A 144,179-nucleotide genomic window follows, 5' to 3' on the forward strand; every position below is an offset into this window, starting at 1 on the left:
CCCAAAACTTTTACACCTCCGTCACAAAGTCTTGCCATTTCTCTGTTTCTGTAGTGAGATTTGTTTTCTCTTTTCCCACAGGGGCTCAGCCAGCAGCTGCCAGGAAGCACCAGGGGGACCATCAGGCGCCCATCGCAGCGGTTCACCCCGTGGGGCAGCCACTGCTCCCAAACCACATTTCCATCATGCAACCGAGAGTTGATTTTGATTCTCTGTGTCTCAGCTGCCAGTGGCTATTTGGACTTTCCCTGCTCCATCAATCCCCCCCTAGATGGCAAGAGCAGCTCCTTGGCTGCCACCCGCACACCATGCTCAGTGTTGTCATCTCCAGCAGGTGGTGGCCTCTGCACCAGGGACTGAGATGCTGCTGAGGGTCATACCTTGAACACCTGCCAGCTGGGTTAGGGGAAGCTGGTGGGTCCTTTCTCCTTGAAGCTGTTTTCCATCTGTTCCCAAGCACCGGCTGTAGGAAATGGTGTTTTCTGTCATGCAGGGGCTCCGTGGTTCTGAAATGGGGCCAGGAGATGCTGTGGCTTCCCAGTGCACCCTGCCTGAGCATCCCCGCTGGAGCAATCGTTTTGTCTCCTATTTCTAGGCCAAGTTAAAATTCAAACAAAGCCACATGAAATGAGCAAACCAAATACAAATGCTTTCAAAAGTGGAATTCCCATTTCAATTAACTTTCTTCATCTTACTTAAAGTTTTGACTTTCAGGTTTTGAGTCACTAAAGAGGGGCCTGAGAGCCATGCGGAGGAAATCTCTCTCCAGACCTGGCTGTGCCTCCCTGAGAGCCACATGAGGGGTCTGAACCTGCCTCAGGTGGTCCCGGCCACGGCTCCATCAGTGCTTTTGGGAGCCGCACGACTGTGCCACCATCTACCCGTGCCAGATTTCAAGGCTCTTTCAGTTGGGATTGGGGCCGGCTGGCTGGAGATCAGAGCAGTCGCTCTCCTACACCAGGTCACGCAGCCCCTGCCAAGTGTCACTGTGTGCCATCGTCCCTGCCTGCCAAGAGAAGAGCTGCCTGCCACTCCTCGGCGCCATCGCACACCACCGTGCCAGCCCACGTTAAGTAAACCTAACGAGGCTCTGCACAGAACAAGCGTTTCGGTGACACGGCCTGCAGGTATCTGCAGTCTGATCTGCTGGTTGCAGTGACCGCAGTCACAGCCTGGCAGCCCAGTGTGGCGCCCACCAGGTTTTAAAGGAGGGGTGTGGGAGTGGGAATCAGCGTCCATGCAGGGGGATGTCTGGAACCCACATTTGGGATGGCAGACACACGGCCCCTCCCTGCGGGACAGCGCGGCAGCCCCAGCCCGGCAGAGGCGTGACACCAACAGCATCTCTGGTGCAGACTCCACCGACAGTTCCTGCTGCCTCAGCCCAGGGGTGAAACCTTGCAGCAACCCTCCCCAAAAATCCCATATTGCGGAGACAGTTTATTGAGTGATGAAAGAGCAATTATCAGCTCAGCTGGAAGCAGAGTTGCTCCTATTTGGTTTTGCAAGAAGAACGACTCCAGCCTCTTTTTTTTTTTTTTTTTTTTGCACCGCATGTTCCCTCTTGGTGTGAGCTGCAAAAGAAATAAAAGAAATTCAGGATTTTAAAAAAGTTTTATACCGGTTTGCTGGATTCTCTCCTGCAAGTGGTTAACGGTTCATCTACAGTCAGAGGAAACTCTCTAAAGCAATCTTGCAATTTACAGCTTTTCCTTTACCAAGTAAGAAACGGTCCGGAAATTAAACAGGAAATTGTGTCTGGAAGGAACAAAAGTTGCGTTGTCAGAACATGCTTACAAAAGATTTACTTTATTTTAACCAGTAAGGAGCCAAGATCAATAGTCAGAAGAGGAAGGAGTTTGTGTGAATTAAATCACATGTGAAAAAAAAAGCGCCACTTGGGAAAACAAGAAGCCTTTGTGAAGAGCAGATAGGGATGAATGGGAGAAAAGGCTTAGCATGTGCAGCGACCAAATGCTGGAAAGTGCTGAAAGATGAAGGCCCAGGGTGTAACCCAGGATCAGGTGTCTCTCTAGAAGTCAAACGCTGCTCCATGGCCTTGCTGCCCAAATCTCTGGCAGATAACTCTACAGCCTGTACAACACACCAGATCCATTTGAGTGCTGGACTGCAACGGACAAGCATTGTCCCGTTGCTGTGCAGGGTTTCCAGGTAAAACAGCAGCAATTTGTCTTTCCTCCTGCTCAGAAACACCGCATCGAGGTGCCCCTTGGGTGGCCACCTCCAGCTCTCCCTACCTGGGGTGTCAAGGACCACGACCTGGCTTTTATTCCCAGTCAGCAGAGTGATGCTCGTATCTCTGCCAATGCAACCGGTTGTGCTTTGCATGCTCAGAGCCTTCTGTGCCTGCACATCACCGCTGCAGGCTTGGAGAGTCCTCCCCACCCAGGGGACGCAGGTACGCGTACCTTCGGGTGACGTGGTGGCTGGAATTCAGCCCCGCAGTAGGGCTAACCATTTGTGGGAACTGCACCAGCTCGCCTCATCCTGGGATTTGGCCAAGAGAAATTTGGTCAAGAGCAAGCCAAAACCCCGCTGAAAATGTGCAGCGCTTTTTGAGAATCCCATGCAAGTATTTGCTCCCAGGTAACCCTACAGTATATTGGGCTTTGGGTTAATTATGGGATCTCGCTGGGAGATTGGGTAATCTCTATTCCTTTTTTACCATTATACTGTTCATTTTATCAGTGGTTGAGAAACAAGCTTAGCAAGTGCTGGTATGTGGGTATGTCAGAGGTGATGAATTGAAACCTCTGTCTAGCTGGTGGCACCAGGCTCTTTTGGTGGACGCTCGTACCTGCTGCTGACCGACTGACTCGAAGGGGCTTTTTCTCCGGGATCCTGACCCGTCACTGTAATGGTTCCCCTGAAATGATCCATCCTCTGCGTCAGCTCTTTAGCTGTGTTTGGTCTAAGCTGTATGTGATTAATCCCCAGCTGGTAATGGGACCGTGGCATGCGGGAGCTGTGCCAGTCAAGAGCAGCAGTATGGCCTGAGCAAGTGTGGCTTCACAGCCTTTTCCCCTCCTCTAGGGGAAAAGCTTTTGGCGAGGAGGCTTGAAGAATTACTGTCCTGGGAGTACGACAGAGGCTGACAACGGAGACAGTCCCAGCTGTACGCTGTGGCATAGCCCTGAGCAATGCACCGCCTGCCAGCGCCAAGGCAAGTGCTCTGGCTGGAAATACTTAGCAATGGGTTAATAAACATTTACTAGCTCTTCTAGCAGACAGCTAAGCAGTTGTTCAAATTTCTAATGCTTCATGGATGGATTTATCTATTGCTCTGGTCTGCGCCATCCCCAACATGCAGAGTTTGTGGCCAAGGCTGTGTTGGTGGGCTGGGGAAGTGCTCTCTGCCTGCTGGGTGAGGTGGCCACGAATGAATCCTCCAGTTGGAGGCAGGACGTTGGGTGTGCAGGTGTATGCCTTGCCCAGCATCTCCCTGTGCCGACACACTGCTCTCACTTGAAAGGGAAGGTATCATAACTCCGGCATCATCCAAGAAGGAGGTGAGTCCTAGATGCCTCCCTGGGGTTCATGTCCCAGCAGGAAGCAGAGGGAGGCGGCTGCAGCCGAAGCTCACATTGTCCTGCCTCTCTGCGGCACCCTCTAGCCCCAAAGGGGGAGATCTGGGGCACTCCCTGACATGGTTAAAACAGCTGCGGGTGGGCTGTGTGCTGTTGCTCCCATGGCTCGGGGAATTTCCCACCTCCAAGGCAGCTCCCAGGGGCCAGCGTGGAGGCGTGCCCTGGTCACAGAGCCTTCTGCACCTGCGCTGCTCTGGGCATGGCCATGCTGCAGTTTCCCGGAGGCACGGCTGGGCCTTCCATACCACATCTCTGCTCACAACCCTCCCAAGGACAGTCAGACGCCCTAACGGCCACGGATCCATGCTGCCACTGTGCCGTGTCTTAGCTCCAGTGCTGCAAAAGGCTGCAGAAACCCTTGTGGCAAAGGTGCTGGCTCATGCCCCACTGGTGCCACAAAGCAGCTTCTCAGTGTTTTTCAGGACTCGCCTCACTCCCATAACCGGTTGGGCTGCTCCTGTGTCATCCCCGCTCCTGGAATGAATGACAGGACCTGACCAGGGAGTTGAGCGATACTGGGGCAGCTGGGATCACCACTGACCCGCTGGCAGAGCCGCCAGCAGGCTCTGCGGTGGGCACTCACACCCGGGACACAAAGCAAAGCCGCTTACTGTCAGAGCCGCCCTCCTGGCCACTTTCATCTTGGTATAATCCGTACTGTGGTTTAGCAAAACCATTTTCCTCTGCTAGATGTTCACCTTAAATCCCATGGGCTTCTTCCAAAACCTACCAGTGACTTGCACAGGAATTTCCTCCTGTTCAACTCAACAAGTCACAGCCTCATCCAGCAGCTCCAAGCCAGGCTTCTGGCTAAGCTGCAAGGTATGGGGCAGCAGGCACTGCTTTGCACCCTGGCTTGCTGCCCCGTGCTGTTATCCTACCATTTTCCAAAGAGACACAGCAAGGATCTGCCCGGGATCCTCCTGCGACAGCCCCCTCCTTGGGTACTGCAGGACAGGCTGTTTCTGTCACAGGGCAGCCCACAGTTTGCTGGCCGGAGGGGTTTAAACCCCAGCCTGTGTGGAGATGGGGCACAAAGCTGGAACTTCTTCCTTTTTCCCCCCTCCTCAACATGTAGGCACGTAGGCCTGTTTGCTATTTGTGGCACATGGAGCTCTTGGAAGGGCAGGGGATGCCAAGTGTTAATGAAAGCATAAAATTACAGGGTGAAAAATCAGGAAAAGAACAGACACAAAGACTCTCCAGAGGTTTCCACTGCCAGCTGAGAACATTTACCCGCAGCTGGCTGACTCCTGCCATGCTATCCTGCAGCTTGGCAGCACCAAGCTGAACCCTGCAAGCACCCCCCTCCTGTTTGAGAACACTGCCAGACAGCTGTAAGGGCCTGTTCATGGGGCTGACGCTGGAGCTTCTTTGGGGAAAACAGCAGCTGTGGCCTGGGAAAGCCCTGGTCCTGCAAGGATTCCTGTGATTCACACCCTCCCGTGCCTCCCGCCACGCAAAGCTGTCCTTCCTTGTTCAGAGTCCTGACATGTGCACATTTCCAACGCGGCATGCTCATGACTAATCCACCTGTGCCTTTCGGGGCTGATGTAACGCCCTGCGGGCTGGGAGAACAGCGCACATTGCTGCTCGCTGCAGCTCTGATCACGCTGTGGCAGTGGGAACCCCAATCCTGAGGCTGTTTTTTTGGTAACAGTAAACTGCAAGGACGGTTTTCTTGGCTACTGTAGCTCAGCGTAAAGCCCACCTTACAATGCCATGCTTCAGATGGGCAGATTTAGGTCTATCTATGAAATCCCTATTGTTTTGATAATAATTGTTGTGGTTTTCCTACCAGTCTACGCAAATATGACAGTACCAGAGAAGGCACCTCTCTTCTGTCCTACATGGGGAGCAGGTGCCCATGGATGCCAAGATCGTGCTTGCAGCTGCCTGGCCTGTATTCTGCCGAGCATCTCCCAGAAGTGCGCCCCCAGCTCCAGCCGTCAGAGTGAAGGCAGTGCCAGGGAGGGAGATGAGGAAGGTCCGTGCAGGCAGCTGTGGGGCTGGGAAGAAATGCTGGGCCAGCAAAGCTTGCCCAGGCTGCCAGGTCCTGGGCACAGCTCCAAGGAAAGCGCTCCCTGTGCGGGCCTCAGGATGTGCCTGGCCCGCTGCCGGGCAAACTCTAGCTCAGCTTTTGCTCCTACAATGAATAAATATGCACAAAACCACCTTAAACGCTTCTCTGGAACCCCTTGTGCCGATAAACGCGGGCCGGGTTGCCATCCGGCTGCCAGCGAGCGAAGCCTGAGTCCAACCGCCCCCCACGGGCTCCCTCAGGCCGTCTGCAAAATGGCGGGTGGGGACCCTCGGGCGCCAGCGGGCACCAGCAGACCCCGCCGCGCCGCGCCGCCCGGACTACAGCTCCCAGCAGACGCCGCGCGCCCCGCCCCGCCCACTGGGAAATGGCGTTCCCCCCGCCCACTCCGCGACGATTTTTCCTCTGGGGGCCTCAACCAGCACCAATCAGCGCTCGGCTCTGTGGGGCAGCCAGCAGAGAAGCCTGATCAAAAAAAAATTAAGAAAAAGCTGTCATGTCGGAGCGCCGTTCCTTAAAATGACCCTCGCTTCGGAGGTAACGACGTTCCTTGCGCTTGCCGCGGCCCCGGCGTTTACTGTCAGCCGTCGTTAATTACTATGGCAATTTCCCTTTAACGGCTTGTTTCACGTGGACACCTCAGAGGGGGTCCTTGGAGGGGCAGGGAAAGAGAAGGCCGCTCTCTTGATTCGCCGCCGCGCTGGAGGCGGAGAAGCCAATCCGCGCCGGCAACGGCGACTGGAGGGCGGGGTCACCCCCAGCCGCGTAGACCATTGGTGGCGTCGGAGCCAGGGGGCGTGGCGTAGTGGCGGGGAGGGTGACGCGTATCCTTCCAGCTCAGCGCGTGAAGGGATAAGGGGCGGGAGGGGGGGGGGAGGGGCCCGGTTCGGCGGGCAGTAACGGCCGCGCTCGCGCCGCGGTGTGCCGCGTTGCGTCGGAGCCGCGCTCGCGCCGCGCGGGGGAGGGGCCGCTCCAACGGTCGTTCCTCCTCAGCGGCCGCCGCCGCCGCTCGCGCTTCTCCCGCCGTCCCTCTGCCGGGGAGGATGCGCTGCCTCTGCCCGGCCGCGGCAGGTAGACGGGGGCGACGATGAGGGAGCCGCCCCGCCGGCTCCTGGCCCTGGGCTCCTGCCTCTTCTTCTGTGCCCTGCTCTGGTGAGTCCCGGCCGCGCCGCAGGGCCCTCACGGCGAGGAGAGAGGCTCCTCCGAGGCCTCCCGGGAGCGGGGTTCTCCCGCCGCTCGGGGTTTCCTGGGGAGAAAGAAGAGGGGCCGCAGACCCCGCCGCCGGGCCCGCCTTCAGCCCTGCCGCTGCCACCCTTCTCGGCAGCCGCTCCGGCTACTGCGGCCCCGGCGGGGACAGCGCCCGGGTCGGGATGCCGGGAACCGATGGTCTGGGACGCGCGGAGCGGGAAGTGGAAGCGGAGGTGGTGCCATTAGGGAATGAAAGGTCCTTCCCTTTGGAAAAATAAGAATGTGTCAGTTATTGTGCAGGCAGCCCGCGGTGTTGCGCTGAGGGAAAGGCAGGTAACAGCTCTTAGGAGGGTAATTCCCACTGCTGTGAATAATAATAATTTGCTGCGTTCGTGGAAACAAGCGGTGTCAGATGTGGAGACAGCCCTCAGATGCAGGGGTTCAAACTTACGCTGTATGCTTCCGTATGTATTTTCACTCTGTGCTTTTTAACGGAAAGGCTTACTGGTTTTTCCATTTTCAGGCTGAACTGTGGCCGTGTTCTTTGAAAAAAATCTCAATGCCTTATTCTTGAAACCGATTTTCTGTGACTGGCTGGAGCCGTGTTAAATTGAAGTCAATGAGCCCTTTCATTTTTGCGTTGGTTATGTCTTTGAATGTTGTTCATAGTGATTACCTTAGCTATATGTTGTTCCAGCATCTTCTGTTGACTTTGTTTTCAAACTTCATTAAAACGTGGCGTTTATTAGAACACAAATATTAGGAGAATATATTTCTGTATGGTAAGTTCTAAGCTTCTTAAACTTTGGCCTCCTTTGAACTCCATGACTCACTGTTTGAGAAATGCTAGCCAGTTTGAACGGCAAACTGCAAATATTGAAAACTGAACAGCATTTGTTAGAGGTAATTGTTTATCTGGTGTATTATTTTAATATGTTCCCTGTAAATTGTTTAAAGTCTATTAAAAAAAAAAAAAACAACCAAAAAATGAAATAGTCCTGAAGGTCTGGGTTGTCTTGCAGTTGATTCTACTTGGATGAAGAAGGGGGAGCCCAGGCTTCTCCCCATACAGAATCAGTTGCAAACCTGGTGCTGACACTTGTGTTACTGGATTTGGACAATCTTGGAGCAAATTTGGTTCATGTCATCACATTTTTATTTTTATGGGACAAAACAGTGAGTGCTTGAAAACTCTATTGCTGTATTTACATTTAGCAAAATTTTAAAAGAAAAAGCTCCTAGCCATGCAGGTTATCTGAGCTGTCAACCTGATGTAACTGTCTCTAGACAGCTTTTTTTTCTTTTACTTGTTGAACAATCAAGTTTTTTCTCACAGAAGGTTCTGCTTGTTAGGATTCCTATTAGGAAGACAGTTTTTGTTTCTTACTGTGTCTTGAAGGCTGATAACCTGTTTCTGCTTTGAGGTAATACATTAACGAACATGTTATCAGTTTAATGAGATATGGATGGTCAGAGTAATTTTTTGTTGTTGTGTTCTTAGTTTGCTGTTTTGATAGAACTGTTTACTTTTTCTTAAAAGTTCAGATGCCTATTCCATATTGATAAAGGCATATAATGTTCAACTAACTTGTTGAAATAACATACTTGTTCTGTAAGGCTCAGACAACGTCTGCATTTGTTCTGGGTATGGTTAGGAAAAAAATTGAGCCAAGTTTTTTCTTACTTTTTAATAGCAATTGCTCTTTCAAGCAGTGTCTTAACTGATTTTAGAGCTGGCACTAGAGTATCCCAAACCTTTTGCTATTTAAAAAAATGTTTAGACTGTGTGTTCACCCTGCTCACTGGCTTTTGATTAAAGAGCTGGTAGATTAATATAGATTTTGGGAGGGGTACAGCTCTAGATCTCTAGTCTCTGTTGTCCAAACATGAATTCACATTAGAGAGTTTTAAATGCTCTGTTTGCAGGATGGCATTGTGGCTTGCTTTAATTTAGTAGCCGTGTCAGATTTGTAATTGCAAAGTCTTGAAGTCTATTAATTTCTGCCTTGTTGGACTATGTGACATGACAAGTTGTGATGTTTGTAACTTTTTCCGAAAAAGAAAATCAGCAACTTTGTTCACATAAGCACTTAAGAAACTTCAAGTAGTAAGTAGGAAGATTTTGTGTTGTAAATGTTGGTATCTGTGACAAAAGTTGGCTTTTTAAATTTATTTGTCTTAAAATGTAATCTTCAAAGGATTTGATGCTAGTAGGAGAGAAGATCTTCAGGAGATCTTTTCTTACAGGTGAAAGTAGTGGTCAACAGATGAACAAATTATAAACAAGAAAACAGGGGAAAAAAGAAGACAACAGAATTGCTGAAAGAACACTCTCGGGGCTGCTTGGAGTCAATTTTTTTTTTTTTTCCAACTTGGACTTTGTTTTATTTCTGGATAGACAGTTGCTTTTGTCCTTGATGCAACTAAGCTTAAAATAGGATTTTATTTTTTTGTCCAATCACACATTTTAAAGCTTGCCTAGACAAGTTTGTCCAATGGAGGAATATCGATTGGTAAAAATCAAGTGGGGGCAAAAAAGATTGATGTGACTGTCTTTTTACTGGAAACTGTTTAAAAAGATCTCATCCTGTGAGTTAAAAACACAACTGTGTATTAGGAAATGTACAAAAACCCCAGAAGCTTGAGTTGAGGGATTTGTTAGCTGCTGTCTTTTAATAAGGGCAATGTGGTGCTCATTGGGAGAGCAGGATCAGAGTTATAGGTACTTGAGGCCTTCTGAAGCAAACTGTGTGTGAAACAAACACAGGGCTCTGACAAACCTGAGCCAGCAAGGTTGTTCCAAGTAGTTCAAAAGAGTGGGATGGCTTCATGTTTTTAGAGAAATACTTTTGATGGAGGTAAGGCTTAGGAATGTAGTGCTCTAAAAATAACACATCTGTGCAGTGTGAAGCTTTGACTGTACATGACAAATGACTCCTGTTGTCCTGAATTTACAAAGATTTTTTTTTTTTTTTTTATGCTTCAGTTAATCCCTTTGTGTGGATGATGGTAATATAAAAAATACTTCTAGAACTTGTAGTGCTTTGGAGTTTGACAATATACAATGCTGAATAAGTGGAGTAGATTTAGCATCTTATAGGGAAACTAGAACTATCTGAATTGAAATGAACTGTGACAGTTGTTTGAAGAGTAACCTGTGTAAATTGTTCTGACAGCTTTTGCCTGCTGTAAGCTGCAGTTTCAAAGTGTTAGCTATGAATTTAATAAAGAAATTGTGCATGCACTAATTTGTCTTTCTGTGATTCATTCTATCCCAGAAAGTGCTTTGCACATCCTTATCTACTTAGCTTTTATGAAGTCTTTTATCATTCTCTATTTTATAACTATGAGGAAAAGGAAGGTGGGGAGTGCATGTGCATATCAGGATTCTTTAGTTGTAGTTACATAGTGAGTATGCTGCATCAATAAAGTAAGGCTTGTATCAAAGTGACTGGGCAGCAAGATGTGCTGTTATTGATGTTACTGATGGAAAACCCCTAGTCTAGTAGCTCTGACTCTGAAATCCATAATGAGAGTGTACCCTGAACATTGTAAAGGTCAGATTGGGTCAGTGGCATAGCCAGGAGTAATGGCTAGATACAAGTACATTGGAAGGGCATAGATTTTGATATTGCTTTGTATTCAACCATGTAACATTAAATGTGAAGACTGAGGTGAATTTACATGACAGAAAACATTTCTAGTTTTGGTTTGCATCAGTCTCCTACATTTTTGGAGGTGTGCTTGTTTAGAGCTTCTGTAATGCAAGAAGAGCTCTGAAAAAAAGTGCTGTATTGGCGGTGTGATAACATCACTAGTGTTTATTTTGCAGCTTCTGCCCTGCACAGGCAAAAGCTATGCAAGACACATTAGAGATCACAGAAGTAGGGGTTTTGTTAATTGAACGTTTATTGGCCCTGACTTTTGGCTTAAACCTTGAGCTTGCATCTGTTAATAACAGAAAGGTATTGAGTGGTAACGTTGGGGAAAGGCTTGTGTTCCAGTGTAACACACCTCTTATCATAGAAATCCTCTTTGCAGGAGAGTATAATGTCTACAGGAGACTGCCCTAATGATCTGGATAGAACCGCTGGTGTAACTCGCTTGTACTGGGGCTCAGAATTTTACCTGGTGATTCTCCTTTTGTGTAGTTACTTAAATCTCTTCAGAAGACTGATACTAAAATAAGTGCTGTGTGTGCATTTTATGGCAGGAAGAAATGAAGTGATTTGGGCACAGTTCTTATAATCAAAACTTTTGTTCCAGGCATGAGATTTCAGAATGAAGAGTATGTTCCTAGATATGGAGTATTTTGTTTGGAAGTGTCTTTGCTCTGTAGTTAAGGTTGGGATAAAAGATGCTTTGGAACTCTTGGGCTCTTGAAAATCAAATATGAATATGCCTAGCTTGTAGTCTGCTCAAGTTGAAGGCGCTATATGCAAGCGGGAGCTCTGGTGTCTTATGCAAAACAAATGCTTGGCACAATCAATTATTGAATATTTACCTTGCAAAATTACTTGAAAATCAGTGAAGTGCCGTCATGCAGTATCTTCTGAAAGGTTTGTCCTAGAAACTTCAAGTTTGTTTGTTATGCAGGTGATGTACTAAAGTGGCATATACCACCTCAGGAGATTGCTGTGTTGATCTGTAAGCCCCTGTCTGTTGCAATGAGATGTGCCTTACTTCAGCACTTAATTTCAACTTTTTCTGAGATGTCTTTCTCTAACCTGTTGTTAGTTCTTTTTCCCTTTAATATTCTTATCACTGTATTTTCCAGAATACTTTTTGGCATTTTTGCTTTTCCTGTCTTTAGTTTTCAGTACTAATTAGCCCTTGGTAAAGTCTGCTTCTTTCAAGGGGAGGATATACAGCATCTTTTAAAGTTAACACTTGGAGGTGCAAACAGCCCTCTGCCTGAAGAGGATGTTATTTTTGAGCATGAAAACTTTTAGCTGAGAAGAGGCTAACATAGAACTGCAAGTCTAAAAACTTTCTTGTAATTCCTGGTGACAATGGTGATCTGAGGTAACAGACAGACTGGTCCCAAAGTTAGTGCAAAGAACTTTTGCTCGGCTGGTGAAAATATTGGTATAAATGACTTTTACTGATATTCCAACCCAGTTTAAGGTTCCAATAGTTCAAAATTAGCTTAGGTGCTCAAAGGAACCTTCTTGGCTTGGCTGAGTTTTGGAATGGCAATGAAGATATTGTTGAAATCCTTTAAAGATAAGTCTATTAAAAATACATTATAAAATGTGTGGGAGTTAGGTGATAGCAGCTTTACAGTGATCTAGGGCAAAATTCATGTTGCTGAATTTATGCTAAAATTCCACTCCTTGGCACTATGTTAAGCTGTGTTGTATTTACAGTGACTTTTAAGCATGGGGAGTTGGTACAGAGCAGCTGATGATGATTCTGGGCCTACTGTTGCAGCATCTTACCTGTGTAGACAAGCTTACGAATTTAAGTGACGGGGGAAATCTTCAAAGGTGTGTAAGTTAGACATTACTACAGACTCAAAAAGCCTTAAAGTTTAATCAGTTTGAGGCTATTCTATTTTCCTATAGTCTTTGTGGTCAGTATCAGGTTTTATTGTATTTTTCCAGAGGTGTTCTTTTCCCCAAACTCTTGCATTAAAGATAATAACTAGAGTTTGACAATGCAGGAAGATTATCTTATGCTACAGTCTTCAGTGCAGTATTACACAAATCTGTTACCAAGAATCACTAGGAACTGCCTGTTCCTTTGAGCACTTCCAAACAGACACCTTTTGAGGGCTAGGGTTTGTGATATCTGTCCTGCTTTAAGTGCCTGAAATAGGGTACCTGGATACTCCTTTCAGGAAAGGAGTAAGAGGAATGTGTTTCTGTGTTACTTTGCAGCGTGTCTAATATAAGCTCTTGTCTCTTATGGGTGCTGCATCAAAGCAATATACAATTATAGTGCTGTGAAGGTAGCTGTTATCTCAGTAATCTTTCCTAGGAAAGGGTGGGAAAATACTGGTAGCACTGTGAGAAAGGAATGAAGAGGTTTTCTACTGTTAGTTCTCAGCCTTGATTTCTGTTGTTTAACTTATGACAACATTGGACAGTCATGGATAAGTGGTACATTCTCCCCCTATCTTCTCAGATTTTTATATCTGAGTATACAGAAGCTCAAAGCTAAATTTCTTCCCCGCCCTCAGAAGTTACTGGTGTGTGTCCACAGTCTCAAGATCAGACCAGGGGGTGCAGAAAATATGTGTGGTTGAAAGTGGGATGCAGGACTACCCCTTCAGGCAGTAAATCAGTTAAATTTGATAAAGTATATGGTGCAACTGTAACCTTGTTTTGCAGTCTTTGCATGCTGATGCATGTAAAATGCTGAAAGTCGTATTTTAAACTGATGGTTGGAATCTCATTGTCCAAAGCTATGAAATTCAGTATTGTCAGAAGTATCTTTGTGTTGGGCTCCTCTGAATGAGTGAAGTAGCTGTCTTTTGTTTTGCATTCCAGTTAGGAGACAGTTTAGAGAGCACATTCTTTGCAAAGAGTGGGCAAGATATTAAAAACCTAAATTCATTGCAAAATACAATGAATTGGTAAAGGATTTGCGAAAAAGCTCCAATTTCAGTTGATTTGGGTTTTTTTAGCACATGAATCAAGTTAGTGGATAGTGGTAGCAAAAGAGATGGTATCAGTGCCTTGCCGCAGCATCCTTTCTTAGTCTAGATATGTAGATCTTAGTCTTCAGCTTTTTTCTCCCTTAAAAATCCATCATAACTTTAAAAATTATCTTAGTAATGCATGTTGCTCTTCTGTAGTAATAAATGGCTTTTAAATTAATGGTGTGGGGTTTTTTGTTTGTGTTTGGTTTTTTTTTTTAGCCAGCATTAAGGAAGATTAACAGTTCTTCATTGCATTTATCAACACTTATTTCCACTTCACATGCAGAAATGAGCGTTGTGTCTGGGGAAATTGTGCTAAAGCAGTCAGTGCCTTGCAAATAGCTTTTCTCCTCTGACTGGTTGAAATAATGTTGCTGTCCTAAAAGCCGGGGTTCATTTTCTGAGAGATTTAATTCATTCTGTGGTCCCTTTTAAATGCAAGTCCCTCTTGCTGAATTGTTCCCCTAATCCACTAAGTTACTGGGGAGAGGGTGAGGGTTCCCTCCTTTTGTTGTTGTTTTCTGCATTATCAGTGGTTAGAAGGCACATTGCTGTCTTGAGAGTCTGGTTGTGGATCTGCTGAGCTCCTTGTTCTTATGGAGTCTTCTTTCTCTTTGTCAGCTAGGCTAGTGACAGCAGTCACAGATGCGTAGGATTTGTTCAAAGCAAAAGGTATTTTCCTGCCTTCCTCTCCCTTTCACAACTTCTCTCTTTTTTTTTTTTACCTTATTAATCAAAAATAAATTATTCTGTAATCAAGAAGGCAAGCTTCAACCAACAAATAGGTGCCTCTCTGCCATTCATAGGCCTGCTCTGCTGGCTCTCTGCCCTCAGGTCCAAAACTCACCCACCTACTCTTGCACAGGCCTATTCTCTACTGAAAATATTCATAGGATCAGTTCAGAAGTGTCACACGACAGGGACGGTGAAATCTTCGTTCTCCCTCTTATGTCTTGGGCACTGGCGCATCTGCACCTGTTGGTAATACAACCCTCCGAGGTGCAGAAAATGTCAGTGATCGTCCTAGAGAGAGGCTATTCCCTGTGCATTCAAGGAGGGCTTGGTAATCGGTACATTGGTGATAGCTTCCTTTTTATTTTCCCTTTGCTTAAAATTACTCTCACGGGTGTCAGCTGTAAACTGTTCTGAACTGCTTCACTCTCTGGTGTCCAGAAATAGGTCTTGTTTGGAGAGAATTTAAGAAAACTCTTGAATCATTTTGAGGACAGATGTGTTTGAACTGAATCTTGTGTGAATGTCTGTTTTTGTATGAAGTTTTTGGAAAGGAAAGCTTAGGCTGTTTTTCTTTGGGAAGAACAAATTGTGGAAAAACTTGTACCTTTAGATTTTGCTAATTTGGATTTTTTTTTTGGTCAGCTGTAACTTGAATGATTAATTTTTATTAGCAGTTGTTTACTTTCTACTTGATTTTTATGCTTGTCAGAAGAGTTATAGCTTTATTATCTCTGACAGTCTTCTGCAGCCTCTTTTACAATTACTTACAGTATGAGCCAAATCAGAACTGTACAGTCTTTCACGTGAAACCTACAACTGCAATTTCAAAATGACCTGCAATTTCAAAATGACCTGCACTTTTGAATTTCAGTGAGTTCTTTTTCAAAAGCCTAACAGCCATCAGTAGACCATAGCCAATTCATATAGCAATAAGCGTAACTACTATTCAGATGGGGGTGAGCAGACTTTCTGCTTCAGTGGAGAACCACAGTACGTGCCTGCCCTGTGAAGAGTAAAGCTGTGACTCCCCCACCCCCCATGCCTTATGTGTCTGGGCTTGGAGCTTTTGCGTTTGCGCGTATCAAGCTAAAAAATTCATGGTGTATTAGAGAAAATAGCTTTTAACCTACAGTAATCATGATACTAAAAGACTCGTGCTTAAGTTTCTTTGTTCTTTGAGATTTAATAGCAGCTGCTATTTTGAGTCATACTTAGCAAAAATGGAGCTATTGAAAACTTCTCTATCCTAGTAAGTCACTAACTGTTGGCTACGTGTTTGGAACAATCTCTTCAAGTATTTCTTCATTGTTGTGTCATTTGAGATATACCTTGTACCTGAGACAGTATATCTAGTGACTAATCTCCAGTGCTATTTGGGCATTAGATCTGCTTGCTTCCAAATTAGCATTAAAATATTACTCATGTCATGAGAAAGGGAAGGATATATTAATATACACAAATGCAGAAGCTGCTGTGTTTTTGCTGGACGTACTGTGCAAGTTTACTAAACTCAAAGGGAATTCTGTTATCTGTAAATTAACACTTAGGTTTTCATGTTTGTTGTCTTTCTGCATATAGAGAAATGCTTAACAGAGGTGCTATGTTTTTTGGCAATTTTTTTTTTATTACGGGCAATATCATTTATCAGCCTGTGGATAAGGAAGCCTGTTAAATGAATATGCAGAACACTGAAAGACAGAAGAATAAAAGAGTGGTGGTCCTGACAACGTGATTAATTTGACTTTTCACAGAATGGCTCATCTCACATGGCCTTGCGTTTTGTAGATTTGTGTTCTTAATGCTCTGTAAGAGCTTGATGGCAACAGCTGGATGATATATCCTGCCTGCTGCATCCTCTGTTGCAGTAGGGCTCAGGTTTTCCTGTGGGTGCATGCATGCACACATATACAAAATGAACTCTCAGTCCCCTCCCTTGCTTAGAGGGCTCTTGGGAGACTTGAGCCATCATGTTTGAGTTGGGGAGAGGACTGAGAAGAATTTCTGAAAATAAGCACATTGGATATTGGACACGGTTTATGTCAGAATAGCTTAAATCAATGAGCTGCCAAACTGCGTTCTTCTAAAAGCTGCATTCTTGCTCTAATAAAGCATGATTTGTTGCATTAAAAGTACTGATATATTAAGGCAAGAAATGTGTGCCTTTTGTGCAAAGTGCTTTTCATGATTGCAAGTGCTAAAGTAGTTATTAATGAGGTTGTGAAAATATACCTTGTGTTTTAAAATGCTGATTCACAGACAATGATATCTTTCCTTTTCTACATTAAGGGATGTAACGTTACTCTGTATAGCTCACTGAAGATCCCCCCCTTAGTATAAGCAACATAGGAAATAACATGTTTGTGTGCCCATGTAATAAAGGGGTGGAATGAGCTACAGTATGTTCTGTATAATTTTTGATCTTTCTCTTGTATTTTTATGAAGAACCAGGGAGTCGCTATAGCTGGAAGGATTGACCAGAGGTACTGGAATTAAGAGCATGAGAAAATTTCTCCCTGAAATGATTGAAACCGCTTTTCAGAGTAATAACTCAAAGTATTTTCATAATTAATTTTTCCATGTGAGAGCTAGGAAGCAAGGCCACAAAAGTCTGGTAACATATCATTCTGTCTCTTAAATGTATGTCTTGTGCTTAGGATAAGACAGAGGTTTGATGGAGAACTTAATACAAACAAGTAACTACATGATGGTATGGGAATTTAAGATGTGTGAGAATGCATACACCTCATTCTCAACTTAACTGAGATGTGAGACTTTTATAACCACATATATGTATGTAGTGGGTACAATGTTTTCATACCCTTATAGTCAGTGCTTTAGTTTCCAGTAATTGCAGCTGCTTCTGCTTGACTTGAGAGCTTCCATTTAGTTTAGAGGAAAGCTGTTCCCTCAAAGATACGAGGAATACCTGAGGTGCAGTGGGGCTGAGATAGACCTGGGACATCTTATTTGCCCATCTCCACAACAGTATGTCTGATCCTACAAGTTCTTTATCTGCTGTCTTCTGGTAGTAAGACACCTGGATTTAGAGTGGCTGGTACCTTGCTAACACTCCCTGCTGATGTGGGTGGAAGAAGAGCAATAGGTTTATTAGTTCTAGAACAAAAGCCTGATGTTGTGATTGCCTGCAACCTGGAGAAGTAGTGCTCACTTTTGTATGTGTGTATATATATTCATGAAACTCTTTTTAGAATTTAGTACTTAACTGTGGTCTGTTGCAGCATGGGTTCCTCCTTGGTGGAGGAATCTGTGCTGCATATACTTTTTATAATAAAGGTGATCTTCAAGTTTTTAAGACAGGTGGTAATTCAAATTCTAAACACCAGATTGATCTCAGTTGTGTAATGAATCCAGAACTATTAATATTCTTGCTATAATGACTGACTGTTAAGGCTATGTTTTAGTTTCCAAAACTTATGTCAGAAGGTGGTTGTATCCAGATTTCTGGTATGCTTGAAGATCTATAGAACAGTCTCCTTTTAGGAGAAGGCCCTTTTTTCAGGGTACAGGGTGATGTTTGTGTAAATTTGCATGGGGTCAGACCTTTGCTGGCCTTTGGGCCTCCAAGCCTAATGGTTTGCTGTACAGATGTTATCTAGGATGTAGAGGGGCCATGGGCTAAAGCAACAAAAGATGCTATTTTGATGCAAGTGTTTGTATAGGTGTTGGCTACTTTTCTACAGAAATACATTTCTACTAAGAGGCAAAATTGTTTGGAACTGAAAGTACAAAACAAATCTCTATGGAGGTTGTAGCTAAAGCCAGCACCTGGTTTGCCATTTGTCTCTACATTTTCATTGCTTTTTGCATGGGCTTTTTGTTTAATATACTTATTTTCCCTAATTCCATTAAATGTGCTTTGATGTTGACCATACAGAATTTTCTCAGGTATGATCTGTACAGGGAAATAAGGGACTTTATTTTTTTAATCTGTGGCTTTAGTTCTTGCTTAGTAATGATTGCTAAGGATATCCCATTACTGTCTGACAGAGGATATAGTTGATTCAGAATCTTTCTAACTTAAGTAATTTGTGTCAGCTTCTACTTTGACATGGTATCATCATGGTTTTTATTTTTTAGGCACCTCATGGGAACAACTGAAAAAAGGTTGAAGGAGACAATGCTGAGGGAATTTTAAAATATGACTTATTCATTTTAAATCAAGACTGACTCTTTTTTTTTTTTTTCTTTTTTTTTATATAGGCTTCCTATTTGGCATGTCTTTTGTAAAGACAGTCTTTCAGCAGTGCAATATGCTTCAGGTGATGCTTGTGCTCTGGCAAATAATGATGAAAATGTCCAAGAAAAGGTATGCTGAATAAATCATGTTAATCAGCTACTCAGTCTGGCTTGATAGTAAATAAAATAATTGATTTATACACTTTGCAATAGTGTTTTTTTTTTTGACAGAATATTTAATGTACTCAGTTGTTCTGTGAACCATGATGTTATCTTCCCAAGTTTTTGTTTTTCTTCAAGTTTGTTCCTGTTATGTGACAATACAGCTGGATGGTGTGGGTGGGAAGAAACAAATAGTAAAGCCAGTAATGGTGGCTCATGTTTTTTTATTTGCGTGCCAGATGACAGAAGAAATCGTCATCAGGGGTAGTATATGGCTGTGTAGAGGTCAGGGTAACAGCTGGTGGCCTGGATAAGTCTAGGCTACGGTATGCCAGTTGCATCTGTGTTGTGTTAAAAACCCAGTGCACAAGTGCTTGCTCTCCTAAATAGAAGATTTAAGATTAATTGGAAGTGTTCAAGACCAGGCCGGATGGGGCTTTGAGCAACCTGGTCTAGTGGGAGGTGTCCCTGCCCATGGCGGGGAGGATTGGAACTCGATGATCTTTAAGGTCCCTTCCAACCTAAACCATTCTATGATTAAGTATGTATTTATCAGTTTGTTTTCCTCCTGTTTAATAAAAATTAGCAAAGTTAAAATTCATATATGAAAAGCTAATAAATAAGATTTTGCCTCTTTCTTAATTATATTACTCAACACTTTAGGTTAAATTGAGTGTAATTGTCTCACCCTAATCAACTCATTACAAGTTTCTGCATATTGCAGTTTCGTAGTGAGTTCCCAAGCAGTTGAGTCATATCAGAAAGTCGTCATAATTTCATTTATTTACACAGGTAAAGAATCAGTCCTATGATAAGCATGGGTAGTATTGATGTTATTGGTCTTCTCATTGCCTTTATCAATCAGTAGTAGGGCTAATCATGGTTCTCACTCCAAGAAAGCTTTTATGTGCCACATCAAACCTGGAAAATGTGTTGAGGATTCTAGTTGACTCAAGTGGAGAGCTGACTGAGCAGAAAAAAAATACTTTAAATAGTGTGGGTTTCTTAAGCATTTCAACATGTAGAGTAACTATTTTTTTGCCAGCTTGTGTGGCGAAATAGCATTATGTTCTAATCTTCTGGCTACCTGAAAAAAGTCCTGCTTGAGTTTAATGGTTGATGTAATAAACCAGGAAAGATCAAGTAAGCTGTGAGACTGAGAAGCCACTGGTGTATGTTCTCTTACTTTTTTGCAACATCTTCCCTTCATTCTAGTAAGACGACTGCATTGTTAAGCAGATTTCTCAACTTAAAACCAAAAATGTGAAGTATACTGTATTTTTTACTCATTAAAGAAAAATCTCTTGGGTGTATGAGAAATCTTCAGCATGTGTCTATTACTGCTAACTAGGCTGCTGGAGATATACTGCTCAAAAAGAGCAGTCTTGCAGCTCTTGGTCATTTTCCCTTAGATCACTTGTCCCTCTGAGGCATTGATGCTATTTAATCTTACAGACTAGGATGTGAGATAATATTTGGGGAAAATGTTGCTTAGCTGTTGTCTTTAAGATTTGACTGCTCAAATTTGTACTTCCTGCTCTTCCAGTTTATACATTAACTCTCTCAAATTGATATGGTCATGTAATCTTGTATAACATAGTGGCCCATTTTGGATCTGAACACTAGCACTTCTAGTGTTTGGCCACAGGATTTTAGGTAGCCCTTATAAGATGAGGGGTGTGTAAATTTCTACTAGATTTCTTGCTGTGTTTTAAAGTATTGCTCAAAAATAACTTGCATATGTTGTTGTTACAACTTAAAAAAAAAAAGTTTGAGGGGCAAGTAAATTCTTGTTCTGGATCTGGTGGTTTTAAAACATTTTTTCTCAATTTCAGTTTCTCAGTTTTTTTTTTACTTTGTGAATTCACTGCACTTGATTATCTTTAGTTGTAAAAGAGAAAGCTGCTTTAAAAGGTCACAGCAGACTTGTGAAATTATTCTAGTTCTGCTGATAAGACTGCTATAACTGAAATGTGCCAAGTGTTATTTTTTTAATGGTTGTCTGTTGCAATTCATCTTAGGATCTTTTATTCCCCCCCTTCTGTTTTGGGCAGCACGGAGATAGGGAGCATTTGTCAACATGGGAAGTCACAGCAGAATGATTAACTTTCCTTAGCGCACAAACTGAATGATTTAAGACAATGCTAAAATGGTCTTTCCTGTGAAGATTTAACTGACTTGTTTTAACTTGCTGTAGTCTTCATACAGATGAGATTTTAAACACACATGGGCAGTGGCTCTGAAGATTCACGTAGCTTAACTTCTTGTGGATATTTTGGTGGTTGTAAAGTTAGTATTATTCAGTCTGTACCAAAGGTAATTCCTCTTACTAGAATAGAAGGCCTGTGTTACTGCATACTTACTGTTGTTTTACCTTTAATATACTAGGGGCAAGAGGCTGTTCCCAGACTGGAGTCTGAGCATGCAGACTCAAGTACACGGAGTTACTCTACAGAAGAGCTGCTTGATGACTTTACAAAATCTGACCAGGCAAGACTTTTATTTCATTCATTGTCTCCATACACTCTTCAATTGCTTCTTGGATTTTAGTCTTTCATTTTGGTTATCTAAAGCTCATAGTAACAATGTATTGCATTCAACTTGCATGTAGGGTTGCTGTCAGACTCATGTTTCCAATGAAGGATAAAATGTGTGAGCGAACATCTTGCAGTTCCCATCTGCATAAGTAATAAGAGTAATTTAATATATGTAGGTACTAACTAACTAAATCTTTCCAAGATAAATTTAAATTCGATGTTATAGGTATGGATGTCTCTTTATAATTTAAACATAAAAAAACTTCTCACTGAGGTCACTTATATAGATCAGACTTGGTGATCATAGCATCCAATTTTAGCTTTGATCCTTCCTGGCTTCTGTCAGTTTCATTTCCTTTGTTAAAATTGAAAAAGTGCCATTGATAACATTAAGTCGGTGCTCGATGTCAAATGTTACAAAGCCTGCTGTTATAGATTTATTTGATATGTATTTTGGGGTTTTGTAGATTAGAAGACAACATATGTGGGACATACTTCTGAATATATATTGCATGGTTTAGATATTTAGAATTATTTAGAATTCCGTAGTAAAACATTCTAGACCTTTCCATGTTCAGTTAGATGACTTGGAGCAATCCTCCTATTGACAAGAGGCTCTTGTTTAATAGTATTTAGTATTGTTTAATAGTGTTGCTGAAGAGTTAATCTGATTTGTTTCAGTGGTTATGCACTCTTCCAGATTCGGAAAGCCTTATTTTGAAATATGCTGTGCAAGGGCTTATGAAAAATTAAGAACTAGAATAAATAAGGCTCAAGAATACTAGACTTTGAGAAGTGATAAGTGATTTATCTCTGTGTTCAGTTACAACATGGAATAGACTTGTAAATCATTTTGGACCTCCATTGCAGTGGTAAAATTGAAAGCCTTCCCCCAAATTAAGATTAGGATGAAAATAACAAATGTAAATTTTGTTGTAATGGAGTGTGCAAATAGAAATGTTTATTTCAGTTGCTGAAATATTCAGGCTTGGGTTTTTGTGGCTGTCTATAGAGATGCATGGTTGAGGAAGCTGTTGCACATGCCTTCCCCAATTAAGTTTTTTACAATATTATTACAGGCTATGGAAGAGTGTTGCAACTATCCCAAAGTAGCACTGAATACCACCTAAGTTTATGAAGAAAGAAAATTTATTTAACTGTCTTGCTCTTTGGTTTTCAGGTTCATTGATGACAAAAATCTAAACTACTGAACTGTGAAAACTCAGTAGTAGATATTGTATGATACTTTTCCTATTCAAGTTTTGAAAAAACATATGTTCACCTGTAATGTTTTCACAGACTACAGAAATGAGTGAAGCAAGCCAGCCTGAAGTTGAGACTCCAGTAGATTTAAATGAAGCTTCTTCTAGTCTAGTTGCAAGCACTGAAAACATTTCCAGTTCACCTACCTCAGAGATACCTCCAGCCTTGCAGCCTGAGTAAGCGTTTTTATTTTATTGTTTTGGTCTTTGAGAGAATATCACTTACTCTGTTGTTAAAAGGGTTACCTTTTCAGGTTTGGTAGGGATAAGACTAGACTGCTACATGTGATTCTTTTGCTGTGCTTAGGTTTGTGGTGTCAATGCTAATGGAATATGCTATCTTTTACTCAGTGTGTGGCTTGAGTTGTGTACTTCCCTGAAGTGTCATAGTATTGCCATTGTCAGTTTCTAAGCTGCTTTGACAGAAAAAATCCAATGCCTTTTATGTGCTAGATAATCCGTACTATAAAAGCCCTCAGGTCTTTACCATTAGGATTTCTATTTATTCTTTCCTTCTGTCCTCGTTCACAAATGTGCTTTCACATCTGTGATAACAAGCATCAAGGCTGCTTCAGTGATGGCCTCTGGTTTCATTAAAGGATGAACTTTGCAGGATTTTACTCCAGGATGTGTACCAGAGCAGTTTTAAATAAGTTCTGATATTGAGAGTTTTGATGAAATAGCAAATTTTAATATGAAAGCAGCCAAGACAGTTTGTAATTCTGGTTCTTATAGTGTGTTGCAGAGCTACCTCTGCTGCAGGCAGTCTTCAAGAGTTGATGTGCTTAGTTTTGTTTCCCTTCTTTTGTGGAATGCTGTGTTATCAAATGTGAACAGTAGGATGGAAATTAATGTGTATATACATCTAAGTACTTTAACAAAGTTCTCCTGGGCTTTTTAATATATGCTAAGGGGAATATATTATTCTGATGGTCTGCTGATAAAGATCTAGTATTTTGGTAGATGAAATTTTATGAAAAGAGGTGGGTCTTCTCTTGTTCTTTGGTGGTTTGGGTTTTTTAAGAGTCCATTTTTTCTGGTTTACTGAATTTAGTTTCTATACCATGGAAGAGGTCTGGAAATCTTATCTGCTGACTGATCTTGTCTAGTCTGCTAGGGGTAACGCTTAAGCATCTTTTGTTACTTCGTAAGTGTCTTAATTGCAAGTCATGGAAAATCAAGCTTCCCATATTCACAGGTTTTGTAAAGCGAAACTGGAATGTTATTTCAGTGTGTTTCTTTTTATAGCTTTTGTTGACTACTGTACTGTTTCGTTTGTGAAATGTACTGCAAGTCCTACTGTTGTCAGGTCTTAGAAGGAGATTCAGGATCTTATTGTCATTTGAACATTCAGCGTTGTATCTTGTAATTGTTGAAAATAGTTTTGCTTTCTCTGAAGACTTGAACTATGAAACAAATGAAAATGGAAGCTTGGTTTGGAGCACCTGATATATTAATACTTGGCAGTAGTGTTCTGGCTTTAGTACCATTTACAGGATGAAAGGGTAGAATGAGCATAGGAGGGATGCATATTTATACATTATTTCAAACTTCAGTTTAGCCTTAAATAATAATAGATGGTCTCTTTTGTGCAGATTAACTCTAATATCCAAAACAGTTAACAAGATCTTTAAAAAGACTTGGTTGCATTTGTTACCTTTAGACAGCATATTTTGCTCTTTTAGATGCTGATTCCTATCAGTGTAACAAAGTCCAGCTCCCCTAGGTGTTATCATTCTGATATTCCAGTAGGACCTCTTAGTCAAAATATTCTGGAATTAATTTTATTCCAAACTATTTTTACTTTGTAATGAATCTTTTTTAGGACAGCACTGGTTGTAGCTATCCTATCCAGACCTAATCTGTAGAAAATGTGTTGAAAAATAATCTGAGCTCCTCTTCTGGCTGCAAGTAAAGACAGCTGCCATGCAAAGTGAGCTTGAGAATGCACTTTAAAAAAATAAAGCAAAGCTACTAACAAATGAATGTACCCAAAGGAGAGGGAGCCCTACAGCTTTTAGGCTTGTGCTACTCACCTTCTGCCAAAATTAGTTACTTGAGGCCAGTCAGGTACACCCTGACATCAGGGTATTTTTAAGTTCATACTTGTCCCATATTTTATTCAGTTGAATAGTTATTCATACTGTCATCTATCCACTGAGATCAAGAATATGTGGAGCTTTTTAATTTTAAGTGTAGTGATCGACCTTACTTCAGTCATTAAAGTGTTACATGCAGAGCTAAACTGTGTGCATCTTGGATGTGTGTGTTTTGAAGCATTCAGAGAAAGTACTCCCTGTTTGTAACCAATAAATTCTTGTATTCCTAGCGTTTTAGGTTTTGCAACATAGCGAAAAGCCTTGAATACTTATGAGTTTCTTGTTTTATACTGTGGGAACTTTTATAATATGACAGGTCTAAAATTGGCTCCCTGTGTTTGGTATGGCTCCTTCTGTTGATGATTGTAGCAGTCAGAGGACCAAAAAGATGCCCTTTTAAGTTGCTGACGTGCTGTTTGTGTTTTTGCAGCTCTATATCATGATACTGGATTAACCTAGTTTGCTGCTGATGTTGAAGAAAGCTTATGGGGAAACTTAGGAGGCAGAATAAAGACTTCTACTTGGGTCTGGTTTATAACCTTCTAGATCAATATGAAAGTAATCCCTGTACTAGAGAGGGGAGGAAAGTCAAAGAAGTTATTTATCCATCTTCTCCCCACCCACTCCATCATTCCTAAAGAGCATATAGGGAGGCTTTCTTTTCATTTTTTGCCATAGGTTTTGTCTGATGCAGTGTGTTCAGTCTTTCTGGGAGAGAGGAAGTAAAGCAGTGGGCAGATTAGCTAGTTCAGGCTGCCTGTACAGCTTGGATAATGGTCTACTGGGTTACCTCATTCATATTACACTAGTGGGGAAAAAAAATCTAGTGGAAATGAAGTCTGGCTGGCTCTACTATATATTGTTGTGCCACACCTTTTTTCTTCTGGTTTTAGCCAAGTTCTGTTGTGACCGCTGCCCATTGACTTGGGAAAACTAAGCTTTTAGTGATGGAACTTAGTCTTGTGCTTGATTCCTTTGTTGAAAGGGAAAAGAAAATTGCTGGCAGTCAGATGAAGCTGTTCTTAGTTTGTAGTGATGATGGGAAAAATCATCCATCGCAGTGTTTGGTAAGATCTTAGATAAGAGATCTGAGAGATGAGAAGCTATCTTTGAGTTCCTGTGCTGGGACAAATAGGCTGGAAAAGGAAATTCTATTCTTGCATGGGTACATCTGAAAGTGCAGTTCCACAAGTATAGCGTACTTCATTCCTCATTTCTTAATTATTTCTGTGGGACTGTTGCTTTTTTTAAACTTTCAAATATCTTTATGTGGCTGATTATCAGGGTTACTTGTATTATCAGAAGGGTAAAAAAAGCATGTTATTTCTTTCCCTTCAGTGCAATAGAAAATTCCCGTGCTGATACCCCTGTAGTCAGCTCTAGTGAAGCTGAGCAGTCAGAACCTGACTGTGATATTGGTGGGACACTTGAGGCTGACCCTCAGAGTGAGCCTTCCTCTTTTGTCAGTCCACCAGAGAGGTGAGTATTGAAGTAGGTTGTGAGTCTGAATAATTTAAAGGTAATTGTTCTTTTCTGTCCTGGCCTTGCAACAAACATTTGCATGTGCTTGCTTATCTACCTATTTGTGTGTGTGTTTAATATTGCATATGGCTGAAAATGTGGTCATTTTATAGGTCCTAATACTCTTAAAACCTTCAGCCTTGCAGGTCAACATATAGAGAACATATCATCTTCGCAAGGCAAGGGAAAGAAGACAAAATCTGAGTTTGAGTCAAAAGTTTCAGCAGCTGAAAAGGGGGCAGATGAGCAAAAATCTGCTCTGAACGCCTCAGAGAACTTAAAAAGGGAGGTAAGCAGTGCTCATATCTGCTCAGTACATACAGGAGTGTAATGACCTCTGTTAGCTTCTCACCTTTGTTAAAGATGAGCGATATCAATCACATTTCTGATTGCCACTGTATAAGTGCACAGCCCTCGCATTTTGAGCACTGTGTGCAGTTCTGATATTGCCATCTCAATAAGGGTATAATAAACTGGAAGAAAAGGGCAGCAAGGTTGATTCATTGGCACAGAACAGGTTTTTTTTTTTTTTGAGCTAAGTCTCTTGAAATATTTTTGGGAAATCAAATAAAACTATCTGGAGCAGAATCCAGAAGAAATGTTCATCATGTAACATAGTTAAGTTGGGACTTCCTGCATGATGCTGGGGATGATGAATTTTTTTACATGAGTTTCAAAAAAAAAAAAAAAAAGAGGGGGTGGGTTGCATGGTCCAGGTAAGTTTGTAGAAGATAAGTTTGCGGGTTGAATCTTGTCTGAGTCAGGAAGTTCTTGAGTAGCAAGCAGATAGCTAAAGGCAAAAAATGACATTTGGAGGAAATTAAAAAGTTTGTGTTTTTATTCTTTCCTAGGTATCTTATTTAGCCACTGTTAAAGTGGGATACATAGCTAGACAGGTCTTTTATACTTAACTGTATGACTGCCTTTATGTTCTTACTGTGAGGCACTTCCTAAACCTAACATTTTTTTCTTTTTTTAAATGGGTAAAGAATGACCAAGGCCATGGCAATATTATTTTGCTGTTTCAGTATCAAATTTAAACAGTCACTAATAAGTTGGATAACTCTCTCAAACTGAGAAGTTTTTCCCAAGATCATGGAACAGAGTACAGTGTGTCTTAAAATAATTACATGCAGTCAGGAAGGGTCTTCTAAAGAACTTACTACAAACAAATTGGTGTAAACCATTATTAAAAAAAAGCCAAGATTTTCTTTATTTAACCTAATGCTTTTAAGACTACAATTTAAATAATTGTTATTGGCCTGATGTCATAGTTAAGCAAGAGCATGATTTGGCATTGCTTAGTCAGATTTTGACTTACCGCTTTCATCATAGCTTAAGGAGGTTCTAATATCCTGAACTTTCTTGGGAGAGGAAGATATGGGTTTTTTTTTAGGTCCTCACGCTTCTAAATATATGTGGGGATATATTTTTGTGTATACCACATCTAAATTTTTGTTGCGGTTAGTCGTGAAAAATTCTGATGTCACTTTTGTCCAAATATGTGGGTTTGGCTTTTTTTGAGGGCTTTCATCTGTAGAACTAGATGTGAAATAATTATTGCTTTAAGTGCAGAGAAGATGTCAACCTACAAAGCAGTCATTCTGGAAACTACCTGTAAAATGTTGTCTACAAAATAACCTCTACACTTGAAATGTCTAGCAAAAGCTTTTTGCCTATCTGGTGGTTTGCTGGAAATGTTTGTCCAAAGGAGAAGTTAAGACTTGAAATGGTATAGCATATAGTCAACTTGAAAGGGTTGCTGCTTTGCCAGGCAGGTCCAAAACATGATTTCTTTGATTATTAAACATTAAATAAAAGATTTTTAAATAATATCTTATTCTTCTGTTTCTTGAGGTGTTCAGAAACTCCAGGGGACCTCTGGATTTCTGTTGTGACCAATACTAATATTTGAAGATTTCTGCTACAGGGAAAACTTTTCTCCTTAGGAGGAGGAAAAGCAAAATTCTTGAAGAGAAAGCAGACCTTTTATGAGACAGAATGCTTACGTTTTACTTAAAATGTATTAGTTTAGCCACAAAAATTACCAGCATCTCAGTGAAATAATCTGTAATTCTGAGAGGAAATCATCACATGTTTTTTCTGGCTAGTGAGCTTACCTAGGCACTAAGTTTTTAACATGGGTTCAAATGAAGTATCTGCTATTAACTTGATGAGAGCATGCTTGCTTTTTTTTCTTTCTCTCCAAGCATTGAAGTTCATCTTTGTTTTCATTGTTGGTACTGAAAAATATTCAGAATTGGTGGCTTGCTCTTTTGCAGAAAGACTATAAGAAAACAGGAGAAATTGACCCTACATCGGTAATAACTCCAAAGGACCCTGGAGACATTCCAACATTTGATGAATGGAAGAAGAAAGTCATGGAAGTTGAGAAAGAAAAGAGTAAGTTCAGGTTTCATTGGTTTGGCCTAAATATGTCTTGTGTCAGATTTGAATAGTGAAGCAGTCTCAATTTGGAATGCAGCCTGGAATATCATTTTTCTAGTAGAACTACATAATTAATAAAACTTTTTATGTAAAAGCAATGAGCATAAGTTTCCTGAAAGTGAAAATACCATTTATGTGGTTTGACATAGTAGCAATATTTTCTTGTTCCTAGGTCAGTCAATGCACCCTTCTACTGTTGGTGGGCAGCATTCCACAAAAAAAGTCCAGAAAAATAGAAATAACTATGCCTCTGTAGAGTGTGGTGCCAAAATTTTGGCAGCGAATCCAGAGGCAAAGGTAAGCATTTACTAATTATTAGTGTTCATTATTTCAGTTGACTGTTACACAAGAAGTAGTACGAAGTACACTTAAAACTGAACACTGTCTGAATTTGATTTCCATTTTCACATGGCTTAAGCTGTCTTCAGTTTTACTGTGATTTTTCATTTCTAAAAATGGGACATAAACTGTGATCTGTCCCTTTTTTAAGAGGGATTGCTATAGAGAAATTGATGTCTTTTCAAGTGAATGTGAAAGAGGGAGTGGAGTCTACTCAGTACTGAAATTGACCAACTGAACAAAGTTGTATTAAACAGCTTGCCATAGTAAATAATTTGCTGTTTCCCCAGAGCAGTATGGGATAATATGTCCTGTATATTATCTTCCTTAGAATGTTGTGTAACTTGGTATTAGTCTACATAACTAATATAAAACTTATTTTCAGAGAGGGGGAAACCCCTTAGTGCTGCATTAGTATGTATCACAGTTTAAAACACTAATTCTCTTCTTTATACAGAGCACTTCAGCTATTTTGATGGAAAATATGGACCTTTATATGCTAAATCCTTGCAGTACTAAAATCTGGTAGGTTACTGAGGTTGGTTTGTCTGACAGGAGGGGTTATGGTTTTCCATTTTGATGGGACTGTAGGTATCCTGTGAGACTGACTTGACTTTGGTGTGCGCCTGCCTGAAATTTGTGTGTAAGGAACTTTGACAGATTTAGCGCTAGATGCTTTATTATGTCCTCAATAGAATTCTGGCTCTGTTATTGAGAAGTAAGATTAAGGGCATAACTTTATTCACTTTATAATTATGCAAAACCTACAAATCCTAATCTTACCGGAACACTCAGTGCTTTCCCTTCTGTAAAGATTTTGGTTTCTTTCCCCAGCTGTCAAATAATTGTAGGACATATGATTAGAATTTACCATATACTAACTGGTATTTCAGGTGTAATTTAAATGATGTTTGGTATCTTTAGTTTTTAGTTCTGTGACTCTTTGCCTTTGAGTACAAGATGGATGAAGCTTTTGTAGCTGCAGGTGCTATCTAGAGTTAATAAGCTAGATATGCAGGTAACTATCACTAGTGATTTTGAAGGGAGCAACAAGCGATGCCTCCTTATTGTACAGTATTTTTATCGTGTTCTTTTATACCCAGTAAAGGATGCAGTAGCAAGGTAAAGGACTGAGAATTGTCATCGTAGAAGGAAAAATGCTTTTTTTTTTTTTTTTTACTATTTCCTTTTTGTCTTCAAGGTTTGTTATTGAGCTCTGTGAACCAGTCCAAGTAAAGCAGCTTGACATTGCAAATCATGAATTATTCTCTTCTACTCCTAAAGACTTTCTGGTGTCTATTAGTGACAGGTATGTTATCAAAACCCACCCTTCTGAATGAAAAATGAAATAATTGTGAAATGAATGGCTTCATAAAACATAGTCTGTGTATGCCTGTTAATATGCAAAGTGTAACACATTGTGAAATTACATGGATTTTCTTTGTGTATTATTAGTTAATAGCATTTTTTTCCCACGGAAAGGGGAACTGTGAGGGCCTAGAATACATGGCTTGAGTTCTTTCCATGCTTCCTGTGGGTTTTTTCTCTTTCCCACCTTAAAAATGAAAAGGAAAAACTTGTTGAAAAGTAGTAATGAAGCATCAGAAATTATACAGTAGCTCGGTAGTGGATGGCAGATTATAAAATGAGCATTCCTTAACAGAATTCCACTGGGGTTGTGGGCTGTCTCGTCCCCTGTCATTCAGACCATTTTCACATGGCTTAAGCTGTCTTCAGTGCTGAACTCTGTCCAAACCTATCCAAATTATTTAAAAAGAAAAAAAAAAAGTGCACCATTGAGGAATTGGAAGGGGTAAGAATACTACTGGTTGGCCAAATAGCTGGTTAAAGGGTGGCTTTATCGTGTTTTAGGCAATGTTGCACCCCCACCGCTTTCTGGGAGCGAGCAGATGATTCTGGTATATGAAAGAGGAGACGTTCACACAGTGCATCAAAAAACCTCACTTTCTTCTTCAATGCTTAAAGCGTATAGATTCTGATTTTCAACACTTGGTCTGTTGCTTAGTTCTAACTCTGCTTTCCTCACAGTTTTTTTTGAGCTTGCTTACAATAATATTTACAATCTGTCACTTGTGTCATGTTCTTCAGTGTTCATCTGAGGTAACTTTTCAGTTCCAGAAACTTTACTGTAGGCTGGCTGAAGTTCAGTAATTGGATCCAGTATAGAGTTTCGTCCTTCAAGGGCTTGCACACTGTTTTAAGTATGTGAAGAGGTACTGCTGAGGTTTTGTGTTGGGACTAGCTTTATCTTGCAACTCTTCTTTCCATAAAAAACATATTACTGATATCTTGCAACTGAAAAAAATTCTCTGAGAAGGTGTTTTGGGAAACTTCAGTAAATGTCAGTAACAGTAGGTTCTTGCATTTCAGTAGCTGACTCCATTGTTTATTTTCTAGGTATCCAACAAACAAATGGATTAAATTAGGTACTTTCCATGCCAGAGATGAGAGAAATGTCCAAAGCTTTCCTCTGGATGAACAGATGTATGCAAAATATGTTAAGGTAACTTAACACTGCAAAAGCATCCATGCTTCTCAGGGAAGGATGGGTTTGCTGGGCTTACCCTGTATAACAGAACATCCAGAGAAATGTATTATCAAAGCATACTTTACCATCAATTATACTGGTTTTGTTAGTGGCCTTAGTGTGATTGCCATGTGCTAAACCCTTGTCACACAATCACAAGTATATTACCTTTCTTGTGAAAAGGTAACTGAGAAGATCTTGGGAAGCACCTATTACCTTGTGTCCAAGTGCATACTGAGTTGGTATTTGAATTAGGAAAAATCCAGACAATGTTCTATTCTATTTGACTTAACCAACTTCTCTTGAATGTAAGATCAGAAGTATTGACCTATTTTGTCTCTTGGCTGTACCCACTTTATGTATATATAATATACATATGCATTCCCTGCAGCACAGATTAGAATATGCATACTTCTTGATACTTTTGTGCTGTATGCTGCTATATAGTTTTAAGTGAATCTGAAAGAGTAAGCATTTGGATTCGAGTCTATTGACAAGAATCAGAAGTGCAGCTTTGCAGTTATTCAATCATAACTGTAACTCATGCAAATTATTTAGGCTTACTGCTGCTGGAGCACTTGCCATGATCTTTCCACCTTCAAAATAAGTTGCAGCAAGCTATCTTTACTCAGGAGAATCAAAGAGAATAAAACTCCATCAATAATGTGGTACTTGGATTGGGATAAAAGCTTTTGTGAAAATACTGGGATGTAGCAGAGGTTTAAATTCAAATAAAATACAAACCTTCTAGGTCCTCTCCAGTGATGTGTTATCTTCCAGTTACGGTGCTGCCAAAAAAAAAAAAATTGCTTTGTGCTACTGAATTATGATTTGTGCTTTCATGAAGAAGTAGCTATGAATGATAGTTATCTAACTTCACTACTCAGAAATTCTGTGTGAGTCACAGTATAAAGATTTCATTTATTTTTAATTCTGGTTTCTGGCTGAATTAATGCCTTAAGGTAGCTGGAATCTTACTTGTCACGGAAGTTCCAGAAGTATACTAGATGCTTCAGCACTTCATCCCTTGGTGGATACAGTGTTCTGCCTTGCATTATGTAGCATGGTAAAATTCTCAAAGGGTTGTTCTTGTAACATTTTTCTTTTATATGAGAAAAAGTAAGCAAGTTCTGAGTGTGCCTAGTCTACAGAAGTTTGAGTCCAAAATTTTTTTCAAAAAGTGTGATTTTTGAAATGGCTTAATGAACTTAAAAAAAATGTAAGAGTGCTTTTATGGGAATAGTTATCTTGATTTCATGTATGGATTGTTATAGTCCTTCATCGGTAGTGTCTATATAATGGTTTAATAAATGCATTCTATACTTGCAGATTAATTTAGATTAAATATCAGTGTGTAGTTAAGTTCTCACTAGAAATACACAGATGACTGAAGCTTCCAAATGTATTATCAGATGCTCTATACTTTTTCTTTCCATAGCGTTTCTGTAAATTGAAGCATGTTATATTGAACTTCAGGCAGTAGCAGTACATAGAATGCATGCTATAAAGGTTTCTTTTTCCTTTTGAGTCACTTTCTGTAATCTGTGCTCTATGAGGGAAAAAAAATACACTTAGATTTAACACACTTCAGTATTCTGTCTGCAATCATGCTGCCTGGAAAAATTGAATAATTGGTTAAGTTCATTAATAAAACACTTGTTGCATGTTACCTTCTGTCTGCAAGGTACAAGGGTGAAATGAAATTTTGCTACCTATGGCAGATGTAGTCGTATTGCAACTTCATCCTTCATAACTTGTCTTCTTAGGCATTTATAGTACTGAATTAAAAACAACACTCTGTAGTTGCCTGTGGCATGTGTTCAGCCTTTGTACTGACATCTATTTTTTTTTTTTTCTCTTTTCCTTTCTCTCGCTTCAGATGTTCATCAAGTACATAAAGGTTAGCAACTTCTTCTTTTGGAATGATGAATGCATGGGGCTTGGGGTGTTTTCTACTGCGGCTCAGCACTTTAATGCATGGCAAGAACAAATATTTCAGTCTTTTCTGTTATGGGCAATCTAAAAATCCCTGAAGTATACAAAACTTGCAATTTCAAGATTGGATGTATATGTTAAATGAACTCTTGACTCTCTGGGTCTTTGGAGTTTTATTTTAAGTATCTTTTGTTCTCTAGGTGGAGTTGATATCACACTTTGGATCGGAACATTTTTGTCCTTTAAGTCTTATAAGGTAGTATCTTAAGTGTTTTGTCTTTCTACCTTCTTGCAGTGAGGCTTAGTGTGTTGTAGTAATAGATGGGCAACAGATTGTAGTTTCCAGTTTAAGTTAGTTGGAAATACTGTGAATTGAAGTAGTTAACTTACTGGCTGCATAGCATACTTCACATCTGTTTAAAGAAGCTTTGAATCTTTGTATTTGGTTCTCCAGTATGTAAGGAATAGTTTATATTTGAAGGGGGGTGTGAGGAAACAGGAGCATGAGCAGCCTTATAGGAGGACATGAGCATTTCAAGGCTAACCATGTGGAAAAAAAGGAACAAGTGGTGAACTAAAAAGAGCAGGTGTGGTGGGTGCTTTTGAGAAGCTGCGATGTTGCATGGCACCCCAGGTACATACAGTTGGTAATGCTTGGAACATCTAAATCAGAACAACTGTGTGTCTGTAGTTCAGAGAATAATCAGCCTCTGTACTGCTCCTAAAAAGCCAATTTCAGTTCCCCTATCAAAGCTATGTCAGGATTTGAACCCAGGAGTTCTATATTATAAGCCAAACCATGTTTTCATTTGACACGACTGTTTTAAATTGAATTAATTTTATATGATTTCGGCAAAGCAGCTCAAAGACAATATAGCTTGCAAACTGAGGTAGTCATGAATAGATGCTCCTAAAGTTAGTCAAAGGTGAAGCTGAAGAGGAGGTGTAAGAGCTCATGGGGAGCTTAAGACAAGGAAGTCTAGGTATGAGTTCAAGTTTAAAAGGAGGAAAATTCTCTTTGGAATTACTAGAATTACAAACAGGATCTTGGTTTTGGTGCAGCACTTGAAAGCATGCCATGGACACTGGATACAAGTTTGAGGAAAATATGCATACCTGTTCTTGGTTAACTGAAGGCAACTATTGCTTATCTAATTTATTTGCTACATATTATAATTTTAATATTTATTATCTAATTATCAATTATGTCAAGTAATTACATGACTAATAGACTAATACTAGGTTTTTGTTTTAAAACTTTGTTCATAGGGTATTTGGTACTAGCATGGTTGAAGAGTATGAAGAAATAGCTGATTCTCAGTATCAGTCTGAACGACAAGAACTCTTTGATGAAGATTATGGTAAGCAAATAACTTTTGCATTTCTAGCCATTCAGGTATGTCTTGTGCTAGCCTGGTGGCTTGTCTTTTCCTGCCTATGATAAATTATTTGACTGCTAAATTTACTCTTACTCTTGTTGATAGTATTCCAGCATTTCTGGGCTTATCCAGCAATCCTTCGAAGTTTTAAACAATATATTGTAACTATTTGGAGAGTTCTTAAAATGCTATTTCAGTCTCTATTTCAATTGGCAGGCTAGGCAATAATATCTTCATGTGCTCACAGTAGTAAAGAATAACTAAAATAATCAAAGCAGCTTACAAAACAGCTTTATTCTTAGGGTCCATAGGCCATTTCCTGAGATCGTTTGTATGATCAATACTGCAAGCAGTTGGGAAGGTGCTTATTTTGGCTTACAGGCTTTGTGTTTAAATAAAAAAAAAAGTGAAAACGCCTACCTCTGACCCTGGTGAGGAGGAGGGGGAAGAACCCTACACAAAGCTCAATGAGCTGTTTGCCGCATCTGTGTCGTGAATCCTGGGGAACCATGACGCTTGAACCCTGAATCTCTTTGAGTTTCTCGTTGCTTGGAGCTTGATATTTCTGTATGTGATCTGACCTTTAACTTTTTCTGTAGCTTTATTTTCATGCTGTCAAACTGAAGTAGTTGAATGGCATGTCGAATCTTGAGGTTTATTTTCTTTGCCCATGACACATTTAATTTTGATAGTCATAAGTGGTCTTCTTTTTACATAGATTATCTACTGGATTACAATACGGGGGAAGAAAAATCTTCAAAAAATCTCCTTGGTTCTGCTACAAGTGAGTACTGTTTATTAGAAAAATTATTGCTGTGCTGAAACAAAATGAGCTAATAGAAAGTAGAACAACATTTTGTCAGGTAACAGCTACAACTTACATATTTTTCTGCTGAAACAACTTATCGTGATTCCTATTTAATTGCATAAGAATAAATAGTAACAGTTTGAAGTTGGCGTATCATTCTGAAAGTGTTCTAAAAATATAACTTTCCACTTTTAATGATCTCTATTTCTTGGAAACTTTGCTTTCTGTACTTAAGGATCCTGAGCACTTAAAATAATATGAATGTTACATAGGACTGTAAATAACCAGTACTAAAGTGCTGTAGAACCTTAGTTATTCAGAACTTGGAAATCTGCGCTTAATCAAAGTGCCTTATGTTTAGGAGGCCATATAAAGATTTACTTTGTACAGCTTGAAAGGAAGGAATGGAGAACACTTTCTGAGAAGGCTTTTATGTAAATATTGTAACTTCTATGTTCTTAAGAGCTGTATATCTTTTTTTTTTTTTGAGAGAGAATTGATGGTTCTTGACTGTCTCTTGTCACTCTTTCATTGGAAAACCTCAAGGTGTGGGGTTGGTTTGGCTAAGACTATTTGAATATTCAGTTTCAATGGTATTAACTCCTGAGTTATTTAGGATAGTATCAGTTGTCATATAACTTCTGCTAAAGAGCTCTTACACTGTACCACTCTTTCTTCTGTCCCAGGAGTATTGCACTTAGTGCAATAGTTTAGTGCACTTTTAGTGCACTTTTTAGTGCACTTTTCAAAGGGGAAATAGATAGTGGAAAAGACAGTTTATTTCTAAATGTTAACCTCTCACAGATGAGAGAAAGCAGTATATTCTTCCCTGGCACTGCTTATCTCTTGCCTTTGACTTTCAAAGTTTCAATTTTCAAGCTGTCTTGATGAGGTGTATTCACATGTTCTGTCTGCGAGTGCTGTATTGCAAGTTTTTTTGTTCACTGTCTAAAAAATGCAATGACTCTTCTATTGGTTGTTTTAGAGTACTAAAGCCAAGATTAAAAGATTTGAAACACCTATTACTGATAGTGCTGTAGAAAGACAGCTGAGCACTGAAACATTGCAGTGATCATTATTTAGTTCTGGCTGGTGGATCTCATTATTGAGACCTTTTGTGTGGCAGGGTAGTCAATGTTCCTTTTTTGGAAGGAATACTGAGTGTTTGGGTGTATTTTTTTTTATGCTGGGTTTTTTATATGTGCGTGCTTGGACAAATGTGATGGACTTCCATTTTGTGTCATTTGTCTTAAATAGACAGATACACAGCGAGGAAGAGGGTCCTCTGAGGAGGAGATAGTGGGATTCTCAGACATTTGATCTCATAAGAAGTATTTTGCAGTCTTCTGCTAGTGTGACCTGTGAGGGCAGCTCACCGTTCTTCCTCCGGCCTTTCTCCTAGACTTGGCAGGCTTCTATACCAACTCCTAATTCTCACTCTTTTTCTGTTTCTCTGTCAATAGTAAGAAACCATTCATACTTCAAGTTTAACATCTTTTATTTATCATGACTTTTCAAAGAATGCAGCCCCAGATAATATAATTTGGGAATGTAGTTTCTGATGCATTTTGGAGGAAAGGCAGAACCAAAATTTTGAACAGAGCTTCCTGGAGTCTAAGAAATTTGTCATGACTACTAAAATGCATCTCCAACTTCATGAACTTAACCATGTGACAAACAGTAGATGTATGTTGAGGGGCAGGGGAGAGAACTGGACAAAATTAGGTGAACTTTTGAGTGTTTATAATAAAGTGCTCTTTCCCTGTTTCTTGTTTTCTAAATAAACCTGGCAATGGTGTTTGTTTTGAATATCAAGACCAAAGAGTTGGATATATCTAATGTATCTGCGAATATAGAACAGACAGCCTTTGCATTTACTTCTGGGGATTTTCTTGGGGGAAACACTTTTCTACTTAACAGATCCTTAAAAATATATATATCTAAGCCAGATCTGTGGATATTTGTTATGGTTTCCTTCCAGTTGCCTTGACTGATCTAGATTGCATTCAAGTAACAGTTTGTAAAGTGTAGATTTTCTTCTTCAAATCTTAAAATATTTAGAATTGTTATGTTGCAGCAGTGTCAGCCGAAAGTAAGATTAGGGATTATGGAGGGGAGATATGATACAAAATGACAGAGTCCATCTTAATTTGAATGAATCTGTAGTTTTCCGTGTGTGTCCTGCTGTGGACATCCTGTGTTCAAAGGCAGAATTCTTGTCTTGCTTATTTAGTAAATGACACCTCTTGGCTCACTTCTTCAGTCCTATTATGACAAATGATCCAACCTGTCTTTATTAGACCTCCTCCAGAAGCCTTTAGAGTGTTCAAGCTCTGAATTTCTGGCTTGGAACCTCCCTCAGTGGTTCACATGCTCAGATTGTCAGAAAATTCCACGCTTAAATATTCTTCTGTTTGTCTTACTGTTCCCTGGTTTCAGTGGACTAATGATCAGTGAGTACTTCCCACTGGTGTGAGAAGGTCTATTTGCTAAAGGCTAGATATGGTTTGTCAAATATACGTTTCTAGCTTATAAACTTACGCTTTAAAAGCAACAGATGCATCCAGTATAATAGAATGACCGGAATTTTTTTATGGCCGTATGCTGTTAGTCGTTTCAAGCAAGTGTTACAAAATAGCAGGTTGCTCAGTGGTGCTAATCTCAGGGCCCTCTGAATATGTCCTTTTTGATTAGTTGTTATCTCTTTTAGATGCTATCTTAAGTATGGTGAATATTGCTGCTAATATGCTTGGAGCCAAAACTGAAGAGTCGTCTGAAGCTGAAGGTATTTTTTTAGGATTAAAAGCATTCTGGAAAGTTTGAATTTGTTTTTGTTACTTTGTTTAATTTTTTGTGAGGAGTTGGATGATCTATGCTTAAATGACTCTTTCACCTTTTATGGCATACCTGATTGGTGCCATGAAATTCTTATCCTACTGACTATGAAAGGTGGAGCAAAGATGCTGAATTTGCTGAGAAGGGAACCAATACAAAGTTAACGTTTGTTTGTTCAGCTATGTTGATAGAATTTTATTCTGTATTATCCATCTTCAGTTGTACAGTCTTAACTTGCTGCTTCTTCCTGGAAATACTTTGAGACTCTCCATAACATTGTATACATAAACTGTCAGTAGCACTTTTCATTCAAATAACTTTGACATCTGCAGTTGCTTTGGTATGGCATTTAATCTAAAAAAACCCCAAGAATGCCCCAGAATTCATTGAAAACAAACATGGTTCTTGAATTGTGTTCACATTTTACTCTTCCCTGTAGCAGGGAACAAAAGTGTGTCTGAAAATGCCACTTCTGCCCCTGCAACTTCAACAGCTGCACCAAGACTTCCTGAACCAACTCCTGTTCCTTCACCAGAGTAAGTGATTGGTGTTGGATTTTTTTTTTTTTTTTTTTCCAGTGTGTTCCTTGCAGGGACTAACACCAACCAGTCTGGAATCTTTGGTAGTAGAATGCTTAGATATGGCACACTGCCTTAAAGAAGTAAAAAGGCAAGTATTTGGTGAAATTTGTAGTATGGTAATGTACTAAACAGGGAAATTCACCACTTCAGTTACTGTTTATAGTTATTTTACATTATGATATGTTTTGGTTTAACACTTGACTAAATGTCAAAATGCATCACTAACTTTTTCAATTGTTTGTATTATTTTGTTTAGAAGAAGTAGGAGTGTTTTGCTCTTGACTATTGCAGATTTCTTGGGTGGAAACTGACTTAATATTCTTCCAGGTTTTGCAGGTTGTCTCCTGCAAGGGAGACTAATTTGGAATGTAAGCTGTATTGCTGAAACTTCACTTAAATTGTATTGAAAAAAATTCTGTTAGAAGCTTATCTTTTTTGCTAGGCTTTCCTTGATGAAAATACGTATGCAAAGATAAGGAATTAGGTTAGGAAGAGTAGTGTATAGGTATTCTGTGGGGTTTATTTCAGTTGATTACAATTGTTTAGAATTAATTTGCTGAGACTAGCTCTTAAATGTTGTCCTGGTCTAAACCATGACAAGTGTTAAGGCATGACTTGTGCTGTATTTAGTGGTTTTATGGTTTCCTAGCACTCTGATTATTAAGAGACTGAGGAAGGTCAGTGGGAAGGTTGTGATTCTTGCATTTGCATTTGAAGATAGCAGCAGAAGAGTAAGATGCTTGCTATATAAAAACTTAGTGATATTTGAATTGGTGACTTTTTTAAGGGGTGAGGCAAGGGGCAATATCTGATTGAGAAGGCTTGCTGTTTCAGAAGCAAGGGTTGAAATAATTTACTTTCAAATTGGGATTGAAAGCCACCAGATGAAATTCTAACTTACAGAATTTCTGACTGTGTTCAAACTGGCTTTTGGTCACTGGAATAAGCTTAGCTAATTTTCTAAAAGGTCTTACTTTTGCAGTGTTCCAGAGTAGGCATGTAAAACTGTTGAAGTAACATCCCATCTTAACTCTTTCATTGTAGACTTGTTACTACAGATATTCCACAGATAGATAAAGAGCAAGTAATTGTGGATTCGACAAAAGAAAGTCCTATTGTTCAGCTAGTACAAGAGTATGAAGAAGATACAAGCCAGTCAACGGTAACCTTGCTGCCCAGTGATGATCAGGAAGAAGAAGCATCGGCATGGTTTGAACTTGAGACAGAAAAGTACTGCTACGATATGGCAACAGCATGTTGTATTTCCACCTTTTCAGAATATCTGTTTAAATGGTGTTCAGTTGCAGTAGCCATGCATCGGCACCGTAGTAAAACTGAAAGTAAACAAGGGCAAGATTACTCTGCTGATGTTCAGCAGCCACAAACAGATCTGATCGAATCTATACATACGTCAATAGAAGAGCCTCTGCCTGAGCAATTAGACAGCAAAGTTGAGAGACCATCTGGATCTACTGTTGCAGTTGACTTCAGCAGTGTGGTTCATGAAGAGATCGGTAATGAAACCACAGATTTGATTGAACTGGAGCCAAGCCATCCTCAAACTGTCTCTCAATCCCTCCTCTTAGAAGTTACTTCTGATGTTAAGCCATTGCCAACAACAGACATGGTGTTGCAGCCTGCAAAAGGAGATGCAGGCCAGGTAGCACCAAGGGTGACTTCCCAGGTGGATATAGCTGAGATCAGTGCAGAAACAGAAAAGGCTGAGAGCTCTATTGCAGAAGAAAACCCTGTAGCTTCTGAGACCATTGTGGCCACTGAGGTAAAAGAGTTGAGCACAAGAGAGACTATTGCTACTCCAGTGATTTCAAAGCCTCCAGAGACTGTTCTGCAGCCTGAATATACAGTGGGCATGTTAGTCAGTGATGCTGAGGAAGGAAAGGAAAGCACTCCAGAAGTGCAGAAACCTGTTTTGCCTCCTGTTGAGTCTTCTGCATCTGCTGAAACAAAGGATGATGATCAGGCAACTGAAGAAGCTTTAATGGCGATTCCGGTCTCTGGGGGACCACAGAGAACAGCTACAGACTTCTATGCTGAATTGCAGAATTCCACAGATTTAGGCTATGCTAATGGAAATCTTGTTCATGGATCTAATCAAAAGGAGTCTGTCTTCATGCGCCTTAATAATCGCATAAAAGCCCTGGAAGTAAACATGTCTCTCAGCAGCCGTTATTTAGAAGAACTTAGTCAGAGGTAAGTCTGAGGAAGACTGGTAAGTCTACTGTATTTAAATGTGATTTTAGCCAACTATACAAAGGAACGTACACATACTTCTGTGTATGTAATGCAGCAGAAGCTGAGTATAATCTAAATCATAGCATAAAGCTTTATGAAAAGTACCTAATCCTAGGTATTTTACTGGAGACCTAGATGTCTGTGGGTGGCAAGGGTTCCCATTTCTGTATTTCAGATACAATTATGTTTTTGGGGGGTGGGAATATTGCTGTGGGTTTTTTAAAAGGTTAAAGTGTTCCAGGATGTAAGCGCTAATCCCATCCATAATCCTTTCAACAAAAGGACACATCCTCCTGTTGCTGTTAAACTGAATGACGCAGCCCTGCAATGCCTTCTTTACTGAATTGATTGTTTCCACTTAAATTACTGTTATCTGTAATAACTCTTGTTGAGGAAGGGAGCATGGAGAGGGAACCCAGAATTTTCTGAGGAATGTATGTAAATTAATGTTTATCTGTGATGCTCCTTAGCCATAGGAGAATTGGGAAATTATACCAACTTCAGAATTGGTTCCAAGGAAGGGGATCTTAGTTATGTTTACTGTTGTGATTCTCAGCAGTCAGTGTTTTGTAGAGAATTCTCCATAGTGAATTCTAGTCAACTGGTGCTAAGCTTTAAGGTGTTGTAATAGATTTGACTTTAATCTTGGAAAAAAACCTAGAACACATCCCTGTTTTATGCTTAAAAGGAAATACCACTTGACATTTAAATAAAACTTATTTGGACAAAAAGCTTTCCCTTTGCATAGTGGTATTTCTTAAAGACAAGTCTAGTGCTAGGGGTTATATGAACTGGCATTTCAGAACTTTGCACTCTTTGTTTTAGATACCGGAAGCAAATGGAAGAAATGCAGAAGGCTTTCAATAAAACAATAATAAAACTTCAGAACACCTCAAGAATAGCAGAAGAGCAGGTATGTTTTTTTTGGAGTACTTAAGTGGTTTTGTGCCTCGGAAAGTTTACTTTTAAGAAAGAGTTGCAAGGAGGTGCAGAAATTCTTTCAATTGAAGATTTTTTGTTAGCTGCATATCTGCTTTTTAAAAGCAACTCCATTCTGTGCTTCCCCGCCCCCTTTTTTTTTTTCACCCCTGTAATACATTTTTTTGTATGTTCTCAGTTGTTGTAGAATAAAGCTATTTCCAGGTCTCTTTCCTGATTTTTGTATTTGAAGGAAAAAAACAGTTGTTCAGCTGGTAATGGCTAAAACTCTTAAATGTCTTTTCATTGAAAAGTTATCCAGGTCTCTTCCAACCCTTGTTTCTTGGTTGCAGCTACACTCAAAACCATTTTTTTTTTTTAAACTTAGTTTGTTTTTCATCTCTGACTTGAAGTATAGTTAGTCAATTGCCCTAATATTGCTGAAGAGACCTAGCCTCTAGAAGGGAAGAGGGGTACAGTAATGGCTTATGCCAAATTTGCATTTGAAGGCATAGTGCACGTAACAAAAGCTTTAATTCATTCTTTAAAATGTGATTTAGGGAAGTGGGAGCTGAAGGATGCTTTCCCTGATCTGCCATCCTAGCTTTCCTGAGCAGCTGTGAAATATAACATTAACTGCAGTGCTGAGTAATCACTAAAGCAACTGTGCATGTGGTGTAGCAGGCTTAATCCCAAACTATCTGAAAACTTCTGAAGTACAGTCCCAGGCCCATAGTTTGTTCATCCATCAACAGTGAAGAAAACTGCAACTTCCCTGAGATAATCTGTGTACTCTTTTCTGCTTTTCTTGAATAATATCTAATGATGGTCAGTCTGAGGTGCTCCTCTGGGTTAACCTCCCCAGTATTCTGCTCACCTTTCTTAATTTCTCGTAGGATTAAAAATTCTGTTAGGGCTCTTTCCAGGAAGATAATAGCTACGACGTTCTTGTTCCTGGCTGGCTTGGGCTCCTGTCATTAAGTGGCTGGATACCTGATCCCAGAGCAGAAGCTGTGCATCAGCCCTTAGACTTTAGTTCTGTGTGGTCATCTGCATGTATATTTTGTAACATGACAGTACTCAGCTTCTTGATAGCCATTGCATGGTGCTGGCTACTTTAATCTGCCTTTAATGAAGAAAGCAGAAGTCACTGTAATGAAATGCACTTGGCATAACGTTACAAAATGTTATTTGATAAGTAAAAATGTTGGTTTTATGTGTGTATATGACTAATGCTGCTTAAGCAGTTTCAAATGTTATATGAATGTTGTGTTGAAAACAATGCTGAATAGGTCGTGTGGCTACAAAATTGCCTGGCTGTCTCAGATAGAATGCTAACTTGGTACAAGTGAGAGTATATGATAATGGGTACCTGACAACTAAACAGCATGGCCATGACTCTCTTTAATACAGGATCAGCGGCAAACAGAAGCAATCCAGCTGTTACAAGCACAGCTCACCAACATGACGCAGCTAGTTTCCAATCTGTCAACAACTGTGGTGGAATTAAAACGTGAGGTAATTATAGTTCAGCAATGTAGCACAAGAACTCAAAGGAAACAGATGCATAATCATATCTTAATTTGAAGAAGCCTGGAGTCTTTAAATGAAGTTTTTCATTTCAGAAGTTCTGTAGTGTTGCTTTCAGCCTGCTTTAGCAGCTAGCCAGGGAAGGGAAGGAAAGTTTGAGTAGCTTGAGCTGTCATGGGCATAGCAAGATGGTAATAATTTCTACTACAGCCCTATTAGCCCCATGATTGTGGTCTTGCCCTGGTTTGAGGACAAGTCTGAGCTAACGCGAAAGGTAAAACTTTGTTGGAATAACTTAGTATCTCAGCCTTCCTGTAGTGCATGGGAATTGATGTTGTTCTGTGAAATGATTCTTAATTAAATTAGAAGAGTAATCACTGACTTTGAAATGGCAGTAATGGTTTGTTGCACCTGCAGAATGTTGGATGTGTGTCAGAGGGAATGGTAAAGTTCATGCTTCAAGAACTTTCCTGGCACTTGCTGCATTGTGTAACAAAGCCATGCAATACAACTGGTTATATAACTTCAGTAAAATGGGGTGCTTTGCAGTGTCTTGCATTTGTTGTCCACTTAAATATTAAGACTCTTGCCGTAGGAGGTTTAGTGTGCAAGAGTGTACTGGCCACTGTTAGAACTGGGCTGTAATAACAAATGAGTATGTGGAGGGTTGCACTCTTAGCTATTGAATGGCAGGCCCATATGGCTAAGACACCATTCTCCTTTCCCCTCTGGCTATTGTGATCTTTCAAGATTAGGTGAATCTTGGCAACAGTGTTAGGAACACATTTTCGCAAATGTTTATGTTCTCCAGCCTGGGATTTCAAACGGTAATATAAACATGACCTTCTTTGTTTTGTGCATGTTGCCAAAGATATCTCTTGAGCTGTTTTCTAACACTGAGACTGCTTCTTTGATGCCTGGCTCGCTAAGCTGCTCTTCATGGGCACTGTGGTTTTAACCAGGACTTGACAGTGGTGACCATCAGAGTATGTTAGATGAGTATCCTGGAATTTGAACACATGGCTTTCCCTGAACTCAACTCTGGTCACCTGAGACTATTAGTCTGAGGCGCTTACTCATTACAAAATGGGAAGTAGTGTTCCTTGTCTTTTCTGAAGTCATGGTATGACTTCTAAGATCTCTTAGTGTGTTTAAGGTAGTTTTTTTTTATGAGAAGACAACTGTGCAATTCACTTTTTTAAACATTATCTGGAAAATACTCTTGGAATTCAGCTTCCATATAATTCTAGTAAACTTTATCTGCCAGTCTTCAGAAATGAACATATTAGGAAAAAATCCCTCTGCTAGGTTGTGAAATGGAAGAATATTCAGAAAGATGAAACTCATGGAATCAAGTGAATATAATCGTATTTATTCTGTGAAGTACTACAATGTTAGCTGATGAAAAGCATCACATAAAACTGATAGTATTATATCCATGTCAACTGTAAAACAGAAGTTACTTGCTTATACACGTTCTGAAAGTAATATACTTTCCATAAGATAGGTTTGAATGCTATTTGCAAGGAGCAGCTGCTTCTTTAAGTTATGGTAGTACCATAGTCAGTGACATCTTGTCCTGTGTTACCAGCTAGTGGTTTTCAGCCTTCACTCCTTGAGTGCTGTGTAGCCAACAGACTACATCAAACCTTTGGAAAAAAAAAAAATACTCAAATTTGAACAAGAGTTTAGTGAAATTGAAGGAAAGTAACTTGAAAACGTGTCAGTTGTGTTCTTTTAAAGATATTAACCTTTAAAACAAGAGAGTAATAGTATTGTTAAATCATTCTTTGTCTTTAACTATAACAAATTCTTCCAGGTTTCTGATCGACAAACCTACCTTGTGATTTCGCTGGTTCTGTGTGTGATTCTGGGCTTGGTGCTTTGTGTGCAGCGGTGCAGAAGCACATCTCAGTTCTGTGAAGATTACCTCTCAAAAATTCCCAAAAGTAATCACTACCCTAGCCCCAAAAGGTATTGTATTTGTATTTAAAACTAGATTGTTCTTGCAGCTTTTATTTGATGTTTCCAAAATCTGCTGGGACTGGCACATCTGCTTTAATTTTCAGTGTTCTTTCTGCAAATTCAAAACTGATAGCAAAGAACCATTACTGCTCTGTAGTAACACTCTCCTAGGAGCATTTTGGGGCTACTGCTCTTAACATGCCTTGATAGCTTGTTGGCAAAGATAGTGCTATGTCTGTTTGCCAGGCTTTCTTGGCACCTGAGTGAATGACTGATTCAGTCCTTCTGCCAAAGGTGTTTTTTAATGGAAAAATGTGTATGACGAAGTCCTGAGAAAAAGGTGCTTAAAAAAGCTTTGTTGATTTTTTTTTTTTATTATTATTATTTCCCCCCCAGATGTTTTTCCTCCTATGATGATATGAATTTGAAAAGAAGAAGTTCTCTTCCACTGGTCAGATCACAGTCTTTTCAGCTAGCTGGTAAAGAAGGTATTATTCACATATGATACATCTAGTCTCTAGTGTTACTCTATTAGTGCTATACACTGCGTGTTACTGCGACTGTATGAAAATGTAATTGCAGATTAATGTCAAAGTACACTGGATTGTTGTAGTTCACGTATACGTTCTGTAGGACTGGGTGCTTCATGAACAAGTTACCAGGCACTCCCAGAACTGTGCTAAATTACGCTAAAACGTTGAATGTAGTCTTAGCATCTGTAGAGTATAAACAATAGCATTCTTGGGGTTAGTAGCAGTCCATGCAGGCATTCAGGTCTGCAAAGCTATGAAGCTTGCAGAAAATGGTATTTATTTTTTTTAATACTGGATGTGGGAAGTCTGAATGCCCTACTTCTCAGAAGTCCTGCTAGCCTGTCTTTGAAACTTGTCAGATATTTAGGATCAAAACTTACCACCTGTAGTAAGAAAATTTGGACTACTTATTTTGGTTTGGGTATAAGGAGTGATAGGTCTTTTCAGTATTCATGTTACACTTGGGACAACTGAATTTTGATTTCTTAGGCCATCGTAATCACGCAAAAACAAAAGTGCAGGTTATAGTAACTACTAAATATGCAGCTGACACTGCTTTTCTGAGTGCAGCAAACTTGCTTCACAGGTTTTTGTACTGTGAATAAAACTGCATGAAAACTCATGCGTCTCTATTGCAATATGTTCCCAATTCAACTATTTAAGGCATAGACCTACATTTTTGCAAAACCACGCTTTTTCTGAATTCTCCCCTGCTTTGGCTTGAAAGAATGGTTTACAAAGCCCTAATGGAGGAATGCCAGACTGGTCTCATGTCAGTCTGAACATGTGTGTCCTTGATAGGTACACATGCTTCTAGTATCTGTCCTGTCCTGGGCAGGCTGCACATTGAACACCATTATATTGCTAACAGTTTGTTTTTGTAGAAGCTAACTTTTGCTGACTATTGTTCCTTTCCCCCTAAGCTCTGCACCTCTCCTGTGGCCTAATCTATCAGGAGGGCAAGTGTATATCACTGACAGCTGCCATGGCAGCATAGAGGAATTTCTCAGTGTTGACTTCATTTTCAGCGTTCACGGGTTGTACCTCCACTAACTTATAACAGGAGCAAAACTGTGTGATAAGTGGAATATTTTGTCGTGCTGTTATTTATTTAGAATTGTGTTGTTCTAGAGCTGGCAGTGTCAGGACTGCTAAATTTGCATTCCCTCTCTTACAGTGGATCCAGAGGACCTGTACATTGTAGAACCCCTGAAGTTTTCCCCAGAGAAGAAGGTACAGTGGCTGTAGGGATGGCAGGCGGAGCTGAGCGTGTTTCTGCCAGCAGGTGGTGCATGTCTCAGCGGCTCTCCCTGCGCTGGTTCCTAAGCTTGATTTTTAAGCTCTGGTTGCCTTCCAGAATCTAACGGTTTCTCTTTTTACTTGTGGTTTCAGAAAAAGCGTTGTAAATACAAAAGTGAAAAAATAGAGACTATTAAGCCGACAACAGAGCCTCTGCATCCAATAGCCAACGGGGAAATTAAAGGAAGGAAGCCGTTTACGAACCAGAGGGACTTTTCTAACATTGGGGAAGTTTATCACTCTTCGTATAAGGGTCCTCCATCCGAAGGAAGCTCCGAAACGTCATCGCAGTCTGAGGAGTCCTATTTTTGTGGCATTTCAGCGTGTACAAGTCTGTGCAATGGACAGACCCAAAAGACAAAAACTGAGAAGAGGGCTATAAAACGAAGACGGTCTAAAATTTCAGACCAAGGGAAGCTCCTAAAAACCCTAATACAGACTAAGTCAGGGTCAATGCCAAGCCTGCATGACATAATCAAAGGAAACAAAGATATAACAGTGGGAACACTTGGTGTCACGGCAGTTTCTGGACACATCTAAAACTTCTCAAACAGGAGAGTGTTTGTTCGTTTGAGAACAGTCTGTGGTATTCTGTGGGAGGATAGTGGGAGACGAAGAGCTCAACTAATTGGAAAGTACTCAGAAATTTGGTTTCTGCCTTTTTAAATAGATGGGATTGTGTCAATCTTGGCTATAAGCTGCAGCTTTACAAGGCTGATAATTTCCTATGAGAACAGCTTGGGGGGAGGGAGGGCAGGGTTCATTTTATAAAGGTTTTTTTTCACAGTTCCTGGGGCAGAGATTTTTTGAAACCCAGTTTGTTGGGTGGAATAGGGATAAAAGCCTAATCCTCTTCCTTTAGCTTTGTTCCTATTTCTTGCACCTTCCCATATTTATGTGCCTTTTGTCTATTTATAATGCCACTGGAAGAGGGGAGATACAATTGTTTGTCATTTGATTTATTTTGTAATTTCTCTAGCTTTTTTTGAAGATGCAACACTACAGTGCTGTAAAGGGACATGTGTTGGCCTTCAGCTGGACTCAGTAATGTGGACTGGATACTGTAAAAATACTAATAGATGGACTTGCCTGACTAGATTCTGGTTTTGCAAACTCGGTTGACGAAACTGTCTCACCTAGGGGTGGTAATCATGTTTATTTCCACCTTCAGTTACAAATCAGAGCTGTGTACTAAATGAATGACAGTTGCTCTTTAGGACTTCCTCTGTACGATGGGATCTTGGCTGATGAATGCATTCGTTATCTAAATTGTCTGCTGTAGTTCTCTGAAGGAAGTGAATGGGGAACTTTCACAGCTTCTGTGCTGAGAGTTCAGGAAAAGGCCTGGCGAGGAATGCGAGGGTGAGCTGGTGCAGCTGGGCTGTTCTCTGAGCCAGCTCCACATGTGCTGAGTTTGCAAAGCCTTGAAGTCTGACCAGTCAGGCTGGTTCAAAGTGGGTATTTACATAATGTTTGCTTTTGTATTGGCTAACAAATGTGCAGTGTTTGTATGGTTGGTATTTTCATATCCAAGTGTTTTTTATTTTGACTGTGACTGTATATTTGGATATTATAGGATGTGTGATTGCTAGAATGTTGAGTGTGTATCTGAGTGAGTGGAACAAAAGGTTATTCCTTTTGGCAGGTGTTACAGGTTCACGTTGTAAAAAATAAGTTAACTTATTGAGCACTTTTAGTGGTACCCTTTTTAACAGATCTAATGCCTTTCCTGGGTATTGTATGTAATGTGACTTATTTAAAGCCTTTGGTTTTTTTGCTGCTTTCTTGTTAGTTTATGAATACTTTAAGGTGATGTACTTTTGGAGTTGATCTGCACAATTAGCCAGTCAGAGCACACGAACCAGACATGCTGAACGTGAATTCAGAAGGGTTTCAAACCTGGGTGAGGAAAATACATACCACCTGAGTGCGGCATACAATGTTGTGGAACAAGAGTATGTAACTACAGACCTGTAGTGCCATTAGAAACTGTGAATTTCCAAATAAATCTGAACACTTTGTCTTTAATTTACTGGCATTTTTCCTTTGAAAATGAAACTTGCGGCTTGAATTCTTTGAGAGGGACTAATCTTTAAATTTCAGTGCAGGACTGGGACTGGGGTCCTTTGGGCCATACTAAGGAGTTCATAAACTTATTTGTCAGCCTAGATGTGTTTGTCTATTTAAAAAAAGGGGGGGGGGGGAGCTGAAGTGCTTTCTCTGAAAGTTCAGGAATCATGGCCATGTAAAACTGCTAGAAAAGTTTCCAACAGGTCTCAGTTCACGTCTTGAAAGGGTAGATTTTTGTGAGAGTGACTGCACGACATTACTGTTTGGTACTCAGAGCTAAGGTTTGTGAAGGATATAAAAGTCCATTAGAAAATGTTGTATAGTAATTTATCATTTCAAACTGGAGTTTTCAGCTTGAAGTTTGCCCCTTACCGGTCTCTTCCTTCTAATTTATTTCTAGCAAGCATAGCAGCACTGCATGCAGCCAAATGTCAAATTCACCTGCTGTCCAGGATCTACTGTTGTCAACTGAGACTTCCCCAGCACCAATTTCTCACTTGAGTGTCTCAAGACTCTCCGCTTCACCGTAGGGAGCGCTATGATTTAAAAAGCAATTGAGTGGTGTTTGCTGAGGGGTGGTGGGGTGCTTTTTCGGTGTGTGTTTTTCTTGTGGTGCACGTTTTTTTAATTTACTGGCCTTCCTTGTGATACATTGCTTGTAGGAAGCGTGCTTTTCTTTACTGTCCTTCCAGTCACTGAAATGTTCTTCTTGTTAATAAGAATCAGCTGAAGCTGGACACGACTGAATTCTTAAAAGAACTCATCATCGCTGTCTGGCTAAAAAACAAAGACTGACAGACCTAGAATATGCTCATAGGCGTAAAATGAGGCCAAATGAGTTGTGATTGCAATATACAGGCAACAAATGTGTCTCTAATGGGGGGGATTTTTGCTTTGTTTCCAGCTAGCCTGTAAGTATTGGATGAAAGCAAATTTGGTTGTGAAACTGAAGTTAAACCAAAGATGGTGGTGTTCATGTATATTTATCAGCTATACAGTGTGAGCCTATAACTCTGGGGTAAGGAGAGTTGCCTTTACTGGAAGCAGGTTCTGGGGATGGCCAGAAACTTTCCTCCTCATCCTTTTCTGTTTTGCTGTAATGGACAGCTTCTTACTTTGTCCTGTGTACATTTGCTTCCTAGACTGGATTACCCCAAAACACTGGTGAGCAATCCTTGAAGATCACTTGGGAATTACAGTTGAATTAGCAGCACTCCTCAATGCTTCCTTATGCAAGGGGAGTGTATTGTTTGTTTAATAAGTATTTATGTATACATCCCCATTCTCTCTTGGGAAGGTGATACTTAGCCTCAGACTGAAATCCCTTTTTGCTGGTGCTCTTCTGCTGATACGATCTGTTTTATACCTTAGATGTTTGTAAATCTGAGTAGGTTGTGCATGCTTAACTTCCAAGCACGTGTTCAAATTTCCAAGTTAACAATTTCAGATGTGAAACTAAATGCCTTATAAAAGTATTTTAATACACTGCATGCTCCATATATTTTAAAAATTGGGCATGACTTAGATCTCAGGAGTTGCTGCATTCTGTGGAAAAATCACAGTGGTAAGACTTGTCATATAATGAACACGTAGGAAACATGCTATGGGAATAACACATATCCTAAATGGACAGAGCAGAGCTCTAGTGAAAATTCAGCTTGAGGCCATGTGGCTTCAAATTCCCCCTGGAGATGTGGCAGATGCCATACATGGTAGATAACACAGGGCCAGAAACTCTTCTCACTCAGGCTCTCATGAGTTCTCAAGACTGTTTTGAGAATACCTGACAGCATTTCCACTTCTTGAAGTGTACCCCCAAATTAATGTAAAGTATAAATGATGTTATGGGCTGTGTAGGTTCACTTTCCTGAAAGCTACTTATTCCTAAGACGTGCTGCCTCTGGGCTCTGAGCCAACAGGAGCTTGCATGAATTCAGCTGGTGTGATGGGGGGCAAGGATGTTGCGCACAGTGCAGGCTTTCCTAGTATTTTAAGTCTCTGGCTAGCAGAAACTTGGTTCATAATGGTGAAAAAATCTCACCCTAGTGCTTTTTTTTTTTGTGTGTTGGCTGAGGGCAGATGGCTGTTAGCAGCAATGACTCCTGTGAATAAAGCGCATCTATCATAGAGTCACTGCTGACGTGTGTCAGCCAGGAGTGACTTTCACATTCTCTTAAGTACATTACCTAACCATTTTGACTAGGTCTGGGTCTAAACTTTCCAATCAAAGCATGGGTTATGCTTGAGCTGCTGAGAAAGCCAGCATCTGAAGGAACCTACGGAGCTAATTGTTCTATTGCAAACTCGAGAGTGTTTGTTCTGGCAGTAGACTGGAGATTGAACCACAGCTTCCGTCTGCTGCTGCCTTGCTGCTTTTAATTATTTATAACCACTTTTTTTTTTTTTTAAAAAATAGGCTCTTAATGTCAAGTTCTTATTGCTTAATGTTATCCTTTCATGTGGGCTCTTGAGTCATTTTTTTACTTCCAGTTTTATTAATGTCACACTGATTCTAACTTTCAAAACTTGATTCTTTGGTGAAATCAAGTCCCTCTTACATATGTCATAATCTCTATATAGAGATAATAGTTTCTAACGAAGACTGCTTCTAAGTCAAGATCCTGTGGTGTTGTGGATACTTCAAGGGAGGGCCTAGTCAGTCTTGTGATATTGCATAATGAAGTTGGACAGTTGTTGATGTATAATACCAAGAAACCAGCATGTGTGTGCAGTAGTGAGGGCTGCATCCTTGTGGTCCTTGAGCAGGTCTTGAGCCCAAGGTCAAAAAATATTTAAGCGACACAAATGTTTCTATGGGAGGACAGGTAGTCACAAACATATGCACTGTATAAGTGAATTACTACCCGTATATGCCAAAATAAGGTGTCTAGGTTATATACATTAAGCTTCAGAGTGGAAATCCAGTATTTTTAAAAAATGCAAACTCTACCAGCTTGTGGTATTGGTAAGTAGAGAACTAAAGTATAAGGTGTCTTAGTGTGGCTTCTGCTTTTGCCAGCTTGCAGTGCGAGATGAAACAAGATGGAACAGCTTAGCGTGCTTCATTTAATTAGGTACAAATATGTTCCACTTTATTTGGAACAATTAAAGTGTAGAACCCTGACCACAAAGTGCTGTGGGTAGGCCATCAAGCAGTGCATGTCTCATCTGGAAACCCTGAGTGTCAAACAGTATCAGGTACTGCTGAAGAAATTACTGGGGTTTGTAACAGCTCGAGAAGAATTAGTGTTCCCAGAACTTGTTTAGATAAAATGTGTTAGTTTAGGAAAGGATAGTGAAACTCATGTATCTTTCTTACATATCCCTTCTCTAATTTAAGAAGAGTAACTCTAAAAGAAGCTACCAAGGAGCTTTCTGCTGCCTTACTGCTGTCTCATATTGGACACACGGACTGGGAGCTACAACTGGTCTTGCCTGTGCTGCTTTTCATTAGAGATGCTAATTAAGTTGCACATTAGAGGTATGCCTTTTGGTAGGGAATGGAGATGAAGTTAACTGCACTTTGTAGACCTAGAAATGGGAATTTATTTGCCATCTTGAGGCTTGTTTTTCCTTTGTTAGATATGGTGGCTCGAGCCTACATCCAGCTGCTGGGCCCTCTGTGAACTCGCAGCAAACAAGAATCCTGTGTTTGTGTGTGTTTGTTTGGGGTTTTTTGTTGGTTGGTTTGGTTTTGCTTGTTTTATTTCCTTTATGGGCTGAGAATGGCTGTTCCCAAGAAAGAATGAACTTGTCAAATACTGACTAGGCCACACTGTCCAGCAGAGCCAGCTGGTGTCTTTCAGGGCTGAAGCTGGCTTTGTGCTGGCAGCCTGGAGCGGGGCATGGAGCCTGCTGAAGGGCTTGTGAATACAGTTCTCGACTGTCACCGGGAGGACGGGAAATCAACATCTGCACGTTTGCTGTGGTCTTCCTTGCAACCTCTGAGTGGCCACACCACCTCATTCAATTTTCTCCCATGACTAAACTATTGTATGTTATGAAGTGACCCACTTCTCTCTTTCTCGGATGTTTGCGCAATGAATCCTGTTACCTCATAACCACTATACCTCATTTCTTTGCTCTTATTACAGACACACAAGAAATAAAATCTTACTCTGCTGCTTTCAATTCTTCCTCTTTTTCTCAACTGCTTTGGCTCCTTTCCAGCTTGGATTTTCTCCTGTCTGGGTCAAAGCCCTGTACCTCTTTGCTGACCCTAGGGCTGCTGCCTGCTTGTTGGGGTCATGGTGAAGGAGAGAACAAAGCGCCTTGCTCACTGGAAGGGGGCCACATTAAGCACTGCAACGCAGGACCAGAGCTCTTAGAAATGGATTTTGAAACCTTCTTGAGTGTGAATATGTGACTATCTCCCTCCTGAGATGTTGGCACCAGTATGTGGCTTTACATGTGCCGGAAATGCTTCTAGCAAAGAGAGCAGTTGTTGAGGAAATGAAAAGCATCATCTTTGTCTGGGAAACTGAACTGTTAAAAAAAAAAAAAAAAATGACAGTAAGATGTCAGTGCTAACTGCAAAGGCTGGGTGAGTTCTGGCATCTTCCATGCCCTTTGAAGGCTTCAGTGGATGGAGATCCTGCTACCTTTGGAGGCAGTTCTTGCAAGCTTCAAATATTCAGTCAGACATGGATGTCTCTTTTGTGCAAAGTCCTTCAACTTTGGCTGACAGTGCCTCGCTGAGAAGGTTTTTTTCTGTGAGATTCAAGAGTCCTCTGCTGCTGGATGTCAGGTTTCTTTCTAGGATGCTAATTTCTTTTCCTCTGCTGACTAATATGTTTAAATTCAGTGGGTTGCATATTATTTTCTATCTGAAGAGTTCGATCTGCAGTCTTTGTTTCTAGACTTGTTTTCATCTGACTAAATTCTCTGTCTTCATGGTTAACTTCAGATCTCTTACCAGTTATTTCAGTCTGCAAATATTACTGGTGTAATATTTTGCTTGGTTTTCTCCAGATCTGTGGTAAAGTTGTTGAAATAACACTGTGTTGAGGACAATCCCCAGAGGAAAAACAGAAGCGCTGTCCTGGATGGTGCTCTCAGTTACTCTTTCCACCGTACCCATCAGTGAGTGTTAATGGGTGCCATCTCTTCTGCCAGCTGTGGCTGCTCCTTACTGGTTTTGTAGTTGTTGCCTCTCCTGGCTCTGATAGCACAGCTTAGCCTGGGATCGCAAAGAGTTGCCGAGGCTGTTAATATCTTGGGTTTGTGTTTTGAATCCTGGTTTGTTTTTTCTGTTTTTTTTTTTTTTTTTTTTTTTGAATGCGAATGATCCTCAACTTCTTCAGTTGTTCCTGGGTGTAACTTCTGCAGCCTTGTGGGCTTTCAATAGTTGCTTTTTAGCATTTCCACTTGTCACTAGCGTAATAGAAAATATTTGTAATCACTTTCAAGACAGACACATATCTGACTCTGTCCAGAACCTGATGAGAGCCTCTCCTACACAGTAGTTCACACTTACCACTTTTTTTTAAAAATTTATTTTCTGTCAAGTATTAGATCTAGATCATTGCTCAAGTTCTCCTTTCTTTGGTGTATTTCAAGAAGGCCATCCTTTTGTTCTTCAATCTACTGGTGCAAACTTTTAGCTGCTGGCTGATTCTCATTGCTGTCAACATAAACTTTAGTGTAATGGTGTGTTTTGTTGTTAAAAGCTCCCTCCTTTCCTCTGGGGGCGAGGTGGGGATGGAGAGGGTTCTTTTGAGTAAATCCTCTTTTTCCATCTGTGTAATAATGGTTGGTGGCTTGTCTTTTGTTAGTTTTGGCAGAGGGGATTGATTTTTTGATAAAAGCAAGTGCAAAGTGTTCCATTTGAAATTATTGCCTCCTGTTCAAATGTCTGATAAGACTGCTGAAAACAGGGTGTGGACATCTTGCAGACTAGGTGAAGAGCGGGATAGGGAGGCAGGGAGACAACACTGATGCCCTTTTTGTCCTCCTTATGTTCTTCTTTTCTGCCCATCTATCCTTGCCCCATATTTTAGGAGACCTTAACCTTGTCTAAATGCTGGCTCAAGGCCTTCTAGCAAAATAGACACCTAAGTCACATGAATCTATCTACAGCAAATTGTCCTGCTGTTATTTTAAAAAGCCCTGTTTCACTGTGTGTTGCCCAAGCAATAGGAAGCCAGCAGAACACAGAGCCTGAAGGCATCACGGTGTGCGACACAGACACAGCCCTGCTTGCTGCTGCCTTCCAGCATGTATCATCTTGGTGATCTCTGAAGGTGGTGACAGGGGAAACAGTGTGACAGCAGGAACCAGCACAGCAAAGACTGCGAGGAAGAGAGAGGTCTCTGAAAGCATGCTGTGCACCAAAAATGATCTTTTGAGGGTAAAATAGCCCCAATTTTTGGCTTGCCACCACATGTGGTATTAGCAAGCTCTTGATCTGAGCATCTGAAAGAGAAGATGCAATAGACATGGCTGAAATGGCTTTTGTTGGTTTCATCGTCTCTGCCCTCTCACCCAGTTATTAAAAAAAAAAAAATCTTTGTGAAAATAGGAAGCAGTGGGTGAGAAATAAGTACACTTCTGACATTTAAGGGAGGCTGCTACTGTGCCCAAAATCCCACCAAGATAAGCTGTCGGCATGAAGCTGTTGGCATAAAGCAGTCGGTGCCAGAAAAAATTTGAGAATGGATCCTCTCCAGGCAAAGCTGTGTGCTTGATGGCTTTTGACGTGCTTGTCAGCAATGCCCCCAACTTTGGGGAAGTCCTGGGCTTCAGTCCCTGCTCCCTGAGCTGCCGTTGTATTTTACAGCAGTTGAATGGGCCACAGAGGGCATTAAAGAAATGGGAACTCCCTGACACCCTTGCCCGTGTTGCTAAGAGCCACGGGCACGCTGTGCTTGCTGCTCTGAGAGTGAGGGAGCACAGGCACTGACTGCTGAGCGAGGACCCCGAGTGGGTGGTGATTCCCCACCACCACCTGTGGCAGCAGCAGGGCCGGGGTGCTGTGCAGGCAGGGTGGGGGAGAGTGTGCTGGCAGGAGATGCTTGCCCAACCCTCCTGCTGCCTCCTTTGGCTCCCCGTGTCTTGAGGGCATCTCTCTTTCTCCGTGCCCAGTATTGGCCAGCAGGCTGGAATTCACCACGTGGCATGGGAGGTGTGGAGCTGAGCCCAGCCCTTTGTGAGAGCCTCCTTTGTGATGATTGTAGGAGTGGATGAGGACCTGTCCTCAGGCTGGCTGGGGAGCACCATTCTAGGATGCAGAGAGGACTGAGCAAGGGTAAGCATGACCAGGCTTGAACCGCTGAAGCTGGATTTATGTTGCTTTTGTCTTTTATGTCGGAAACCTAGAAGTACAAGGAAGAGCCAGACAGATTGCTGAAACCTCCTGTGCTGCGGATCACTGCTGCAGCAAACGGCTGTGGTGAACATCTTCAAAAAGCAGTGGGGTGTCTGGTGGTGCAGGCAAGGCTTTGAGGACATGTCTGATTTATTGGTGTGGTTGGAGGCAAAGCTGAGCCCTTGCTTTGGAAAAACAAGTGTGCATATGTTGTTAAAGTGTGCTGTTCTCAGACCCTCGGTTTCACGTTCAAGATCAAAGCCAAAGTTGGGTTCACTTCCTTCAGCCACAGAGGAGACAAATCTCCAGTTTGTCCTTGTATTAAGCATTTCCTTTTTTTAATCGCTACCCCATACAAATACACACTTCAATGTAGGTCTGTAAAATGGAGGAGCAAACTGCTGATTATAATCACTTGTGTGCACCTCTAAATCTGTGGGAAAATCTCACTTAAAAAACCACTTAGAAATCTGCAGTCAATGAGGAATGGAAATTGAGAAACTGAAAACTGAGGAATGGAAATGTCCCTGTCTCTCCTCATTATGATTTCTGTAATGAGCTCTTATGAGTGCAGGTCCTTGCAGCATGGCCAGGATTCTGGATCCTTTCTTGGAAGGCAAGAGATTCTAGCAAGATGAGTAGCACAGTGTCTACCCCAGGCTTTAATCACAAGTTACTCAGCCAGATTAGGTCCTGCTGCAGTGCTCAGCATTGTCCTGAAGACATGATAAAAAAGCCCTTCCCTCTCTAAGGCTTCTTCAGGATAGAATCATAGAATAGTTAGAGTTGGAAGGGACCTTAAAGATTATCTAGTTCCAACCCCCTTGCCACGGGCAGGGATGCCTTCCACTAGACCAGGTTGCTCGAAGCCCCATCCAGCCTGGCCTTGAACACTTCTAGGGATGGAGCATCCACGACTTCTCTGGGCAACCTATTCCAGTGTCTCACCACCCTCAAAGAATGTCTTCCTAATACCTAATCTAAGCTCTTTCAGTTTAAAACCATCACCCCTCATCCTATCACTATGCTCCCTGATAAAGAGTCCCTCCCCATCTTTCCTGTAGGCCCCCCTTTAGATACTGGAAGAGGACTGTGGGATTGGAGTTAGATTTGCAAAGGTAAGAGGGGCAGCAGAAGCTGCCAGAAGAGGCAATTCGTACCCCAAGGCGCTGTGTTTCCCATGTTACAGCACACTGCTGGTTCAGCCTGGCCAGTGCTCTGCAGTGATTTGGTGTGGGTGAAGGCAGCTCACTGAGCTGGCTCTCCTTGGGCTGTTAATGCTGGGGCAGCTCTGCTGAGGCTGCAGCATGGACAATGTGCTCCCAACCTCTTCTGGGTTAGCTCAGTTTTTATCACAGTGGGATGGTGTCTGTGACCAGTGTTCTGTGACTCGGGATCCGTGCCTTATGGAGCAGGCCAAGGAAAAGGCGAGATGTGCAACAGGACAGCAGTAAGTAATTTGTCCTGTGTGAAACGAAGCAATTCCCCAGCACCCACAGCTGCATTTAGGATCAGGTCTTCATCCTTCTGCCGAGGGGAGGCGTCCTCAGCTCTGCCTCTCCTCTCCTGTGCGGGTTGCCAGAGGTTTTGTCATTCCTTTTCCTCTGCTTGTGGTCCGGGGCACCGCAGTGGAAAAGCAGCTGCCTCTGCCCAAGTGGGCTGCTGGAAAGGTTGGTTGGCTGGTGGGTGTGCGCAGGGCTGATTACTCAGCCCCTGACTGCCAGCGCAGCTCTCGAGTGCCCCACAAGCGCTTCACTGCTGAGCGCACCTGCTTCCCGAGCCCGGCCACTGAGCGCGGTTTTGTGCGAGCGCAGTCTGCTGCCAGGTTGGTCCTGCTGTGTGTGCATGTGCTACCTCGGTGTGGGAGGAGCAGGCGGGTGCCCTGAACTTGCAGCCGAGGGCGGAAGCTCTTTGGGGTTTGCTGTTGATGCTTGAGGCTTTCATAGAGTTGCAGCATCTGAGCTGGGTGTTCACTGCTGGAGTGATGCAGGCGTATAAAGGCAGACCTGGGTCTTCCCCCAAGGCTCAGTCTGGGACAGCCCCGGCAGTTTTTGGCTGCCGTATGGAAGACCGTACCAAACACGTCCAGCCCATCCCGCTCCCGGCCATGCAGCAGAACTTGAACTACGTGTACCCCCAGATCTTCTGGGTGGACGGCTGTGCCAATGCAAGTACTTCCTGCCCCCCGCCACCCCCCGCCGCTCCTTTCCCACCACCAGTGCCTGACCGGAGGAAAAAGCCAAGGGACAACAAGAGGGAAAGGAGGAGCACTGGCTTCCTGGTGATCTCCTTGCTGATCCTGCTGGCCCTCGCTGGAGTGGGGCTGAGCATGTTCCAGATTTTCCACCTGGAGAAGCAACTGGCTGAACTCAGAGAGGTGAGGTCTGCCTGGCTGGTCACAGGGGCTCTGGGCACACAGGGGGGAAAAAAGAAAAACTTAAAATTGGGTCTGAGATGCCCAGGTGGTACAAAATTCCCTAAGGGGCAGGCTAGTGGCATTTAAATGTCTGCTATGCCAGTGTAAGTGGGGTTGCTTATTACTGTAGGAAACTGCCCTGTTGGTGACTGATAGATCTGGATGTCTTCATGTTTCTGAGTGCTGCAAGATGTCTCTCCCTGTATATTTCTTAGCACTTTGCAGCTCCCCATGAGCATCCAGGATTAGCCACTGTCAAAGATAGTCCTTGGGTGCTGTAGATGATGCCCTTATGATCTCGCTCTGCTAAGACAGCTTGTCACTCTTCTCTTTTTGACAGTCTGCCAGCACTGAACACATCCCTCCAGCTTTGGAGAAACTCATAGGTGAGTTGATGCACATACAGGAGGAACCCCTCGGTGTTAGCATGTGTGAATGCTCCTGTTGAACTCTTCCCTCTCCTCATCATGGGGTGAAGGCAGGGTTGCGACTCGGTGCTCTGAAGGTCCTGATTTCACTTGCTTGGCTGGAAAAAGAGCTTTCTCTCTGGGGTGTGGGGATGGGGTCCCGCACCCTGCCTGCTGGAGTGCTTAAAGGGGTCAGCCACAGGTTTCTGGGACGATGTGCCTCTACCCTGGGGTCTCCCAGCACCAGTGGGGTGACAGTACCGGGGCTACTCTGCTGTAAAAGTGAGTTTCTGGCTGTCCTAATATATAGCAACAGAATGAGCAGAAGGAGGAGAATGGAGACAGGTGCTGCACGTGTTACTTCTTTCTTTCCTTAATCTTTTAAGACTTTGGGAGGATGCAGAGTTGTGTTTTCTTTGGGGGTGGGGGATTCACTCCCACCCTTGAAAGCGCAACTTTTTCCTAAATTATTTTGGTACAAAGTCTCACTGCAGCCAAAGCTAGTTGAGAAGAGCCTGATTATGTGGTTTCTTTTCTTTTAGAAATGTCATTTCAGTGAAATTGAAACTTTCCACAAGAACCTGCCAATTTTTCTAAATTTCATTTAGGAAAAAACCTCAGAGTTTCAATCTGAATGGAACAATTTAAAAATTATATTTTGAAGTTCCAAACTATTACTTTACTCTTACATTCCATGTTAATGTTATCAGTGAGAACATCCCTTTTTAAAGATGGCCAAGACAGAAAGAAATTTTCAACTCTCTTGACAACTTTTGCTAGATCTGAAAAGATTTTTTTCTTCCCTTGAGGATTTTGGTTAGTAGGAAAGTTAACTTCATTTCAAGTTTGTTCTGCTACTAAATGAAAGCAAATCTGGAAATAGCAAAATTATCTGGAAAGGGCAGTCCTGCTTCCCATCACCTCCCATATCAATACATTTTGTAATCTATTGCTTAGGGGAAGGACAACTATCACTTTAACTGGATGCTCAGTGCTCTCATCACGGGCTACTTTAGCAGTAGCTGAACATAAGTCTTAAACAGTAACCCTGAATTTCTTGAGGGGGGATGGATAAATAAATAAACCTGGGGAAATAGCGTAAAAGAGAAGGGGGAGAGGAGAGGAAAATTTAATTGGCTTGAGAAAAGAAAAGGCTGCTTCTAAAATTTGAGAACATGATGCTTGGAAGTAGATGCTGAGAAGAAGGGAAGGATGGAGTGGGATGGCACCCAAATACCAAGTCACTGTAACTGGCCCATCTATCCAAGGGGACTCAAGCCCTCCAGGGAAGGCAGAATTTTCTCAGCTGTGCTCTGACTCTCTGAGGACAAGGTCTGCCTGGCCAGCGGGGTGGTATGCAGGATGTCTCAAGTGTCTTCTCTGATCTAGTTGTAAGCTGTACTCAGCAGATAGAAGTTCACTGCCATGGGTACATCTGCCCTCGGCAGTGCTGGACTGGAAGGTGTCATAGATAAGTCTGTCCTATTGCCAAGACATGAGCAGTCACCTTGGCATGGGCCAGAGATGCTGGGTAAAGAGGGAATAGTGTCCCTCTCCTACACCCTGAGTGAGAGGCCTCTGCTTGAGCCCACCAATCAAGCCATTTTAAGATGAAAGCTTCCTTGCTCTTTCCTCTTGCTTTTGATCACTTCTGGATCCCTTGCTGCAACTCTTCCTTTTAACTTCTCCTCTTGCCCTGCAGTGTTTGTCCAAGCACCCCTCTGCCTCATCACGCTAAGCCATCGTACTTAACGTGCCCTGCACTGCTCTGAATCTGCCCCTTTTCAGCTATGTGGTTGACTCCCTTCTGCTCTCTGGGCTGGCTTTTCCATGAAGCATATGGCTAATGTCTTGCCTATTTTTGTGCAGGACAGAAGGAGCCGTCAATGAAAAACGAAGCAAGGAAGGCAGCACATTTAACAGGTATGTGCTGAGGGCCCAGCAAGATGTGGGAGCAGGGGATAGGGCAGATGTGGCTGGGGTGAGAGGGTGGCATGGTTGTAGTTGTGAGGAGCCCATCACATGCAGGCTTTCTTGTTTTCCTTTGGTAACATGTGTTCTCTAACAGAGGAAAGTTACTCCGCAGCTAAAATATTCCCCTCATTTATGCTTTTCAGGGAGGGCTCTGTTTTTTGGTTTGTTTTTTGGTTTGTATCCGGGATACACAGGGCAAAAGCTGTCAGAAGCAGCTGGTATTGAGTAAGGTGAAGGTGAGAGGTCCCACCAGCATGAGGTCAGGGTGGACTTTCCATGCTGAAGACAAGGGCTTGGAGAACAGTTGACTTGTGTGTTTATTCCTTAAGTCACAGCCCATGTCACAACAACTGCTTGTACTTACTGCACTTTTTCTCTTGTTTTGGCTTCCAGGGAACCCGGCCCAGCAGGACCTCCCTTTGGAGTGGGAACCCATCTCTGGCCATGCCTTCACTAATGGCATTCAGTACCATGATCACGGCCTTGTCATCAATGAGACTGGCCTGTACTTTGTGTACTCCAATGTATTCTTCCGGGGCAGCGTCTGCAGCAACCAGGTGTTGACCCACATCGTCTACAAGAAAAGCCCAACCTCACCAGGGAGCTATGTGCTGATGGAGGACAAAGGCATCAACTACTGTACGAGTCAGAAAACATGGGCCCGGAAAAGCTACCTAGGGGCTTTATTCCAGCTCAGGAAGATGGACAGTTTGCATGTCAATGTTTCCAAAATCGCTCTGGTGAATTTTGAGGAATCCAAGACATTCTTTGGCTTATTTAAGCTTTAAATGGGGCTGCTTAGAGTGTGGCTAGTAGCTCCCCCCATGCATACTATGTGTACATGAGGGGTGTGGTGGCAGTGGCCAAGCCGGGGTCTTGTACCACAAAGCCCACCAATAAACTATATTTTGGCCTTCAGCATGAGAGGGCTCAATCAACTGATAAAGGCTTGGAAGCAAACCTCTGGGAAGCAACGGGGCTGTACAGTGTGAAGCTGAAGAGAACTGCATATTTTCCCTCTCGGGGGGAAAAAAAAAAAAAACCAAAACAACAAACTCAAAACATAGTGTGCTGAAGACCTTGTTGAAACTCACTACTTGCTACCTGAGAAGATGCTGGTGCCAGGGTCTCCAGACGGTGTCATGGTCCTAGGGAGCTTGGGCCAGCAGGTGTGTGGAGACAGCTGGTGGGCATTGAGGAGGCTCCTCAGGCCAGGGCTGTGGGTGCCTGAGCACCACAGGCAGTAATGTGGAAACAAGTAGCATAGAGTCCTCAACTGCTGTCCCCAAATCATGGCTGGCCACCCTGCCTGGGCACTTGGCACTGTGACTGCTGTATGACGGGCACCTGTGTGGTAGCTGGCTCGTTATGCATGATATGTTTGTTTTGCGTTAAGTTATCAACTGTTCCTATCCAAGAAAGTGTCCCCCAACCCCTTTATTTAACTCATCCCAACTACCTTGCAAGGAATGTGCCAGAAACAGCAGTGCCCTGAAGGGGGTCCTGACCCCGGAAAGAAACCATGACTGTGCTGTGGTTGTGGGGCTGGTGGGGGGGCCATGTGCCCTGCTGACAGGACCTGAACAAGATGGCGATGGAGGACAGTGGAGTGCTAGATGAAAGCAGCATCCCCAGCCCCCTTCCCACCCTTTTGACACATAAGGGTCCCCCATGGAGATATGGTCCTGCCATCCCCTGCATGGTGCAGGTGGGGGCGTGTTGGCCACCATCAATGGCATGGCTTTGGCTGACCCCTTTGCCATGGGATATTCTTTCCTGAGCAAAACACAAATGGTAAATAAAGGTATATTTTTCTAGTAAGTAGTGCTGTCATCTCCTCATTTGGGGCAACAGGCTTCTGCAATGGCCAAAGCCCTGGAGGCCTCTGTGATCATGGGTCAGCACCCTGCTCCTTCTTCAGCAGCATGGCAGAAATCTGGGAGCCTGACCGTACTTTGCTATCTGCTTGGTGGGGCACAAGGTCCCCGCCGTGGAGCTTTGGATTTCCAGCATCGAAACATCAGGACTTGGGGACCAGCGAGGTGTGATGTGGGCAGCACAGACCAGGTAGCCCAAGCCCTGTTTGGCCATCACAAAGGGTACTGATCTCAAAACATGGGCCTGAGCTTGAGTGGAGCCAGACACTTGCTGCTGAACAGAAGCACGGCTGTCCCCAGAAGCACCATGTTTCTCTGTGTGCCCTCTGGCCTCAGCAGCACTTCCCACATGGCAGTCTGAAGGGCAAAGAAAGGAAGAGGCACTTTGGTGTTAAAAAATCCACCGTTTGCTCACTCTGGTGTCTGTCCCAGGGCTGTCTGCCATATTTCCACCAGGCAGTACACAAAGGATGCGGCTGTGGTGCATCATCATCTTTGCCTGTGGCCCAGCCTTCTTGCAGCTCTGATGTTGGTCACAGTGAACAGTAGTTCTTCAGCAGCCCACAGCATTTATTTCCTTTTCCATGGTGCTGCTTTCAGCTCGGTGGTGTGTGGCCTGTGGTTTGCTGCTGCTTGCTTCAGGGAAGCCTGTTTCTTCGAAACTTAGAAATGGACTGGCTACTGGTGTGGCCAACATGAAGCGAACACTGCACCCCTCTGCTCATACAGCTGTTGCTGCACTCAGATATTTCCACTGCATTTCTTGGGATGGAAAATACCTCAAAAGGTCAAAGTTTAGGGGCCTTTTTGCTTGATAAATGCTTTCTCACCATCCCCATCCCCTCCTAGTATCAGAAGGGCAAACCATGTAATGCGGGGATGGAGGTGCTGGATCCAGACCCTGCCAGGAAAGGCTGGAAGTTGCTGTCCACTTCTGATGGCTGTTTGTGCTGTGTTTCTTTTCCTAGTGACCATCCAAGTGGGGAGTGGGCATCTGCACGTGCCCGCAAGCTTGCAGCTCTTTCTGTGGCAAAACTAGCCGAGCACATTGCATGCTTCCTTTATTTACTGGTGAGTATCTTGGAGAGAGAGATGGCATTCCGTGCCCAGAGGAAACTCAGGCTGAGGTTACGCTCTCTGCTAGTTCTGTATTGGTGAGAGGCTGGAAAGTTCCCAAAGGTTTTTATAAATCAGCACACAGTAACTCATCTGGACTATGAATGTAGTCATCTCTGGGGGCAGGATGCGGCAGTTGCTATTGCTGCACCATCAGGAGGGGTCAAGGATTGGATAGGTTGTTTTTTGTTTGTTTGTTTTTGTTGTTTTTTTTTTAAATCTGAAATGCTAAAGGCAATGCAGACCTGCACGTTTCAGAGACAGTGGCACAGTGGGGTGGACAGTCATGTTATAAATAGTGCTGGGATCTCCTGTGGTGGATGGAGCTGGCTTATCCTTAAAGCTAGGTGCTGCTAGGCTGGCTCCGGAGTCAGAGAGTGACTGTGATTGTGTTGAGTCAGCAGTACAGCTGCCAGTAAGACATGTATTACTGCTTTGCAATCCCTTCCTCAAATATCACTCTAAACTGCCCAGAGTGAATCTGCTACTTAGCTTGTGGGCTCTGCATAAAGATTCAAAGTATGGTTGTGACAGGATTATATCATTTCAAACCGCAGAGTCTATTTGTAGACTGCTGGTGCCACAGCGGCTTTAATAAAGTCATCTGTTTAGCAATGAGCTGTCCATTTAGTGAAGTACTTATTGTTATCATTAAATACTTAATGAACACTTACTGCTGCCATTATTAATAGCTCTTGGACTATGTTTAAAATTATTTAATAAAAATATTCAAATCATTGATATTTATTTTGAAAATATCAAGTATTTTGTTCCCTCCCCAGCAAGGGAAGGGTGTCAGCACTAGAAAAGATATCCCAGGTCTGTCAGCAGGGCTGGCTATTGTGATGTTTGGTTTTTTTTCTGTCTTGAGGAAAAGAAATGACTCTTCCCTGCAGGTCATGTTTCTAGATTGTAGTGGTCTGAGCTGGCCTCCTCTCTCCTGATGGAGCAGCCTGGGCCATGTGTGGAGGTACCCCAGGGTTTGGGGTACCAGGGCTCCAGAGAGGCTCTCCTCTGCAGAGAACATGGCTGACAAGAAGTGACAAGCCCAGATAACCTCCTGATAAGAGGTTTCGGGTCTGCTCCCACTGGCTGGGTGTCTTCTGGGATTCACGTCCTTTCTTCCTAGGCATAGGCATGCTTTCCTGTGTGATCCAGCCTGAGGGACATGGCCAGCACTGAGCTTGCGGGTGCCTTGCAGGCACATAGACAACTCTCGTGGTCAGCTGAACCCTTTCCAGGAGATGCCTGTGCCTTTGGGTGTGCAGCTGGAAAATCGGGGCTCTGCATGACTTAAAAACACTTGTGCTGCTATGTGGCCGAGCACAGCGAGCTGCTTCACAGAGATATGACCTCTTTTGTGGCTGATGTGTATCAGATGCTGCATCCTATTTACCTACTCCAGCGGAAGAAAGGGGAGGCAGCTTTCTAGTGCCTTAAAATCCTTGGGAAAGTTCAGTATGTACAGTAACCAAGGTGGTAGCAGGGACTGCGTTATAGAAAGGACTGTATGAGTAGGGTCGCTGCCGCTTCTACCGCAAAAGCGGAGTGGGAGCAAAGGGATGACCAGTGAGCTCTGAGAGCCAGAGTATAAGCAGAGAGTGAGGCAGGATGAGCAATGAGCAGGGCTGGTGTGTGCTGGGTGCTGCTTCTCACAGATCTGTGGAGATGGGAGGTGGGGTGCTGATAAACAGGCCTGCTCAAGTGCCTGCTGCAGCTCTGCTTTCTCCAGCCAAGAAACCCCAGTCAGAGACAGAGAAATATCCCCTGGACAGGTATGGCCAGCATTGTTCATATCAATACTGCATATTGCATCCCTGTGTCCTGACTCTTTACTAGTCCATGGTCACTTGGGATGGGGAAGAAGGTGACTGGTGCACAGCGAAAGTCTGAAGGGCACCTGTAATGCAAAAGCAGAAGGAGCAGTTGCTGATCTCCGGCATGTGTTTGAGGCATCAGGGTGTCAGAGGCAAGAAATGGAGCCACAATGTGGGCTGGCTCTCGTCAGGCTTGCTCGGATACGCATCTTGGCTCAGAAACCTCACAGAGTAGTAGTTGTAGTTAGCTGGAACTGTCGCTGTTGAGATGTGTTATATATGACTGTTTCTGCAGCCCTCCCAGGGAGAAGAGAGAGCATGAGTAAGAAGGAAAGAATTGATTTGTCTGAATCCACTCAAATCCTGTGAGTTCAGACAGCAACCTTCTGTTTGATCTGACAAGTTTCATTGTTGCTTTGGTTGCATTTTGGGGAGTTGATTTTTTTTTTTTTTTTTTTCCTTATTCATTTACCTGAAGCCAGCCTTGAGCTTTCTAAGTTTCTGTTATAATGTCTTGTGGGTTTACTTCTTCCAGCTCATGGAGCTATAAAGACTCTGCCAAATTTTTACTAGGTTGGGAAGGAGTATTGTCTAGTGGTTAAAGAGGGGAGAAAAAGGGAAGGGAGGTAAACTTAAATATTGCTATTATTTTTCTAGTACTCTGACACACGGGCATACTACGTCATGGTTACAAAAGTACAATTTTAGGCATGACTAAGTGACTGAGGTTTAACATAGAAGAGAGGATGAGGTGAGTAAAGGGAGAGGAGTAGTTCTGATGCAAGGTGAGGCAAATTCATGTGAATATCTTGTTGATTTATTTTAAAAACAAAAGAGAAGAAGAAAAGCTTGACAACTTGTTGCTGATTCATCTCTTGGGGTAACACTGAGAGTCAAATGTTCCGTTCCCTGCACATGACCGAAGCCCTGACACAGGAGATGCGGGACTGTAAGCTGTGGTGCAGGAGACTGCTGGCAGTGTCTTTTGCCAGACAGAAGTGGGAAGAGATACTGAGTTCCCTGGCCCCGACCTGTGGTGTGACCAGCAATGCTGCTTTAGGATCCCACTAGCAGGCACTGCTCTGGCTCATTATCCTTGCCAGGACACTGCCAGTCATGCGAAGAGGCACATAGGCTTTCTGTTGTGAAGACTCAAGTTTTTTGAAAATAACCTGCTCTTTCCTCTGGGTAGACAAGAGACAAAAAGCTCTAGGTGGAATAGCAAACCCCAATGTGCTTTCCTCTGCCTCAGTTGTCTCGCCACTCCTCAGCAGGCTCTGTATGACTCTGCCCTCTCTACAGGGAATCAACTTCTCTCCCCCACTTACAAACCGTCATAGAGATTTTAAGTCTCTCTCTCTTTTTCCCCATACTCCACAACCAGTTTCCTTCAACAGCTGTTCAGAAAGTCTCCTTGCCCAGTATCCTTTTGTTATTGGGCATTCCTCCAGTTCCCCTTTGTCAGGTTGTTCTTAGGGAGTGAAGACCTGCTGGTCAGCTAATTCCCTGGGACGTTCAACTTGGAAACCTGCACTGGCCAGGGGAGTAGCTGGCCTTTTGAGCCATCTGAATGACTATGAAAACTGGACTGTGTGCTCTCCTGAGCCCTGTGGTGGTGACATGCATTTCTCCTGGTGTTGCTAGTCAGGTTTATGTCATAGAATCATAGAATCATAGTATTAGTGAGGTTGGAAGGGACCTTTAAGATCATCAAGTCCAACCGTTAACCTACCCTGATAAAAACACCACCACTTCTAAACCATGTCCCTAAGCACCTCATCTACCCTTTTCTTAAACACCTCCAGGGATGGTGAATCCACCACCTCTCTGGGCAGTCTATTCCAATGTTTAATAACCCTTTCAGTGAAAAAATGCTTCCTAATATCCAATCTAAACCTGCCCTGACATAACTTGAACCCGTTTCCTCTTGTCCTATCACTTGTCACCAGGGAGAAGAGGTCAGCTCCCATCTCTCTAAAACCTCCTTTCAGGTAGTTGTAGAGGGTGATAAGGTCTCCTCTCAGCCTCCTCTTCTCCAGGCTAAACAACCCCAGATCCCTCAGTCGTTCCTCATAAGGTTTGTCCTCCAGACCCTTCACCAGCTTTGTAGCCCTTCTCTGGACACGCTCCAACACCTCAATGTCCTTCTTGTAGTGAGGGGCCCAAAACTGAACACAGTACTCGAGGTGAGGCCTCACCAGTGCCGAGTACAGGGGGATGATTACTTCCCTAGTCTGGCTCACCACACTATTCCTGATGCAGGCCAGGATGGTGTTGGCCTTCTTGGCTGCCTGGGCACACTGCTGGCTCATGCTCAGCCGGCTGTCCACCAACACCCCCAGGTCCTTTTCTGCCAGGCAGCTTTCGAGCCACTCCACCCCCAGTCTGTAGCACTGTATGGGGTTGTTGTGACCCAAGTGCAGGACCCGACACTTGGCCTTGTTGAACCTCATACCATTGGCCTCAGCCCATCTGTCCAGCCTGTCCAGATCCCTCTGCAGAGCCAATCTACCCTCAAGCAGATCAACATGCCCCCCCAGTTTAGTGTCGTCTGCGAACTTACTGAGGGTGCATTCGATCCCCTCATCCAGATCATTGATAAAGATATTAAAGAGAACGGGCCCCAGCACCGATCCCTGGGGGACACCACTTGTGACTGGACACCAACTGGATTTAACTCCATTTACCACCACTCTCTGGGTATGGCCATCCAGCCAGTTTTTTACCCAGCGAAGAGTACACCTGTCCAGGCCATGTCAACACAGAGGCAAAAGATTTCAGAAATGGGGATTGGAGAGGGAGATTTGTCTCTCCTAATTGAAAGAGTCTACAAACTAGCTGTTCATGCTGGAGGTGTGATGAACATGAAATTCCCTAAGCAAGGTGCAACCTGTTTATGGCTGGTGCAATTCTCAGCTATCATGGAGTCAATAAAAACACTGGTACAAGTTGCCCAATCTCAGCACAGGCTCTGAAGGACATGCTGACAGAGTGGCTCACTACCATTCTCTTTATCCACGCACCCGGCTAAGGTTTCTGCATGGAGAACAGGTATCCAAGGTTTGGCTTTCATGGAAGTCCTGAAAGAGAAATCCAAACCACGGAAGATGAGAAATGCTTTAGCAACAAGAAAGGATGTAACTTGGTCTAATTCCCTGCTCGGTTTCAGGAGGGAAGGACTGGGAGACATTCAGCATATTCAGTAGACAAATCCTATTGCTGCACTTGGTTTGAGCACAGGCGGGTTGGCTGGACAGTTTTTAAATAAGCATCAAAAGTGTGCTGTTGTAGCCTTGTGATGTTCCTTGCTGTTGTGCTCTGAAATTGGTACTGCACGTCCCAGTCATCGAGCGGTCCTGGCAGGCTGTGTGCGGCTGTGCATGTGCACCGCTTTGCTGCTGAGAGCTAATTTAAGGATTGGATGTGGCAGGGAGTTATTGTGGCTTAGCCAGCTACTGTCTGTTAGCAGAGCTGTGGCCATAGCAAGCACAAAATTTTTGTCAGAGCCTTTGAAGTTTTGGGGGTGGAGGGGCGTTTCTGCCTCCTGCTTGCAGCTGTGCTTGCTTGTTTGTCTGAGCTGCCAAGGACTTGAGTGAGGAGCTTTGCGAGGGCTCCTCTGCTGCCCTGGCTTGTGAGTTTGCAGCAAGGGTAGGGAATGACTGTTTCAAAGATTTACTCGAAAATCCCCACTTGCATCCTGTGGAGACCCTGCTTGCTGGGCTGGAGGATGTGACTCAGGCAAGGCTGCTGAAGGAGAGAAGAGGATGGTAATTTCTTGATCCAGCTCAAACCACCCTTAGGTACCGTCTCCCTGCCCTTGAAGTGTTTATTTTGTCATCATATGCATTTTATTCTGCACAGAGGGGAGTTCAGTGGCAAGACATGGTGTGATCCATCTGTCAGTCTATGAATCTACATAGTCACTGATTCTAGTGCCCTCCCAGTCACAGAATGTCTCAGACCTGGTGGAATTGTCTACACAGTGCTCCAAGAGAAGTACCAGTGCTGTGCACTGGGCCTTGAGATATGGGATTTTCATTTTGATGCTGGTGTAATTTGCTGCTCTGAGTGGTCCCCGCTCCCAGAGTGCACATAGGATGGAAAAGATACAGAGCCCCAGCCTGGGATAAAAGCCCAGGGGAGCCTATCCTCAGTGCATCCCCCCAGTGTGTATCAGTGCAATGATGGCTGGTGGCATCAAGTCTGCTTAGGATGCCAAGGAAAACCATGCCACAGAACTCCTCCTCACTTTCTCTTCTGCTAGGAAACGTCGTTAGAAAGGCTTCTATGTGCAGGCTGTAGCAGAAGGTCTCCTGTGGGTCTTGTAATTTCTGTTGATTTTGTAATTTTTACTTTGTTAACTTATCAGACAGGCTGAGGAGAGAAACAGAAAGCATGAGAGAACGTGAAAATGGGCTTGGGACCTTGCACTGAGGGGCAGGGGCAAGCCTGTCCTGGTAGGGAACAGAGCACCAACAGTACCCATCACTGCTGACACCAGGCTCTTTGATGAGGGCTGGTGGTGGCCGCAGGCGGCAGCAGGTACTGGGAGCTTCTGCCTCCATGCACTGATTCCTCTCTCTTGTAGCACCCTGGCTTGAAAGATCTAATCACGATTTCAGCCAGAATCGCTCCCCCCACCACCATCCTTTATCTTCATGCAGACAAATTAACAAGTAAACAAAAATCCACCCCTGTTGCTGGAGGGAGCTGGAAGACACACTGAGGGAACGAAGTAAGAGAACATGGCAGCAGACTTCAAGGCTGTCACGCTCAAGACTGGTGTGTAGAACTGTTGGGGCTGAATGTAGACCACACCGAAAGCCGTACAACCACTGAATTTTATGGAAAAAAAAAAAAATCCTAAAATTGGTATTTGGTAGCAGTGCTTTCGTTTCTCTGTTTCAGTTCCTTGCCTGCAAGCCATGCTTAGCATCTAGCTTTACAGGACATTGTGAAGAAAAGCTTACTAATTTCTCCACAGTGCTCATGTTGGGGTTATGATCAGCATCAGAAGTGCATAAGGAAATGATGATAGCGGTGAGTCTCCCCCCTCCACCATCCTGCAGCCAGGTTGAATAAGCACACTGAGCCCTCTGGGGAGAGAGAATAAGTTTATATGAATGAAGGACACAGCTTAGAGAAAAGAAACCAATGTTTATTGTGTTAAATCATTGACTCTCCAGGGACCTCACTTAACAAGTGTTGCTTCTTTATCAGCCTTCTTGGGGAAGTTTGACCTCCTACTTGTGACCAAATTGCTCTCCTTCATTTTCTTGTGACTGTTTTCTAGTGATTTGTGCCCTTTGCAAGTCTGATACCACTGCTGAACACTTTGCTTTTGTTCTTAGGGTGTGAAAACCTCTTGCAGAATCATTGAATTGTCTGTTAGCAGTATGCTTCGCATAAGTGGTTTAGAAATTCAGTCCTTCTTTAACCGCTTTTACTCCTCTCATTCTTTACTTCTAATTTCCTTTGTGAAAACAAGAAAAGAGAAAAAAATGCTGCCCCTCATAGCCCTACTTTCAAAAAGTGCTATTTCCTGTGGTCTTGAAGAGTACATTGAACACAGAAATGTGAACCTGAGGTACCTTTGGGCTCTCTTGCTGAATGTAAAAGGGAGTACGTAGGTGGTGAAGCCATGTACTGATTTGCAGTAGTCCCCCAGCCTTGCATGGAGCTGCCCAGTCAGCAGGGTAGCGTGTCTGTCGGGAATCCCTCCTTTGCCACAACACTGCGCAGGGTTGTGATCTCCAAAGGCCCTGTCAGCACTGCAAATGTGTCTCCACTGAGATGCAGATGAAAACGCTCTCAGCATCTCTGTGTGCTGAATAGGGCCAGCAGATTACCTCTCTGGGGGGCCCAGGGCTGAGCCACGTTCAGAGTTTTACAGACTCCCACCTGGAATAGTCAATAGAAGAGATGCGTAGTTTATTTCCTATTGAAAGAAATTTGGATAGTGAGAAAAAAGACAAAACAACACTCTCCACCACCCCCCATTTTTTTTCCTGGGCTCAACTTGATGCTTCTATTCCCAGCTCCTCTACCGGTCCCGTCCCCCGTCCCCCCCCCCCGAAGTGGTACAGGGAATGGGGGGCTGCTGTCAGTCCGTAACAGCTCCTCTCCACCGCTCCTCCCTCTTCACACTTTTCCGCTGCCATGGTGTGGGTCCTTCCACAGGCTGCAGTCCTTCAGGATAACCCCGCTCCCGTGTGCTCTCCCTGGGGCTGCAGGGGATCCCCTCTCCCCCACTCCCGCCCCCTCCTCTGTCCTTGCTGTCGCAGGGCTGTTTCTCACACTTTTTTCCCCTCACTCCTCACTGCCGGGCAGTGTTTTCACCATTATTAAACACGTTTTCACAGAGGCTTCCGCCAGCTGTAGGCCCGTTGCTGAGGCAGCCGGAACTGGGGCAGCCTCCAGCTCTCCTCACAGATGTCTGCTGCCGGCACCTGTGCACTGGCGCCCGACGCCCTGCTACGGGTGATACTTGAAAGGTTCAGGAAGCTGTGGCACAGGCCTGGAAAGGTGTTAATAAGATGAAGTCTGGCTTTAAGTGTGACGGAGCAACACTTGGTGTCGGTTGTTGGAGGGCGGGCAGCACACAGAAGGATCTGGAAATGGCTGTGGAGGGGGACGGACACGGTTGCACAGGTACAGCAAAAGACTTGTGAGAAGATGGCTGTGGCTGGGACATTAGAACTGACCGGCTGCAGTCTGTGTGGGAAGATAGAGAGTAATTATTAATTAATAAGTCCTATCTGTGTCTATAGACAGATATTCCCCTCCCTTTAAATGGAGCAAACCCAAACATAATACAAATTGCAGCCAGCCATGGAGCAGATAAAACCGTCAATGATGTAGGCAGAACACTTGAGGTGTTTTGGGTTTACATTTAGAAGGAAATGGAATATAATCATATCATAACCATGACGTAATACTTTTATTTCCAGTGGTAGTTCGTTCACTAATACCGAGCTGAAAACCAGAAGGCCTGGAGGACTTCCAAGAACTTCAATTAGTGTTGTGTTTCTGACTGGGCCTACCTGAGCTGCTGGAGTTAGGTTGAACCAAGTCTTTGCGTGTGTGTTGAAGATGGGCCAGTAGTCTGATGTCTGTTAAAAATGAAATTGCCGGTGTGAACGCAGAGCTAACAGCTGGAAAAGAAAGCAGGAATAGAAACTAAGAAATGCCTCTTTTTAATAAGAGACAACTCAGAGAAAGGAGGGAGAACAGAAGTAAAAAAGGCTTCCCTGCAGTGCTCCCCAGGGCCACTTGGTCCTCACAGCCACCGATGCATCGCTGCTGCCCCAGCAAGGTCTCTGTCACCCCCAAGGCTTGTCCTTGTGCCACAGGCTGACACCAGATCTCCCTGGGACTCTTTTCCCTGCCCTTCCCACAAAGTCTAGGGGCCCTTTCCCCAGGCAAGCTCAGAATCTTCCTAAAGATAGAATAGGTTCTCACCGGACCTCTTAAAAGCAGGTAGGAAATGGTGAACGCACAAAGTCCTTTACATGAAGCTTTATGAGGAATTTAAGGAGAGAGTCTATAGAAGTATAACAGCAGAGAGCAGCCAGTAAGCAGCAGGTGAGGTCCATCCCTCCCAAGGACAGAGGGGCTTCAGACCTGCTGCCTCCCTGACAAGAGTGGGGCAGAGCTATCAAGCGTGGGTGGTGTGGTTTTGGGCTGGACTGGCCACTGAAATGAATGACAGATGCTCTCTAACTTCTGTCCCAAGTGAGAGAAAAATGAGAGACTTATGAGTTGAAAAGAAACCAAACTACTTTAATGAAATATTAATAATAAAATAATAATAAGAAAAGATAATAATATTAATAAGAAAATAACGAAATATATCCAATATATACAAAACCGTATCGAGCTCCCAGGATAACAATCACATCACCAGCAGGCACTGGGAAAGTCCCAGACTGGACTTAGCAACAGATAGGAGCTGAACTCAGGAACTGGACTCAGGAACGCACGGATTGGAGTCAAAGGCAGACAAGCAGAGTCCTCCTCAGACACAGGCCATTGAAGAAAGAGGGCTGCCCCTTTGAGCCTTCAGTTTTTATACTGAGCATGATGCACATGGGATGGAATACCCTGTTGGTCAGTTTTGGGTCACCTGTCCTGTCTGCTCCTCCCCACATGTGCAACCCCTTTACACTTTTCTGCTTCCCACCCTCCAACGTGGCACACAACAAAGTTGACTGATCTTGGTTGTTATAGCAGTAAGTACAAGCAGGACCCTCTCTGCATACCATTCCCTGGTATTCACTCTAAACATCAGACCTTATCTGCTAGAAGCAGATATTGTCTGAGAAATATGCTGTTAATTTCAGAGAGTTAAAAGAGGCTTAACTGAGAAGTAAAACTACTGAAAAGAAAATTGGTTCTGTTTCACCTCAAGTCAGGACAATGGGGCAGTGAGCAAATAATTCTGGGGTGTCTCACTCTCCTGCCCCAGGCTGGTGTCAAGCACCCACAGCAGAGGGTCGAGATGCCTGCCTACTGCATGCCCCATGTGCCAGAGACACTTGCTCAGTGTGACACCCAAAATTGCTGCAGCAGCTGTCTGAGGTGCAGAGCGGGAAGATGGTTGCAGCCAAGTGGAACATTGCCTCATGGAGCCCTGCTAGAAAGTAAATGTACTTCAAAATGTACTTTAAAATGTCCCAGCTATTACATAGGGTCTTGTTGCACCTCTTTCTGGCTTGATGTCCTGGGAATGCCCTGACCACACATTGTGGGACCAAGCTCTTTAACGTCAGTGACATGCAGGAGTTCGTGGGTATAAAAGCATGAGAGTCCAGTTCACTTGTGCTTTACTTACTGCTGGGCCACCTTCATCACAGCCAGTTCCCGCTTTGAAATTAGAAAACCTTGGAGTCGGGAGTACTAACTCCTTTTTCACCCAGAGCAACATATGTTTGATCTCCAGGCAGTATTTTCCCATGCAGCCTTTGCTGGCGACTGAAATGTTTTGCTGTGGTTTGCACTCTGCATTATATTGTTCTTTGCTTTTTATTTCTTGTTGCATTTTTTGATGCCTTTCCAGGTGACACATGATTCTTATTGTCATCTGGTTTGAGGATTTATATCTTTCTTGTCAGCATTTAGTGCACTTTGATGTATGGTAGCGTCGTGTGTGTGCACATCTACAAGTGTTACTGAGGTCCTCTCAGCAACCTGTGATGACTCACATTTTTCTTTTTATCCTTTTTGTTTGTTTGTTTTTCCTTCACTGTTGTTAATGTTTGCATGAACTCAAGTCTAGGATGTACTCTATTTTAAACTTCCCTTCAAGGGTGATACTCAATATTAAGGCATTGGAATAAGTAGCTGGCAATGCTAAGGATGAGAGGAGTGTGAGCTTGACTGGAGAGAGCAGTGACTGTGGTAAGCAAAAAATAGCTTAAATTGGGAACATTGGCAAGTGGCAGCCAATTGTGCATGTAGGCACCTGGGTGAATGTCTGAAATGGAACTATTTTCCATCTACCACTGTGCCTAAGGCTGATACAACATCTCTAAAGGCAGCTTCTCTCCACACAGCTTGTATGGCATATGGCTCTGTGCCTAGGCAGAGGAGGGTACGTGACCAGTGGTGAAGGGGGAGAAAATGATGGTGTGAGGAGCCATTGTTTTCTCTGAAAGGCTGGGGCAATGGCTGGTAAAGCTGAAGGGTGCAGGACAGGCTGCAAGCAGCAGCAAGGAACAGCTTCTTGTGTCTGGGAGCGTCTCCTGCTAGTGCACTCCAGCCGCCCTTGCACTGGGACAGGAAGCGTGTGCAAAGAGTTACAAATGCCCCAAAAGAAGCACTGCTCATGAAGAAAATATGAGGCAAAGTGGCTAATATTGTATGGGTTGTTTATCCTGCCCAGAGGTGGCTACGTTCCAGTGTGAGAGTGAGGGAAGAGCCGGTCCGTAAAAATACTTCACATAGGTTACAGCATCTTTCTCTTTTGCTGCAGAACTTTGCCTTGCAGGCATGAGGCAGGACCTGGAAGCTGAGGAAGATGAATACCACAGTGGCTGGGTTTGCAAGATTTCAGGACCTGGCAGTGAAGTGACTTGGGTGAGCAGCCAGGAGATATGTTTGGGAGGTTAGGAAACATGGGTGCTATGGCAAGTGCTGGGGAGTTGGAAATGCCCCAATCTTGCCTGGAGGCGGGAGCTGGGTAAGGGTGGGTATGGGGGCTGACAACACAGAAGGCAGGAACTGTACTGAGGCCCCTCAAACTCCACTTGGATGAGCGGAGAGCTCATCCCTTCACTTCATAAAGAAATTTGATTCACAGATACAGTCTCCTTCATCTCAGAACCTGGTACCTTGAGGACGCTAGTCTGAATTGACCCTTGGTGTGCAGTCTGTGAGTAAGGGCACGGTTACAGGGACATTTTCAGATGAAGGGCAGCAGAGAAGAGGGCAGCTGTGGCCACACTAACTTCAGTAGAGGAGGAAGCTGAAAGAAGGGGCTGGGACCAGGGGCTTGGGGGGAAGATCGGGGTTTGGACAGACGTTGGCAAAGGTCTCAGTGATGAATGAAGCTACAGATCTTCCAATCACATGAGAAAGTTCTTTGATGGCACAAGGAAAGTTGAACAGCTCCCAGCTGTAGGCAGAGCAGCTCCTGGCTCCAGCTCCTTGGCACATGCACCACATTCAGCTAAGCCAATGTCCTTGTGTTCCTTGGCTCTGCCATGCAGTGCTCCCAGGAGGACTTGTGGTCTGTGATGTTAGCACCCTCACCTGCCAGGGCACTGAGGCATTGTGAAAGAGTGGTGAGGGTGAGACAGCCTGGAGACAGCAAGGCCCACAGATGATTCATAAATGTTTGCATTCTGCAAATGACTCTTCTGTTGGGATGGGTGAATCACATCTGGTGATGGTGAGGGCTTGGCAGGAGATAAGGCCCTTCTTTCCACAAAGGGCGGTGGAGTCCTCTCCAGCCTAGGTGCTCTGGCACCATGGCCTGTGCTGAGCAGAGGACCTTTTGGAAACTTCCTCCTCCCCAACTGTTGAGCAAGGTGCCCCACTCAATCCCACAGCAGTGCCCATTCCCTGTGACCTGGTGAATGCTTGGGGTGGCACTGAGGATGTGCATTGGTGCCACCTGGCAACCATGTGCTGGGCTCCCCCCACGCTGCTGTAGGCTGGCATACTGCTCGCTCTGGAGAGGTCCTGTGTCTCCTGCAGGGCCATGGCAACCACCCACACTGCCTTCCCTGCTGGGTGGGGGGGGTGAAGCTCAAACACTTGCATGCTGCTTGGTGGTGGCAGGGGCAGGAAATACTGATGACCTATGCTGTGAAGAGACCTTCTTCCCTGACATTTCTGGTTTGAACCTTGGGTGGGTTGTGGGTCCCTGGGGGCCTGAGCAGGGATAGCACTAGTGTCTGTCTGGTTGGCAGGCTTGCCATGGGTTTATCTTAATCCCAGAAATGAGGCTTGCCCTGTGGCTGGGAGACAGAGGTGATGGCTTGTGGCTATGGGATGAGGCCTTTGCATGAGTGTGTGTTCTCTGCAAAACTTGCATCCTCCCTTGGAGAGACCTGAGCTCAGGAGAACACCCCCTTGGGAAGAGATTCTGGCTCCACACAGGCCAGGAGCTCGGGGACTGTGAACTACAGGGGGGGCTGACACATGCCAGCACCCTGCCCTACTTGTTAGCCCTGCCTGGTGCAGGAGGCTGGACAGGGGCTCTCCAGAGAGCCCTTCCCACCTTCTTATCCTATGGCTCAATTCCAGGTCCCAGCTCAGCCCCAAGCTAGAGCTGTCTGTCCTTTGTGCAGTGGCTCTGCACTCAGAGTGATACTTTCATGCAGGGAAACTCTCCTCCAGCAGCCGGGGGGGAGGAGAAGACGTGCAGGAGGGGCTGAACAGCTCCTCCCCATTCCAAACACCTTTGGGCTGATGAGCTTGTTCCACCCGTAGGTGCTCGTGGTGGGCCATCCCCTGTGACGCCTCTCTGCCACCTGGAAGGGAACGTAACAGTAGCGATAGTGATAAACAGCTCAGGGCTTATTAGAACAGCAGATACAAACAGAAAATATTTCCTCTTTATTTCGTGTAAACACAGCTACAGGAAATCAAGCTACCTTGGGCAGGAAGCAGAGGTTACTGAGGACAGGGACAGGACAGCCAGAGGGGTTTTGCATGCTTCTGGTGGCAGTCTTGATCCACTGCTGCTCCAAAGGATTGTCATCGTCTTAATTTTCTGATGGGGTCACAGCCCTCAAAGGGCTTTGGTGAGGAGGGGCAAGGATGTCAGGCCTGTAGCTTGAGAGATATTCTGCTTTGCTGTGCATCCTGTGTCTCCCAGCCATGGCTGGATGAGCGCTCTCAGGAAACGCTCTGCAGGGAAGGAGCTGAAGTCAGGACAGCTTATGAACTGCTGGGATGAAACAGATGGAGGCCTTGAAGACTGGGGTAGGGAGGTTTAAAGGGCACAATTTAAATGAACACCCTGCTTTAGACATGCAAATTTGCAGACTTGTTAATACGTGACTTCCAGATTTCTGGATGAAGATACCAAATGTGACCATATCAAAGTGGGTTTTGGCAAAACCATACCTGGATTGCTTTGAGAATGTTAAATAGGTAGCTGAGTTCAGAGTGATCTTAAAAGTAAAATCCTCAGGAAACTCAAAAGTAGATTAAGTTCCAAATAAACATCTGACTGAGTCCAAAGAAGTTAGAGATGGCTATTGCCAGTACTGCATTATTGAAACTATTCGCCAGTTTGATGATAATGTTACTTCCAGCTGCAGCCCTGCAGAGCTTTAGACAAACAAGGTAGTATTAAACCTCTTTGGGACTGGAGCTTTCCCAGTTCTTTTGAAGATTTGCCACATAGGTCTCTTGGGACCCGTGGGGGCTGACTGTGATATGAAGTGTATCAAACTGAAAGTTTTAGGTTGGTTCACCAGCAAAGTGCTCGGTATTGATGTGGAAGCAAGCAGCCTGAATACAGAGAAGAGGCATCCTATGATACCTCTTCACTGGATATAGTTTGCAGCCTTCCATTGCTCTTCCTCTGCCATTGATAACCCGTATAACTGAGATGTCCTTACCAAGAGATGGGTCATTGCTGTCTTCATTGCTAAGCATACAAAAAAATGTCCCGAACAAAGTCAAGCATTTGTAACAAAACTGTCGTAGGCTTGGAAAAGACTATATTATTTGGGTAAGCAGGACTTGCTGTGAGAAATGGAAAGAAGTGGGAGGAGAAATCAACTGCCTCATAATAAGTTGTTCATTGATTTCTGATCTGGCCTAGGGACTCATGTCTAAGAGTCTGAACGGCTTGTGTGGGAAAATGTGTGCTAACTTTGAATCCTTGGAAGAGAGGGAAATTCCAGAGACTGGAAACATACCGGTAACATGTGACAGTAGGTGTAACAACAACCAAAGAGCTAACATTACACCTGAGAGAATACTGGGAAACTTAGCAGGGTCCAATCTCAGCCCAGTCAACAGAGGAGAGCTGCAGCCATCTCCTTAGTTTGAATGGCTCACAGGTGTCATCTGAAACTGCTTTATTTTCTGCAGACTTGGCTCTTAATTTCAAACTGGGTCTGCAATCCTTAAGGGTTTTGGACTATTTCTAAAGGGATAGGAAAAAGATACCTAAAGGTAGTTTAAATTCCTTAGAGGGCCTCCAGATCATTGATGTGACTTATCAAATTCTCCCTGCGAATATATGGGAATGGACAAGTAACAGCAAAACAGAGAATAAGGGGCCCCGGGAGGTGACCTACACCTGGGTGCACAACTGCCACTGAATCATTTGTGACTGCAAACCCCAGTTCAATGGTTGCAACCCTCTGGTATGATACAAAACCACTTTCTTGGATGGAGTGACCATGGAGAGCCTCTAGGATTGTCACAGAATCACAGAATGGTCAGGGTTGGAAGGGACCTCTGGAGATCATCTAGTCCAACCCCCCTGAGAGAGCAGGGTCACCCACAGCAAGTTGCACAGGACGGCGTCCAGGCGGGTTTTGAATGTCTCCAGAGTGGGAGACTCCACAACCTCTCTGGGCAGCCTGTTCCAGTGCTCTGCCACCCTCAAAGTTAAAGAAGTCCCTCCTCATGTTAAGATGGAACTTCCTACTTTCAAGTTTATGCCTGTTACCTCTTGTCCTATCACTAGGCACCACTGAAAAAAGACTGTTCCTATCCCCCTGTCACCCTCCCTTTAAGTATTTGTAAGCATTAATAAGATCCCCCCTCAATCTTCTTTTCTCTAGACTAAAAAGACCCAAGTCCCTCAGCCTTTCCTCATATGAAAGATGTTCTAATCCCCTAATCATCTTTGTAGCCCTTTGCTGGACCCTCTCCAGCAGATCCCTGTCTTTCTTGAACTGGGGAGCCCAGAACTGGACACAGTACTCCAGATGCGGCCTCACCAGGGCAGAGTAGAGGGGAAGGATGACCTCCCTCGACCTGCTGGGCACACTCTTTTTGATGCACCCCAGGATGCCATTGGCCTTCTTGGCCACCAGGGCACATTGCTGGCTCATGGTCATCCTGTTGTCCACCAGGACTCCCAGGTCCCTTTCCACAGAGCTGCTGTCCCAGAGGTCAGTCCCCAACCTGTACTGATGCATGGGGTTATTCCTCCCCAGGTGCAGTACCCTACACTTGCCCTTGTTGATTTTCATAAGGTTTCTCTCTGTCCAACTCTCCAGCCTGTCCAGGTCACGCTGTAAGGGGGCACAGCCTTCTGGTGTGTCAGCCACTCCTCCCAGTTTAGTGTCATCAGCAAACTTGCTGATGGTACACTCTATCCCTTCATCCAGGTCATTGATGAATATATTGAACAGGACTGGACCCAGTACTGATCCTGGAGGGACACCACTCGTTACTAACCTCCAACTAGACTCTGCACCACTAACCACAACCCTCTGAGCTCTATCTGTCAGCCAGATCTCAATCCACCCCACTGTCCATTCATCTAACCCACACTTCCTAAGGTTGCCTATGAGGATGATGTGGGAGACAATGTCGAAAGCCTTGCCGAAGTCAAGGTAGACAACATCCACTGCCCTCCCCTCATCCACCCATCCAGTCACACCATCATAGAAGGCTATTAGATTTGTCAGACATGACTTCCCCTTGGTGAATTTGTGTTGACTACTTCTGATAACCTTCTTTTCTTCCAGGTGCTTTGAGATGACACCCAGAACAAGCTGTTCCATCATCTTTCAGGGAATGGAGGTCCTGGGCAAACAACTCCTTGTGGGTCACCCATGACAGGTAACAGAAAAGTCTTTGAGCTGGAACAGACAGAGGAGCAGAGACCAAAGGCAGCGGTGGGTGACTTCCATTCATCCTACTTCTTAGCCAGCTTCTGCAGCATCTACCTTGTAGTGAGACTGCAACTTAAATCACAGTGTTTAAGGAATTGCTGAGCAGAAGTTCAATTCTGGCTCATAACTACCATTCTTGGGGAAAAACACTGAAAGCTTTTTCCCTTATTGGAGAAAGGTCTGAGACCCACTGGTGGAAAAAAGACAAATGTGCATGAAAGATAAAACACCTGGTTTGCACAGGGAGGGGTGATTAACCTGAGGAATTCTGAGGCATTCTCACACCTGTGTGGAGAACAAGGTTCAGCCAAAGGTAAATTGCCCTGGTTGGGGAAATTACTTAAAGCAGTGTAAGGATGAGCTAGGACCAGTTTGGTTGTGCTGTGCTGGTTGGGAGGTAAGGCTGTGTGATCTTCTTCTACTTGCGTGCTTTAATCTCTGAAGCTTAGTGTTCCTGTCTAGGCCTAGGGCATTACCACTGACTTGGGTTTTGTTGTCTGTGTTTGAAAGTGGTCTGGCTTTGTGCTAATTAATCTGGGGTAGTTGAGAAAATGCTTCAAGAGGAGGAGCTTGAATTCTTAATAATCCACCAAATATCTGTTACTGGGTAGAGCTAAGGAGCAGACAGAGGCTGGGGGGCCTACAGTCTGACTCTTCAGGAGCTGGTGCAGTGCTGTGTGGTTATCATATCCTCAGTGTAACTGCTCAGAACCATATCCCTATTAGTTCTTTAGGGCAGCTGGTGATACAGAGGCTGAAAAAACTCTGAAGGCAGCAAAATCCTATTCAATAAGGATTGTTCAGGTTCCCTCCTATGTCACCAATATCTGGACTGCAGAGGAATTTGTGAACCCTGGCTCTTAAAATATCGAGTCTTGTCTATGCTACCTAGCTGCAAAAGTGATGAAAGCTGTGCCTTTGTGACCTTGGCTAACATGCAGCTCTGTGTTGCCCTATTTGTGGGCCTCCTTGTGTTTCCCCTCAGGAGTGGGTGCCTCTAAAGCCTTTGGGATTGCAGTCATGAAAGTATTCTTCTGTGGTTATAAACCAAAATGTGAACCTTAAATCCTGCATGTGTTTTTCACACAGGAAAATGCAGTCAAAGGAGAGAGAGTGAGACTCGGCTAACCAACAGTCACACAGGGATCAAAAAGTGTTTACAAGAAAGGAAACCAGCTGTGAAATCAGCCTTGATGGTTTTACCTGACCAGATCTGTGCTCCCTTCCTGCACCCTTGAGCACTGGCTCTCCCTCAGGTTGCTGCCTGATATGTAAGGGCTGAAGCGACTAAACAGGCGTGTGCAAAGCTGCCCCCCAGCACAGGCACCTCAACGGGAGCATTCCCAGCTCTCCTGCCATAAAACCGCTGGTGTATGCTGGGATATGCTTGACTGGAGCGGAGCAACTGCAGGCACTGCATGGAGCTGGCTGTGGATGCTGCTGTGTGAGGTAAGGGGGAGAGAGGGACTCTGCAGCCTTATGGTGTGGAGGGATTGCTGCCCTAAGGCTGGGTTGGGTGCTTTGCTTGGTGTGGGTTTGAGTCTAGGAGCAGCTTTGGGAGACACCTCTAGGCAGTTTGACTCAAACTCTCCCAGGCAGTGTTTGATCAGAAGCAATGTAGTACAAATGCTTCCCTTCTGAAAGCTGATCTGGTGAGATAAGGTACTATCAGTAGGTATTTCCATTAGACATAAAAGAAAATAACCCCTTTTCCACCACCACACTGGTTCCATGCCCTGGTGGAGGGAGAGCAGCTCTACCCACTCAGCCCTTCTACCTCCTCTGAAGCCCAGTGCTGACCCAGGGTCTAGCAGCAAAGGGGCTATTTGCTCCAACTCAGAACTTCTCTGAACTCTGGTAGTCCACAGAGAAAATGGAGTGGCAGCAGGCTTCAGAAGAAATGGGTGTACACTGGCACTCCAGAGTTAGCTTGCAGCAGTCCCTGCAAAAAGGGGTCTTTTAATTCATCCCACACTTTGGCTTCTTGCCCCGTTGTGCCTCAGCTGAGTGTGCTTCTATCCTCTCTGCAGCAGGGCTGGAAAATGGCGAAGAGATCGTGTGTGTGTTGATTAGCTGCATCGGGGGATTGAAATGCAAAACCCTCTCCATCACTTAATTTCATTTTGTTTGTAACTATCATGTACTTCCCCTGGTTTGTTTGAATGCGAAAGGCTGAGCATCTTCTTGCCAGGGACCTCAAAGCTGTGCCCAGAGTGAGGCCCTCCTGCTGTAGCACCTATATAAACTGCACTTGTCCAAGGTTGTTGAGTGAGGTGGAAGGTGGGATGGGAGTCCTCCTTCTGTAAGTCCCTGGGAAGGTTTTTGAAAGGTTTTGACTGAGGAAGGTTCATACCTCCTTTCTTGCAGTGCTCCCCCCATCCTGTAACGCCTCAGGTTCTCATCTGTGCTGAAGCAGTTTGCGCTGCTTCTGAGATGTGGCAATTGGAGAGTTTTGCCTCAGAGTTTTTGGTTTTCATGTATGAAATAAGCTGCTTTTACTTAAGTTGGAGAAATACCATCTCTCTTTTCAATGCCCTTTTGTCCTGCTCTAAACTCCCTGCTTGGGCAAAAGCATTGCAACTGCCCAGGCTGACTCATTTGGCCTTTTGCCAGGGGATACCTGTTTGTCACTAGGTTTAGGACAACATGATGTTTCCTATTTCCCACCTATCAGGAGACTGTTCTTTTAATTATTTGTTTGAAAACATGTTGGTGGCTTACTTTCTCATGCTGGCTGGTAAAGGGAGTTGGTTTGTTAAATCCTTTGCAAAATCATTGCCAAAGACACACGATCTCTGTGCTAGCTGGAACTCTGTTGTTAGGACAAGAATATTCCTGTAATGCCTTTTCCTCCAAACTTTTACACCATGTTTCTGATCTTAGGGTGTTTATTTGTAGAATGGTAATTCTGTGAGCATTCCTCCTGGTGAAAATGTTGCCACTCAGCCTGAGTGCATTGGCAGTGGGTACGCAGAGAAGCGGTGAGGGTGGCCGGTGCAATGGAGCACAGCCCTTATTAGCTCTCGTGTGCCTTGGGCTTTATTACCATGCCTGTGGTTTTGTTTCGGGTGATGAGAGGTGTATTGATAGCTTGGGTAGCGTAGAGGTTTGTGCTTACCGATTGCAGCTACTGGGTTGTCCTGGGAAGGGTTTCTCTTCTCAAATGCTTTGGCTCTGCCAGCCACAGAGAGAAGAGGAGATGATGAGGAGACCCTTGTGGGCAGAGCACAAATGCTGATGGCAGGGCAGTGTGGCATGGAGCAGACCAAAGGGCCTTGAACTCTGGGACACAGGCACTGTGTCTGTCAGCTCTGGCACAAGGGAGGGGAGAGGTGCAAGCAGTTCTGCATGCTGATGTGATAAATGTTATATGTACCCAAATAAGTAGGAAAAATACTATCCTGGTGATTCTGCTTAACCCTGTAATCACTTGCATCTGTATTGTTTTTAGCCTGCCCACGCGTTTCGGCTGCTCCAATAAGCACATGAAGAAACCACCCTCCCACTGCTGAGTGACTCACACTGTCACCCCTCCAGGAAACCAAGAGATAATCTCACTACAGTTGATAACAGCAGCTCCTCCTTAGCTTCGCAGGTGGTGGGACATCTCTCAAATGCTGCTTGCAGCAGCTCCAGGGGCATCCCCACCTCCTCAAATTCAAATGTGCTCTGGAGATCAAAGAGCTGAGAGCCTCAGCTGCAGCCTGGGACTAGGTCACCTTTGCAATGAGCAGGCAGGGACTCCTCCTGAGAGTGGCGCTTCTCTTTCCTGCTTTGCACTATGCTGCCCTTTGAGGCTGCCTGCTTTTCTGCACTGCTCTGTCTTGTATTCCAACCCTTTCCTCTGCAGCAGGCATGTGTAGTGCACTGTCACTCATGGGATAGAGTCACCATGTTTCTGTGCAGAATATGGCAAGGATGCCCTAGGAAGAGCCTGATGGGGGAAGTTCAGACCTAGGTGGGAAGAGCAGGGCCTGCAGGAGCAATGGGAAGGCTGTCTGTCTCCATTTTGGAATTATGTTTGCTCTAAATCAGAACTTCAGAAATCCAACACAGTTTGTGGGTGTGGAGTCTGGTGAACCCAGTGCTGCCAGGGCAGTCCTGATACATTGCAAGACTCTTGCTTTTTCCCTGTGAGATTTCTGCTTTGTTTGGTAAAACAAAGTGGATGTTCAGGATTCCTCTTGTCCCTCGTGGATATCTGGATGGTGACCCATGGCTGTCTGATTGTAAAGTGTCTGAACCTGTACTGGTGTGAATCTTCAGACTCTGAGGAGAAGGATCTGGGGGGTAGCTCTGAGGAGAAGGATCTGGGGGTCATGGTAGACAGTAAATTATCCATGGCCCAGAAATGTGCCTTTGTTGCCAAAAAGGCCAATGGAATCCTGGGCTGCATAGGGAAGAGTGTGGCCAGTAGGTCGAGGGAGGTCATTCTCCCCCTCTACTCTGCACTGGTGAGGCCACAACTGGAATACTGTGTCCAGTTTGGGGCTCCCCAGTTCAAGAGGGACAGGGAACTGCTGGAGCGAGTCCAGCGAAGGGCAACCAAGATGATGAAGGGATTGGAGCATCTCCCTTATGAGAAAAGGCTGAGAGAGCTGGGACTCTTTAGCCTGGAGAAGAGAAGGCTGAGGGGAGGCCTTATCATGGCATACAAGTATCTAAAGGGTGGTTTGAAGGAGGATGGAGCCAGGCTCTTTTCAATGGTTCCCAGTGACAGGATGAGGGGTAATGGGCACAAGTTAGAACACAGGAAGTTCTGTTCAAATACATGGAAACACTTCTTTATGGTGAGGGTGACAGAGCACTGGAACAGGCTGCCCAGGGAGGTTGTGGAGTCCCCTTCTCTGGAGATTTTCAAGACCCGCCTGGATGCAGTCCTGAGTAATGTGCTCTAGGCAATCCTGCTTTAGCAGGGGAGTTGGACTAGATGATCTCTAGAGGTCCCTTCCAACTCTGAAAACTCTGTGATTGTCTCCGCACCACTGTGTGTAAGTGACTCTGAAATAAGACTGGGTTTACTATCTTCAGGGTACACTGGGGGTGGAGACAGGCTATCCTCTTCTCAAAGTGGAGGGGTAGAAACACAAATAAATGAAGGCTGAAACTGGCTGGTTTGGGTACTCCAAAGCATCTGAGGGAGTGCTGCGTATATTACTTTTAAGCAACGTCTGTCATTATTCAGCATTCAGCCTGTTACATGATGCCTAACTCCATGCAAATTCAGCCCCACGTCTTCATCCCATCAGGGGATGACTGCCAAAAGTCACAGCAGTGGTGGTGGGGAATGGGGGATGTGGTTGAGCACGTTGATGCCTGGGGCACACCCTGCAGGTCACAGCTTTCTCAGCTTGCAGTTTCCCTATGAGATGAGTATTAAGCTGTATATTGGGGACCTCTCAAGTATGCTGGGCCATAGGGAAATAAAAAGTCTTTAAAGCTGTCAGGCTTGTCACCACAGGACATGGCTGCCCATGGGAGAGCAGAGGCGAGTGCCCTGCGCTGGACTGGTAAGTGATGACTTTGGTTGTGCCACCCTGGGGGGCTGTGCTTGCTGAAATATCCCTGCACAGGTTCCCTGTCATCCCCCAGTGCTTTCTATTCTGGATTTAGGAAGATTTGTGTTGGCAAGACACTGCTTTGTGACATCTGCCTCTGTTGTCTTTTCTGGTGTGGAGAGATGGGCAGACATTTTACCAGACTTGCATCATATAGATTGTATGCTTGACATAAGGACTGACCTCTCAAAAATGGCCAGAGCACTGGACTGATTTGAAAGTATTTGGCTTGTGGCATGGGCTCCCTAAATGACCTTATTTAATTGGCAGGTCTTTGGGGCATGTGTGTGCAGTGTCCGCCCAACACAGGGATGCCTTGGTTTTACTTCGAGAATGCAAACAAATCATGGTGCTGTTGCTGCTGCGTGGTGGCACTGGTGGAATTTGAGCACAGACCGCTAGATGTCTGTATAAATCAGGGTTTCACAAACAGTGGTCCAGCTGTGGTTTATGAGTTTATTGGCTTACAAGCAGCAGAGATGGAGCACAGATTCATAAACTGCAATCTCGTGCAGAGAGCACAGAGGGGTGGCAGCAAAGGAGGAGGGTCAGAGGCAGATCCTGCAGCATGGAGTGGGATGGCACGTGGCCAGGAGTTGGCTTGCAGGAGCCTGAGGCCAGGTTAATGCTACCAACTCGCAGCACTCTGGTGGGATGTGCTCTGCCATTGTGGTCAGAGCTCCCAGCAAGGAGGCCCCTGCTACCCCAGTGAAATCTGTCTCTTGCCAAGAAAGCTTATTTTGTTTAATGGCAAAAGAGAGGCTTTTGCTCTTTGCCTGCAGCAATTCCTTCCTGTTGCAGGCTTGACACTACCTCTGTGGCATGGTTCAGTCTCTGCTGTGTGAGAGGTCGGGATAGTTATGGTTCCACTAGGAAGAAAGTGCTTTCTCAGCCTGCAGTTTCCCTATGAGATGGGCATTAAGCTGTTTATCAAGAACTGAAGTTTGTTGGGCCACAGAGGAAAAATACAAACTCTTCAGAGGTTCGGGTGGTGTTCTCCACACCATCCCGGCAGCCATGTGTCTCTGAGCACAGTGACTACTTTGAGCAAGGGCTCACAGGTCCTTTTGGAAAGAGAAGTCAAGGTGGTGAGAAGGACCCCTACTCCCTCTTCCCTCACTGCTGGCGGAGCAACATGTGTCTCTGCTCCCGCCCCAGAGAGCTGCATATCCCTGCCAAAGCAGCTTGCTTTGCTTTACCTTTGCAAAATAGGGTGCTAGCAGTACCCAGAGAGCAACTACCAACCTCCCTGCTGGGGAGGGGGTAGGGGAGGAAGAAGAGGCTCTCCCAGTGCTTGTTCTCTCGCACAATTCTCCTAAAACCACTAGAGGGCAGGAAAGGTCTGTCAAAATGCAGAGTGGCCTCAAAGCCTGCTGGAAAAGATCAGGTGTCCCTGGAGTGAGATCCTGCACCTGAGGAAGGATCCTGCTTTTTGCTTCCTGAAGGGGTCCTGGGCAGGTTGGGATCGCTGCAGATTGGCCTGGTGTAGTAGTCGTCCCTTATTCCCCAGATCCCATCCCTTCCTGCTCTGCTCCCCTGCCACACCCCTGCATCTACATAGACCCTTTCTACTCTGCTTCATCCCTTGTTCTGGCTCCACCAGCTCAGGTGGGAGCACCGCCTTAGCCTGCCTGGGATGCGCAGCTCCTGCTCCGAGGGACAAGCAGTGTCCCTGCATGGCATATGTGGCGTTTGACATCTCGACAGCTGGGGAATCAGAGGGTTCAGTGGCTGAGCTTGAGTGCAAGCCCCTGAACCACAAAAGGATTGTGCAAGGCAGGAATTACTTTAGTGTGGTAATGGAGGAGTAGCACATCCCCTTCGTGCTGGCTATGTTGAGAAGTGATAGGAAGTGGCAACATGCAAAGGGACTATGTCCCCTTACAGCAGATCATGGGCTAGCCCAATGTAAGGGGTTCCCTTGGCAGGGGGTGGGAGGGAAGGGGGGACAGGGAACTGGCCTGTGAACCACCCACAGCTGTGCCTGAGACTGCCTGTGTGACATTAGAGCTCTGGGAGCACAACAGGTCTAAGGGGAAGGTGCAGCTATGGGAAAAGTTACTGCACGTTGTTCTCCTTGTGCTGTGTCACACCAGGCATGTGCATGAACTCCCTAAGTCAAGGGACTTCATCAGGATGTGGCTGGAGGTGCTCTCTGGCTAGAAGTGTGACCTGGTCAGAGCTGTGGGTGTTTCCACAATTCCCAGGAATGCGGATGCACTCTCTGAAAATGCGTCTCAGACCCACGCTCTGCTCCTCGCTGTGCTGGCTAGCAGAACCCAGGGTAAAGCGGCCAGAAGCAGGGTGGGCTGCAGCTGGCAGATGAGCCAGGGGAAGCTGGGGTACTGCACAAGGGTTTTGGAGCCATAGCACAGGGTGTATGTGGGGAAAGGGGGTAATGGGGCAATGCTGTCCCTGTCTCCTGCCCTTACCTTTAAAAGAACAGTTGTCTCTGGCTTTTCTTGAAGGAAGCTTGGGCTTTTGGGATGATCCTGCCTACAGATATCTGTGCCCAATTAAGTTATTGCTCAACGGTGTTTATTCCAGGCCTGCATTTGTGAAGTATGAAGCAGACCATGTGTCTCTTGAATCCTCTTTTTTTTTTTTTTTTCTTCAATTCCCGTTAGCATGGCAATCTATTGAAATTCATTTGGACAGACAGTCTCCAAACTGATTGTTTAAATAATGGTATTGGACAAGCTCTGATTACCCTTTAAGGAAATCTAAGAGTCCACACTTCAGGGAAGACACCATTGCTTGCTTTTCACTGTTGTACTTGTTTTTGAATCCAGCAGACGCATTTGCCAGCTTGTGTGGGGAATGGGAAGGGAAGAAGACTATTTCTTTCCTAGGAAAGAAAATATGAATACATGCCTTTCTGACACAGCTGGGAAAGAGCATGGAGCCCTTTGAAGGCAGGGCTAAAGCTCAGCTGGTTGCCTTGCAGCTGAGCTGTGTCAAACCGGTTTGCACGCTGTGCTGACAGTGTGGGTACATGTATCCTATGGCAGCCTGGGCACATAAAGGTGTGTGGTTGATTTCTTTTTGTTGTTTTTTTTTTTTTTTTTTTTTTAACTTTAAAGCTCTGTGGATCGGTGTATTTGGGGCTTGAGTAGTAGCCAGTCAGGCTTCTAAATCTCTAATCCCTGGATTTATTCCCAAGCCAAACACATGTACTGTTAACACCGTTTGAACTGTCTGGAAGTACAAGAATACCCTCTGTATCCAAAACTAAGAGCAAGAAAAGCAGCACCTTCTTCTACAGCCTCTTAACTGGCTAGAGGCAGAAATAGGTTGCAGCTGGATGCAGAGTAAGTGTGTGAGATAAGAGCAGGAGATGGGAGAAGCTGCCTCTCGGGGGAGTAGAATCCTCCACCCAGAGCTTGATGCAACCTTTGGAAAGGCATGAACTGAGGCTCACTCGGCTCTGAATCTCTGTGCAGGACACTGCTGGTTGACTATTACAAAAGCACCGAGAGTCTGCAATACAGCTGCCTTCTCTGGGACTTGCCAGTCAGAGGCTTCCTCGGGGCAGCAGGGATAGAAAACTGCTTCAGTTTTGTAGATGGTTTGGGACAGGATGCCCTCCTCCAGCACTGAAATGGGTGGGTTCCCCAGTAGGCTGTGCAGTGGGCAGGCCAGGATTTGCTTCTTGCTGAGCAGAACTATGACTTAATGTTGCACCCTGAGGTGTGCACGTGGTCAGCCAGAGAAGTTCAGAAGCGCCTGTCCGTTTTGCCAAATACCCCCTCCTTTTTCAGATTTGCATCTGTCCTTCCTTTTGAACTTTCTTCTTTGTAGAAACATCTGTGACCAGCACATTAGCCTCTCGTTTGTCCTCCATGACTCAGATGGGTGCACTTCCAGCTTGTGAAGGAGACAAAGCCAGTAGGAGGAGACAAAGTGGAGAGGAAACAGGGGGCAGCAAAGAGCCAAGGAGGGGAAATAAGTATGCAGTGCCCTAACAGAGTTGTATTTTTTTATTTCCAACTGAGGAGATGATTTTTTTTTTTTTCAGTATCTCTTGAAAGAGCAAGCTGGTGCCATGGTAATCAGGGACGCATTTGACAGCAACAGTGTCTGCAGTTGCAATCATTAATTGGTGTTTGCGGTTACTGCTCACAGCTGTGGCTTCTACTTACTTTCTGATTCATGACTGATTTCCCATCTTTGGATTGGCGGTCCCATCTCCACATGCATCCTATTTTGTTATGTTTGTTCTACTCCTTTGGCTGCTGCCTCCATAGCAGAGTGCTGTGCAGTTGCCTCTGGCCTGTTTCTCCCCAACAAGGAAATTCTTAGCAGCGTGCATGTTGCAGCCAGGTGGGACTTGTTTCTCTGGCCTGGCCTCATCACTGCTACAGTGATGGTCTTGTTGGAGATGTTGGGAATGGACTTGAGGAGATCATCCAGGCTCACAATGACTTGCTGTAAGCCCACTCTTGTTCTGCCATATGGAAGTAAGGTGACCTTCGTGCGTGGAGATGATGATGATGAGAAAATAGTCCTTGGAGGGTTCAGGTGAGATCAAGAGCTGGAGGTGGGAAAACTTGCACCCACCAGCTGACCTTGTGAGGCCTTCCCAATTATGTTATCAGAAGTAGTATGACTAGCCCCTAAGCTTGGGTTAACACCCAGCCCTCACAAGGCTTGTTTCTACTGCTGTGAAATTATGGAGTCAGAACCAGCCATGGGTGTGAAAACCTTAACAATGCTAGTAAGATAAGTCAAAACCTCAAACACCCAATATCTTGTACTGAGTGGCTCTAACATTTCTGAAACATGGTGATGAGTAAGTCTGGATGTGCTCCACCTGAAGGTGGCTGCTTATTTGGCTGACAGCTTTCTATTGACAAGCTTGGAAACTTATTCCTCATCCCAGAAAAGTCTTGCTCTAAGGGAGAGCTAGCTGAAATTCCCCATGAGCCAAACATTGTAGCCGTTTCTTTGATAGTCTGATGGATTCACTTTTTTGCTGTTCAGACAGTTCTTTCAGTGCCTAAAAATGCTCTGACTCCATTGATTGCAGGATTCCTCTCAGCATCCTTTTTACAAGCAAGCTCAGAGCTGTAGCTTCTCCTACCATATGAGCTGGCTGACTGGCTCTGATGTGGTTTGTGGTTACACGTAACACTGCTCATGTGGCCCTCCTGTGCTTTTGATTTTCTGAATCACCAGTGAGTGTACTTTCACAAGTGTGAGCCTTGCTCTGGACATGTGTGTAAATACCATGGAAAAGCACTGAGAGGGTCAGATTCTTCCAATATGACCTGTAGGGTCCCTGTGCCTACTGGAGGTGTGGGTGTGCAGACTCCAGGTACTGCTGCTGCAGGCACTGTGGAGCCCAGTACTACTCTGCAGCCCCAGAAGACACTCTACCAGGTACAGTCCTTGCACCGAGCTGCTGTGGACTCCAGCCCCCTACCAATATGGGATGAAGTTCCCCAGGGTTTGATGGCATCCACTGGGTAGCGAGAAGTTATTGGGGGGGGCTCCAGTCTCATTCATCGCTTGCCAAGTTATTACCTTTCCATTGACAACTTGATGCAATTCTTGAATCTTGAAAGATTCAGAGTGTCCTGGTTTTGACCTGCCACAGTGTGGGGGCTTTGAAGACATTTGCTCTACTGGTGCCCCTGCTCTGTGTCTTAAGCAAATAAAGAGCAGACACTGGTGTCCCAAGCTGCCATGTCAATGACAAAGAGGCCAGGCATGACGCTGTCATTGAAACATGGTGCTAAATCAGTGCATTTTCTGCTAAAAGATGGCGAAGAAAATGTCAGAAAGGAAACTTTGCAGGAACATTGGTTTCTCTAAATTGCAAGTCAAGCACAGGTCTGTGTCAGAGACTGGGTCCAGTAGGTGCTGATGTAGTTTGGAGCTACCATGCTGTTGCTGGTCCAAACCCTGTGGTATCTCACGCAGATGCGGGATGTCCCATTATATTGGGCTGTACTAGAGCTAGACACCACAAGGAGCTGAGTTCAGTGCATCTGCAGAGAAGCATCATGAATCACACAGGCCCAGGAGTGGCAGCTCTCTTGACTTAGGAGGATGATAATGAAAATTGTGGCACAGCTGATGAACCAAGATGCTGTTTAGAGAAGAAGATACTTAAGAACGGAACTGGTGCGCAACAGGGTCCTCTTAGTGCACTTACAGTAACTTGCAGGTTGTCTGAATCTCTCTGGTGTGTTCATGCTGCCTTAACTGCATCTTCATCTCTCTGCTTGAATGCTGCTGCACTTACGGCAATAAGTTAGCAAGCCAGCTAAACCACAAAGAAGAGTCTTCAACAAGGTGTGACCCCATTAGTCAGCAAAGCAAGGTTCCCCCACCCCCTGCTGAACAATTTCATAGCCAGAGATATAGCACATTGAGTTGGCAATGGCAGGCGGTGTTGGTAATAGTAGCAGACATGCCGGATGTTTGAGTGGTAGTGGGAGGGTGATAATAAAGAGGGTGCCCTAGATGAGAAGGTGACTGCAGCTCTGCTCAAAAATGGCACCCAAGGAAACAAAAACTGCTTGGTGAGAGGCATAAACAGAAGGAGTTGTGCAGCTGGGGGTGAGAAGTAGAAACCGGTGGCTGAAGTCACATGGAATTGACACTCAATCTGAGAAGAGTTTTCTTATGAAAACAGGAATGCAATTAAAGCTCTTGTTGGAGAGGTGAATGTTTTACTATGTAAAGATCCTGAGAGATTTCCCATAAAACCCCTTGCCTTGAGGTTTTGTCTCTTTTAATTCCTGTCCCAAACCAAACAATACTGCCCCTTGGAGAGGAGGCAATGCTAGCAATAAAACCCAGTTTCTGATCCTACCCTGACAGATGCAAAACAAACCAGAGGATGTTGCAAGTGTCATTACAAGAGTCTCTTTAGTTCAATAGCTCTTCTGCAAAAGGAAGTGACGTTTTCCTATGGTGTTTTCCTCCTGACATTGAGTTCATCATCCTCTGTTGTTTCTTTTAAAGAGAAGAAGAAAAAAAAATAAAAGCCATACCAAGCAAATTACCCAAATCTTTGTAGCATATCAAGGATGAACTCCAAATAGGCGCTACTCAGCTTGCTGAGGTTTTTCTACAGTGTTTTCTTAAGTCACTCATTTTGGCTAAGTCAAGCACATATGATTCCCTTACAAATAGAAATTTCAAGGTTGTGTTTGTGTTCTTGCTATATAGATAGGTGTCCTACGCTCCTACTGGCAGATTTGATTTGAAGTGCAGAGACTTTGTGTGTCTATAGATCACATTTTGGGTCTTGAGTCTTCTGGGACACAGACCTGAGTGATGTTCAGATCAACCTCTCAGACAGGGCCTGGCCCATTTCCTTTCACCATGTTGTGCAATGATGCGTTTAACTTCTAATATCAAAGACTGGTGGTGCTGTGCAGCTGTCTGAGAAAGGTCACCGAAAGCCAGAGGAGTTTCACAAAAAACATAGATGAATAGTTGACTCGGATTCACTGAAACAAACAAAACTCTTCTCTTTTTCTTTTAGAATTATCTGTTTTTTGTGAAACTTGCTGGTTTTGCTGTGACCTTTATATTTTACTCAGTCGCAAGAGACTTTGGTTTTGCGTGCACATGGGGAAGGACTTTAATACAGATAGAGTTCACATCCTGTGCTTGATGCTGCAGGATGGACTGAGATTTCCTGTGGCAATCCTGTCACCCATGGCTCCCCTTGCCAGCCTCTGCTGTTGTTGATGCTGCTGAGTGGGAAGCTCACAGCTGGCAGTGATGGGTGATGTTTCAATCCAGCATCTGACTCTCATGACCTAGCAATAGTCCTGCCTGCCTGGATTGCCTTAGGCTGTGCTAAGCGATGTGTGTGCACTGGGGGTTGTATCCAGAATCCTTCCCTTCATCCATGCAGAGTGGTGGGGAGGGAGGCACCCCTTCTGTGATTTGATGCTGTCAGGCCAAAGTTTTTCTTGCCCGCCGCCGACCAAGAAAGATCTTTCAGAGGGCAAAGTTCTTTTTTATCTTCTATGAGTGGCAATGTCTGAGGCTGTTCATCAACCTGGCCAGAATTTAGAGAACTTTGCTGGTATCTCTGGTACCCAGCTACAGTGCCAGGCAGACATGCTGTTAGCGTGGCTCCTGTATCCTTTTCTTGTAGCACAGTTTATCTTCTCTGTGTGTAACCAACTAGGTAAAACAGATGCTTGATATCTGATGAGGTGTCAAGAAGGTGCCGGTGTAGAATAGAGAGCAATATGAGGTTGTGATGCCCTAGATATTTTTGGGGAGCGGTGATATTTGACGTAAGAGGTCACAGTCTCAGATGACTTAAGGGTGCTATTAATAACCTGTCAAGCATAATGCCTTGCTTTGAAACCAGCAGCTATTGGCTGTGGCAGCTGATGGGCTCTATGTGGGTTGGTGGTTCCCACAGACACCACTGAAACCGGTGCTCTTGTTTTGCCACTGCCATCTCGAGAGAGTTTGGGGAGTGCAATGACACTGTGCTGCAGATTGGAGGAATGATCTGTTTAGCTGGATTGTTTTCTTAATGCATCTGCTTCCCTTTGAGAAATTCCATGCACATGTGAGTCATGCATGCTTAAGTTTGCAACAAAGAAAGAAGCTTTCCCAGGATGGAGTGCCCTGGCCATCAGTGAAAAGATGTCCCAGTGCTGCAGGGTGGGCAATGGTAGGGGGCCTTGGTTCTGCCCAGACAGTGTGATTTTTTTTTTTTTTTTAATTTTTATTTTCAAAGAAAAGTGAATTTAAGTGCTGGTTGAAGAGTAGGCTGTCCATGGTCTTATTTCTTGCTGCAAAGGGATTGAGGGGGCCTCTTGTTTTAGTGTTTTGTGGGCTGGTGATGACTGGAGATGAGCAAGTTCCCCAGCTGCAGCTATCTTAGCCCAGGAGGTGTGTGCCCATGGGTCTTGCTTGCTGTTTGACTGCAATGGTAGCCTAGAGGTCTGAAACATTAATAACTTAATCTGCATGGTGTGATTGGGTGGATCAAGTCTAAATGCATGTGAACATCCATCTTTGTTTCCTGTAGCTTTGAAACCAGACTGGAAGCCAGGAGGAGAAGGCTGATCTTGATGAAAATGTGGGTTTGAGAGACTCTGGTAATATTTTCAGAAGCCTGTAAAGAAAGTACAGCCAAAATTCCCAAATAAATCTGAAGAAGTTTCTTTAAACGTGTGCTTTATGTCTCATGATCACAGGAAGAGCAGCTGGGCTCCTGCATCATTTTGAAGCTTGATGGGACCTGTGTACTGGGTATCTGGAATGCTTATTCAAAGGTTTCCCTAGCTCCATATTGTCTATGTCATGTCTTTCCCATCTGTCGAGGCAGAGAAGTAATTCTCAGAGCACGTTCTGATTGTAAGAATACACTAGCCCTTTCAGTCAGTTGACTAGCTGATCCGATAAGGTGGTGCAATTTCTGTGGGTGAAACAAGGACCAGGTATATGTAAACAAAGACGACAGTTGCTTGGATTTAATTAAAACTGTGATTAAAAGCTTTGTTCATCAAACTGGGGTAGAACCTGGAGAGGAACCCTCAGGACTTGGGTATGCAGTTGATTTAAGGTACCTTTAGGTGAAGTGGTTGCATTTGCTGAGCAGCAGGAAATGTGTGTCTGTTGGCCCTCCTTGATCATGGGTGAACTGTGTCTGAGTGCAGGCCGGTCATGCGTTTTCCCTGCTGATGCATTAACACGCTTGTGCCTCTTATGATTCACAAATACTTATAGAGGTTTGGCTGTCAGGCCGTAACTCTTAAAGTCTGCTATGAGTTGGTTTCAGCCTATTAGGAGTCAGTTAGAACTGACTGTATATAAGTAATTCCTTAAATGAGAATGAGCATCTAGAATATTTGTGTCTATCCATCTTAAGTAGTTGAATTTCACAACTTAAATCTCACCAGCATAACTTGCTCTGCCTGTTCACCCAGGTGGACATCAGTCAATATGTAAGTCCACAGGAAATTACTCCTTGTTAGAAAAGATGGGGATTGTTAAAAGGTGCATTAGAATCATAGAATGGTTTAGATTGGAAGGGACCTTGAAGATCGAGTTCCAACCCCCCTGCCATAGGCAGGGACACCTCCCACTAGACCAGGTTGCCCAAGACCACATCCAGCCTGGCCTTAAACACCTCCAGGGATGGGGCCTCAACAACCTCTCTGGGCAACCTGTGCCAGTGCCTTACCACCCTCAAAGTGAAAAATTTCTTCCGAATGTTTAATCTGAACCTGCCCTCTTCCAGTTTGAAGCCATTCCCCCTCGTCCTATCACTACATGCCCTTGTAAAAAGTCCTTCCCCAGCTCTCCTTGTAGGCCCCCTTTAGGTACTGGAAGGCCACAATAAGGTCTCCTCAGAACCTTCTCTTCTCCAGGCTGAACAGCCCCAACTCTTTCAGCCTCTCTTCATAGGGGAGATGCTCCAGCCCTCAGATCATCCTCGTGGCTCTCCTCTGGACATGCTCCAGCAGGTCCATGTCCTTCTTATGTTGGGGACTCCAGAGCTGGATGCAGTACTTCAGGTGGGGGGCTCACGAGAGTGGAGTAGAGGGGCAGAATCACCTCCTTTGACCTGCTGGCCACACTTCTGATGCAGCCCAGCATACGGTTGGCCTTCTGGGCTGTGGTCGCACATTGCACATTAGGAATTGCTCTACCGGGAGAAAAACAGCAATATCAAAATCAGAGCTACTGAGGTGTCTGGAGGTGATAAGTACTCCTTATCTACCACTTTCATTAATTCATCTGGATCAAAAACCTGGTGCTGGTTAACAAAATGTGTTTTGGATAGAAGTTAGGAAATAATTTCAGCATGGTGAAGAGCCAGAATATCATACCAGGAATGCTGATACCAGAGTAGTAGAAATGGGAAATGGGCTGAAACTCAGCAGTATAGTGTGCAAGGGTGCTCAGTGACTAATAACAAAAACCTATTCTTAAGCAGGGGCCCCATCAGTTAGAAAATACTGAGAAGGAGAAATATGTCAGTGTACTGGCCGATCACAGGATGACTATGAACCATCAATACGACCTTCTTGTGAAAAAGGCAAATTCAGTGTGAGGATCCACCAGGTAAGTCGTGATAGGCCCTAGTCCCCTGTGTGGTGCAGTTGTGAAGAATGACTATGTACGTGTCCAAGGATGCTGGGTGTTTATTACACAAGATCATGTTGAAAGGAAGCCTAGAATAATCCTAAGCAATATGAAAGGATTGAATGTTTGGTAGGGACAGGAGCCTAAACTGAATGATAGTGCTGTCAGAAGAAGAAAACTATGAGAAATGGTGATGAACATATCTGGTCCGCAAATTAGATTTTCTAACCATCAGGGTCTAGAATATCCTCCTCCTAGAAACAGAAGTGTCAAGAAATCTAGCCTTTCCCTAAAATGACATGCTACAGGGAACTAAATGACAGGCCCATAATAGAACTGGATTGGCTTTGGTGGCCCGTAAGCCTTCATCCAGTTCAGTGCTACCAGACAAGCTGTTGGTTAAACTGCTCCAAGTTTTGTAGATAGTTTGTGAGCACAAAGTTAATCAGTGGAAGCCAGTTTGCTGAGAGTATATGGAAGCAGGCATTTTTAAATGGTTTAACTACAAAATTTTGCGGAGTGTTAAACTAAGCTTTTCCAAGCTGTGTGTTCACAAGCCCCAAGTTTGCTGAGGCAAGATAAGCCAAGATAGATCAAGGGAACACTGGTTTCAGGATAGTGGCCCTGCACACATTCATGCTGATTTAAGTACATGATTTGAAAGCTTGTGACCTGATGACAGAGCTGTGATTTCCCTGTGTAGGTAAGGACGATGACGAAGAAAGTGAGGGACACTCAAAAAATTCTTGCCTGGGTGGGTTAATTAAAACCTAGACAGATATTTGGAAAGCAAAGGTGGTGCTTGATCATCCATGTATGCTTGGGGTGGTGTGTAGCTGCTGCAGCCTTTCTCTGAACTGATGCTCCTGCAGCCATGCTCCAAGACAAAGCCTGTGTCTTTGTCATCATAATTGCTCTTAGACAAAGCAGATGTCTGCTGACTTGCCCATACAGTTTGGATGGGGCTTTGAGCAACCTGGTCTAGTGGAAGGTGTCCCTGCCCATGGCAGGGGGGTTGGACTTATATGATCTTTAAGGTCCCTTCCAACCTAAACCATTCTATGTTAAAATACCTTTTGCTTGTATTGCTAACTTCCACTCAAAAGTAGTTTAACTTCTGTATTTTTAACAGCCGTGTAATTTAAATAGGAAGAGTCATATCTGCTGGAGGAAAAAACCTTTTTTCCTTGGAGTCAAAAGGGGCTTGGATGGTTTTGTTTAGGTCAGCTTGGCAGGATCAAAAAGTCAGCAGGCAGCCCTAAAAAAAATTAAATTTACCAACATTGCTGTGTGATGCACGTTCTGCTGTGGTACCATGCAGGGCCTGGGGATGTCGCTTCCTCCCGCTGTTGTGCTCCAGCAGGCTGAGCTGAGCAGGGGACCATGGGGGACAGATGGTGCAGCTCACCTTCCTGCAGCTGGAGCACAGCACCCTCCAATTGCACCTGCTCTGCTCTCCTGTATGCAGTGGTTTGCTCACTCCCACCTAAAACCCTGGGTGCCTCCATGGTCTGTTTCCCTAAATTGTGAGCAGAAGAGGGGCTGTATTGAGTCAGAGGGCGGCCTGAAGCAAATGACTGTGGCAGAGAGTAAGAACAGAGAGTGAGCAGGTGGTAGATCTTTGCAACTCCCTCTGTGATCCACTTTCTATGCCACTTTGCAGCTTTTACTTTAGGCTTTCAACCTTTGTTACACTCCACGCTGGCCCCTTCTCAACCAAGCTAAGCATGTTCCTATTAAGGAGGTATCTCTTCTTACCCATTTAGCACCTGCTATAGTACTGATCTGAAGGGGTTTCTAGTTAATGGCTTTTTGGTGCTCAGGATGTGGTCCAGGAGCTTGCTCCATTTGTGCAGCACCTACAACTTCTTCTGATGGTGTGGGAGGACTGGGGTTCAGAATGAGAGACCTGAGTGCTTTTCCAGCAAACCAGGTATAAACAGTGCAGTGCCAGATCACTTCTGTTCACTGCAGCAACATCAGGAGCCCTCACAGAGAGAAGCAACTGGTTCCCACCAGCGCTGTGTTATCTAACTTCTGCCAGGAGCCCACAAATGCACCTGGTCCCACAAATGGATAACAAAGGCTTAGTCATCTCCACTAAGGCTCCTGATATTGCTGAACCTGTTGCAATTTGGATGGAATTAGAAATGGTGGGAATTTTCTATTAAAAACATCTCTAGTAATGTGGGGTTAGAGAGGCACTGTTCACTCCTGCTTGTGGATATTAAGACTGCAACCCAAAGTACTCGTTTCAAAGTATTAGCTGATGTCTAGCAGGCTGTCCCTTAGCAAACTTAGCATTTCTTTTGATCATCAGCTTCTGTGTTTCCCTCTTGTTCTGAGAATTTTTCCAAACTCCCTGGGTAGCAGCTCATTCTCATATTGCTTCTGTCCACTGAGTTTATTTTCCATGCATGCCTTTTCCAGCCCCACGTGGTTCCACTGTGGCCACTCTCTAGAAACAGTACCAAGCTTGGATCAGAGCGCCAGAAGATCCTGATGAAGCAGGACTGATGTCCCCACCTTTCTGTTTGCTGGGAATGGTTTGGACTGCAAAGGGCAGCTGGAAGCTCCTGGCAGCTCTCCAGGGCTGATTTCCTTGGTTTGGTTCCTGCCACATTCGTATCACCTGGCAAAAGAAGGGGAAGCTGCTGGAGCAGGCTGGGAACAGTTTATATGTGTCCTTGCTTTTAACTGAAGTGCGAAGCAGCGGGTATCTAGACCTGGCTTGTCTTTGTGTTAAAGTGGTACTGTTGTTTGAAGAGGCTGGAAACTTTTGTTCTGAACACAGCTGGAAAGAAATGAGCTGGTTTTGTGTTTTAGCAACAGGGGATATTTCTTGCCTGGAGCCATACAGGCATGTGTCAGGGGTTCAGTGGTGGGTAGGTCACACTGAAATGTCTTTTAAACAGAAATCCCCGTTTGGAGAAGTTAAACTTTGTGGGTTTTATTCTTTTCCCACTTGCATCCTCCTTTCTGAGATGTAACTTTTCTTAGTTCATTGGAGTAACCCCCCCTCAATGTGAGTAAAATCAGAAGGTGCTCTAAATGAAGCTCTGTGCATGTAGCAACTGTCAAATATCAAGCTTACTCCTAAAGCCACAGGTTTTAAAAGAACCACTGGAAAGTTCAGGATTTCACTCTGACTCACACTACTTTTCTTTTTATGTGAACATCACTAAGACTCTTCTTTCTTGATACAGTTTTGAGCCAACAAGAGCTGGGATAGCCCCTTTGATGGAGCAGTGTGTTTGAATTTCATAGGAACTTTAACAGACTCCAAGGTGAGGTAGTTAACAGCCTGTGTGTTTGTTTTTGTCTCAGGAGAATGTTTGTAAGTGAAAGTAAATGTTAGATGTTGTGTTTTCCCCATCCGGACACTGAAATGATCCAGACACCTGACATATTATAAAGGCTGACTTTCCAGTAAGAATTCATACATTGTTGAAGTTTGTCTGAAAATCGAGTGCAAGACATTCTTTGGGTCAGAAAAAGTTGATTTTTCTACAGTAAAGTCTAAATAGGTCAGACTTCCTTAGTAAGAGAGTATGCATTATTAGAGATAAAGAAATTGAAGTGGATACGATTTTAATATTAAACCAAGAGACACACTGAAACTTAGACTTGGCCAACATACTGAAACTTAGACTCGGTTTAATATTAAAATCGTACCTACTTCAATTTCTTGATCTCTAATAAGCTAGACCACATCTTTAATATCAAGTCACAAGGAATCTGTTAGCGGTGCTGTTTGAGCAGAGCCTTCGTTTCATACCATGATGATTATGAAAAACATACTGAAACTTGGACTTTATCAGAAGATAATTAAACAGTCATCTTTACTTACTGTAAGGCTTCTATGTTTTCTTTTCTGCCAAAAAGAAAGACTACTTGGACTACTGGCACTTGCTTATGTAAGTGGAAGGTAGATGGGTATTTATCTGGAAATGGTAACTGCCAATTTCAGCTGCGTAATTCTTATTAAGGAGGTAGTTTGGGCCAGCAATACTGAGGGTTTTGACAGATGAGCCTGTGACTAACTGCAGTGCTTTCTGGGGTTGCCAGCACAACCTCTCGCAGCTCTCTTAGCTTGAACTGTCACTGGAAGTCATTTTAACCTATATCCTGTGCTAAGTGTAGCCCTGAGCTCAGGTGCCTCTTTGTGTCTGCTCCTGGGAGAAGAGCGACTCCTTCACCTGCCCCAACATCTTGCTCTGTGCATGAGACATTGGCCAACATACTGAAACTTAGACTTGGTTTAATATTAAACCCTTGCTACCTGTGCTTGGGTGAACTCTGCAGGGCTGCTCGTCTTTAGCATCATATAAAGAGGCTGCAATGCTCACAAGAAAGAAAGCTGGCTTGGGAGCTCAGCAAATCCAACACAAATCTAATACCCTCTCTGTGCCTCAGTTTCCTGAGAGACAGGGACAGCAAAGCTTATCTTCCTATGAACAGTTATACAAGGCTGAGTTCGGAGAAAAATAATGAATGAGAAATGTCTGTAGGTTCCACACGTGACACCATGCAAATCAATGCATTGCTGCTTTGCAATGGGTTTTGTGTCATCCTCTGCTTGGCAACTTTTTTGCCTGGTAGAGAGAGCTGTCTGTTTCTCCATAAGGAAACTACAGCATGAGGCTCCATCACCCCCTTCCTTGCCAGCATGCAAGTCTGACTGAGCGGGAGTTTGCTGTGGCATTTAGCAAGGCTGACACTTAGCACAGGCTAAGTAAGGACATGCTTGGGTAAAAGACCAGTGTGGTAGAAAAGTTTTTCTTTCAAACAGCACTATTTCCAGGCATCTTGGTAAGAGGACCCCAGGGGCATGGCTGTTACTGCACCAGGAGAAAGGCTATGCAAGAAGGGCAGGGAACGCTCTCTGCATCTTCTTCTGCACCAGCCCAAGGCTGTCTGTGCCATGCTGTCTGGCAGGGCTGGGAGCTGGTGCTTGGACGTGACAGGGTAGGGTGACACAGACAGGGAGTCTGTGATGGTCCCTGGACACAGTGAACTCGTTTGGTTTTCACCCCAGGCAGGCTTTTCCATCATTGCTCAGTCTGCAGACAAGATGCAAGGGCAGTTTGGTGCAAGTATACCATGCAGGGTCTTGGTTTCCCAACCATGGCCAGCAGGAAAAAGCACTGCAGTAGATGTGTCACACAGGTGATGGATGGGTGGCATCTTCCTACCTGTCTGTGCCTGGAACAGAGGTACTTAGCTGGAGTGAAGCAGCTTGTGGCACATGGGAGTCAGACTTGGTCTCTATGCGAAGATACTGAAACAGTCATGGAGCTGCCAGTGTCTGAGCGGTGCTATCCCTGAGAAGGGGGCTTGCGCCTGAGGAAAGACATCCTTATTCCCCAGGCCTGCCCTGGGCAGTGCTGAAACAAGGAAGCTTGGGGGCACAGTCAGCTGCTTCTCCACTCATCGGTATTGCAGTTGAGGTGCCCCTGCCCTTTCAGGACAGCTCCCACTCAATCAAAAAACATACTTAGGAGATCAAAAACAGTGGGAAGCCTCAGCACGCAGCCTCAACTTGCACCCAAACCCTACACTCACCAGTCTTGCAGTCATGATGCCTCTGTCCTTACAGGACAGTTCCCACTAGACCAAAAAACATACTTAAGAAAACCAAAACCAACAATAAGCCTTAGCACACAGCCTGGACTCGCGTCCAAACCTGATGTGGAGATTGCATATGCTTATTTGAATTACTCATTCCAGAGTGTGCACTGGTATTTTTTTTTCCTCCCACAAGAACCATGGGTGGTTTTAACAGATTTAATCTGCCTTGGGCTTTGGCTCTAGGAATAAGTCCCGACAGAGCCAGTTTGCCCAGCTTGTTGTGGTCCTATTCACAGCATTCTTGGCACCTCTTCTTCTAGTGTGGTTTAAAGCTCCCTGAGTGGCGACAGTGGAGCACTGTCAATGGGATCCAGTGCTCCCTTGTGGCACTGAGAACAGAGCACTGGAGGAAGGTGTCTGCTGGTGCCAACAAGAAATTACTCTGGAAATGTGTCTGGGCTGCAGTAGACCTGGGCTTGCAATGGGTAAGATATGTGGACTGACACTCAAACTGATGGTGGCTGACTGGCAAACAGAAAATAGCCTGTAGAAGCTGTGCAAGGGAAAGAGGATCTAGTCTCTCTCCACATTCATGCGAAGGCCTTTATTTGACTTCTTGCCCAAGAAATGCATGATTTTCAATCCCTGCTAGTTAATTCCCGTAACTTCTCAATCGTTGGTTAGCAAGGCCATGAAGTGCATGTCATGTAGTAGGGAAAGTTTGACTCAGGTTTCTCAGGATGTGGGATATTTCATGGGAAAGATTTACTTTCTGAAGGTTGCTCCTGACAGATGCATTACCTGCCTATGCACCCTCTAAGGGTTTTGAGACCTGGCAGCTCTGCCTCCAGCTGGGCAGGGATTTATCCATATTTTTAACTATGTTTTTGTCATTTAAATTTATCTTCTATCTACACAGATAGATCTTTATTTACCTATTTGTATTAATTGAGCAGCCTTTTGACATTTACAGATAATGTTCTTTGTAGACATAGACCCATGTCCCTCTGGCAGAGTGGTGCCTGGTGCAGAGCTGAGGCTCTGGTTCATCCCTCCTCAGCCTCTCAAGCTGGGCTTAGGTGCAGCCTGGGCACATCCCAATCACTTGCTGGGGAGCTCTGGGGCAGATCTACCCCACACAGCAGAGCTGTGGCTGTCTCTCACTGCTATCCTGCTTATGGCTCTTCCTGCACACTGCCAAGCAGAAAATGATGCTAAAGCTGTAGTGACCATTCTGGCACTGCTCACAGCGTTTCCAGAACAGCTCAGAGTTGTCCAGTTGCTTGATTTTTGTGTGTGTGAATAACTCTTGGTTATTGCAGAGCACTTGGAGTTGATCTTAAAGTCCCAGGTGTTTGCTCTGTGTAGATATCCTCTTTCCTTCTCAGTAGGTGATTAGGGTAGTGACGCAGTGTCCATGGTGTTGTGGTTCAGGATATATTGGCCTTTGAGTCTTAAAGCAGTCAGAGCTCAATGTCCTATATAGCCACAGCAAAAATTTCCTGCAGTGATCTGTTCCAGCCAGCAGAGATGCTGGGGCTCCTCTTGTGATTGTGCTTAACTATGCTGCCATTCCCCAAGGCGATTTGGGGCTGTGTGCAAGTCAGGCAGAACTGAGCCAAAAGCAATGCCTTGAAAAGTTATAGTAATCACAAGTGAAACACTGATGACTTTGCCAAAATCAGCATACAAGTCACCTTTAAACAATAATGAGCTGTTGAATTTAATCTATGGTAAGATAAGGTAAATGACAAGTGGACAGTTCCCTTGTGGTTTCTCGTTTATTGCCTTTGTCCAAATATTTATGACTTAGCTTCCTTCTAAAACACATCCAGCTTCCTCTGTATTATTGCAATCCTCTTGATTTCTTGTTGACACCAAAAATAACTGTGAAAATTACACTGCTGTTCCATTGGGAATTCCAGACTAATTCCTGAAACAATCACAGAATCACAGAATCATCAGAGTTGGAAGGGACCTCTAGAGATCATCTAGTCCAACTCCCCTGCTAAAGCAGGATTGCCCAGAGCACATTACTCAGGACTGCATCCAGGCGGGTCTTGAAAATCTCCAGGGAAGGGGACTCCACAACCTCCCTTGGCAGCCTGTTATACTCATTGGAATGTAATGTCATCTTGGACTGTATATGTGGAAGAGAGAACATGAATGAGCGAAATCTAAAGCATTTACTCCAACTTCTCTGTATAGCATCAGAAAAGGGAATGCTGCTTTCTTTTCTTTTTTTTTTTTTTTTTTTAGGACTTGGATCTTGCATTCTCTTCCAATATGCAATTCCCTAGGCAAGCCAACTTGTTTTGTTGTTGTGTTTTTAATTTACCAGTACCCCTCAGATATGTTCTACAGCAGCGGTGCTGTGCTGCTTATGAGGGCTCTGGACTTGCCAGCTCTTCTCCAGCCTAACCATACGTGAACTCTGCTACTTCTCAAACCTGCTACCCTGTGTTGCTAATAATGGTGATGGGGAAATGCCCAGACTCTGGCACATCGGGGAGAGCTCTACACCTTGCTGTTTTTATCTGCTGGGATTTCTTCCTAGTTCCTCATAGAAGAACTCATTCTCCTCCTGTGACATTTCTGTGCAGAAATCTTTTTCACATGCTGTCCTATGTGGGTGGGGAAACTCCTGGGTCTCTCTGGTTGCTACTTCTCATTTGCAGCCCAGACAATGCAGAGACCTTGGGAGGATGAGAAGCAGGTCCAGAATTCCCATGCAAAAAAGCAGACCACAACAGGGTTGGGAGCTTTTTCTGCTCCTGCTGCTAACATGTGTAATGAGGGATGCACACTGCTAGTGTCATTCCCCATCCCGTGCCACCAAGCTGGCAGTCTTTGACGACTACAAGTCAACTGCGAATTTGCTTGGAGCACACAAGTGAGCCTGTCAGTCTTATGATGATGGCTGCACAGTCAGTACTTATTAGCATGACTTAGCTGTGAGCAGGAAGCATTGTAAATGAGCCAGACATAATAGTTGGTTTTCCAGGAATGGGGATCCCCAGCTGCACAGGAGGTAATAACAGATGCTCACAGTTGGCACCACAGTACAAGCCAGGAGGATGTACTCACTGCCTAGCATGCTGCTCCCTGTCTTCCTTAATAGCAGAGGTTCAAAAACACCAACAGGGGAGTAACTGGAAAAGTGCAGGATGCTGGAGTGCTAAGAGGGTCTAGTTGAGACAAGGTTAGACTTTGTTTCTCCTAGACACATTGCAATGAGTAGGGTGCCTCTATTATTACCATTCTTGGGAGTGAGAGTCTCTCCTTCCAGTTGTGGCTCAGGAAGCAGCGTACCTGCTGTCAGACCACTGGCAATGGAAGACTGAATTCTGTCATTAGGAATACTTGGAAGATGGTGGCGTATGTCTTGGACCAGCTGTTTCCTGGCATGGCTTTTGGATGATGGTGAGAACCTCCGATTCCTGAGCCTTTAACTTTGCAGTCCTCATGTGACTAATGTATTCAGGTGGAGTAATCTCCAGAGGGTGGTGCTTAAAATCCTGGGAGTCTGTCTAGAATGAGCACAGGTACTGTGTCCTTGCAGTCGAGGGAGAGGTGGAAATGTTTTTTAGTTAGGTCTGCATTGTGGTTAGGATTGTAACTGTGTTTATTCATTAGCTGTTGATGCTACTTACTTCTTTTTAGGCTTCCTGAAAGTATGAATGAAAAAGAATTTGGTAATAGTGCAACTATGAAATAATTTAATGAGGATTTTGAATATTTTAACATTCTACCACTATTGTTGTTATCTGTTAATTTGTTTTTTTTTCCTAGTGAAGCTCTTCCCTTGGAAATGAGTAACAAAAATCCCCAAATATTTGCAATGTAAAGGCAGTTACAACAGCCTGCCCATTAACAGACAGGATGCCAGAGGATTTTACTAATCTGTGTGACTGGATAAGAATATGGCAAATAAAATTTGTTAACAATCACTGCAAAGCAATGCGTGTGGGAAATCAGAGCTTACTCTAGGGATACATGTTGGAATCATTGCAGATCGCTGGCTGAAAACCTCACCCCAGCTCTTAGTGGGAGTAGAAAAGGCAAACAGAGAGCAAAGTGAAACATAAATCCATATTGCACTCACATCTGCAATGCTGGTGGCAGTTTTGGCCAGTTTACCTGAGAAACTTTACAGTAGAGCTATAGGAATTACAGAGATGGGCAACTAGGATGATGAGCTTTCATATGCAAGGTGACTATGCAAAGCTTTTTGTTTAGAAAGAGAATTGTGAGGAGATGTGCTGGAGACCGGTGCATTTACCAACAGAGAAGTGAAATACGTTTCACTCATGATTGCTCGTAGTACAAGTGCAGGGGCATATGGTGCAATTTTTCAGCAGCTGGTAAGTCAAAGGAAGTAGTGTTTCACAACACACAATCCCGGTGCAATGAATTGCTACAGGATATTTTAGAGGCCAGAAATATATCTGGTCATAGGGGCTAAATGCATTTGTGGAAAGGAGATCCATGTCTGACTGCTAAAGATCTCAGCTCCAGCAAATTTTGCTTGCTGGGAGGTGTAAAGTGGGGTCCCATACTGTGCGCACACCTTTTTATATTCTTCCTGAAGAATCCACTTTTTACCAGTATCCAAAAGAAGATATTGGGCTAGATAGAATAGCTGTCCTGGATGAAGACCAGTGTGAGTGTGTTTATGTAAAAATTGAGAGCACTGTGTTGGACAGTGATGTTGTGTGGACAGTTTTGAAGGGAAGGCTTGATTTCTTGGGAGATGTTTGACCACCATGTCCTGCTACCACTCTTACTCTGCAGGCACTTAGTATTGTGACCTGGGAAATACTGGCAAAGTTTACACAAGTTTTACCTATAAATATTGATGAAAAATCAAGACAAGAGTCTTGCACATGCATTAACAAACTGAGGCCTCCAGGGAAAAAGAGACTGTCTCCCAACCCGCTCCCCATTCTACTTCATGGCATCAAGCATTGGGCATGAACACTGAGATCCAGAAGCAGACATCTCAGAGAAGAGTAACTGAGTAGAGCTGAGCACCTGTTCAGAATAAACCACAAGATGTTTATTAACAGCTGCTGCCTGTTAGGAGGAATCACCTGCTAATCAGCCTGCAACTTTCCTAATGTCTCAGGTTTTGCAGAGATTTCTCTCTGAGAGGATCCCTTGTCAGAAAACAACTCAGTTGTTTTCCGTTCTTTGTCTTCATGCTTGGATTGCACAGCATGTATGTGGGCAGAATGAGAGGAAGAGAAAGGAAGGAAAAGGAAGCCTCACAAAGTTTTTGTGGTTTCACCCACAAGAGAAGCCAGATTTCCCTTATTTGCATGCTGTCCTCCTCTCTCTGGGATTATAGCTACCCTTCTCAGAAAGAGATGGTGGGTATTCCCTGGTCCTATGAGCTTTCTCCTAAGCCTGTGTTGTGAATTGCATCTGGTCTTGGAAGGGAGTGTTAGTCTGCTGTTAACTTTTAATATATTTATGTCTTATGGAGAGTGTGTCTTTTTGTTGTGTGAGGTTTTGTTGTGTATGTTGTAAAGCCTTAACACATTAAGAAATGAATCTGATGCATGGAGGTTGAGAGGTTCTTAGCCCAATGCATCCTGATTGTACTTTCTGTTACGAAAACCCTAAGGTAGAGTTTGCTGCTTGAGCTCAAAAGATATGCAGAAGGATGACTCATACATGTATCCTAATCCTGATATTCCTTCTACAGCACTCGGTGCTACCTACTGCTAGAGGCAGACTTCTCAACTACTCTTTACTGTCTGATCTTGCGCAGCCATTCTTATGCACATATATATAAGTGGTCAACAGTGCATAGTTGTTTGCAAATACATTTTATGTCCCCTTCCTATTAGGAGACTATTGTACAGAAAGATGACTGCTTTACTAGTGCAATGGCCAAGACAATGGTGTAGATCCTCACTGCAGTAAAGCAGGTGTGCAGAGAGACATATCTGCCATTCCCAGCTGTGGTTTTGCATGCCAAGGTGGGGTGCTTCACTCAGTCCTGCACTTCAAAGCAATCTATTTGATGTTTGACTCCACAGCCCTGTTTAAAGGTAGCTTCTGGGAGTTCTTCACCCTCAAAGTGAACTCCTGTAGCTCAGACTACTCAGACAAGTGAAAGTGGAATGTTGGTGTGTTCAGCCAGCCAGCCATGCCCAAATTACAGGGTGTCTAGCTCTCACAGAGGTGGATGGAGCAGCATAGGGAGTCAAGGAAGCTACATGCAAGATGAAAAATTATATGCCAAGCTGAAGTCTTTAAATTGCAAGGGCTAGAAAGTACAGTTGTGAAGGAAAGCTGTTTAGATTTTAGCCAAATGACCAATGTTTCCTACCTCCAAACTGGGTGTAGAGTGGTGTGTAGTGTTATATGCTTTCTAGAGTATCATGCGACTTTGCTAGTAGAGGATCTGTTGCCTCCTAGATGTGTATAATAGCTTTGAATGTGGCTGATTACGTGGTTTCCGTATATCTACTTGGTGCCATACAAGTAATTTTTGCAGTGATACTGAAGGGTGCATGATCAGGTCCTGGCTTGTTCATCCCACCTGTCTACTGAAATAAGGTAGCCGACGTGTTTCTGTCTTTTCCAGTTTCCCCACATATTGCAATTGTGTGGGATATTTGCGTTTGCAATGTGAAACACAAAGTAGTCTTCTGTTTTAATATCTTTGCTTTTGAGTTTGCTACCTAACATTTCCACCTAACCAGGTATGCCTGTAGTTGTCAAGTTACAAGGAAAAAAACTTGGTGATAATAAAGTTGCTCTCAACATACATAGAGCTGTGTTGATTCACTCTATAGAGAATCTGACCTTTTATTAGAGGGTTTCTGATGACTTGACCCTGTACTTGAGTGTTGTGATGTAGAAAGTAATCTGACTTGGATTCTTCTGTGAAGACTTCTGCTTCTCATCTCCATTGTAAAAAATGCTACCTTCCTGAATCTGTAGGGGTGAATTTAAGGAATCAAGAGCTGGGTGTCGTGGTTTGGCCTCAGCCAGCAACAAAGAACCACGCAGCCGCTCGCTCGACTCCCACAGCCGTGGGAAAAATCAGCAGAAAAGGGCAAGAACTCGTGGGTTGAAATATTGTAACTTAACGGAACAGACAAAGGGAAGAAGAAAGAAAAACAATAACACCGGTAAAGGAATATAAGAACACGATAACAGTACCGCCGCGAAGCGCACCGACCGTACCCACACCGCCGCAGCCCGCCCCCGAGTGGCGACGGACTTCCTCTCCCCGGCTAGCTCCTTTTATAGCTGGGCATGGGTCACGTGGTATGGAATACTTGCCTCCCCTGCCGGCTCCTTGGGAAAATTAACCCCATCCTTGCCGGAACCAGGACACTGGGAAATTTTGATTCTGTCCACCACTGAACCAAAGAACTTGGGTTACACCACTTAGTTACATCTTTCTGAGACCACCACTTTTGTGCCCTTCATCTGTATGCGAGTGCTTATTTATGTGAGTTGGATACTGCCACCAGCTCAGCTTTTTGTATGATCAGTGATTGTCTTTTGACAGTCCTCTCACATACAAGCAGATAATCTGTGCAATTGTTTAATGACTGGAGTGTCCTTCATCCTGTAAATTTGACTTTAGAGAAATAAGATCATTATTACTCCTCTCCTCTGACCATTGTGTAAATTCGTGTTCAAAATATCTTTTAGAAGTAGTATGGGTAAACATCTCTGCAGGCAGTGCAAGTTGGCATAGTCTGTATCGGGGAACAAACCGATGGCATTAGATCAGAGGGGGGGAAAAGTAAGAAAGCACGAGAGAATCTGAATAAGCCTGATACTTCATCTGTTTTGCTCTGATGTGAATCAGGGACATGTCCACTGGAGTCAATGAAGCAGCCTGATTGTTATGAGAGAAGTATCTCTAGTATGAAAGAAACTAGATCAGATTGGCCTTGAAGCTCTTCTGTAGTAAAAATACTCATGAAGCCCCCTTGATGTGCAGTCAGTATGCAAATCCCACCCCAGGATCAACACTTACTAGTACACAGTGCATTAAAGCTACTTATGAAATTGATTCCTCTGATGGTTTTTTATCTTGGAGAGAGAGGAGTATTGAGGCTGAGAGCAAGTTATCCCACCAGATTGTCGTTCTAGAACTGCCAGCCAAAACTTGCGCTCTTCTGCTTGTTGTTGCCTCAGGGCCTGATTGTTCTCCTCCTTTAGCTTCTCATCTTTGCAGTTTTATTTTCTATTTCAGGAGCATTGCTGCTTACTTACTGGAGGAAGGAGCTAACAGTTATTTCTCTCACTTGTTTGTTCTTTTCATCAGTGTTGCCAGCACAAATATTTATAAAGAGCTATTTGTGCACATGCAGTTGTTGTTCTTTGAGAGTCATTCCAATCTTTCTTTTCTGCTGATGGTAACAGGCAATCACATGTTGATTCTGCAACAGATTTAACCTCTTGGCTTTCTATTGAGACCTCTTTTGACCTTTGCAGCTTTGGTCTGCTGAGTTGCACCTAGCTAAATATCCTTTGCTTCTAGACGTGTGATTTGACTGCTGTGTTAACGCTGCCTTGTCATTATCGTGCTTGCTCTAGTCCTTCTTTAGAGCTATGCTGTTGTTTGTATTCCAGGGAAATAAGGGTTAACTGTGCAACAGTTGCAACAGCATCTAAAAAGTCCTGTGGTGGAACTTACCTTATATGTTTCTACCCTTTTATTAAATGTAGGGTTGAAAAGAAACAGGTTTTTCTGCATTTCTGATGTGTCATCCCTCTATTGCTGAGGTGTGATGCCTGTCAGCACCTGTAGTGTGTTCCTCTGCTACCTGAATTTCCAGTGAAGTATTTCAGAACAGTGTGTCTAAGCACAGCTTTTGAACAGTAGGAATGGTTTTATTTTGTCTCCCTAGTGTTTTTGAATTTCAATGAAGTTTTGTCACAGAAAGATGCAGTCCTTTTGCAGGGCAGATGAGATGGCACAGCTCACGTAGGGGGAACACACTGCGATCCCTTAGGCACAGATCACTTCTGTTGTTTTCCTCATCCAAGTTAAACCAATGTTTCTTTTGATAAACGTATATATGAAGACAGGCCTTGGGTTTCTAAAATGTGCATTCCCAGAGAATAGCCCTGCTGGTGTCTCCTGCTTGTCAGAGAATGCAGTCTTTCACTGAACAGGGGTATGATTCATGCTGTAGAAACAGAAGGTACTGGAGAGGTTGCATATAAAAAAACCCAAACCAAACAAACCTCTTCCTCCTCCCCCCCCCCCCCCCCCCCCATTTTCTATGGAAAATGTGAATGTTTAAAGATACCATTTTTGTCCTGCACTGGGAATAAGTAATCTCAGAGCTATTTGTGGAAGAGGGATATCAACAGTTACTTGAAAATTGCCTCATTGCTTGCCTTGTTCTCAAGGAAAATGTCAAATGTCATCATGTAGTGATCTCCCATCTGGAGCCTTCTCTCTTAATTTGCTTCTGTGTGTTCTAAGGGACGTGATGTATGGGAATTTACAGGAATTGTTCCCAAATGCAAAGTCTTGTGCTAGTGCTACTGTAGAGGAGGCTGTGATGCACTGTGGGAGCACTGGTCTGCTCATAAAGATGAACAAGTAAAGCACTTGGATGACAGCTCTGGTGCTACATCAAGACCTTTCAAGTTAATATATCTGAATAGTAAATTGACCTAGAATAAAAATGCTTCAAGAAACTGCCATTTTTCTGCCTTGGAGAATTTGATGATAAACATGGCACTACAGCTTTCTAGGAAGACAAATTATGAGGTACAAAATTCTGAAGTTTCCTAGGGAAAATTGAGCATTTTACATTTTTCTTGGGCAAAAATGTTCCCCAAGGGAACATTTCCGGGGCCTAAGCCTACCAGGAGGAGATGGAAGAGAAAGCCTGTGAGGGAGATATTTGCATAGACTAATATTGTCCATTCCCTTGGATCTGGGCAGAAACACTGGGTGGCTGAAAGCCCCTGCATGAACCATTTCTACATCATCGGGATGGTCCAGGCTGACTCTGGTTAACAGATGGTAGGGAAAAACAAAATCTTTGCCCGCCTTCAGGTGGAAGGAGGAATCTGCTGCTTGGGAAGACTCTGAGCATGAACAGGAGGACTGGGGCTGTCTGTCTGCAGATCCATTGACAGAACAGCTCATCACTCAGACTAATTGTGGAAGGTTGTCTTGGGATGGTTAGAGCTAGAGTTGTAGGAAGCCAGTCCCTCTGAGCAGGAAGTTGGTGTGTCTACTAGCCCTAGGGATGTATCGATAAGTTGAAATAATTCTTTATTTTCCCAGGGACTCATAACTTAGATCTGGTTGCGAGACCAGGGGCTTATGGATCTAGAGGTCCAGCTGATGGCAGACTCCTTTCTGTGCTGCAATAACACTTCAGAACCATGTGAATTTTCTACTTCTATCTGGGCCAATCCAACTTCTTGTACTGATGCAGTTATACACCTTAGTTTCCAATGAAGAATTAAATCAACCACAGTGTAAGAATCACATCATGTCTTGTCTTCTGAACTCCACAAACTCTCACAAAAGAGTGCACCAGATCATGCGGCAAAGTATTCTCTATTGCGGCTCTGGACCCTGCCCTCACACCCTTCTGAATTGGCTCAGGACCTTCATCATTAATTCTGAGCCTGCAGGAAATTGTCTTAGGTTTTGCTAGTCCTCTGATAACTATACTGGATAACTGGTTTGAGCAGCAATTTTTTGTAGCTCTAGCTCTCTTCTGTTCAAAACACTCTGGTATCTATTGGCTAGAGCAGTTCAAGACAAACTCAGTTTTGTATTACATTGGATGATAGTCAGTGGGAGTGAGATTGTTGAAGCATTTAGAATTTATGCCTTGCTTAATCTCATTCTGGACAGCAAGGATGTATCTTCAAGGAAACCATGGACTGAGCAACATCACGGTTGTAACAAGAAAGGAACGACCCTTTAGGAAATAACTGTGTGTCTTCGTCAGAGGAGCACTGACATCCTCAGGCTGTGTGAGAGACCTTGTCCCACCACTCAAACACCCAGCATGACCCTTTGTCAGGTTGTTGTATGGGACAGGAAGAGATGGGGATGGAGGGAAACCCCTTCTCCTTGTGGTGTGACTTAGCATTATTACCATGGTTGTATGAACTGTCCCTGAGAACAACTTCAGAGTAATATGCTGCTGAGTAATATGCAGAGCGCCGCTTGGGTTTGTAGATCCAGTAGTCAAGGACCATGGCTGGGGCTGCACTACACATATTTGTCTGAGCTCACTGTGGGGCTTGAAGATTGGAATTTCCTCTGCTCACTTTGCTCAGAGGGTGAGGGAGCCCTGACAGGGTTAAAGCAAGACAGCCACCCCACCTTATTCTAGCACAGGCGCTTCCTGCAAAGCCAGCCCCGTGCTGTAGGTCTGCACAATGCATCTGGGCTATGATGTGGGTGACACCGAGATCAAAAATTCTGCTGGAGGTTATTTGCTTGAGCCCTCTGCAGCATAATTGCAGATTTACTCAGCTGCACGGGGTGACCTGCATATCAATGACTTCGTTGTAAAAGACCCACAAGCGGACATTGAAAATGTGTGGTGATGATGATGTTGGACCATGACACCATGGGCTGTTAGGATACAGATACTTGAAAATTAAGCTTCCCTTTACTCCCTGTGTTTGAATACCTCAGCAGCAAGGTAGAGACACAACACATCCTGAAAGTAAGTGGAAAAGTTGCATTAGTGTTCTCTCAACTTGGTGCTGGGAGCTTCCCAAGTCATCCTGCCTGCCAGTGCTTGCTCTTAACAGCTCCCTGGGTGGTAATGAGAGTGAGCAGGAGTTCAGGGCACAGGGACAGTAGAGTTGTCCTTGAAGGTTCATGGCTGTAAGAGTGCTAATAAGAAGAGAATTTTCCACTCTAATAAATGGAATCAAGTCAGGAAAACAGAAAGCTTTATTTTTTGATCAGTATGATAGTCCAACAGGATTGCGACTAATATTTTTGTAATTTTTGCTGCTGCTCACTGACTTCTCAACAAGCTTTTTGATCAAAATCTATTTATGACTCTGAACATACTGGCTGAATTCAGCATGCCAAAATCATTCAAGGACTTCTCTGTAGAAGTGAGCTTTTATTTTCTATGAGAAGATGGTTTCATTGCACGTGAAGTATTGCAGTTTTCCATCAGACTTATTTTTGATAAAGTTCCATTTGCTTCAGTGGCTTTCAATCAGTATAAATGTGGTTTAACTTCTTTGTCATCAATGATATACATTTTCTGCCTTTGGGTTGATTATTAAAATCACAGAACAGTCTTTAAGCTATGAAAACTACCCTGGGTGATGCTTACCTTTGATGTAGGGCATCCTGATCTGACCTTATGTTAGTATATTAATGTTAGACTTGGTTAACTAATAATGAACAGAACACTGTGTTGTTTGAAGTCCCTCTAGCCTAAATTAGCTAGTAATGAAGGGACGCTGTGTTTGAAGTCCCTTTTCTCTGGACATTAACATCTAGGATTGATTTGTGTATAGGATGAGTTATTTGACAACCTGGCAAGACAAATATCCAGCTGGCCAACTTGGCAACAAAACTTACTTTTAAGGTCTCCTGAAGTGAACTGCCTTCATTATAATACTAAAAAATACACCCACAGGTCAAGAAGACCCTCCCCCCCGCACAGGCTCAGTGATTGAAGAGAATAACACAGCAGATATTATAACTATATGTAAATTACTAACCAATCATTGTAACGGAGTGGAATACCTTGTAATTTTTTCTGTATAAATATGATGGGGAAACCAGCTTAAAGTGTGTTTGATTTGTGGAAAATCCACCTAGCACCCAAGCTTGAATAAATACAGTATCTCTCCTGAGCATGTGAGAACGGTTAATTGCATGCCTGGCATGAATCCTCTTTTTGGACAACACCTTCAGTGAAAGGGTAGCTAAGTAGACCATCAAGGCTATCAGTGGTCAATCCCCAGGTCACCAGGGCAGCTGGTACTCTTGGACCCTAAAAGGTGGGAAGTCAGTAACAATAGCTTTGTAGCTATCCTCTTGTCTAGGCAATGAAGTCCTCTGCTTGCTCAGATAGAAAATACCGGGGCAAGGTGCTGTTGTACCTATTTTCTTAATCAGAGTGAGCAGAACTACTCGATTTTTTTTTTTTTTTTAATTTTTTTTTTTTTTGGTGTGCTCTGATGCCTGTGCATCAGTCTGAATGCAAAGGAGACTGTAAGACTTAATCTTGACTTTGGAATGTATTTTGAAGTTAGCAGCAATGTGGAATAAATAACATGATTATCTCTAACTTCTGCTTTCCATACTGGGTTGATCTTGCTAGTTAGGTATCCCACAGCTGCTGAGAAGATAGTGTTGCTACAAGTTAGAGGACAAGAAGAAATCACCTTTACTCTGTGGCTGATGATTACTGCATTTTACAAATTCTCAGCCAATACTCTGAATCAAATATCAAGATAGGACTAAACCATGCATCTTTGCCGGGTTCTGTGACGGCAACATGAAGGAGGAAGTGATCTACTATGCAGGAGAACTGCTTCAGGTTTGAGGGATCTCAACCATCACTTGTTGGGAGTCTATTCTTCACAAAAATAGGAACAATGTTGTTTTTTTTTTTTCCACCAATGGTTTGACTTCTTGAAAAGCAGTAAATGTGCAGCTGGTTCATTTTCTTGTTATTAACAGCTGAGGCCTCAGCTGGAAAACCCTATTTTCAATTGTTTAAAACTTGGACCACCTTAACTATCTGCGTTGAAATTTAATAGTGACTTGTCCTGCAGCAGAACTTACCAAGGAAACTGGAACTCAAAAACTTGGTGGTGTCCAGGCGTAGCTGAATTTTGTGGATAGCAAGTGTCAAAGCAGAGCTATCCAAAGACTAAAAGGACAGCTGTGGGAGGGGATCACAACCAGAAGGGTCCTGAACTCTTGCATTATAACAGGATTTTTGCGGGATCATGTGGCCTTGAGTCCAGCTCAGTCTGTTTGGCATGGCCCATCCATTTTGCTGTGCCCTCTTGGGAGGGAGCTGCCTGCAGCCTAGTTCTTCTGCCTGTCAGTGCTGGTCATCAGCACTGTTCCCAGAAAAGTATATTCTGGCTTTTTTTGAACAAACCACTTGCGTCAGTAGTGTGCTATGCAGTCTATCCATCTCCAAACTGTCATGTTCCTTCCCTGCCTTATTTCTGTCTGCATCTCACAGGGTCATAATGCTTGCAAAGTTCTCTGCTGCTGTATAGTGACAATTACAGAAAATCCTCTAAAGAGAAGAGTAATTACCCCTTTTTAGTGGAAGTTTTAAATAGCATGCATTAATAAGACCAGGGTTGTATATTAAACAATGGGGAGGAAACAAATGCCAACTAACACTCAGTAAATGATCATTTGGCTGTCCTGTGTATGATGACATGATGATGCTTAGGGGAAAATACTATTTTTAGAGGTAATTGAAAGTTATATCATGAGTGCACAAAAGCAAGCCAAACTGAAGTGGCAAAAGCAAACTTATTTCAGGTGTTTCCTGAATCTTGCATCACTAATAATTTTTCCGAGTGGTTTTAATTTTGTTGTACACTTCGTAAAGGTAACTAAGAATTTTTCCATAGTCTGTCTTATCTTTCTAAAATGATAAGCTTGTAAGGTGAGAAACCTGTTCTAGTTGCAAGAACAATTCCTCTGCTTTGTGCTATTTTATCCATTTCATTAGAAAAGCAACAGGTATTCTAAATAAGCATCAAGGTTCTGGAATGAGGCTTTTCCTGGTCTGAACCTAGAAGAGATAAAGGTTTTCAGGAGCTGGCTTAGTTGGACACAATGTCCAACAGTCTTCCCACTTCTACTTTCAGATTTTCACATCACCTCCATTCTTCCCTCTGTTCAGCAGCACGGGATTCCTCCAAGTGAGAGATAGGGAGCTTTTCATCTCGGACCAGTTCTCAGCCCATGCTGCTTGAATCTCTGAAAAGCACTGCCACTTAAATAAGTAGCGGTGGCAACAGGAGTGTCTGATGTGGAAGTTCCCTCTTTTCAATTTAGTGATGTCAAGCAATTTCGTTTCCCTACTGAGGTCGGGTAATTCTGGGGTTGCCACTTTCTCCAGCTTTCCCATGATGCCTGCAGTTGGTTAGCTCAGACCTTTGGCACAATGTGCAAAAAATCACAATTACTGAGGAAAAGTTTGTAATGAAACCTTCAGCAAACACTTGCAGGAGAGGGAAGATGCCTTCGAAGTCTGTCTTGTTCCCCTCACAGCAGGGAACGCTTTGGTAGACAGAAGATGCATCAACTTGTTAACAGTGACCTGGCTGGTTTGGGTGAGCTATCACTTTGCAGTTGTGCTTCCTGGCACCTGAGCCCTGACAAGCTGCTGGTTTTGTACTCCCATGAGTAAGCTCTGTCCAAAGCACTAATTAGTCCCTAGACTTCTAAATACTGCAGATCACTTCTGTGGACAACCTGATGCTTCCCGCAAAGGCAGTTGCTATGGGCAGTTTTAAGGAGATCAGCCTCCTTAATGTAATTCTGCCTATTGCTAGTTCTTCCCTGGACCCCAGTTCACACCTGTGAACAGCCAAGTCACCTCTTGCTGCCCTAATTGCTGCCTCCTGGCAGTCTGCTTTTGTCCTCATCTCCATTTGCTAATGCATTCAACTGCAAATTCATTTGAATATACATCAAAAAATCAACTGCTGCTGTAAAAAGCCTTTCTTTGCTTGACTGCCTTGTTGCACCAGATGCAAATCCTCCGTGTATAAGGTCACCATGCAAAATAAACTCAGTGAGGAGAAGAATCTACCCTGGTATTTATACACATTTTAAAACTTTTTTCCCTCTAAGTCATAGCCCTTTTCTATTCAAAAAGGGCAACAACCCCGGTCGAAAGGCTATACATTCATGGGAAGTGTGTAGGAATGTCAGGTCACACCAAGAATGAAACTTCTCTCATTCTGCACGCTTTAAGTAAAGAATTTCAAAATGGCTTTGCAAGTTAGCCTAGATAATTGCAAGGAGCGGAGGAACTGTTCCCTACTGTGCTTTAGGACTGAGATCAAGCCTACTCACAACATCTAGGGGCAAAGTTCAGAAAACCCGACACCCACATCAGTCATGCAATTTCCTCTGGTGCTGGCCTGATGAGCATTTTTTTATTCAGAAAAAATGATTGTTATGATTGCTGTTTCTTACAGTCAATTGTGAATAATGCTACTTATCATAACAACCCAGCCAAAGTATTTTGGCTGTTATGTATGTGGAAATTGTTGCAGACCTATGTTGCAATTGTTTATCCTACTGGACACTTTTGACAATGTCATCTTCTAAATATGTTGTATTGTAAATATAAAACCAAACATATGGCAATGGTTTTCTTATGATAAGGCTACATGGGTGAGGAAGTTTTAGGAAAGCGGAGACTGATTAAATGGATTAGACAGATGAAATAACATATATTGCCCATGGAACTGATCCTTTTTCTACATCTGAAAACGTTTTCTTTTTTGGCTTCATGTTGGTCTTCGGTCTGCAAACAGACAAAACTGCTCTTTATTCCTTTCTGCCCTGTCCATCAAAAACTTTGCAAATAGCTGAGAACTAGCTATCCCCATCAGGTGTTGTGTTAGGATGTGTCATGCATGCTTGAGGGATATGGCATCCTATATCACTTTTAACCATTTTTCATCTTGTTACTCATCGCTAAATAGTGCAGTGCAGTATTGTGACACTTTTTTTATTCTTTTATATTCTGGTAAAATTTTTTTTAACCACCTACTTTTGATGTAGCTGCTTCTATGATTCATTAGTGGAAATAGGTTTCTCTCACACTTTATTTAGGGCACTGACTCTCAGCACATACTTGGAGTACTAGCTCAAAGGAGGAGAATTTATTCTGTAAGAAGCTTAGTAAGTGTCCAAATTCACTCTGGTGGAAGGAAAGATAGATGAGAAGTGATGTGCAACAAATATTAGGAGGCCTCGGATATTACTCCTCTTTATGACTTTATGCTGTTTTGATGCCATTTTGATGCCTGATTTGGACAGAGCGAATTACAGCAGGTGGGGAAAAAAAATTTGAAAATATCCGGAATGCATTTGTTTAGCAAGGATCCAAAGGATGTGGTCTCATTGGGTAACATTTTTGTATGTCCCAGCCAAATGCAGAATTTTAACATCCATCACTTTCCAAAAAAAAAAAAAAAAAAAAAAGGATTTAGTAGCTTAAAGATCAAAAGATACAACAAAAAGGGTTTTTTTTGGAAGAATAAATTAGACAAGTTTTATCTGGAATTAGGAGGCATATTTTATTGGAGTGCTGGAGTGCAGCTAGTCATTGAGACAAATAACATAGACATGAGCTGAGTTTGTCATTTTAAGACTTTAAACCAAAACATCATTTTTCTAGAGGAAGAGCTTTGATTTAACTGTAAAACTAGAGCCTAATGAAGGAATTAGCTAGCCTGTGGTTATATGACATAAATTGGGATAATGTCATGTAAGGTCTCTGAACTCAGGCATCTGACCATAAATTCTTCTGATAACATGCAAATACGGTGGCTTAATATGCAACCATATTTCCCAGCCTTAATGGTTTGGTAACATCATATACAGTAATATGGTCAGTTCCCACTGTCTTGACTGTGTTTTGGCCTCTTGTTCTTTTGTGTACATATTAGATGCTACTCAGTTAGCATGGAATCAGAGCTATTACTCGTTTGAATTCCTCACTATAATGCCTTTAAGCACTGTGCTTTGTATTTGGCAAGGGCATGTTGGCCAGCTGTGTTGTGAATATGATCTACAGTCATTCTGAAAATCGGGTACTTTCTCCTCTTTTAAGCAAGAAGACGATTCTTCATGTTCTCATTTGAAGTTCAGTATGGAGTAACTCTTCTGTCCTTTGCCATGAGTGGACTATACATTGCCTTGTGTTTTGATGAACTGATTTATGGGTGACTTTCTAGATGAAGCCACAGAAGGTAGGGCACTGGGAGACTGGCAGGCTTCCTTCTGATTTAGCAATCAGCGTTTAGGAGATAGGACAGTTGTAACAAATTTAAGCAGGTTTTTCATGGATCACCTACTGTGGCGTTTGGGTAGCCTGCCAAGCCCAATGTGGACAGATACCTCGGACCCAGGGGGAGGTGATCTGGCTGAGTGCTCAGCATCTGCATTTCAGAATTTCCTGCCTTTGCCACAGTATTTGACGTTCCTTGGATCAGCACAGAGATTTCCTAGGAAATACTACCAAAACTGGTGAAATGTTAACGGAACTATTAATAGGAGCTGTTTTACAACTTTCAGTAGTGGCCACAGCACTTGTCTTTAACATGGCTGTAAGAAAGAGATCATTTTAAATTTTTATATATATTATAGCAGTCCATCAGGCATTTCCTTCTTCTCTATGGTCAGTTTTTATCTTTGTCCTTCTTTTAGCTTATTGGCTTATAACAGTGGAGAATTGTACGCATAGTCAAGAGCGATCAGGCATGGTAAATTGTAAGAGCTGGTTGTTGTGGCTGAGCTGGTCAGCAGTTATGTGGTAGCTACAAATGGCAGGGAGTCTCTGTTGCCCTGTGCCACTAGGCTAACTTGGTTGCTTTGGTCTTGACTTTGATCCAAGCAAGGAGAGAGCTGCCTCTCATGTCCAAATTGGCCAATCCTAAAGCATTGAAACAGATGTAGTTAGAGATCTTTTCTATAGTGACGCCTTGTCTAAACTTGCAAACTCAACTTGAACCACCACCTTTTATTTTTGCATATTACTTTAACATCCCAGTCACATCTATGTGTATCCCTACTTACACCTCAGACTAGTATTTCTTTCAGTTTTAGTAGTCACAAATTTGACACAGAATCTGTCACTGCCATCTACTAATGCAGATGGCAACAAATACGGTTTTTAATCTGCCTGTTATCTAGACTCGTGTTTGCTGGGGTGCTACATGGGGGAGGAGAGGAAGGAAGTGGTGAGGGAAGGGATGGGACAGGTCAGTGAAGAAAGAGTGGGGAAAAATACATTAAGTAGTAATATTTGACCTTTGTCATGGTAATTTTTCTTTTAACTAAATAGTTCTTTTGCCAAACTTCCTTTCTTCTCTGTGGCTATGTAAAATCCCCATTCTGGGCCCCCAGTGGTAACACTTGCCCTTCAGCTGCATCTGTGATATCGAGAGGCATGTATGCTGCTCCAACAGCAGTGATTCTTCCAGCTGTGATGTGGGATGCAGTGATTCAGCAGGGAAGTCAGTGCAGCTGCATCAACTCTGCAGTATGGCAAGTCTGGCAATGTAAAGAATGCTTTGGTTTTAGCAGCCTTTTGAGGGAGCAGCATCACTTGGCAGTGTCAGCAGTGATGAAAGCAGCAACAAGGTTTTCAGAGTCAGGGAGATATTTTACTTTTTCCCTCTTCACATTTTGTTGTAGTATAGGGAGGTGTAAGGTGGGTGTTGGTCTCTCTTCCCAAGTAACAAGTGATAGGACAAGAGAAAATGGCCTCAAGTTGTGCGAGGGGAGGTTTAGATTGGATATTAGGAAAAATTTCTTCACGGAAACGGTTGTCAAGCTCTGGAACAGACTGCCCAGTGAAGTGGTTGAGTCACCGTCGCTGAAAGTATTTGAAAGACAGATAGATGTGGTGCTTAGGGACATGGTTTAGTGGGATTTGGCAGTGGTTCATGGTTGGACTCGATGATCTTAAAAGTCTTTTCCAACCTAAATTATTCTATGTTTCTATTTATTTACAGCCAAGCATGCCCATACGACATGATGCATTCTGTGTAGCAGCCTGCTGTATCTGGTCATTCAACTCATGTCTGCTTCATTTTGATGCAATTTGTGTTCAGTCCCTGGGAGAAACGGCTGTACCTCTTTGGGAACTGGGCTTTGCACCCTGTATGGATCGAACAATGCGAACAATGGGAATGTTCCCACCTCTGAGCTGCAGGGACATGCATGGCCTGTGCATTATAGGAGAGTATCAAGCCAAACCCACCAGCTGTGGATGAGCCCATGTGTGCTGCCTGTTGTTCTGATGATCTTGGGCTGCTGAGCTTAAAGCAAATGAAACCGTGCTTGTTACTTGTTTCCCTGTAGTTTTGCTAGTGGGTCTGGTCCAAGTAATTTTTTTTCTCTCCCTTTCGGTTTCTGGGGTGCTACAATGTGTTCATTCCTCTGGATAGAGTGGGGGGTAATTAAAAGCTTGTAATGCATTTTTAGATTATTGGCTGGAAGATGCAAGGCCAATGGAAAATATTTTGGCAATTTTTGTTTCACTGTGAGACCAGAAGAACCAGGTGAACAGATCTGTATGTCTATCTGTATATATGTGTCTCTGGACTGAATTAAGCACACGGTCCACCTACCTCAGGTTGTCATCTTCATCATTGGCCACCAAAAATTGCCTAAGAGAAAAGTGAAAGAAACCTCAGGGAAACTTAAGTTCTTCTGCAGGGAAATTGCTTTTTATTGTTCTTAGCCTGAAGCCGATGTTTGTCTTGGAGGAGGATCTTCTTCAGAGTTTGTTTTAAATCTTTGATACAGCAGTCTTGATATGGATCCTCATTCTGCAGTACACCTTACAACATTCTTTTCACTTTGCCAAGACCTTTTCCTCTGTGGCAGTGTGTCCACAGGGAATCAAGCAGTAAGTAGAAAGGAGCTGTGGACTTATGAGGAGTATTGTGGGACTTTGGCCTGCCATGTAAACCCGTGTCTAAGTGCTGCTGTTCAGCTAGAAATCTTCTTCCCTTGCAGAGGACACTTTGTGCTTTTTTTATAGGCATTTCTCATGTCTTACCTGACTTTATTAAGCTGCAGTTAATAAAGCAAAAACAACACCAAAACAAAACAAACAAACAAAAAGCCCCCCTGAGTATCTAAAATAAATCAGTGGTCAACATGAAGCTGGCAATGTGCACTTGCAGCCCAGAAGACCAACAGCATCCTAAGCTGCATCAAAAGAAGCATGGCCAGGTCAAGGGAGGTGATTCTGCCCCTCTACTCTGCTCTCGTGAGACCCCACCTGAAGTGCTGCATCCAGCTCTGGAGCTCTTAACATAACATGGACATGGACCTGTTGGAGCGGGTTCAGAGGAGGGCCATGAAGATATTCAGACAGTTACAGCATCTATCCTATGCAGACAGGCCGAAGGAGTTGGGGTTGCTCAATCTGGAGAAGAAAAGACTCCAGGGAGATCTTATAGCAGCTTTCCAGTATCTGAAGGGCACCTACAAGAAGGCTGGAGAGGGACTTTTCACAAGGGCATGTAGCGATAGAATGAGAGGGAATGGCTTCAAACTGGAAGAGGGTAGATTTAGAATAGATATTAGGAAGAAATTTTTCACTATGAGGCACTGGAGCAGGTTGCTCAGGGAAGTTGTGGAAGCTCCGTCCTTGGAAGTGTTCAAGGCCAGGTTGGATGGGCCTTTGAGCAACCTGGTCTAGTGGAAGGTGTCCCTGCCTACGGCAGTGGAGGTGGAACTAGATGATCTTTAAGGTCGCTTCCAACATAAACTATTCTGTGAAGGACTCTGAGAAGTGCTGTGTTATTTTTTGAAGGCTGTGGCTGCCTCACTGCTCCACAATGGAGGACTTCCTGGAGCAGCTGCAGTCTTTAAGCAATCTAAGTGGAAATAAATGAACTGAAAGTTAAGCTCAAGTCTCAAAGGCAGAAGGCTTTTTGTCCTTACTAGAGATTTAAGCTGAAATGACAGCTTCATTCTGTGTAATCTTGATTTTGTGAAGAGGTTGACATGGGATGAAAGGAAGTCCAAGAACTAGTAAGATTCAGCCCTGTGCTGAATTAACCACAGACATATGCAGACCCTTCACTGCCAGACAGATATCTTGACTGCTTGGATTTCCATCCACCTATTTTTCTACAGCTCAGGATCCTGCTTTTCTGGCACCTCATGTCTGGTATTGCACTTGCATCTGTGCAAAATGGACTGTTCTGGGCCTGTTGGGATGCTGTCTGATTTAGGTCCCTGTAACAGGGCCCAGATGAGAATTACCTGGCTGTTTGGTGGAAGCACTCTTGCATGATTTTTCTTATAGTGTTGTCATGGGTAAAAGTCCAAAACAGTTATCAGCGCACCTTGCCAGGCTCTTTCCAGTTAGAATACGATTTTCAGGAATACAGGAATCACTCAGGAGTGCTATGCAGTCAGTGCAGGTCAAGGCTAAGAAAGATGCCTCCTCTCTGTTACCAACTCTGCTGTCAGCTGGTTTATGTCCCAGGCCTCACTTTCCACCTGGTCAGGCAGAAGAAACAACTTTGGAACAGGGAGCTGTTGTTTGATGTCTGTAAGGCAGGTTGGGAAGGGTGACCAGGGAGGTTGATATCTGAAAATGAGGATATATAAACTTTTATGTAACTAGCATGTTCAACAACTCACTATGGAGTTCCTACTGAAATGGCCTGTGCAGTCACAGGGAACTTCCCTGGGACTTGCCACACATGTGCTGGTACAGTCCTGTCTGATGTGGATGCCCATCTCCACAGTGTAATAAGTGTAGTAAGAAACTTCCCCAGATTGCACTGATGATGCAGTGGCAGCTTTAAAGCAGTACTCCTTCAAGCATCTCAAAGTGAGTAAGGAAAACACCCAAAAAGAAAGTGATAGCACTGACACTTGGGGACAACCTCTGTTGACATTTTTGCAAAGCATGAATTGGGACACTTGACCTTTCTCTTCTGCACTTGTTTCTCATGGTACACAATCCTGTGTGATCTCTGCTTCCTGTCACCCAGATAGGACTGTGGTACACTTAAGTTTAATGTTTATTATGGTATTCCTGCTAGCTGGATTTACTGTGAGCCAGAATTCAGTGGCACAGATGAACAAAGCTTCATGACATTTAGCAGTGTCTGGTTGATATAAAGTAGCTGGGGATCCAGCCTGTTGCTCCCATATGTTTGTGTTGTGTTGGTTTGGTTTTTTTTGTAGAAGTGCTTCAGGTTATCCCTAATCTTGGTATGTAGCTTGGCACTTCCTAAACTAGGGAAGGCCAGGCTTGCCTTGGAGGAAAGTGGTGGATGAAAGAAGTACCAGAGTTGTAGGGAGTCTACTAAGCAGAGAGGTGGGAAAGGAAAAACAGGGAAAGCCCGCTAAAAGCTGGGGTTAGAGTAGAGAGAGGCAGGAGCAGCTTAGCTGGCATGTGATATAGAAGAATTTTTTTCTACTTTTTTTTTTTTTTTTGAGGGTGAAGGGAAGAGGCAGGAAAGATGCTTACACCTCTGGGAGCCAGAAGGTTAGGGTATGGGGGTTGAGGTGGGCCAGAGAGGGACTATACAGATAGATACACCTGTTACTTGTGAGGGGAGACAAGGGGGAGCAGTAAGGAGGACCGACACTGCTGCAGAGGTGAAAACATGGAGCCCGATGTAGATCTGACAGTTGTTGCTTAAAACTGCTTTACTTCTTTCAGGCTACATGTCTGTGCTGTCCAAATTTCAGAATTTGGCTATGGTTTGGAAAGAGAAGGAGCAGGAAAGGGGATGGTAATGACTGGAAAGAAAATGTAGTAGGAGAAAAGGTGGGGAGAGAGCAGTTCAATTCCACTGCGTTTCTAGAAAGCCAGTTTGGTGTCTGAGCTGTACATCTTTGTTAAATTCTACGTTGCTGCTAACTATCAACAGGTAGCAAACAGCTGGTAATATGTGAGCAGCCTAGTAAGATGAATATGAATTCTTTGCCGTATGCTTAGCCTTTACAGTGTAATCACTGATGGCACTGTGCCCTTTCCCAGAAGCAGAGGACTCTTTGGTGGTGACAAACCTGGGACAAGAGGAAGTTACTCTGAAGGTGGGTCAGGGGGACCACAGTAGGGGGCTGTGATTTCTTCTGATATTTGTAAGTTTACAAAAGGTCCTGCTGCACCTTTGCGTTAGAAGGTGTAGTGCTTTTTCTCTTCAGGGGATGCATGCACATCTCTGAGAGGTGTAACAGTTATTTTCTGGCCCTTCTGTGACTGCCTGCCCATCCAGGAGATGCTGAGCCATTCCTTTTCCTGCCATTGGGTTAGGAGAGGGGGCAGCTCCAGCCCCAGCATGTTGAGGCTTTGTAATAACCAAGGGAAATCCAAGAAAAATTGATAAGTCCCTTCCACAGGGGTTGAGAGGCAGTGGTGCTTGCATCCTGTTAGATGGTTCATTTTGAAAGTGGATATGTAACTGCTGCATCTTAAAGCTGCATGTATTATTGGCTGGTGACATGTAATCCAAACTGGTACAAACTGTTTTATAACCAATGCCTCCCTTCCCTGAATAACAACATTTGTTTTTATTTTATGACTTCCAGAGTGGTCGTTATTTTAGCTCTGATGAACCTGACAGCTCTCATGTGAGCAGAGTATCATTGGGCTTCAGCTTTTGGGCATGGTTTCATGGTTACTGGTGCTACCAAGCTTTCCCATCTGGGATGTTCTTACTTTTGGTAGGTGCCTGGGAGGATGAGGGAGGAGATGGCTGTTTGCATACGTGGCAGGAGCAGATAGGGATACAGAACACTTCCTCCCCTTCCTGTGTCAGGTGATAAATGGTTGATCTTCCTTCTTCTTCCTTGAAAGCAAGGGAATGCTTTGAGCAGGTTACTTTAAGGGGCAGTCCCACCTCTCTGCTGATGAGCTATTAATCGCATGCTGTCACATGTGGTTAGTATGGTTTAGGAGAGGGAGTCCTGCCATCCTTGCCACAGCTCTTCCTCATCATATGGATTCTCAGAAAGAAGAAAAAAAAAAAGTAAAAATCCCCCTAACCTTGGAAACTCCCGTTACTGAACCTCTTTTCTCCCTCCCAGGACCTGTCCCAATTCTGTGAACTAACTAACTAAACTATCCACCTGAGAGATGCACATCCCTTAGTCAGACTGCAATACCGCCTGAGGTTTGTAGAACTACTCTAAATGAGCAAATACTTATTCTTGAAATCAACCCCAAGACCATGAAAAGAAACCACCCTCCATTTTGTCGCTCTGCCAGACTTCTTGCAGAGGAGACACTCTCTTAACTGGACAGCAAAATTATATTGTCTCTTCACTACCCTTTTTCCTGCAGTTTCAGAGTATACATGCCCTCTCCAAAACCTCACTTTTGCTTGACACAAATTACTCTAGTGTAGCAGTTCTATTAGTGACATGATTAGCTTGACTTCTGCTTTTTTACTCTGAGTTAATGCATCCTCCTACTTATCCCACTCTTTGCTTGGTCAGTGTATGCATTTGCTGTCATTTGTGTGGTAATGTCTTTGGATCAAGTACTGCTATCTTTGTTTCTTGGTGGTTTTGTGCTGATACCTCACTGTCTTTAACCTGCTGCAGTTTCTTCCTATCGATGGATGTTGGTGACATGGAATCAGTGACCAATCTGTGCCTTACTGCTGGTGGCAGCACTTCTTGTTGCTTCTGCCCTTTTGCTAAAAGACAAGATGAAAGAGATGCTCATCTGTCACCTTTCCCTGCTATGGGGGCAAGCTGTCGGAGAGCTGGGGAGGGGAGCTGCTTGCTTTGGTGTGGATGTTCAAGGGTTCAAACAGGAAAAGCAGCAATGGGAGGCTGACTTGCAAGTCATCAGGTTCTGAATAAAAATGGATTTATAACTACATTTTGTTGTTGTTTAAAGTTCTCCTTTCTGCCCAGCCACCACAGTATGGTTAAAACCCCAGGGAAGACAAAGGACTTTCCCTTTTAAAGTAGGCCTCTTCCTATCAGTGTGTTTTCAGTACATGGTCTCCCTCCTGGACCATGCACCTAATGAGGCTTTCAGTCCCCCTGGCAGCCCCCCTCCAGTCTTCCTGCCCTCCTTTCAGGTACAGCTTCCAGAGAGATGACAATGTTTGCTTTGTGTATCTGAGTCTCACTGTTACTGGTTGTTCCCTGCACACAACCTTCCCCATCATGGCGTTTGTGCTCTACCACACGTAGATGTTACAGGGAGAAAGCTTAGTGATAAAGGCAAGCTTGACATGCAGTGGTGATCCCCAAAACAGTGAACACTAATATGTAAAATATAGTGCCTTGCTGAAATAGACCAGGCTGCTCTGGCAACCCTGAGGAGTTTCCCACTGTGGCATAGGGTAGTTTCAGAATGACTTAGAGCTGAGCTGGCACTGGAGTCACAATGAAGTCTGTGTTTCCTATTTTATTCTAGTCCACCACTTATTTGGTTACATCCCCTGGGGGTCTATGTTGTCCTAGGGCCCCTGGCAAATGCGGCTTTTGGGGAAGGGGAAAGAATGGCCACTGCCGTGGGTCCAGAAGGGTTTTGGTGAATCCCCGTGGGCACTTGGTGCTTGCTCTCCCCTCCATCTCCTGGGAAGACCTGTTGGAGGGGGGGGATGGTAGGGTTGGGTGGGAGCTCACTCCAGGGTATCTACTGGGTGAAGAACTGCTGGTAACACCTCCCCTCTACAAGTCAATGCAGTAAATAGGTTTAGTCCAGTTTATTTTGTAACTAAGGATGCACTTCAGTGTTAACGCTTGCTGTGTTAATGGGATTAAATACTTCTAGGTCACAGTTTGAGACAAACAGCTATCGCCTCGACAAGGCAAAACTCTCTAATAAGAAATAACTAGTCAGATCCAGCCTATCTTCACTGTTGGAGAAAGGACACCCTCTTCATTCTGAAATCCTCATATTTCAAAGTATACTGCTCCCCTGTGGATCAGGCAAATATTTCTGCAATTCAATTCTAAATGTATGTAACAGTAAAAACTGAAATATCTTAATTGAAATCTTATTCTAAAATCACAAATGTGGAGACAAAGACTGGGGCAAAATTTTAACTTCAGCTCTTCCTTCTTGGTTGTCAATGTAATTTTGAAGTTGGTAGTAGAGGACTAAAGCCTGAGCTGAGGAAAAAGTGGAGGTTTTAATTCACCCATCTTCCTTTATGCAAGCCCCTTTCCTTTGCAGAACTTCTGCATGCTATCTTTGGATGCAAGCATTAGTCCTAGCTATTGGAGAGCAGAAGCTACTCTTAAAAGCATAAGATAAGCAGGGAAGTACTTGCATAGACCTTAGGGCTCTCCTCTGGAGTTCCTGAAGAACAGTTATTTTACACCCATTGGAAAAATAAATGCTCAGATAAGAAAGGGCTGTTGACCTTGCAGTATCACCCTATGAAACTGGCCATTTCTACAGCTGTAGCCAATGGCTTGAGGCAAAAAGCTTTTGGATTTGAATGCTAAATTGTGATGTGTAGTTTGGCCATATCAGGTTTTGAACTAACTTGGAGGCCAGTTCTAGGCTGCTTCCAAAGGGTTCTCACGTCATCAGGATCAAAGGAAACCACAGGATGTGTGGTACAGACAATCTTGTCTTGGAAAAGTAAGCCTAACAGCCTAAAAATATGTACTAAACTGATTCCACTTTGAAAATGTTTGTTAATCTGGTGGCCTATTGAAGTGATTGAGCTGAAGCTCTGGAGTCGATCGCTGAAAAATTGTCCAAGTTATGCATTTTCTGTTCTAAGAGTAATGCTAACAGCCTATGCCCCACCACCTTCATGAATAAGGAACTACTGGCACAACCTGCAGATACATTTCTAAAAGTAGAAGACAGCAAATACGTATAATGTGGGGTGGGAAGTGGGGGAGGCAAGCCTTGAATTAGCCTCCAGAAGACTGAATTCAACTGCAAGGTTCATTCAGCATGAAACTAGTCTTTCTGTAGGCAGTTTCATTCAGTGGCTATTTTAGCCCAAGGTGGTAGCTCATATTTGCAAGCATTTTAGCACAGCCATATGTGCTGGTCCCAAGCTCTTGGAGGAAAGCTCTTCAGGCTAATAGATCCACAGCTTGCTTATGGGAAAGAGTCACAGTGGCTCTTTATCTGCCTGGCCTAATGATGTGTGAACAAACCATGGTTAGGATATGGTCTTGCTCAGGACTCATTCTGGCAGAAGGCCTATGAGTCTGTGTGGTGTCTTGGCCAGAGTCCTCAGATCCTGTGGGGTAGAAATAATAAGCAGAGTCCAAGCTGGGATCATCATCCAGGTGTGAAGGATCAGGAAATACTGCCCTGTTGGTGCCCTGGGCCAGTGAGAGAGCTCCCCTGGTGGGATGCCTGAAGGATCAGGGCATATGGGGCCCTGTTGGTCTGAGCTCTGCAGCTCACTTTGCTTTACAGGCAGATGGGACCAGAGGAACTGGTGTGGTATTGGTATAGTGGTTACATTTAAATGTGAGGCCAGAGTTTAAATACAGAGTCTAATGACAGCAGGAACGTTACTGGGCTGACTCATATCGCCAAGAATACACTCTCGTTTCTGCATGCGTCCTTGCGCAAGGTGGGGAGGAAATGATGCTGCAATCTCGCATTATCCCAGTGAAACCCAGTGAATTTTAGACCCTGTTTCATACCTTTTATTGCTCTGTTTGCTGGATGTATGGTCTTGTAGGAACAAGGTTTATTGAACGGTGGTGGAGAACAGAGGTTGTTGAAGGGATGTGAATGACCTTGTGTAAAGCATGTTTGACAGACCCTACTGCAAGGGCTGGAAGTTCCCCATCTTCCTACCCTGGGCTCTTGCCGTGGACTTGCATGTCACAATGTGGTTGTGCTGCAAGCACAGAGAGTGGATATGGATGTATTAGTGTTTGCAAGGTGCAGATGTGAAATCTGGCCAAGAAAACACAGTACAGCTTGCTTCTTACCATCTGTAAGGGTGCAGTGATTGAGATTTTCTCCTTGGGGAATGGCAGCACTTTGAGGAAATAATCAGTTGCGTCTCTAAATCTGCAGCAAGAGAGAGTGCACAAGGAGCACTGTCTCTTGTCGTAGAGCAAATGAGAACGGAAAGGGCAGAGTTGAGGTATCGCTGCTTTCCTTATTTCAGTAAGGTGGAAAGACACAAAGGTCTTGACTACACTGAGTAATTAGTGCTAAAATAACTAAATTTTTTTGGAAGGAGGGGATGGTATGGCTGCAATTCTATGGTAGCTCTAATAGCTTTGTCTGTGGCCATAGGAAAGGCTGAGTGGGACTGGAGAGGGACCGCCTGACAAATTGTCAGAGTCGTTTAGCTGACAGCACAGCTGGGGAGCCTGAGAAGGTCACAGTAGCAAAGGGCACTGAAGCTAATGATTGTTTCCCAGAGGGCAAAACCATAGAAAATGCCTTGAGTGGGAGGTTTTGTTAACAAAAAACTAGGTATGAACTAAGCACATTTCCTCCATGGACTAAAGAGGACCACCATGTTTCTCCATGACTTTGGCCCACGTGCCTGAGGCAGAAGTGGGAGGAATGAGTTGGATACAGCTGGCAAGTGTGGGGATCCCTGGGTGTGTGCCTTCAGGGGTGGAGGGAAGTTGATTTAGCATATGTCATGAATATGGCCTGCCAGACAGCATTTCTGGGCAGAAAAAGATATTGTATCCTTGGAAACAGTGCATGGTCACCCCAAAATTCAGCATTCCTGTCTTGAAAATTACTGATGGGCAAGGTACATTTGGAAGCAGGAGGCTGACCCTCCACAATCAGTTCATGTGCTGTAATTTCTCAATTCCTGTTTCCAGGCTCTCTGAAACAAGTTTTCATTGTCAAGACATACAGTTATCTGGACTTCACTTTCTTTTGATAAGGAGCATTGTTTTCTCCTTCGTATAGACCTCCTGAAGCCTAGCTGTCACATCCTTCCTCTAGTAGAGACAATGCTGCTCTATAAAGCCAGTGTTGGGCCATTGCAGGACACATCTTCATCCTTAGATCAAGTCCTACTCCACTGTGCTGCAAAAATGAATGTCTTTAAGGTGCTGGACTGTCTAGTGCATGTGGCAGGAGAAGAATGGGGCTTGTGGTTATGCTTGGCTCTTTGCTGCAGCATGGATGGCATCTCTGTGGATGGGGCCCTGGGAAGACTTCTCAGTCTCTAGGGCTTCAGCTTTCACTGTTGATGTTCATTCAGTCCTGGTGCTGGCCATCATGTGAATGCAAGGGTTTTGAATAATGCTAGGTTGTCTGCCAGTTGATATTTACCCATCTTTTTTTCAGTTTGATCCCAGTAGGTCTTTTTTCCCCCACTAATAGGTGGTACCAGCTGACAGAAGATGTCCTCTGCAGGCCCCAGTGAGTGGCAGTATATGAAGGACCTGGCTGAAAAAGCCAGTGCAGCGTTACCTCTGGTCATACTGGTGACCTCTGGTGTGCTGGGAATGCAGCAGGCAGCCCCTCAGAGGCTGCCCAGCTGCAGCTTCAGCCAAGCCAAATGCAGGGACAGTCTAAAAAGATGGGACTGCTGTCTGATCCAGCCCCTGATGCTCAGTGATGTACTGCGGACCCCTAAATCCTCCTCTGTACATTGCCTGTAGATGCGATTGGTACTTTCCCGCTAGAGGGCACTTTTATCATGCATGCATTTTCATAGCTTGCTAATCTCATTCAACAGTCTTTCTTTAAGACGAACAGAAATTGAGACGAAAGCTGTGGTCAATATTTAATTATTTCAGCAGCTACCAAGTGCCTATATGAATGATAAAACCATTTATGTGGAAATATACTACTCGATATAAAGCAGGTATTGAGGAACAATTTTTTAAGTGCATCATGTTTCTTTGGAAACAAGCATGCAGGAGATATGTCACAGTTGCATGGAAATGAGTGACTGTGACTGGGGCATGTGTTCTGCACTGAGAGCAGGCACACAGCTCCTGGATGCTGCTTCTGGTAAAAGCAGAGATATAGTAGGTTTGTATCATGGAAGTTGAATGTAGCAGTCAGATCTCCCCTCTCCGCCTCCCCCCCCTCCCCACTCCCCTCCCCAATGTATTATGAAGCTTTACAAAGAAAATCAAAAGAATCCTCAAAGACTCTAATTCTCAATGAAAAAGACAAGTGCTCCTTACTAGGACATTAGCAGTCCTGGAGGTTTTGTTTCTCAGATGAATAATAATAGGCATGACTATTTCAGAAAGCCAAGTGAAGTAAGAACCATAATTTCAGGGTCATTTAATTATCTAGACCTCAGAGGCAGCCTGTGAAGCTTTCTGCACTGTGCGGCAAATTTGTGTTGGGAATATCACACTCAGTTCTGCAGATGATACGTGAGAGGATGCGAGTTGAGTTTCTCAGCTAGTGAGAAATAAGAGATCAGTCATTACCTTGTCCTGTAACTCAGTAAGACAAATTTGGTCATGTTCTAATGTGAAGTTTCTCTGACACACTGAAGTTGGACTTGTTTCTTTCTGCTCCCTCCCCAGTTACCCATGCACAGCATGGAGGGAACATGCTCCTCTGCTTCCTCTAGGTGCCTGGAAACATCCAGGGTTTTGCCTTCCTGAGATCTGAGCTAATGTTGAGAGGAATGACGGATGGTGACTTTGCTGAGAAGCTTAGCAGACAACATTTCTTGCTTGTTTTTTGTCTAGTTGTACTTGCCTGGGCCATTTGTCCCTGAGCCATTTGTCCCTGAGCCAGGCAGAGTGCCTGGGAAGAGTGGCTGAAGGCATGCTTCATGTCTCCTGTTCTCTGGGGTTAAGAGTTTCTAGGGCTTCATTTCAGAAGACTTTCCAGCAAAGCCAAGCTCTGATTCAGCCACTGATGGGTTTGTAAGTCTCTGCTGCCCTTTCCTCCACCTCATGGGAATTGGATTTCCAGTAGATAAACTCAATGTGGACTACATTCCCTTCAGTCCCTGGCCTAGCTCCACTCACTTGCTTCACATTTTGAGGAGACTATAGTGCCTTTTGGGTCACAGATTCCTTCTCAGCCCTTGTGGAAGCTACCTGTGTGTATCCAAAGCCAATAGTGCTCGGTCACAGCACCAAGCCTATGCTATAGATGCAGGACAACTGCATAGTGAGGAGCACTGTACCAAGCAGTCACAGCCTGAGGTAAAACATAAATGTTTTTGGTTCCCCAATGGCTGCCTGGTGCATCAAACATAAAAAGGTATGCAAACTTAGTGCATTCACAGCATACCTGAGAAGTTACACTAGATGGATTCTGCAGATGGATCCTCTTGCTAGACAACCTGCAAAGCTATGCCCTCCCTTATCTGCCTGAACCTTGCTTGCTTGTATTGGGAACTCTGGCTGTGTTGCTTCTTCCTCCTGTTTCCTGCCAGTTTCTCTCTGCATGATTCATCCCTCCAGGACAGTACGAGCAAGTTTTCAGTTGTCTGGAGCGTAAGCAGAATTGTTTCCTTGCATAGGCTGTGTGGGGCTTAACGCAGGCAGTGCTGAGTGAAGCTCTTGTCCTCAAACTGTCTGACAAGGCCAGACCCCATTTCTATCTATCGCTTCCTCGATGCTATCCCCTGCTGGTAGTGTGGGTGCAATTCCTCCTCTGATAACTCTGGAATTCATAGGAGAATAGAGACGATCAGGCTGGTGCTACAGGCTCTCAGAGTGTGTCCAAGCCACCTCCTTGATGGGGTCCCCTTCTCCTGTTCAAGGGAGATGTCCAAAGAAGCTGTCCCCTCTTCTGCAGAAAGACCCCTGTGTCCATGAGGAAACAGCTGTCTTCATCCTTTCCACCCTTGTGGGTTTGATCTCATGTGGTCAACTAGGCTTCTCACGTGGTCAACTAGGCTTCTGTGATGGGCTTAACACATTGTTTTGAGATCTCTTGCTGCTTGTTTGTTTTTCTGATTGTCTCATTTTCTAAGTGTTTCCAGACAAAGCTGTAGGCTGGTTCCTGTTAACTTGTCCGTTCTCTGTCCACCTCCTCTCATCTGCCTCTTCCCTTTCTCAAGTTTCCCATGAGAAACTATATTGCTCTTAGAATCCTTGTTGTTCTTTGCTCTCTTTTTGTCCAAGAAGTTTTCTCTGTGCAAATCTCTGTCTACAGTCCTTTCCTTCTCTGAAGTGGTAAAGCTTCTCTGATCCAGGCCTACAAAAAATAACATTATCAGCTTTCTGGCTTCTTCAACAATTAATAGCAAAGTCTGTGTTTTAAGTTTTCTGTGGGGTGTGAACAGAAAAGTATGGGCAAAAATAATATTTAAATACCATTTTGTGGACCCCAAAGCAATGGGATTTCCTTAAAAAAAATACATATTTTCTTCTTTCCTAAAAATGCATTTGGAAATTTGTATTTTGTTTTAATGTCTAGTGTTTTAGATTGTACTTGCTTCAGCCTGTTTTCTGGAGCTTTGCTGTGTCATGAGAGCATCTCCGCTTCTAGCAGCTGGGACTTAAAATATATATATATTTCAGACATAGTAAAATTCGTAATCAGCTCACTAGAGTTGGTAAGACAGACTCTTCCCCACCTATTCAGCAAAAACTGATGTTAGAAATAAGCTTTACAGTCTTGCACCAGTTCCTGATCCACTTAAGGTAGTATTTTGTTCATGTTCCACTCAAATTCCCTGTGTATCATCACGAAATGTCTTCTCAGGTTTTGTTTGTCCTCTCCTTAGCCTTTGTTTTATCCGTGGTAGGTGTTGGGTATTTAGGACCTTGTGTTCTCCTTTTGCGGTTTTCTCCTCAAATGTTGAAGATGTCCAGGTAAAGTTTTCTGGTTGCTCTGGTCAACAGTGGTTTGTAATGATAATCTTTCTTGATGACTTGCTTTCTGAGTCCTAACTATAAGACTACAGTCCTAAAGACAGTAGTAGAAAACCGACTGTTCAGTTAATTCTGCTTGTCTATAGAGCATGCGCTGCTGCTGTCCCTTTCTGCCATGGTCTGGTCGGTTAAATCCAGCTCAGGCTCTTTCTACCTGAAATTACTGCTGCTCAGGGATAGGGGAGAATTAAGACCACATCCATTTGATCCTTTAGGGCCACTACTGTGTGGTAAGCATTTGAGATTATTTTCTTAAGAAGGATGGTTTATTTAGGCGTATCCTTAGTCTGTCCTGAATATGGATTACAGGCTGTCTCCAAGTAGAGCTGGACCCCACTAGTCGGGCCAGCATTGGCAGAAGGAGCATTGTTGGGTTGTGCAACTTGCTCTTCACCTTTGTGGTCTTGTTCCAGCCTTAGTCTTATTCCAACATTTAGACTTTATTGTCCAACTTTTAGACTTTAAGTTGATGCTTTTTATTCTGTTTCCTCAAAACCTGAAAATATTGAACTATACTTGATCTCTAGACAGAACAGAATAATATCTGTTCCTTTTTTTTTAACATATGAGCAGGCAGAGACACAGTGACTCATTCTGACTCATTCTGACTCTGAGGTTTTTCAGAAGGGGACGAAGGCAGAATAAGGGCTGAAACCTGTCTCACCTTCTCATTGGTTTGTGTGGAAGATCAAAGGGCTGCATTGACATTTTTTGAGAACTCTGTGTGAACCCCAGCACCCCAAAACATCGAGGGTAGCCTCAAACTCCCTTCTCAGGCTGGCATTGCCTCTTACCGGTCTGGTTTTCTGAGTGAGCAGGAGCTCACTCTGGTAACTGGTGCGGCTGCAGGGTCTGTGTCCTAGCAGGATAATGCTGCCTTTGGTTGGAAGTAATTTCTTTGGACATCAGAAGGTGTTTGATTATTCTCCACTCCTACCTGTGTTGAGTTGTCCTTGCCAAGGTGGTCTAGGACTTTGCCACCCACAGCCTCCTGGTTCTGGGAAAATGGCACTGTTGGGATAAATCTTCCCACATCACAGTATGTTATTTGGCTGCTGTCCTCAACCCCATCTCCTTCACCACCACCATGGAAAATGGCATGGGTGGTGCAGGGAAAAGAGAATTTTTCTTCCAATCTGCACGAGAAGTTCTGGGAATAATCTGGAAGGTCTGAATCTCTGTGATTGTGATGAACTTTCGTAACAACTGTATGTACAGGATATCCTTTGATTCAGTTGTTACATATCGCTTCTAAACGTTTTAAACTGGCTTGAAATGATTTAATTCTTCTAACTCAAGGTTTTTCTTTTGAAAGGAGGCCATTTCCAGTGGTATTTCCACTTAGCTGGAAGAATTGAGGGACCAAGGAATATAACTCATGACTAATTTCATTTGTTGGCTCTTCTATCACACATTCCTTTCTTATCTCTTGAGCACTGGGACCGAGGGGGGCTTCTCTGGGCTTAGAACTGAGAGCTTTGCAATTTCCCCAGGAGGAGGTGGATGGCCTGTGTCCGCTCCCCATTGTACCTCCAACCTACCTTCTTGCCAACAAACCAAATCACAGGCACTTGTTACTTCTTGTTTCTTGCCAACAAAACGAATCATAGAATTGTCTAGGTTGGACGAGATCTTTAAGAATGTAGGGTCCAACTATTAACATAGCACTGCCAAAACTACCACTAAACCATGTCCCTAAGCACCACATCTACCCGTATTTAAATACTTTCAGGGATGGTGATTCAACTACTTCCCTGGGCAGCCTGTTCCAATGTTCTATGAAGAAATTTTTCCTAATATCCACTCTACACCTGCCCTGGTGTATCTTGAGGCCACTTCTTCTTGACCTGTCACTTGTTATTTGGGAGAAGAGACCAACCCCTACCTCGCTATAACCTCCTTTCAGGTAGTTGTAGAGGTGCTTGTTTCCTCCTGTTTTAGCTCCATATTTGCAGCATCCTCTTTGACTTGAATGGGGCAATCTTGCAAGCTTGTTGATTTTTGACATTTGATTTGCCTGCAAATGCAGGTATTGCTTTAGCCAGTTGTATGCCCTAAGATGGATAAACCATGTTCTCAGCTTGTGCTAATTAGCACAGTTTGAATTAACAGTTATAAGGTTAGAATCTCAACACCTGTAATCATGTAAAAGTACCTCCACTGATTTTCAGGCTCAGGCACATTTAAAGATCAGATCTGTCACTTTGTCAGCAAGTGATCTAGCCACCATGTTGTCACACAGAAGATGGACACCACTGCTGTTCGGCTCTCCCCTTAGTCTTGGATTATGCATCTGCCCAGACCAAAGCCACTGGCAGGTGAGTGTTTGCTTTAATTTCTTGAAGGAAAAATGAAAGAGTAAAAGTAAAAAGTATTGACAGTCTTTAATCATGTAGCCCAGCAGTCCTGTAGATTTTAGTCCAAATAAGACTGCCGGACTGTGTCCTGTTTGGAAAAAGCTGCCTGTTGCTCACTGGAAGAGGAGGAGGAAGCTGCACAATCAGGTGAACTGGCAGTGTGGAAGGTTTTATCTGCTTCTGAGCCATCACAAGTAGCTACTCTTAAGCACAGCATTCCCGTCTAGACAGGCAATCATTTCACTACTTGCTGTGACAGAAATAAATATGTCCCAGAACTGCTTCTATTAAAAACTAAAATCTGTTGATTGCCTTGAATTAGTAAACCCCAGGATGGTTTTCTCATTTTCCCAAGAGAAAGGTCAGGGAGGTTCAGGTGAGTTCAAAGAGGCCATGCCTTGTTTATTTTATGTCTGGTCACCCATAGCAATGACTTGCAAAATCACAGAATAAGCTGAACAAAATTCTGAATTTCCAAATCAAGACAAAACTCTGAAATATTCTTGTTAGACTGAAATGTGTCAGGAAAAAGAATGCATTTAAAAACACTGAGATATTTCTGATATTTCCCCAGATCAAAATAGTTTGGTTTAAAAACCTGAGCTTAGAGTTCTGCATTTTCTTCTAGTTAGTTATTTAAGTACATTTTTTTCCAAGAGCGTATTAGTGCATGAGTCTTACAGCTCTTGAGCATGCTGCTGCCATTTTAACCTTTGACACAGTTTATCTTGAGGGATTGTATCTCCAAGCTGCGTATAATGCCGCAGTCATGACTCTGTAGTCATTTTGGCTCCTGCGGTATTATACACAGCTTGGTTCAATTAGAAGTTTATTTAACATTACAAGAAATACAGTCCTCCAAAGAGCCTAGTAAGAGTAACTTTTTCCAGACTGTAAGGAAAGTGTAGCTCTGCATTACCTGACGTTGCCTGAAGTGAAACAGCTGCAGCACAGTTCAACAAAGTGAAATATTAAATTAGAAATGAGTGACCTGACCAAAACTTTGCTTCATAATTTTCTTCACAGAAAATTGGAATTTAAAAAAAAAATAATAGGCATTTGATTTTGTGGAAACTTCAGTTCTTGTGTGAATATTGCATTTTATTATGTACTATCCAAACATAACAAGGAACACATTTTTCCCCTTAAATGAAAGCAAAACAAAACAAAACAAATTTAAATGCTCACTACAACTAATGCGTCACCTGTTGAATGTCATCTGCCACTTGCCTGCTTTTCTGCATCTTTCTCTGTTTCTCTAATTGTATGGGCTGAAATCCTGACCCTACTCAAGTCAATGCCAAAACCTGCACTGATTTCCTTTCAGAGAAAGAGTTTTACCCATTCTCTGTTTTGGTAGTGGCATACTTCTTAGTTGTCATAAAACTACTATGCAGTGCTTTTAAGTTCCTGTGTAACTCTAGTTTCAATCCTCCTATGTTTCACTGGTTCTGAGAGAGAAACTCTAGCTGCCTAGGGAGTCCTAAAAATAAATCTGAGGCTTGTTCTGCATTTTATACTGTAAATTTGGAATACTCGTATTAAAGCTGTGTTAAGGAACCTCAAATATCAAGGGTACCTGTCCTAGAAATGGAAACATTTCTTTTGTGTTTTAGCATTGCTAGTAGGTATTCTGGAGATTTGGTGTTTGGGAATTGGCATGTGGTTATGCCAATTTGATTTCAGGGTTGTCTGTGAAAGGACACTTCTGCTGTCCCTCCTTGTCACTTTATCGTTGGCAGGTGAATGTCATCAAAGAAATTACTGTGGTGGGCAGAGTGACTAGGAAATGGGGAAACCGGCCCTGTTCTACTGGGGCAACAGGAGGCAGCATACACAAAACTAGCCATTTGGATTCTCACCCCTCCTGCTGCTCCCTACAACCTGTCCTAAAGCCTGACAGATCCTGTCAGAGTGTTCGTTTACCTGTGTAAACAAAGCTTAACCTGCTTGTAGACCTGGCAGAGGGAACGTGAGATCGCCTATGAAGGGGAAGACCTAGGTGAGATTTCTAGTATTTCACTCACATGCTTTACACACCTACAGTTTTCTGGCATCTTCCTCCTACAAGTAAGAAGCTTTGCTCTGTGGTTTGAGATTTCGCCCAAACCCCTGCAGCGGCAAAAAACAGTCTGCTTGTGCATCGGTCTCATAGTAGCCCCTGGGACCTGGGCTGCAGGAAATGGAGTGAGGTGCTCCACCTTACTTTGAAGACTTCCTTCTGCCATTGAGTGACTCATTAATCCCTCTGCCTCCAAACTAGAAAGGACATCTCTGTGTTGTGAAGGGAACACAAATAACAAAGGTTTGCCAAATGTTTTGGGCTCTTTAGACCTCAGGAGTAACCAAGACACCAAGTCTTGTCTTTGGAGGCTCTCAGGTTTGCTGTTGAAGTTGAGGTAGCCTTAGGAACAGCCCAGCCCCTGCAGAGTGGGCAGCAAGGCATATGAGTTGTTAGCCCTACTTCTCAATTTTTTATGTTTCCTGCAAGTTTTTATTGTTTGGGCAGATATTCCTAGGCTGAACTGCTGCTTCAGATTGAATATTTCTGCAAAATTCATACCCTGAAAAATATTATGGCTTCATTCACAGAAAATTAACCTTTTGGTGCCCTATGCTTTCATGACTGTTTAGCTCCTGGTGTCCATATTAAGCTCTCTGCAGACAGTTGAGTTCGTGCCACATGCTGTATAGTGAGCTTCCCAAAAGCTCCTGCTGTATTTTTCTGTGGTCTCTTGTGCTTACTCTTCCATCTTTCCTTGTTTTCTCTTTCAGACCTGATGGCCTTTCTGAAACACAGCCTACTGAACAGTTGACAGTCCATGCTCTACCTCCCAGGTAAGACACCGGATGGTGTTAACTCTCCAGTAGCAACAATGAAAATCAGTGTTCAGATATCAGCTGGAGCTTTCAAAAACCCCAAAAAGCATTTTCTAGTGAAAGCAACTGTTTTCAGGAAAAAAGGTTTGTTATCTGCATGTGTATAAGAAGAGACACCTCCCATAGAGGGGAGGTAGATGCTTTTTCTTGCCATAAGGGCGTCATGAGACAGTGAAAATCCAAGCTGGGTGAAGAACTGTGCTTACTACAGGAAAGAATGAATGTCTTTACCATATGCAGAAAAATAGCAAAATGTACGATGTTGAGGAAGAGGGTTCCTCTGTGAGCCCCCTAAACCACACAGCATCAAAGCAAATCTTACCTGGCACCTGACTCTGTCCCTGAGAGCAGCTGATGGAAAATGCTTTCAGAAGAGAGCAGCATATGCACTATTTTACTTTCAGCAATCTCTGATTTACAGTGTTTGTACCATGTTTATGGGCATAATGTTTACAGATTTTAGGAGACTGCATTATTATGTTTTTCAATGCTTTTTCAAACCTGCTTGCGGTTTTGGCCTTTGCAGTTTTCCATGGGAGCTTCCACAGTCTGTGTAGTAGTATGCAATAAGGCACAAAACACTTATTTTTGTTTCTTATAAATCTGCTGCCTGAAAATGTCATTGGCTGCCCCTAGATTTTGCGCAATGAGAAATAAATAATCCTTTTCTACTTCTTATTACTTATAGTTGTATAGCTGCCTACTGCCATCTCCTTCTCTAGGAAAGTTTTCCAAGCTGAAAAATCCTTCTTTGCCTAATCTCTACTCAGCTTTTAAGCCTTTACTTTTTCACCTTGCCTCTCTCTTCACCTTTCTAATTCTAGCATATCTTCCCTAAGATAATTCCTAATGCTCTGTCATAGCTCATGAGTACTGAGTTAGTGTGTGTGTATATTGGCAGGTTTTCTTCCCCAGTTGTGTTACATAGCACTTACTGATTTGGGAATTTCATCTGGTGATTTTCTGTTCACTTACCCTGGACTACAAGAGCCCTCTGTGACTCTTCACAGTCACTTTCAGATTGAAGTACTGTGAATATTTAAGTAAACTTTATCATCTCACCCTTCGCCCTGAATTTCATTTATCTGTAATGTGAGGAGCACGCATTTCACCTGTTGAAGTTAGGAAAAGAATATATCTTGAAAATATTTACAGATGTGTTGGTTAAGACAAACATTTTTAAACTTCAGCCCCATATGTCTGTATTTGTTGCTAATGTCTTTTCGGAACTCTCTACAATTAAATCCCAAACTAAGTTTTTGGCATAGGTAAGTGTATCTCAAACATTTACAAATGCCTCTGTTTATTTGCCAGGGGTAGACTCTTGAGAGTTTTTCTTATTTTTGAAACACACACAAATTCCTTCGTATTAGTGGGTGATTGGCAATTCCTAGACTTTTTCCTCGTCTTTCCTCTTTTGCTGGGAACTGATGTGAAATGAGAATACTTTCCATTTAAATGCTGTCTTCAGTTTGTTGTCAATCTGCCAAACTCACGCTAGCTGCCAGCTGCTCAGTTCACCACCTGTTTGGAGCTGCAGGGAGCGTTCCTTGCTGATC

General features: G+C 43.7%; 2 protein-coding genes across 2 annotated transcripts; both read left to right on the plus strand.

The window, feature by feature from the left end:
* Window positions 1-6,736: 6,736 nt before the first annotated feature.
* On the plus strand, window positions 6,737-48,097 carry SUCO (SUN domain containing ossification factor; the record flags this gene model as incomplete). Its single annotated transcript, XM_082484027.1, has 24 exons — window positions 6,737-6,801; window positions 18,440-18,545; window positions 20,966-21,067; window positions 22,414-22,553; window positions 25,814-25,954; window positions 26,135-26,285; window positions 28,279-28,399; window positions 28,617-28,741; window positions 29,241-29,308; window positions 29,985-30,092; window positions 31,202-31,307; window positions 33,211-33,231; window positions 33,467-33,522; window positions 34,536-34,627; window positions 35,364-35,429; window positions 38,164-38,238; window positions 38,728-38,824; window positions 39,914-41,080; window positions 41,948-42,035; window positions 43,454-43,558; window positions 45,390-45,544; window positions 45,932-46,023; window positions 47,246-47,301; window positions 47,461-48,097. The coding sequence occupies 24 exons, from the start codon at window positions 6,737-6,739 to the stop codon at window positions 47,905-47,907; spliced, it is 3,750 nt and encodes a 1,249-aa protein (XP_082340153.1). The 3' UTR covers window positions 47,908-48,097.
* A 10,630-nt stretch (window positions 48,098-58,727) lies between these two features.
* FASLG (Fas ligand) lies at window positions 58,728-62,328 on the plus strand (the record flags this gene model as incomplete). Its single annotated transcript, XM_082484667.1, has 4 exons — window positions 58,728-59,120; window positions 59,500-59,545; window positions 61,436-61,489; window positions 61,934-62,328. The coding sequence occupies 4 exons, from the start codon at window positions 58,728-58,730 to the stop codon at window positions 62,326-62,328; spliced, it is 888 nt and encodes a 295-aa protein (XP_082340793.1).
* Between the last annotated feature and the right edge of the window lie 81,851 nt (window positions 62,329-144,179).

The sequence above is a fragment of the Vanellus vanellus genome (genome assembly GCF_965231255.1).
Source record: "Vanellus vanellus genome assembly, chromosome: 5".
NCBI classification, from domain to species: Eukaryota; Metazoa; Chordata; class Aves; order Charadriiformes; family Charadriidae; genus Vanellus; species Vanellus vanellus.